This window comes from Leptopilina heterotoma, unplaced genomic scaffold (assembly GCF_015476425.1).
Source record: "Leptopilina heterotoma isolate Lh14 unplaced genomic scaffold, ASM1547642v1 Lhet_212, whole genome shotgun sequence".
In the NCBI taxonomy this organism is placed as follows: domain Eukaryota; kingdom Metazoa; phylum Arthropoda; class Insecta; order Hymenoptera; family Figitidae; genus Leptopilina; species Leptopilina heterotoma.
The window spans coordinates 2,092,771-2,217,675 of NW_025110930.1; the positions used below are offsets into that span (position 1 = coordinate 2,092,771).

The 124,905-nt window shown below is 25.9% G+C and overlaps 7 protein-coding genes across 8 annotated transcripts; 4 read left to right on the plus strand and 3 right to left on the minus strand.

Moving 5' to 3' along the window:
- Positions 1-502: 502 nt before the first annotated feature.
- On the minus strand, positions 503-2,390 carry LOC122501607 (odorant receptor 94a-like). Its single transcript, XM_043611207.1, has 4 exons — positions 1,592-2,390; positions 1,248-1,352; positions 866-1,021; positions 503-630 (listed from the first exon to the last, which is right to left on the minus strand). The coding sequence occupies exons 1-4, from the start codon at positions 2,384-2,386 to the stop codon at positions 574-576; spliced, it is 1,113 nt and encodes a 370-aa protein (XP_043467142.1). The 5' UTR covers positions 2,387-2,390; the 3' UTR covers positions 503-573.
- An 8,679-nt stretch (positions 2,391-11,069) lies between these two features.
- LOC122501693 (odorant receptor 33b-like) lies at positions 11,070-12,797 on the minus strand. The gene is made up of 5 exons (XM_043611352.1): positions 12,749-12,797; positions 12,006-12,661; positions 11,781-11,885; positions 11,282-11,437; positions 11,070-11,168 (listed from the first exon to the last, which is right to left on the minus strand). The coding sequence occupies exons 1-5, from the start codon at positions 12,795-12,797 to the stop codon at positions 11,115-11,117; spliced, it is 1,020 nt and encodes a 339-aa protein (XP_043467287.1). The 3' UTR covers positions 11,070-11,114.
- A 5,567-nt stretch (positions 12,798-18,364) lies between these two features.
- On the minus strand, positions 18,365-24,943 carry LOC122501694. Its single transcript, XM_043611353.1, has 7 exons — positions 24,940-24,943; positions 22,351-22,587; positions 22,032-22,229; positions 21,503-21,712; positions 21,220-21,414; positions 20,894-21,133; positions 18,365-20,670 (listed from the first exon to the last, which is right to left on the minus strand). Exons 1-7 carry the CDS (start codon positions 24,941-24,943, stop codon positions 18,365-18,367), a joined length of 3,390 nt encoding a protein of 1,129 aa, XP_043467288.1.
- A 10,650-nt stretch (positions 24,944-35,593) lies between these two features.
- Positions 35,594-83,544, plus strand: LOC122501618. Of its 2 annotated transcripts, XR_006301579.1 has the most exons (4): positions 35,594-37,111; positions 74,602-74,765; positions 81,505-82,345; positions 83,483-83,544. XR_006301579.1 is itself a non-coding variant. In XM_043611223.1 (3 exons), the coding sequence occupies exons 1-3, from the start codon at positions 35,986-35,988 to the stop codon at positions 81,733-81,735; spliced, it is 1,521 nt and encodes a 506-aa protein (XP_043467158.1). In that variant the 5' UTR covers positions 35,594-35,985; the 3' UTR covers positions 81,736-82,413. The 2 variants fall into 2 exon arrangements, 1 of the variants encoding a protein (XP_043467158.1); XM_043611223.1 differs by lacking the exon at positions 83,483-83,544 and having other exon boundaries at positions 81,505-82,413.
- Positions 83,545-92,716: 9,172 nt separating this feature from the next.
- Positions 92,717-97,879, plus strand: LOC122501619 (ras-related protein Rab-22A-like). Its single transcript, XM_043611224.1, has 3 exons — positions 92,717-93,034; positions 95,675-95,802; positions 96,491-97,879. Exons 1-3 carry the CDS (start codon positions 92,992-92,994, stop codon positions 96,965-96,967), a joined length of 648 nt encoding a protein of 215 aa, XP_043467159.1. The 5' UTR covers positions 92,717-92,991; the 3' UTR covers positions 96,968-97,879.
- Positions 97,880-98,596: 717 nt separating this feature from the next.
- LOC122501587 (ras-related protein Rab-31-like) lies at positions 98,597-103,445 on the plus strand. Its single transcript, XM_043611156.1, has 3 exons — positions 98,597-98,845; positions 101,646-101,773; positions 101,995-103,445. The coding sequence occupies exons 1-3, from the start codon at positions 98,803-98,805 to the stop codon at positions 102,472-102,474; spliced, it is 651 nt and encodes a 216-aa protein (XP_043467091.1). The 5' UTR covers positions 98,597-98,802; the 3' UTR covers positions 102,475-103,445.
- A 5,590-nt stretch (positions 103,446-109,035) lies between these two features.
- LOC122501610 (uncharacterized membrane protein DDB_G0293934-like) lies at positions 109,036-121,610 on the plus strand (the record flags this gene model as incomplete). The annotated part of the gene is given in 4 exon segments (XM_043611212.1): positions 109,036-109,266; positions 111,225-111,357; positions 111,701-112,824; positions 121,475-121,610. Coding segments are annotated over 4 exon segments (1,523 nt in total), but the record flags the coding sequence as incomplete, so codon positions are not given.
- Between the last annotated feature and the right edge of the window lie 3,295 nt (positions 121,611-124,905).

Sequence of the window (124,905 nt, forward strand, 5' to 3'; positions counted from 1 at the left end):
CGTCAAGTTAATGTTTATTTGTAAAATTTACTAATTCAAAAGCAACAATTAAAAACAAAAAATAAACAGCAAAAATATTAATAATAAATTAGAAAAAATTACCATTTATTAATAAAATTTACCAAAAAGTCAAAAGTAAAAAGTCAGTTACTAATTCAAACTAGTAATCATTTTTAAGAATTCAAATTTAGAAAGTTGATACGTTTTGTTTGCTTCTATAATAACATTGCCAAGATCGATTTGTAATCAAAAAGTTTCAATAATAATTGCTTTTCTCCTAATTATGATTTACCCTCTAAATCTAAATAAGTGAAAATTCATTTCTTCAGATTTAGAGAATGAACTTAGAAATTTTAAAATTCTGTTTAAAATAAAAAAAAATTTATTTTACTACTTTTGATGAAAAATTATGTTGTGTGACTTATTGATTATGTAATTCAAATTGTACATAATCTCACAAAGTAATATAAATCTCTATCATCTCGTAACAAATATTTATACTAAAGACGACAAATACTGCGGTAAATGATAGACGACGAAATTCTCACTAGTAGTTAATTAATAAGCACATTTTTATGCATTTGCTCCACTCCTTAATAAATTCAATGCCGTATATGATGCTTTTAAAATCTGAAAAATTAATTAGTTTTTTTACAAAAAAAAATTAATAATAATTAATTAGAGAAGCATCATTTTTAAAGTAGCTTTTGCCCAATTTACACACTGAATTTTTCATAATTATATAGTAACAGTGAAAATTTTAGACTAATCCTAATAAGACCTTAATTTTAATTTTTGTGACGAGAAAGAAGTAAAATTATTGAATTAATTAAATTAAATTGTTAGCAAAAATAATTATAATTACCCAAACAAAAGTATTTAGATTTAAAATGCACTGTCCCTTATAAGACATAACAGTTCCTTTAGAGCAAATTTGCATGATGAATTTCAATTCTCTTCTTTGGGCAGAATCCACATTTAACCAATTGCTTTTATACACAGCATCTGCTACCGACTGACTCTAAGAATAAAGTAGATTTACTGCTTTAATCGGTACAAAATATTTAGTAACTGAATTTAATATTTTACTTATTTACTTTAATAACGATTATTACAAAATTTAAGTTTATTTTAGTTTTTACAATAATAGAAATTAATATAAATTTCTATAATAATAAAAATTTCTATAATAATAAAAACTAATATAAATTTATATAAATATATACAAAATTAAAAGAAAGAAATACCTTTTCTATCAACTTATTTCCATAAAGTGTGTACAGAAAAATTTGCAGCAGCATACACGAGCAATAAGCAATCATTGACAGAAAATCGATGCTAATTATACTAAACTTTATAAAACATTAATTACATTTTCATCTAAACAGAATTAAAAATGTTGTCGACTTCATCTTTCATCATAAAAAAAATTTTTTCTGCAGGTTCTGTATTGTATATACGGTTTTCTGCGGATATAAAATTGAGACAAATAACGAATCAAAAGTGTTGCGAAGCAACATTTTTGATTCGTTATTTGTCTCAATTTGACATCCACAGAAAAACTATCTGGATCATTAATAAAATTTTATACCTGAATAGCGTTAAAAATTGAACCGCTAAGCGTGAGCAAGCTACAGCAAAAAACCAACGCCACAGTCCTCATGAAAAACGAATTAGTCTTGTGCGTCAAATTTTGAATGAAAACATGATGATCAATAAGACTTTTTATTAAAACAATCTCATTCTCTTTACCGATTTCCATCAATCTCGCACAAAGGATATCATATTCAGCACAAATCAAAGAAATAAATCCATACATCATAGTGTCAGAAGTAACTTGAATCAATATTCCATAATAAGATCCCACCACCTGCCATCCATAGGTAAAATAATAAAAAGCCCAATTCGAAATCGGATAAGGCTGATAGGTCACCAAAGGCAATTCATAATCTCTCAACGATTTATTCATAACAGGCGCTATTAGCACCGAAGTACCACACATCATGGTAAAAATCAAAATTCTCCAAAATAACAAATTACTCTCCTGATTGTACGCTTGAAAAATATTACACTCCCCCTCCGACACTGGTTGACCAATTTTCTCATTGAACTTCTCCCTCAAATTTATGACTTCTTTTGCACATACAACATAATTGAGAATTTTCATACAAATCGCAATGTACGGGGCAGAGATGAAAAGACCATTTTTTGCCTCTTCGTCGGTATTGCCACTTGTTACGTAACGAATAAGATGGGACAATGTATACCAGAAGAGGAGAAAAACTATAAATAGTTTATAAATAGAATAGAGGAAGGAGAAGGCTTTCTTTTCACCGGACAATCCACCATAGTCAAGTGCCTTGAAATGCAGCGAGAGAACTTTCATATCTTCCGATAAATATAATAGACGGAAGGGTTGAGCTTGGGGGAGTTTAGATGAGCTTATCGAAGCTGCTATTATCTTGGTATGGAAATAAATTCAAACCTAAACCTAGCTGTATGTTATTATCTTCTCAGATAAGTATAGAGGCATTCTAACTTGAATTTTGTTATTAAATAATAAATTATCAGTTCGTATCGTCACTACTTGAATATTGACTAAATAATGTGTACAAAGTAATAAACTTCAACTATCAAAGAAATATTTTTCTAATGATAATAAAGATATGTATATCTATTAGAAAATCATATAAAGATTCCAAACAACTGTTTCTTTCTTTCTCTCTTAGTTTTTACGAATTGGTAAGTTCTGCACATTGTCAGAAGGGACTTTAATTTTTCAACACCACGACTGAAAAACTTTGCTGATTTACAACATTTATGATCAAAAATTAGCATTTAGAGTATTTTGGCATAAAATTTCTAATTTTTATAGCTTTTTTCTAAAAAAGGTTTTTTTCAATTTTTTGTTTCTTACACCAAAATGTTTGATTTATTTTGAAACAGAGAAAGTAGTAAATAAAAAATTGCTTTTTGGATAAAAATTATATTTTTTATTTTCAATCCTTGAACATAGACGTTGTTTACAACTGATATAATGATGTAACAATCTTTTTTGATACAATAAATAAAATAGTATTAAATATTTATTTCCATAGATGTACAGTGACGATGCACACCTACACTAATTAGTTTTTTTGAACATATTTTCAAATTTGTCAATTATACTTCTTGTCTTTATACAACACACCATAAAAAACGTCATTTTCATTTTAATTAATTCCTCTAAATTTAATGCATATTTTTCTGTATTTTTGTATTTTTTTTTCTTTTGATTTATCAAAAAGTAATATTCTTCACTTGAGAGGTTTTTCCTCTCGCATATTTGATAATTATGATTATAAAATTTACTGATGAAAAAAAGCAATTCAAATCCATAGAATTAAGTGTTTTTAGTTAAATAAATATAATTAATAATTATTTAGTATTTACTTACATTAATTAATAAATTTATTTATTACATTGTAATTCAATGTTTTTGACATCAGAACCTCAAGAAATTGTTTTATTTTATTATTAACCATTAAAGATAGAAATGTTTTACATTCAAGTGAAACACTTATTTGTTTTAAGAGTATATTTTAGAAGAGAATTTTTCCTCTAAATATAATTACTTTTTTCTGAGTGCAATTTACAATTTAAAATTTACCAGTTTATTTAGCCATCGAAGTATAATATATTTTCTAGTTTGGTTGGTTCAACAAAAAGTTCGTTTGCTGCAACCGAACTCTCTTGTTAAAATAGGACTGACCGTACACTCGGTTCTTAGTAACCAAACAAATTCGGTTGCATTTAGATCGGTTGAATTAACCAAACTGACCGTTTCTAAAAACCAAACAGTGCAGTGAAACTAGCAGTCGCGCTGAGCGCAAATGCATAGGCGCCGCAACACAGAAAAGAGCAGGGGCACAACAAATCACAATACACATTTTAACAGACAAAAACATAAAAAGAAAGTCAGAAAGCTTCTGTACTACTAGTAATTACTCTGTAGTCCTTCATAAAAAAAATTATATACAACCAATATTATTATAAACAATGCACACAGGTCGACATTATTTATCGAAAAAAGGACTTTTTCGGAAAAGACTAATTTAAAAACAATCTAAGGGGGTAGAAAACGTCCAAACTTCGGGTATTTACTCTCAAGACATAGACATTGATTAAAAAAATTAAAAACCACTTAAATTGTTATAAATAATGTACAGCAGTCGACATTATTTATCGAAAAAAGAACTTTTTTCGGAAAAGTCTATAATTTAAAAAAAATCTAAGGGGGTAGAAAACGTCCAAACTTCGAGTGATAATAACCACTTAAATTGTTATAAATACAAAATTGTATAAATTTTAATTTTTGTAAAAATTAATAACCACTTAAATTGTTATTGTTACAAAATACAAAATTCACTAATTTACAGATATAGTTATTTACATTTTTGATGCTGATAAAAGTGCACTAAGTGACGACGTGTATTCTAATGTGCTCGTGAATGATAATGGTGGCTGGACCTTTGCCTCTAATTTAACTTTTAAAGAACGTAATTGTCTCGGTTTTCCTAATTTTGGAATATTGTATGAATAGGTACTGTCTTTAAATGGCTTTGCTTCCTGCAATGTTGTTGCCATCCACTTTCGAATCGAATTCATCTCGCTTTCGTTGAAGGGAATATATTGGCCACTGATAATAATGAACTCCCATACGCAAAGTTGAATGCCGCAATTATTATTATTATTTTCTGCAGTCCCTTGTTTCGGTATATCTTTTGGAGCAAAAATTGACCATTCAGTAAAGTCTTTATTTCCTGCATTGCAAACTCTACTTACCATATCAAGAATCATTTTTTTTCATAATTCTGGTATAGAGGAATGTAGGCTATCTAGAAATAGGATGCAATGATGTTCAGAGATTACAACAAATAGTGACCAGTGATTTCCAGAATGAGCTGGAATAATCCAAGCAGAATAATTTTTGGCGCGTACACGATTGCACCATTGCATTACATCATTATCAGAGTACATTTGATCAATAATTGACAATGAATTTTGTACACTGAATATTAGAAAGTTACTGTTTTTGTATTTTTCTAGAAGTAATAAGCCAAATGAGTCTATAATGCTATCTTCTAAACATTTGGTTGGCAGTAACGTTTCTAACGATGTACGATCGACTAAAATACCGGAAATGTAAAAACTTTGATTCAAATTTTTTAAATCTGTTGAGTCCGACCATGGTTTTATTAACGAATTTGTTTTCACAACAGATGTTACATTATTTACGGAAATATCTACATTTTGAGAAACAAAACTTTTTCGTTTTTGTCTTTTGGTGTCTACTCATGTTTCAATACAAAGATCTGGATCTATGTCACTTATAACGGAATCAGTATATGACTTCTCTACTTCGGTTTGAAGCAAATCATATTTACTGAACGACTCATTTTTTCTCTTGCCATTGTTTTTTTCAAATTTATTTGGAATATTTGTAGATTTGTTGTTAAAGTTGTTTTCAACATCTTGGTGCATTTGGTTTACTACTTCTACTACAGATGTATTAGTAAACATTTTGTCAATCGAGTCTGACGTATCGTAATAGCTTTTATCTACTTCATTTATTGCTTCTAACTTTAGTAGACTTACAAGCTGCATTGAAATTATCGGGTATAAAGGAAATAAATCATAAAGTAAATAATTAATAAAGGATACACTGTGAAACTCATTTACATCTTGGTTTTCATTTTCACTGTTGAATGATTGCTTTTCAAAAATGTACATAAAATGTTGGAAAAACGGAGAAGCTACTAACGATTCGGAATGTTGGTCAATGTTGACATCCATATTGCAACTTGTATTTGTATAATAAAGTTTAAAGCAATTTTTTTCCCTTATAATGTTGGTTAGGGATTGTAAAGCAGCATAAAACTTAGAATTCTTGTAGTCAGGAAAAAAGACATTTACTGCAAGAGTGAAAAATTGAGTTGCTGTTTCAATGTTGGAAGACAAAATAATTAATTTTACAATGTCTTCTTGTAATTTCTTACATTCATCAGAAACTTTAAAAGTGTTTATTATCTCTTTTGCTCTGATAATCATTAATGATAGAATTACATGAACCACTGTAAAATGCTTAATAAAGTCTTGCAAATTCTCGACAGAACATATTCCATTATTCCAAATTTTATTTAAATAATACAAGGTGTTCATGTTATTAAAAGCTTTTAATGTAGAATTTATTGTTTCTTTATTAATGTCAATTTCTAGAAGTGCAATGAAGGGTTTCATTTGTTTCGAATGCAACTTCTTATGCAACACTATTTGTTTACACTTTAAGTGTAAACAAATTGTAATAAAAAGAATGTAATAAAACGGGCTGGCGAACTAACTGAAATTGTTTCTAAAATTTGAGTATTAATAGTGTTGTCATGAACCCATAAACCAAAGTAGTATAGAGGTTCTCTCTCGAAAGAAGCATCGGTTATTTGTACTACTTTTTCCAATAAGTAGCAAATAACTTTTTGCATTTTGCTGAATTGAATTAGACATTCAATTTGTTTGAACATGCACATATAGATGTTAAATGGATCCATTCCTAACACAGGTTTACAAATTAAAAACTTTTTTTTGCCAATCGAACAAAACAATTTTTTTTCGAATAGCATCAAAAATGTAAATAACTATATCTGTAAATTAGTGAATAAGTTTAAATCAAATGTAAATAAAAAGATTTGTATATAGAAAGCATATAAATAAAAATAAATAGTAATAATGTGAGAGGCAAGGGGACTCACCCTAAACAAGCACCACGATAATATGTAGATATATAAGTTAATAATAAGTTTTTTTCACCATGTACAGTTATTATTATGAATAGTTTTAGTAGTAAGTTGTTCTGTAAAAATTTTTTTAAAAATGTTTTAAAAAATTACAAAAAGAAGAAAAAAAATTTAAAAAAAAGAAAAAAAAATTACAAAAAAAGGTGAGAGGCAAGGGGACTCACCCTAATGAAGCACCCCGATAGAAACATAAAATTACTACGTCCACGCCGTTGTTCTGTACGACAAACAAAAGAAAGTCTGAAAATGTAAGACATACAAGTTGTGAAAACAATACGGGTTGTTTATAAATATATATATTAATAGTAAACAACATCTCAGAGAGCGTTCAGACCTCCGCATTCAAAACTTATGCATGCAGGTTGCCATAGTAGCAACAACCTACTGTATTTATAACAATTACAATTTATACAATTTATACAAAAATAAAAAATTTATAAAATTTTGTATTTATAACAATTAAAGTGGTTATTAATTTTTACAAAAATTAAAATTTATACAATTCCGTGTAGAAAAAGCCACGTTAGAGCCACGCCCCCCGGCGGGGGCCCACGTGGAAAATCCATGAGGAGGAATCCACGAGGGCCCCGCTCTTTGCCCTTACGATCGCCCTGCTCAAAAATCTTTCTAAGTCCCAAAAAAAAATTTTTTTTTTATTAAAAATGTTTCGTTCAGAGTGCATTAAATTACATTTCAAAGAACCTGAAATAAACATTAGGTGACATTTTTCCGGAAATCCTATCACAAAGTTATGGAAATATTCGAAGGCACCAGCAGGGGCCCCGCTGTTTGCCATTACGGTTGCCCTGCTCAAAAATTTTTCTAAGTCCAAAAGAACAAATTTTTTTTTGTTCAATAGAGTTTAATTTAGATTTCTTTAAATAACATTTCAATGCATTTTAAATAAACATTAAGTGACATTTTTCCAAAAATCCTGTCACGAAGTTATGAAAATATTCGAAGGTACCAGCAGGGGCCCAGTTTTTTGCCCTTACGGTTGCCCTGCTCAAAAATTTATCTAAGTTTCAAAAAAAAATTTTTTTTATTAAAAAAATTTATTTGAGATTGCATTAAATTACATTTCAAAGCACCTGAAATAAACATTAAGTAACATTTTTCAAGAAATTCTATCACAAAGTTATGGAAATTTACGAAGGCACCAGCAGGGCCCCTGCTCTTAGCCATTATGAATGCCCTGCTCAACAATTTTTCTAAGTCCAAACAGAAAATTTTTTTTACAACAAAAAATTATTGTTTACAATCATTTTAAACAATGAGAAACACGTTTTTAACAAATATTTAATGTTACTTTTTAAAAAATATAAAACTTACATGAGGGCAAATCCTTGAGGGCCCACATCATTAACTAGAAAAAATTTCTAAGTCCAAAAAAAAAAATTTTTCATAAAAAATTAATGTTTATAATGATTTTAAACTATGAAAAACGCGTTTTAAACACAAATGTTTCGACATTTTCTTTTGAAATGATAAAAATATTAATTTATGATTATTTATGGTCTATTATTATATTATTAATATTGTTATTATTATTATTAAACTATTTAATTATTTGTCATGGTGTATTAGTGTTAACAAATAATTTATTGAATCATCAAAAGCAAGTCAGATAGTCACCTACAATAAAGCAATAATTTTCAAGTAGGTCCCGTAGCATAGTGGTAAGAGTGTTGTCTGGTAGTCAGTAGGTCGTAGGCTCAATTCCCACGTGCGTCAGATTTTTTTTTCTGGTCACGATTTAATTAAAAAAAGTAAAAATTGTTAAATAAGAATGTTATTTATCAATAATTGGACTGATTTCTTATTAATAAATTATTAATTTATTAATTTAATTGAAAATAAAATTGAGGGCATTTTATGAAATCCACGAGGGCACCGCGTGGAAAATCCATATGGAATCCATGAGGATTTTCCTCGAGGGCACCCATGAGGGAAAGCATGTCACGCCTTCGAGGGCTCCGCGTGGATTGCCATTAAGGATTCCACATGGCAAGAGGGCAATCCACAAGGGCCCCGCCGGGGGCCCTCACCATTTTTCTGCACAGGATTTTGTATTTATAACAATTTAAGTGGTTATTATCACTCGAAGTTTAAACGTTTTCTACACCTTTAGATTTTTTTTAAATTAGTCTTTTCCGAAAAAAGTCCTTTTTTCGATAAATAATGTCAACTGCTGTACATTATTTATAACAATTTAAGTGGTTTTTAATTTTTTCAATTAATGTCTATGTCTTGACAGTAAATGCCCAAAGTTTGGACGTTTTCTACCCCCTTCGATTTATTTTAAATTAGTCTTTTCCGAAAAAAGCCCTGTTTGCGAAAAACTTTTTTTGACTGCTGTACATTATTTATAACAATTTAAGTGGTTTTTAATTTTTTTAATCAATGTCTACAATTATCTTAAGAGTTATATATCGAAGTTTGGACGTTTTCTACTCTATTAGATTTTTTTTAAATTAGTCTTTTCCAAAAAAGTCCTTTTTTCGATAAATAATGTCGACCTGTGTGCATTGTTTATAATAATATTGGTTGTATATAATTTTTTTTATGAAGGACTACAGAGTAATTACTAGTAGTACAGAAGCTTTCTGACTTTCTTTTTATGTTTTTGTCTGTTAAAATGTGTATTGTGATTTGTTGTGCCCCTGCTCTTTTATTTATTCCAAAAGGTCGTATAGCAGTAAAAGCATGTAAAAAGTGACCTCTCCTGGATTAGGTCCATATTTAGGGAATAATTTTGACCTGTTATGAAACTCATTTTCACCAAGTTTCAATTCGAAAAAAATTTTGTTTTTGAGTTAAACGATTTTTTGAAAAATTCAAAAATTTTGATTTCCTTTAAAATGGCTGAACCGATTTTCTTGAAAATTTTTTTTTTGCATAATACAATATGAACAGTTGATAAAAAAAAATTGTCCACCAAATTTTTACAAAGAAAATCAGTAAAAAAACAGTAAAAAAAAAATTTTTTTTTAACATTTTTTTTGCACCACCGCACCGACATTTTTTTCTACAAAATAATTGTCATTTCAAAAGTAACATATAATTTTTGCAAGATGATTGAAAGGGTACTTCATACTTTAAAAAATAAAAAAAACCGATGTTTGGCCCCTAAATAGTACAGTTTCCTATATGAACGAGGGGCCAATATTTTTTAAAATTAAATTAAATTATTAATAATTCAATTAAATTTTTTAAAAAGTTAATAATATATGCCTATTTATTGTAAATATTGATTTTTTAGTCAACTTTTCGAAAAAATTTACAAAAAAGTAAAGCTATCACTAGAAATTAATGATACATAACTGGAAATTTTAATAATTTATACAATGATTGCAGCAATTGACAAATTTGACAAAAAAAATTTTTAAAATAAAATTGTTTTAGAAATTTTTTCAACTTTAGCATATTTTTTAAAAATTGGAGAAAAAGTTTGAAATTTACACAGGTGGATCATTCAAGTTTTATCTTTAATTTAAGACCAAAAGAGTTTAAAAATCTTATTCGGTTCATTATAAACGTCCGAGCATGTTTTTTGACAATATACTGTTCCAAATTCCATTTAATCAGCAGTTGTTTATAATCTCCACTCATATTAATATTCTGCTGACTCCACTGAAAGATTGAAATTTAAAAACATACATGAAGTAATGTTTTTAAAGTAACAAATGAATGAGTGGTTACCATAACCGAAACATTTTGATTTTCGCAACCGAACAAGTTCGGTTAAGACAACCTGCCCTTTGTTTCAATTAACCGAACTTTTTGCAACCAAACCCATATTGGTCAATTTTACTGGACCATTTTTTTGCGTGTAATATCTAAATACCCTTTTAATAAATCATCGTTTTTGCTAAAAATTAGCAATTACTAAAGAATGACCCAAAAGTTTTGAACTTACAAATGAACGAATAAATTTTTTAATCTTAAAAATATTTTCATAACTTTCAGTTTTGAAATAAAAATTAAAAACTTAAATGTTCGCATTTAGAAACTTTATAATTATTTTTTTTCTGATAGTAAAATAAAAAAGTGAATAAATTTCGTTCATACGAAAGTTCAGAACTTTAGGATCATTAAAAAAATACCAATTTTTATTTCTTTGTACGGTTTATCTCATGAGTTGAATAAGAAAACCTTATTTATTAAATTCCAGATGTCCGTATGTCAGGATAAAAGAAAATTTGTACCATTTTTGTTTAAAATTTATTTAAACTGTTTAAATTCATTTAATTTTTTTTATATTGCTTTATGCCTTTTTGTTGTTCAATTTGCACTTCGTTTCAAAACATTAAGCGCCGTATATGATGCTTTAACAATCTGCAATCAACATTATTTGTTTAATGTATTTAAAAATATTATATTAAAAAAATGAATAAAATTACATTAATAATAATTTATTGAAAATTTATAAAATTCTAAAAATTAAGTACCCATACGAAAGTATTGAGATTTAAAATGCATTGCCCATGATACGAGAAAACATTTCCTTTTGAACTAAATTGCATTAAAAATTTCAAACTTCTCTTCTCTACGTTCGACAAGTTCAACCAATTGCAATTATAAATTATATTCGTGACTTCTTGGCTCTGAAAAATGTTTTAAATTTTACTAATTTGACGAATTTGATTAATTAGTTTGATTATTACGAAATACTACAATTCTATTTGCTCTGAAAAATGTTTTTTTATGCTACAATTTTATTTGCAAAAGCATCTCTTAAATTTAAAAAAATTAATTTTTTTGTGACTTTTCACGAAGAAAGAAGAAGAAACAAAAATATGTAATCTCTAAATCAAAATCGAATCATTTGTAACCATTTGGAAAAAAAATCTTTCGATGGATTACTTTAATCCTTCAATGGTTTATTTTAATTCAATTGTAATTAAAAAAAGCAAGTAATAGTATGTAATAATAAAATTAAAATAATACCTTCTCTATTAAAAAATTCCCGAACCAACAGTAAAGAAAAATTTGCGTCAACATACAAATGAGAAAGATAAGCATCGTACAAAACTTGGCGCTGAATAAATTTACCTACACAATTTTAAGAATTAGAAATTAGAAATTAAAAATTAGTAACTAGAAATTAAAATTTAGAAATTAAAAATAAGTTAATTAACATCTAAAGAAATATTTAAGTACTCTTCCACTGACCTGAACGACATTAAAAATAGTTGCTGCAAGCGTTATGAGACTTAAGCAAAAAAGAGGTGTCACTCCCATCATGAAAAAATCTTGCGCATACCAAATAAACTTCTGAATAATCGCGAAATGCTCCACACAATATTTAATCGAATAATATTCATTTTTATTACCAATTTTCGAAAGTTTCAAACAAAATATATCATATTGCCCACACAGTAATACTATCGTTCCATATGCCAAAGTATCCGAAGTGACATTAAACAAAATACCATAGTACGATGCCAAAATTTGCCACACATACGTCAACCAATAAGTTCTCGCATTTCCAATTTCAAAAGGCTGATAAGTTTTAAATGGTAACATGCAATTCTTCAATTGTCCCTCCAACAATGGTAATGACAATAATGCCGATCCACTCAATAAAGTGCCAATTAAAATAATCCAAAATATAGAGTCGACACTTTTTTTACAACCATCCCATACTGTCCACTCTGCATCAGAAGTTGGTTGACAAACTTTCTCCTCAAATAGACTGAATAAATTTTTCAGTGATTTCGAAGATAAGTTAAATATTATCATTTTTAAAACAGCAGCGAAAAAGGGTACTGCGATGAAAAGTCCCCGAATTGAATCAACATCTGATCCGATTGTTCTGAAGCACTCCACTAAAAGTGACAGGGAAAAGCTACAAACTATTGATAATACTATGAGTTTATAGAGAAAAAATAAGAAAGTATGTGTGAAATTTTTACTCCACACGCCACAAATAAGTAGAGCTTTCACGTGCAGGGGAAATTCCATTTCGAAGTAGAACGAGAACCTATTGTGAAAATCGAAAAACGAATTCTGGTAAATTATAAGGAAGTTAAATTATAAGTTAAATGATAAGTAACTTAAATTATAAGTACCTTAAATTATAAGGATGTTAAAAAATAATAATATGATAGTTGCAAATATTACCTTTCATTGAAGGACATAATGACCGAGAGCTTTAGAATGAGGGAGTAATTATCATTATTGATATTGAATGGAATAATAGCGAGCTCTTTAGTGCAATTTGCAAAAAATTCAATAATAGCAGTTTTAATTTTTTCCACAGTCACAGAAATCATAATAATTGTTTACTTTCTTGTTATTAATATTTCAACAATAAAGTACAATAACGGTAAAAATTATTTTACCAAAAAATGCGTCTAAAAAAATTCGTTAATAGGATCATTTTCTCTATTTATCAAATTCAAGATACAGTTCCAACTTTTATTGTTAGTATTTGACCCTAAAAAATTAATTACATACGTGACTCGCTCCGAAGAAGCAAAGAATTTTGAGGTTATATTTCTGTCATTTTTACCTAAATCAAAAATTTCTGGGTTTAATTTAAAACCAAAATCAGTTCTAATTAATTATTTTTTATACGATAAAGACTTAAGCATTTAGTAGTCTTCTATTTTAAAAAATGTATAAATAAGAAGTCAATTCGATAAAAAAATTCGTCAAAATAAATAAAACCCGGCCCTCTAAAGGTTAAAGTAATAATTTTTAATTTACCTGTTTCGTTATTATACTTCCAGCAAACAATGTATTACGAATAACGTACAATGTAGAGAGTATAAAAAGAGGGTGAAATTTTATAAATAAATTTTCATAATGGCATATCAACGACTATACAAAATTATAAAGTCTTAAAACGTGAAAGATAACGTACATGTCGATATTGTTAAGGGTGCCTCGTTTAGTATTTTATTTTCTAAACTATAGCGGATACATTTTCAACCCCTGTATTAAAGTGTGTGTGCAATTAGGTATGGTATCTATGTCCCAGTCGACCGGAAACATGTTATTACATTGATTTCGTGCTACCATAATTAGAATTGCAACAGTCTGTACAACGATATATAACAGGAACTGTATTCTCTTGCTTTGTCTTCTCTTTTAAATTGAGATGAACATATTTTCTGAACCTAAATATTCTTGTAAATATATTTAAACTTCTGTTTCAAATTTTTAGATTTAATTTTAATTTTATTTAATTTTAATTCATGATTCAAAATCTTTCTACTTCAGATATATATATATGTTATAGTTAAAGTCCGAAATCCGTTAATGTGGAGATTAACTAGTTAATCTGCGGATTACCTAAGATTCACAGTTAAAGTAAGAAATTCAGACATTAACTAGGTAATGCTAACATTGACGAGAATCAAACCGTTAAAGTGCGAAAAGTTGATTTCGTGAAATTCGAGACACTGTCTATCAATTTAGCAAGAGACAAAGTAAGTAATTAATGGTTCTATTGAAAACATTCTATTGAAAATTTTCAATTGAACTTTGACCTGATGTTGACAGGGCAAAAACGGATGCACGTTCCATTTTGGCTGTTGTACTTAATAGGACAGATGATGGCTTTTACAAACTGGGCAATTTAGTGTTTGTAAACAAATATTTCTCACAGAAAAAGATGTTCCTAATGTTAAAATTTCTTTGCGTCAAACAGCAATACAACAATCTCTTGGTTCTGGTCAGGGTTTTTAAAAAGTGCGATTGCAAATCCAAATGCAGAACCAGTAGGTGTGCTTGTCGTAAAAATAATATGGTCTGTAACTCCAAATGCCATAATTCTTTATCTTGCAATAATAAGTAATAAGTTTATTTAAAAAAAAATAATAAAATTGAATAACAATTTGAATAATGATATTAATTATTATATTAATTATAATTATATAATAATAATAAATTATAATTAATATTAATTATTTAATATATAAGTAATAAGTTTATTTTTAAAAAAGTTCCAATATTGTACACTTGTTATTCAATAAAAAATTTTACTCTGAAGCAATAATAATTTATGTTTTATTTCAATTAAATTATTTTTTCGCACTTTAACGAAAGTAAACTCGTCAATGTTCGCATTAACTAGTTAATCTGGATATTAACTAGTTAATGTTCGAAAAAAAAATTTTCTTTCGAACTTTAACGGATTTGATCAGGTAATCCGCAGATTAACTAGTTAATGTGCACATTACCTGAATTTCGGACTTTAACTACAAACATATATAAATATTTACATATATGCATATATATAAAAAACGTATTAAAATTGTTGCGTGGCAACAATTTTAATACGTTTTTTTGTTTCAATTTGATATCCTTAGAAAAGCTGTGACGATTTTTTTATAAAATTTAAAATTGATTCAAATACTTCAATCAGGGTTTACACAAAAATAGGTAGGTGAAGTTAGCAACGTTTTTGATCAACAACTAAAAGAAGAAAACATTTTTCACACCGAAAACAATAAATAAGAATTTTAATTAAAAAAAATCTGCCCGCCCGTCCGGATAAATTAAATTAAAATTAATTAAATTAAATTCTCATTCGCGCGCAAATGACTCGCTTCGCTCGCTGTCGTTCGCGGCCGTTGTGCATTATTTGCGTTCTTGTTCCTGTTTTCTATTATGTTTTATAAAACCTTTTTTTTTCTTAAAGTTACTACGACTTTAAGGATTACATTCTCATCACATTTTTGTTTACTGATGATTGAGAGATTAAGTGGACTTATATGCCAATTTTTGGTCTTGCTGATTTAAAATGCTCAAATTTGATATTTAATATTTCTTCACATGCAGACATTTAAATAACTACCTAATCCTCCATGAACATCGTCACTCAATAGTTTTAACCTCGCTCAACGATATCGTGTCAAGTTTCAGGAAATTTTCGGTGCTTTGTAGGGAATAAGACCTTACAGGAGTTATTTGGCCAGAATTTTATTTAGATATTTTTAAAAAATCGTTATTTTCAATATTTTACAATAATTTGAATAACTTCTCTGTTATTTTAATTTAAAAAATATATCACGTCATTTTAAATTTTGAAAAACTGCAAAATGCCCAAGTACCAATGTTTTCATTTTGTCAACTGCAATATTGTATCCGCCATTTCAAATTTTAAACACTGACTTCATATTCGTATTGAGCTGTCCCAAAACCCACGAGTAACAAATTTTATACCGGAGTCGAAATTTAAGCCCTACTTTCACCCTGAATTTTCAGGTACTGTTGAGTGTTAGGAGTAGTAAAGTAGGGTCTAATTCTAATACAATTAGACCCTACTTTGACTCCCAAAACAGGCGGAAATTTGCCAATCTTCCATTTGGAGAAGTAAAGTAGGTTCTAATTCGAAAAAAATATACCTTACTTTATAAACCTCGTAGACCCTACATTTTAAAAGAAAATTTTGAATTATTTTTTAATGCATTATTTGAAACACTGCGAATGCAAAAAGTACTCTAAATTGATAAATACTGATGTGTTTTATAGCGTCTATATACACTTCGTGTATGTAGACGCTATAAAACACATAAAATTCCACTTTTATTCATCCCAAGTGCTTCAATTGAATCTGAGCAAATCTTCAATTTTTTCTTTTTCTAATTGTAGGGTCTAGGAGTATGAAAGTAGGGTCTACGAGGTTTAAAAGTACGGTATAGGTTTCTTAGAATTAGACCCTCCTTTACTTCTCCAAATGGAACTTCGCGAGTCTTTAAATAATTCTAAAAAGAGCAAAAGTCAGGGTTCGGCTCGCGATAGCCGACACAATAATTTGAGCAGAGATTCCATAATCCAATAAAAAGGGCAATCCAACCTGCGAGTAGTTCGCAACCCCGACGTAGTTCGATGAGCAGTTGCAAATCGAGACGAGCCACACAGATGAGTAAAGATTGATCAAACTTACCAAGTTCGCAGATTGTTGGATCGCTGATAAGACGAAAAATAATCCTATTATGGAGAAGGCGCACAACACAAGAAAACAATAAGATTAATAATTGAAAAACATTTAATTAAAGAATAAACTTAAATTATATAAAAAAAAGAGGATGCGACGCAGCGCATCGATTACGCGCGGAAAATCGCGGTTTGAAGTCTCGCTTCTCTCTGATGAGAGAATCGCTTGAGATCGTCATCGTAATCCATAACACGTTTGGTGTGTGGCCCGATGACACCCGAATATATAATTCGGTTAATTACCGAAGGTTGCGGTACCTTATGGGCTATCGCTGGGCGCGATAAGTTGTAAGATGGAGAAACTACGAGAACGGCATATTTACAAAAATAAGGAAAACGATTTGGATCGTTACAACGTACAATGTAGAGAGTATAGAAGGAGGTTGAAATTTTATAAATAAATTTTCATAATGGCATATCAACGACTATACAAAATTATAAAGTCTTAAAACGTGAAAGATAACGTACATATGTCGATATAGTTAAGGGTGCCTCGTTTAGTATTTTATTTTCTAAACTATACACGGAGAGAAAAATCAAGCGTTTTTAGTATGGACAGTTAATCTTATTTCTGCTGTATTTGTATCAATTTCTACGTTATCAGCATAAAAGTTCTACCTTTAAACACATCGGACGTCAGTATACTACGATTGCAAGAGATCCATGCTATTTTAGTATATGTTTCATGCAACTGAGGTATAAGGACACGCCTCTTAAGCAGGGCGTTCATACAAAGTTACCATAGGAAGTCTCCATACTAAAAACGCTTGATTTTTCTCTCCGTGTAGCGGATACATTTTCAACCACTGTATTAAAGTGTCTGTGCAATTAGGTATGGTATCTATGTCCCAGTCGACCGGAAACATGTTATTACATTGATTTCGTGCTACCATAATTAGAATTGCAACAGTCTGTACGACGATATATAACAGGAACTGTATTCTCTTGCTTTGTCTTCTCTTTTAAATTGATATGAACATATTTTCTGAACCTAAATATTCTTGTAAATATATTTAAACTTCTGTTTCAAGTTTTAAGATTTAATATTATTTAATTTTAATCTTAAAATTTAATTTCTACTTCAAGATATTAAAGCTTTTCTAAGGATATCAAATTGAAACAAAAAAACGTATCAAAATTGTTGCGTCAAAATTGTTGCCACTCAACAATTTTGATACGTTTTTTTGTTTCAATTTGATATCCTTAGAAAAGCTGTAAGAATTTTTTTTATAAAATTCAAAATTGATTCAAATGCTTCAATCTGGGTTGGCACAAAATTAAGTCGGTGAAGTTAGCAACGTTTTTGATCGACAACTAAAAGAAGAAAACATTTTTCACACCGAAAACAATAAATTATACCTATATGGAAATAATTTTTGTTTTCAGTGTGAAAAACTATTTCGATCGAGTGATAAGTTTATCAATAAACTATGAAAAAATATTTAAATATTCTTATACAAAAATATATAAAAATTTTATTAGAAAAAATAAAGAATGAGAAAAAGTTTTCAAGTTTGATTTTTAAATTTCAATGTTTATTATTAATACTATATTACCAAAAGCGTAGAAGAAAAAATACAATTCTACCCGCCAGATAATTCCTTCTCCCTCTCGTCAGTTATGAGTTTCAAATATTTGAGTGCCAAGAACAATAATTGACGTTTTCGTCTCAAGTCAGAAATAGATCCAAAGTCCGTCACATTACTAATAATATTTTTCACAAAATCACTTCTTTTCTTATAATTAAGAGCAGAACGATTTTCTTCGCCACTTAACTTCTTCTTGTCAAGTTCTAAAAATTTTTCATTTCCTTCTCCTATTTGTGAGTTTTCAAATTTTTCCGCACTGTCAATTTTTTTAATTTCTGATCTTCTTAAAGATCGAGAATTTTCTATTGATCCTTTGTCAAAATTAGAATTCGCCGGCATTCGGATATGAAGTTCCAAAATTGGAATTAAATCATTAGATTGCTTTAGAATAAAATAAATCGATACCATTTCTGATACCTTGCTGCTTTTTTTAGAATCAGAATTCGTAATCGAAGCTTCTTCAGTCTTTGCTAAGAGGGTACTTTCTGCATTTATGGATTTCTTCACTACTTGGTTTCTACTTTTGGCTCTTTTAAGAACTTTCGAAAAAATTCCATCGTTGGAAATATACTCTTTTTCGTATTTACTTCTTTGTTTCGTTGATTTATTCACGTACGGATAATGATTATGGCTAAACGAATTTTTCTCGTCATTTAAAGGTTTGGTTTTATTTTCTATTCTTTTTCCTTCTTTTTCTTGACTAACTGGTTGCTTTTTATAAGCAAAACTTCCAAGACGAATTTGTACCCTCTCGCCTTGAAAGTTTACTGTCGTACCATTTAGTAATTTGAGTATGTTTTCGAAATTTTTGCGCCAATTATCTGATTTACTACTATAGGAATCGTAAATTTTTGATAACTTTTCCCTAACGAATTTTTGGACGTAAGTTTTCAATCGCGTCTCGTTTATGTCAATTCTTACCCCATTTATTAAATTTTTGAGAATGTTGAACAGTTTCTGAGGATTGCTACCAGCACTTTTTTTATTATTTCCATTTTTGCTGTTACTGTCTGATTTTTTGAGCAAATCAACAAGACGGTAAAATAGAGGAAAAGTAGAAGGAGAATCACTTGTTTCGATGTGTTCCTTTCGACCCTTCGTATCCCTTTGAATATAATTTTTCTCCAAAATACTCTGACTATCCTCTGGCGAATTTGGACGAGAAATCAAATTTAAATTAATTGTTTGTGCATTGGAAGTTTTGTCAGCAAAAATATTTTTGAAGAATCTTCCAAGTTGGAGCATAGAATTTTTATCGTAAGGATTAATCTTTAGATCATCATAGTCCGGAGTCTTTTTGGTGATAATTCCTTCGTTCGTAATAGTTCGTTCTGTGGTTTTTAATGTTGGTACAAAATTATCCATATCTGCACTAAGTTCGACACTCAAGGGAGATTCAATTGCGAAATAAGGAGGAATTATAATCTCCGTTTCATTTTCTGGTTCACTTGTACTTCCCGAGTTCGTTAGAAATTTTCTACTAGTTGTGTATTCATTTTTCTGATTCAGTAACTGCAGCTCCTCTTCTATCACCTTTTGAAGAATAGCCGAAATATTCAGATCCTTAGTGATATTTGCTGCAATCAAAGTTTCGTTTGTTTTTAGAAATTCTTTATCAGTCGTTGCTTCTGTAATCCTTTCCACAATTTCCGAAGTTGTAGAAGCTGAATCGTCATAATCAACATTTGCTCCGTATAAACCATCAGTAGTTACTATCTCTTCTGTTAATATTGCATTTGTCGTTGCCGTTTGTTCAAAAGTCGGTTCAGTATTTTCAAACTCATGTGTTTTGGAAAATTCTTTTTGAGAAACATTCTCTGGATTAGCATCTTCGGCACTGACCACCTTAATAATACCAAACTGCGGCAAAGATGGTAGTGTAAATTGCAGACTGAAAAGTTGAATAATGAAATTTAGTGAATTTGTTTCGTTTACCTCTGTTGATTCGAGTAAATTATATTTGGAATTTTTGTGATTATCTTCAAATTTCTTGGAGATTTCTTTGATGACCGACGACACAGTAGCTTCTTCTTTGAGGAAAAAATTCACTTGTTGTGAAGTTGCATAGGACAGTGAACTCGAATAATAAGATTCAGTGCTATGAAATGTTTTCATGTTACTGACATCCTCGTAAAGGAAAGGCACGTTCTCTTCTTTAGTTTCTGTGGAAGAATTCTGACTTAGCACAATTGTTGGCGTTTTTACCGGTTTCATGTCAGCAAGACCCGAATACAAATTCAGAAAATCAGAATTCATCAGTAAATCGTCTTGCACTCGGTGTGAAACGCAATGCCCTTTCCCTGCGGAGAGTTATAAATAAACCTGAGGTTACGTTGTTTTAAAAAGTTATAACTTTTGTTTTACTGTATTCTTTTTTGTTTTTGTTAATGTATCTAATGTGCCTAATGCATCTAATGTATCTTATGTACCTAATGTATTTAATGCATCTAATGTACCTAATGTATTTAATAAATCTAATGTTTCTTAATCTAATGTATCTTAAAGTATTTAATGTATGCTTACATGGTTGGCAGACGTAAGTTTGATTTCTCTTACAATTCAGACCGTAAACCACAGGCGTCTTGCGATTATCTCGTTCTAAATTTAAACAATTTTCATATTCACTCCCGTAACAATCGGAGCACCAGGGAATAAAATTAGACTCAGATATTGGATTCCCAGTGCTTTTCCAATACCAATGATTATTTCCTTCTTTGGAAATGTTTTGTCTCCTGTATCCATCGGTCCAAATACGTCGCAATTCTTTCAGAACGGAATGAACAAAAATTGTGTTAATTCTAAAGAAGAATTTCAAGAATTGTCCATTAAGAAATTACAATTTAACTAACCGTGATTGTAATCAGCCATGAGATTCATCATATGATTTATAATTTCTGCTGAATCGAAAATTACCAATGATGCATTAATAGCAAGACATGCTCTACTAGCATCAAGCCAATTTAGAGGATAAGTTCCAATCCAATAAGGACAACCATCGACTTCCAATGGTGTTGGCAATTTGCTGATTAATTCTTTCGCAGTGGCTGAATAAAATTGTTGAATTAACCTTCTTGAAGCTAAAATTTCAGCTTAATTTTTTGAAAATTATTCTTGATAACAAACATTACTCACTTTTCTGACATAATATGTTTCGTTTCCGATTACATTTGGCACTAATGTAGACTGGTTCTTCGAAAATATGACTGTCTAATAATAAACATCCAGTGGCCATTAGAGTATTGTTTGACCAAAATTTATTAGTATCTATGATCTCATTGGATGCTACCCATTTCCAAATGTTATTCTTAAAGTGACCACCTATCCATGCGCTCTCGATTTTATCTGTACAACATATTTTCTCTTCAACAAATATTATTTAATGCTTTATCAAATCGTTAATCAAATTTATCAAAACGTTAAACAAAGAATATGTGACGTGCTCTGAAAAATGGAACCTAAAGCAATTTTAAGATTATTTTTACCTTAAGTATAAACCACTGGTTTCGAATAAGTGTTTATTTTCTTTGTGTATTTTGATTCAAAAAATTGCAAACATAATTTTTTTTGCTTTTTGGCTATCATTCTTTTTGATCGCGTCACATATTTTTACAGATTAATTAAAAAGAGTCGGATAAAAGCTACAGAAATTTGATTAAATTACCAGGCCTCGCTTTTAACATTGAAGAAGCTACAAGACGAGCTTCTTCTTTGGATTTTACTTCAGCAATTTGAAAATTTTGTAGTCGACAATAAGCGACAGCTTCAGCCCAAGTTGCTTTTGCTGAATAGAGAACAAATTCTCCGTTCTCTATTTTTACAACACCAATTTTATTAGCCTCGATGCCAATTTTATCAATCACTAACGAGATTTATAAACAATTATGAAAATTAAAATATACACTATATTTCTATTTTATATTTATTGGGAAATAATTTTAGAAATTAATTTTAATAATAGTTATCAATTTTTTAGAATCTACCTCGTTCGCAAATGAAGGTTCTCTTTTTTGAACACTGAAGAGGAATGAAAGTTGGAATATTGTGTCTTTTTCCATATATTGTTAAACAACTATCAACACTAGAGACAAACTCAGAAGGATCCCATAGACGGAAACCGCCCATAAAAGTATGATCAAGTTTCAATTTTTTATTGTTGTCTATCCAATACCATATATCTTTTTTATTCGAGTGTGCACCAATCCAGAATTCTCCTGATTCTATAGAGAAAGAATTAATAGTATTTCAGTGTTTCTATTATTTTTTTTTCTCCTCATTTAATTGAAAACTAAAGAAAAAATGTATTTTACTCAAATAAATAACTGATTACTTGTCTACTATAAAACAAATATTTATTTGAATCAAATAGTTTTTATTTCATCAGTTAATAGAATGTATCGTATTTTATTTATTATATTTAAAAAGTATTTGTCTCAAATACTATAATTATTGGTGTAAATAAAATTTATTTGATCAAAATGAATATTATTTGATTCAAGTAAATATTTATTTGATAATAGACAACTAATCGATTATTTGAATCAAATAAATTTTTCTTTCGGAGTATTTTTACAGTTCGACATATAATTTTACTTATTTTTTATATAAATTCAATAAAAATATAAATAAACGTACAATATTATATTATTAATTAATATTCAATTAGTTGCTTCCTCATAGAGGAAGTATTTTTATTTTAAATTATAATATGTCTATTAATAAATAATTTTTTACTAAATTCACTAATGTTGTCTTTAATTTTAATCACTTGCCCAATATATTTGCCATTGCCCTAATTACAAACTCTGCTTTTTCTTTGGTATTTAAAATAGCAAGTTGCCCTTTATAGTTTACACAAATTGTGAAAGCTTCATCAAACGTAACTTTATATCCGAAAAATAAATATTCCACATTATCGAATGTGAAAATTTCTATTTGACCATGTTCCAAGTTTGTCACTTCTGTAATAAAATTTTAATAAAACATTAAGTACTGTTTTGAACTAATTATTTATGCTAATTACAAATTATTATTAGAAACAGTTTAATGTTTATTACTGCACTTAAAAAACTTAATAATCCTGGTTATAAGTTAATAAATTTTATTATATACTTAAAAGGTAATTACTGTTTCCCTGGGTTGTTTGACACAAATAAAAAGTAAATAAGGTAATTGCCCACATAATTAAACTTTCATATCACTTATACACAATTTTTTTTGCTTTGATCCTTTTGCTGCGCAGAACGATTTATCGCTGAATCTTGCGTTTATTATCAGCACTTTTGAAAAAACGTAATTCTACAGTGATTAAGAGTGTCAACATTTGCATATTGAAAAATTGATTAACAGAGAATTAATAAGCAATTAAACTGGCGCATATTCTGCAGCTCTATACTTTATAACTCTATTTTCTATTATTTATTTTACATTTTATTTTATACCTATTCTACTTTAACTTTATTCTATTTTCTACTTTTAAATTAATTTTTTTTAGATTTATATCCCTAAGGGTTGCGAGATGAAGTTTGTAAATAAATAAATAAAAGTTCTAATTTATTTCTTACATATTATTATAATAATAATATTTATTATTGTGATTTTTGTTTTTTGACCGAATTAATTAATTTGTAAAATAATAAAAATATAATTATAATAAAAATGATAAATACGTTACTATATAAATAAATATAAAAAACTAAATAAATATATATTTAATACGTTTGAATATATGTTTATTTATAAAACTCGTCAATAGTTTAAACTTTAAATCTTTATTTATTTACTTTTTTAAATTATTAGCCTTATTGATTTTAAACGAAACGAAAGTATATCCATCTAGAAGTAGAATCTTGAACTCTCAGAAATAAAAATTTAATCAATACTTTTTCGATAAATGAAACCTAGTAAATTTTATTAACAAAACATTGAAAATTAATTGAATAGAAAAATGCTAATTTAATTTTCCTTCATATTTTCATAACGTTAATTAATTTTTTTTATGAATTTCCTTGTGAAATCCGACATATGATAAGTGACGACTTATCATCATATGGTAATAAAATGTACGTACAACTTTGAATACATACAAAGAATATAATATTAAAATTGAAATATTAATAGTAAAGTAATGTTTAAATTTTTTTTTAAATATTATAAACTTACAGAGATGAGTCTCGGCTTCCTTCTGAATTTGCACATATCCTTTTTCTGGAGCAAAAAACACTCACTCGCGATTTTACAAAATTTCGAACACTCCCGAACAACGTGTTTAAAAAAAGGAAATTGGGAACTTTTTTTAATTACAGACGATCGCGATTTTAAGTATTACGAGCACTCCCGAAATTTAAATATTAATTTAATTTACTGCAAATTAGTTGAAATTAACATTGTGAGGACGAAGGCGAATTTTGGAAAATCGAACTCTCGCGAAATTAACACTTACTTGTAAGAAATTGAAATTTGAAATTAGAGGGGATTTTAAAAACACGTGGTCAAACGCGACAAGAAAAAACGGTTTTAAAATTTTGCACCGATCCTTCTGACCCACAATGGTTATGGAAGTTAGCCTTTACCCATTGATTGATGTCATATCCGTGTGGGGACGCGAATTAAAGAAAAGATGCAACGAGTATGTGTTTCTCAGTCCTCTTTCCAATCTGAAATTTGAAAGTAATTTTTAATTAAAATTAAGTAATTTTATGTAAATATTATTTTATATAAATTATAAATATAACTATTTATTTTTGAGATGTCTTAGGAATATTTCGTGCAACAATTCAATCACTGATTTAAATTTCTACTTGTATAATTTAGTTAAAAATTACTTAAACTTCTAGTAACTAATTTAATTAGATTTTGAGTTCTCTTTAGCTATATAATTTCACAAAAAAATTAGTGCTCTGTTTACTATAAATTAATCCTTTTCAAACCCGTACACTTAGTAGGTTTTTAAAATTTTTTTTTAAATAAATAATTTTGTTTTTTTCAAAAACTCATCCCTATTCTCTAAACTTGAATTAGTAAAAATGTTTACTAGTTTGAATAAGTGGCTGAAATTTTGCTCTTGAATTATTAAATTTTACTAATAAATAGTCATTATTACTAATTTATTAGTAAAATAGCAATCTCTACTAATTTACTATAGTAAAATAGTAATTTTTTATTAATTTATCAGTAAAATAATCATTTTTACTAATTTATTAGTAAAATAGTAATTTTGACTATAATTTATTAGTAAAATACTAATTTTGACTAATTTATTAGTAAAATTTACAAACACAAAAGCAAAAAGTCAGTCACTAATTCAAATTAGTAAACATTTTTACTAATTTATAAATCTAGAGAATATGAAAAAAAATGCATCTTAAACTTATCTCACTAAGAGATAATTAATTTGAATGTATAAAAACTCAAGCTTGCATAGTTTTTTTATTCATTTTTGGTACCGAAGTAGTTTCCAATGTTCATTAAATACAATGCCGGATCCGAAAATTGTCTAGTATGCCAGGATTTTGAAAAAATAGGCATAAAGACCCCAAAAAACACATTTTTGAGGATTTTCATTATATTTTTTCTCATTAATCCCATTTGTCTCAAAATCTTGCCGTGGTAAACAATTTTAAGACCTGAGATCGTATTCAGCGACCAAAAATATATTGAAAACGACTACAATGTCGAAAAAACAAAAAAATCTTCCTTTTTGGGTCTTTACCCCCACTTTTCTCAAAATACTCTAGTTCTTTTTTTGGTCTTGCATATTAGGGTCTTTAAGTGCATGTTGCACCTGACGTGCAGGAGAGAAAGACTTCCACGAGGTCTTAAAATAAAGCTTGAAGCCTGCATTTCAAGACGCATATGCGCAAAACCAAAAAAATGGAGGTTTTTGAGAAAAGTGGGGGTAAAGATCAAAAATAAATTATTTTTGTGTTATTTTTGATATTGTAGTCGTTTCCAATGTATATTTTGTAGCTGAAGACGATTTCGAGGTCCAAAATTGTCTAGCACATGAAGACTTTGAGAAAAATGGCGTTAAAGAGAAAAAATATATTTAAAAATCCTCATAAACACACATTTTTAATGGATATCTTACTTTTTACTTACTTAATCTTACTTTTCTTATTTAATTCATTATTTATAATTTATTACAATTTTATATAAAGCTGCTAAGAATTCTTGTTTTTCTACACACCCTAATTTGAAACAAGAGTATACTCCTCGCTATAAACCGTTGAGATTTCTCACTAATTCAGAAGATTTAGAAAGTACAGTAAGAATTATTGCAAGAAAATGCAGTAAAGAAATTTTGTAAACTTTAATCCTCTCTAAAGATTGCATTCCTTCTACCGAGCGCAATAATATGTCATTCTCCGTACCTTCATCAATCCGTTGCTCTCACCACGAGGTCAAAGTTTAATACAAATACCCTCAAAAGACAATGAAAAATGAAGAAGAAAAAAAAATAGCGGCGTGGACAAATGAGTGAGAGAAGAAATTGTCCGCTTGTAAAAGGAAGACAAGAGAGGAAGTGTTTTGCAGAAATAAAAAGAACGTGACTCGAAGAAAGGGCATGGGGTGAATTGGCTGAGACGGGGGGCAGGAGAGAAGGCTAAGTTGCTAATTAGAGCCAGATTAAACGCTTGTCTGGGGAGCCATTTTCCTTGCCTCTCCTCCACTGGGGTAGGCGGGTTGGGGCAGTTTGAATTAGGCTAGAGGGGGGCAGGAAGAGGGGAAATCCAGGAGAATGGTGGGGTCGTCAGGGGAAGGCTCAAGGCGAGGGTGGGAGTTGGTTGGAGGAGCGAACTGATCCAGGAGACGCGGGGGAGAGCTTAATGAAAAGCGTTTGCCCCGTAAAAGTTAAGATTAATTGGCGCTCGGGGGGTGGTTACCGCGGTAATCAGCTTGGTCCAGTGGTTTTCAAACCTCTCTTCCGATCTCCCACGAATTCAACATCTTTTAATTCTATTCTCTTATACCAATCCAATCATTTACTCTTTTTTCGCTTTCTCTTTACATTTCCTTTTCTCTTAGATAAATATTTACCCTTGTAACTGATCACTTGCCGCAATTCAATCTAAATTGATGATTATTTAAACAATTATTATCTCTAGTGTGTTGATGAGAATGTTTAACAAATACAAAAATCTTTTTGAGTAATAAATTTAAAAAAATTGTAAAAATACAAATTCAATTGTTTCGAAGAAAATTTAAGTTTAATTTAATTAAAATTATACTGAAAATAATTTATTTCTTCTAAAAAGTTTATCACAATTTTTAAAAGTAAGTGAATTCTATCAATAACTTTTTATAAACTTTTGAAAAATAATTAAATTCCATTAACAAATTCTCTTTAAATTATATTGAAAATAATTAAATTTTTCCGAAGAATTGTATAATCGGTAAAACTAATTAAATTCTTACGACGAATTTTATTAACATTTTTATAAATAATCGAATTCTTTTGGAAAATTTTATTGAAACAGTAGATATTGAAAATAATTGAATTGTGACAAAAAATTTTAATAAAATTTTTGATAATAATTAAATTCTTTCAAAAAATTCAATTAAAAATGCAATGAAAATAATTAGAAACTTCTAATAAACAAATTATAACAAAATTTTTTTAAATAATTTATTTCTTTTCAAGAATTTTAATAAAATTTTTAACAATAATTGCATTAATCGAGGAATTCATTTAAAATTTTATTAAAAATAATTGAAATTCTGCAATGAATTTAATTGTTATGAAAATAATTGAATTTTTGGAACTAATTTTATTAAAATTTTTAAAAATAATTGAATTCCTAAGAAGAATTTTATTAATTATGAAAACATAGTATTTTTTCCAAGAACTTTATTAATTTTTTTTTTTGAATAATTGAGTATTTTGTTAAGAATTTTATAAAAATCTTTAAGAAAATAATCGAATATTTTCAAAGCATTTTATAAATTTTTTTTTCAAATAAATGAATTCTTTTGGCAATTTTTTTTAAATAGTAGGAATAACAAAAAAAATTGAATTTCGAAAATTTTTTGAAAATATTTAAATTTTTTAAAAGAATTTTCTAAATTCAACCAACTCAATTTTATTAACACTAATTTTACTAACTTTACTTACTAACTAATTTTATTAGTTTCACTAATAAATTTCAGTAATTTTATTAATTTTACTAAATTGCATTTTAATTTAATGTCTCACAATTTTCAGTAAAAAAATTACCCAAAAGAATTAGTAGCGGATTTTCAAGTAAATCAGATTTAGAAAATCATAATCAAAATTTTTATAATAATTAAATTCTTTTCAAGAATTTTAATAAAATTTTAACAATAATTGCATTTTTTGAGGAATTTATTAAAAATTTTATTAAAAATAATTGAAAATCTGCAATGAGCTTTATTTGTTATGAAAATAATTGAATTTTTGCAGCAAATTTTATTAAAAATTTTTAAAAATAATTAATTTCTGAGAAGAATTTAATTAATTTTTTTTTAATAATTGATTTCTTTGTTAAGAATTTTATAAAAATCTTTTTAAATAATTGATTTTTTCGAAAAGTGTTTTTTAAAATTATATTTTAATTTTTAAATAATTGAATTCCTATGAAAATTTTATTATTTAAGAAAATAATTGAATGTTTCCAAAGAATTTTATAAATATTTCCTTTAAATAAATGAATTCTTTATGACATTTTTTTGAAATATTAAAAATATAAAAAATAATTGAATTTTGAAAAATTTTTGAAATGAAAATAATTAAATCTTTTGAACGAAGTTTATTAAAATTTTTTGAATTTTTTCTAAGAATTTTTTTAAAAGTTTTTAGAATATTTTTTTTATTTCAACTGTTAGTAAATTTAAAGTAGTAAAAATTCTCAAACATGAAAAAAAGTAGCTTTCAGTGTCAAAAAATTTAAAAAAGTATCAAAATACAGTGAAACCTCGATTATCCGAACTAATTTAGGCAGGATAATAATCGAGGTTCCGCTGTAGCAGAAAATCGTAAAAGAAGAATAACACATGTGTAAGTCACTGGAAATGAACCCAGATGGGTAAAAATAGCAAACATAACCTTAAAATGTCTATCTTCTTGGGTACCTTTCTTCAGCATAGGTCACAATTTTTTTTACTATTTCTAACCAAAAAATTCTCGAATAGAAGCAAAGTTGATTAAACATATACACAAGTAGACCAAAAATTGATAATCACTTAGCGGAAATGTAGAAACTAAATGAAATAAATAGGTATCTACGTAAAATACAGTTGCCGCGCAATGATAGTTTTTCTCGAGATAGTTGAGCACTTCTAGAATGAGAGGTTAATTTGGCGACACCTAGTTTCATTAACAAGGCCATTAAAAGTAATGGCTGGCGTGGGGGTGAAGTTGGTGCGGTGGTCCCATAGAGGAATGAGAAATCTAATTACGCAAGAGAACTTCAATGGCGAATAGGGGTTCCCCAGTAGAGGGACTGTACAATGCAATAGGGCGGTTCCGGAATGCAATGATATCCTTTAAGCGGCGAAACTAGCGTAATTGTTTTTAACAATGCATTTCAAAATGCCTCAACTCCAATATGAAAAAACACTTTTCATATTAAATTTTCCCCTTTTTCCGCAAAAAATATAATTCCTTCTTTTCGCGCTGATGTAGCTACATCAGAATTATTCCGAAAATTATTAAAATTTTTCTTCAGTATTAAAACCGTTTTTTTAATTCTGTAATAAGTTTAGTAAGAAGACCTCGATATTTTTAAATTCATTTCTAGCAAATTATGAAAGAAATATGTAATAATATAATTAAATATTTATCGACACCTGTGTGAGACAACAAATTATAATGATAAAAAACATTGTCAAAAATAATATTGGCCAGTATTTCATGAAAAAAAAAAAAAAAAGAAAACATCTGATGAGATTGTAAGATATATCTAATCTGTCAATTAAAAGACTTATTAACGTATCGCGTTGGTCACAAAATGTAGATTAGATCTTGGACCGTGAAATGAAAATGTTTGTCTTTTATCGATTTCTAAAGGTGCTAACACGAATACTTGAGAATTTTTCAAAGACTGCGAAATTGTAGGTTTTAAAAATATACTGTTAGGGATAAGCATTATTGTTAGTTTCAGGGCGATAACGTCTAATGTCTATAAATACCTCTCAAGGTATAGTTTTCTTTCGATTCGATTTTGAATTTTTAACTCTAACTTAAAATAAACTTAAATTTTGACCAAAATTACTTTGAAAATCAATGTCAAAATAAATTGTACTCAAAGTACAAATAAAAATCAAAGTTATAGTCAGAATCAGAGTCAAAATAAAATCGAAGAGCAATGTCGCATCCCAGAGTAAAAAAATTTTAATAAAATTTCTCAACCCTAAAAAAATGTTAAATTTCCAATTTGTTAAATGTTTCAGCCAATAATATATTTATTTTCCCCCACAAAGAATATTAAGAAAAGAAATCGAAAAACTCGGAGTGTGTATACCAGACGTGCTGGGATCCTTAAAAAAACACTCTCCATCCTATTTGCTTATACACACGAGCCCGGTCACCGAGAACATTTTCGGGTGATCCATCATTAAAAGATCGACACGAAATTTTTCAAGTGGCATCTCTTTCCAGAAAATACAGAAAAGAATTGATTTTTTTATTTACCATTATGAAACTACCGTCTTAACACGTAGGGTAATGGATCGCTCTTGAAAAAATTATCATGACTTTTTAAATGATTCTTCAAACCGAAAATAGCTGAAAGTGTAAACATGAAGTTTAACTTTGATATTTTAACAAATTGTTATACACCTCATTTTAATATTGTTTTTTTTAAATAATCATCTTTTTTTAGAGAGATTATAATTTAAACGACACTCACAAAAAGAAAATTGCAAGTGGAATAAGGTCGAACATAAAGCCTCATTCATGAAAGTGGTAATAATGATGTGTCAGAGAGATTAAAGAGATTGGAACATAATCGTTTATATCCAACGAGCGACTAATCGGAAGATAACCAAAGTCCTATTATGTATTAAAAATCTATTGCCGCAAAATCGGTTGATCTCAACTCGGTTTACAATGATAAATTGTAATTTCTGACTAAATAATTTTTCTGGAAATTGTAATTCTAAAACTAATTTTATTTATTAAATATTATATTTAATGATTTCTTTTTGTGTTATGTACGATTTTTGCTCTGAACGAAAATTCTTTAACAGCATTAAGTTTTGTATTTTAAATTTCAAAGATAGGCGTTTTATCGGAAAAAGAGAATTATTCTTATCATAAATTATAAGGAACAAAGAACGGAAATGAAATCCAAGAAATCCTTAAGAAAATATTTTTTGATAGTAATTATTCAGCAATAATGATATATCTTTCTTGGTCATACGATAAAGTTTAAGTGATGGTACGACCAAGTAAATGATGCATTACAGTTGTGCATTCTTTTAAGACGTTAATATACTGTCTTTAAAAAATTATGTTTAATTAATCACGTTTTAATTCATTTAAAATCATTTAAAATCTCAAGTTTGTACACAAAACATTTATGACTTGCTTTATGATCATAAATACCCACAGATTTCATGAAAGTATCAAATTGATACTAAACTTATAAAACAATATAATATTTATAATAATATTTTTATAAGTTGTTAAATTTCAGATTATCTAATAATTTTTAGAGTGAATCAGAATATTCTTTAGGGTCAGGATAAAAAGTCAAAATTTTATCTGGAAATTAGGGAAAACAAAATTACATTTTTGTGGCAATGACCCAGTGATAAAATTATTACTTTACATTATAAGAATATTGTACTTCTTCAAAATTATTTTCATTGTTTCAATTAAATTATTATTTTCAAGAATTTTTAACTAAAATTCTTCTTTCAATCAATTATTTTTAATAATTTTCGAAAAAGTTCTTTGATAATTTTCGAATCCATTTGTTTAAAATTCAATTTTACAAAATTTCGATTATTCGTAAATTCTTCAATTAAATTAATATTAAAAAATAAAAACTTCAAATAATTTATTTTAAAAATCCGGAATTAAATTTTTTCAAAAAAATTAATTTCAAAATTCAATTATTTCTTAAAATTCACACTATATTGCTTTTAATAATTATCTAAAATTTTAACTGAAATTCATATTCAAATCAATTTTAAATTTAAAAATTCTACGGGAATTCAATTATTATTATTTAAATACAAATAAATAATTTATTGAACAATTGAATGTTTCTTAAAATTCAATTCTCATAAAGAATTTTATCAACAAATTTTTTAAATAATTATATTCTTTGGGCGAATTATTGTAATGAAATTTTAAAGAATTTTTCATCATTTTTCGACAAATTCGATTAAAATTGTATTAAAAATAATTGAAATTCTGCGATGAGTTTTATTATTTATGAAAAATAATTGAATTCTTAAAAAGAATTATATTATCTTATGAAAATAATTATATGCCTGCAAAAAATTTTATTATTTATGACAATAATTGAATTTCTCCAAAATTAAATTTTTTTAGTGTTTTTTTAATTGAAATTCTTCTTTAAATTCATTATTTATAATAATTTTTGAAATAGTTCTTTGAAAATTTTCATATTCATTCGCTTTCAAATCAATTATAAAAAATTTTAATTATTCGCATATTTTTCAATTAAATACATATTAAAAAATAAAAACTTCAAAAAAATAATTTCAAGTAAAATAGTAGTAATAATTTATTTGAATAAACTTTTCAGGGTGGCCGCAAGATTGACTTTATCAATTTCCCTGACATTTCCCTGACATTTTACTGACATAACAACGAATTTCCCTGACAAAAATTTTTTTGTTTAGAGCAAAAAATTTATTGCATGACCGTCTTAATTTCTTCAATTGCCCTGACAAAAAAATTTTCCTGACATTTCCCTGACTTTACTGACATGTGGCCACCCTGCTTTTTCAAAAAAATTAATTTTTCTAAAGAATTGTTAGTTAAATTTATGAAAAATTCAAACTTTCAAAGATTTTAATATGAAACATGTTCAAATATTCAATTATTTCTAAAAATTCATTTTTAAATTAACTTTTATTAGAAAAATCTACTAGAATTCAATCAGGTATTTAAATACAAAAATAAATAATTTATTGAATAATTTGAAATCTAATAAAGCATTTTATCAACAAATTTTTAAACGTTTGAATACTTTTGACGAATTTTACTAAAATTTTCAAGAATTTAGCCGAATTTGATTAAATTTGTATAAAAAATAATTGAAAAATTCTGCAATGAGTTTCATTATTTATGAAAATAATTGAATTCCTATAAAAAGAATTTTAGTATATGAAATAATTGAAAATTACGAAAATAATTGAATCTCTGTAAAAATTTTATTATTTATGAAAATAAATGAAATTTAGTAACAAATTTTATTAAAATTTTTAAATAATTGAATTCTTGGGAAATTTCTATTATTTTATGAAAATAATTAAATGTTTGCGTAGAATTTTATCAAATTTTTTTTTTAAATAATAAAATTTTTTTGTGAAATTTTATTAAAATAACAAATATTAAAAATCATTTGAGGAAAATTTTTAAAAATAATTGAAATTTTGCCAAGAATTTTATTAAAATCTTTAAAAATAATTGAATTTTGGAGAAGAATTTTTTATTAATTTTCTAAAGATAATTGAAATTTTGACGAGAATTCTTTTAAATTTTTTAACGAAACTGAATTTTTGCGAAGAATTTTATTACTTTGGAAAATAATTGAATTTCTGCAATTATTTGTATTACAATTATTATTCGTATCCAATTTACCAACTTTTCATCCTTTTTCTATCAAATTACGGACTTTACGGACCATTTTTTAAAAAAAAACCGACATGTTAACGAACTTGAATCAAATTTACGGACCTTTACGGGATTTACGGACCTAGTTCGAGCCCTGTAAAGGAAGAAAACAAAACTTAAAGCAAATGAATTTTTTAAATAAACAAAAGCTTTTTTCTGGACCCAGGACTTAAAATCATATCTATAATTTTTAGGACTAAAATTCAATCAAATATAGTTTTAATATAAACTGTTTTAGCATAATTATAGCAAACTGTAGGGTATTATTTTAACGCCAAAATAAATTGCATATCTGCAACGCTTTAATCCATGTTGGCGTTGAAATAATATCCCACAGTTTTTGTGTGTCAAAAGTGAACTGAAAGTAAAATTCATTTTTTACATTGAAAGCATATTTTTTTTAAATATTGAGAGATTCCGTAGTTTTGTCACACTTTATGCTATTTAATCTTGAATATCTATGTAGATAAGGTCTAATTTAATATCTAAATCATAAGTGTTAACACATTTTTTTAAGTTTTGAATGTTCGGTTTTCTGTTATAATTAGTATAATTAATTAATACTATGATTAATACTAATACTAATAATTTATTTATACTATTTTCCTCCTACTAAGGTATTCTCTTAGTATTAATTTGAAATTCCGAGGAAATTGAAGAAATTTTTAAGAATGTTGCAAACTTAAAAGAACTTTCTTAAAGTAAGATTTTTCTCTTACATTGAATAGAATGAACATTTTTTGATTAACAATCCTCGATTGTAGAAAAAAGAAAGAAAGAAAGAAAGAAGGAAGGAAACAGAGATGAAAATAAAAGACGAAATTATTAAGCGAAGTAATACGAAAATCAGTTGGAAATCTCACTTTGCAAAATTGCGAAACTCTTATCCATAATTTTCCCTTATCTAAATTAATGCCAGTATAATGACAATTGTAATCCTGTCTCATTCGGAAGTCTCTGACTCTGACACGGAATTGTCTTCCCCCCCCCTCTCTCTCTCTCTCTCCCTTTAATCCAGTATTCTCGTTGCTGATAACTGTTTCTAGTCTCTAGCTAGCACAGCTCCAACACCCTCTCACACAGCAACAGAGGACCAAGTGCATTTGATACCTTGCTTATCCACAGTTCACAACAGCTCTCTCTCCATCCCCATTGGTCAGATTCCTGGGGCGGCGCGCGTCGATAGAGAAACAGGGGATATCACCCTTGATTCCCAACTCTTCTTCTCATCTCCCTCTAATCAATATTTCTCCCCGGAATCTCTCTTCCTTTACAGTACGGGATTTCGGTCACTCGAGAGAATTCGCGGGGGCGTGGTTTTCACCGTGTCGGGGGCATCGTGGGGGTGTTTGAGTCGTAGGCGGAGCACAAGCCACGATTTAATCGCAGGCTACGATGTCGAAGGATTTTTGGAACGCACCAACGAACACGCGGTGTCGATGATTTCATTTTGCGACGTGACGTCCAACTAATAGCTCTTGCTTGCACTTGCTTTTCTCGATTACCGATTGATGACGCGAAATTCATCAGTGATTATCTCCAGCAATTATTCGCAATAAGAGAAAGTAAATTTAATTATCCGAAAAAGTGATCGCGTTTCTTTTATTGTATTTACAATTATCTCTTTCTAAATTACTTTTTACTTCTCCTATTTGATCTTTAACTTTTTTTCTCTATCAATTCAAGTTTTTATCAAAGTCGAAAATAAGTGAACAATTTCTAGAAAGAAAATCAGTGCGAGTGATTAATAAAATCGAAAAAATGCGTTAAGGAACATTCCTCAATGGCTGCCATGTACAACGCGCAGATGGTCTCGGAGGAACTTCATCAACACTCGAGACACCTCTACAGCATCCAGCACAGACTCCAAGATCCCAGCTCATCCCCAAGGTCCGAGGAGCCGAAATCACCGAAACTCCGCTCAGAGGATATACATTTCGCAACTCTAGAAGAGAAATCAAGAATTCGATACCCGGAAAATTCGGATTCCCTCACAAAGAGATTCGTCGAGAACCAAACGTTATTCAAAGAAGAACCCCTAACAATGAAGTTCATGGAGGACAGATTTCGTGAACCCGGGTCCTCACCGGGAAGTTCACCCTCGACCCAACAGCACAATGCAGGAAAGACCTCGTTCTGCATCGACGCCCTTCTCGGCAGAGTCACCAGTAAAAATGATCTCGACATGAAATCTCGACCCTACCGAACATCAGAAATAACTCCCGACATTGTCGACGAGAAGGAGAGTAATTCTAGTCTCCAAAATCAGGAGAGTGAAGAGAGAAGAAATTCCCTCGGCAATCCTCTTCTGCCATTCGTGCAGCAGCATATCGTGAGATCAGAGGATGACCTGAGAAACAGAAGACTCCTGAATCCGGATCATCGACAATTACTCATGAGAAATGACTCGTCGTCTCGGGGTCAATTTCGCTCGATTCCGGACTCGGGAAATAGTGGTGGACGATATAGGAACAGAATGGACGATGATGAGGCGTCAGTGGACGTGGATGCGGAGGTCGATCCCTCAAGAACTGGGAGTGCAAGTCCCGGTAGTAATACTAGTCGTAGTCCAACTTCGAGTCCTCCGATTTCCCCGGGATCGGAGGATCCGACTGGAAATGGGATTTTGGGCCACCAGAGTATGGCCAACAATCCGTATGGTGTGGGTGCGGGAGTGGTGAGACAAAATCAGGGACTGTTGATTCATCCTGGAGGGCCTCTCATCCATCCTGGGGGATTGTACTATCATCCGGCTGGCGGGAGCGCGTTTCACTCGATACACAAGGAGGGACAGCCCGTGGGTCATCCTCAGTCCGGCGGCCCTCATCCTCATCATCTTCATCCTCTTCAACTCGAGTGGTTGGCGAGGACCGGTATGCTGTATCCCAGGTTGCCTGCTGATCTTGCTGGTGAGTTTCATTTCTCCACTTTCCTAATGTGTTGTTGTGATTTTTACTCTCGACAATGATTCTACTTCCTTTGACGTCCCCAAAGTTCTGAATTTGTTTTATGAATTTTTTCTGGGGGAAGTTTAATGTTTTTCTTCAAATGTTATTACAATAACAAATTCTATTCTTTTTTTTGTAATTTTGTTACAATAACAAAGTCTATTCTCTCTATTCATGACTATGAAATTTGAGCCACTAATTTGCGATCACAGAAAAAACAAAGTCGGAAACCGTTTACATCTTAAAACCAAAATGATTGAAAAATAGACTATTTTTAAGCTGAAAACTAGATTAAGTCATTTTTATGACTTAAAATAATACTCTCATCAAGGCTAAGACTGAGTTAAAAATGTTTCTAATCTAACCTGCTCTGTAAATTTGAATCAATTAAAAATAACTGATTTAGAAGCAAAAAGTCAGTCACTGATTGTCAGTTAAAACCACGATTTTTAACTGATTCAAATTAAGAGAGTGTTTTAGTCAAAAAGTTATTCTAATGCTTCATAATTTTTCGTAAAAAAAAATTACCGAAAATAATCAGTAGCAGCGGATTTTAAACTAAATCGAATTTAAAAAATGCTAATCAAAATCATAATCATAATTAAATTCTTTCAAGAAATTTAATTAAAAATGCATTGAAAATAATTAGTAACTTCTAAAAAACAAATCATATCAACATTATTTAAAATAATTGAATTCTTTTGAAGAATTTTAATAAATTTTTTAACAATAAATGCATTTTTTCAAGGAATTTATTTAGAATTTTATTAAAAATAATTTAAATTCTGCAATGAGTTTTAATTATCATTTCTAGTGTGTCAATGAGAATGTTTAACAAATACAAAAATATTTCTGAGTAATAAATTAAGGAAAAATTGTAAAAATACAAATTCAATTGTTTCGAAGAAAATTTAAGTTTAATTTAATAAAATTATACTGAAAATAATTTATTTTCTCTAAAAAGTTTATCACATTTTTCAAAAATAAGTGAATTCTATAAATAATTTTTGACAAATTTTTTTAAAAATAAGCAAATTCTATTCAGAAATTTTTTTCAAATTATATTGAAAATATTTGAATTTTTCCGAAGAATTTCAATAAAATTTTTGAAAATAATAAAATTCTTTCAAGAAATTGAACTAAAATTGCATTAAAAATAATTAGTAACTTTAAATAAAGAAATTATGTCAATTTTTTTTAAATAATTGAATTTTTTTTTAAGAAGTTAAATAAAATTTTTAACAATAATTCCATTTTTCGTGGAATTTATTAAAAATTTTATAAAAACTCAATTTCATTAACACTAATTTTACTAATATTACTTACTAATTAATTTTACTAGTTTTACTTAAAAATTTCACTAGTTTAATTAATTTAACTAAATTGCATTTTATTCTAATGCCTCACAATTTTCGTAAAAAAAATTTACCCAAAAGAATTATTATCGGATTTTCAACTAAATCAGATTTAGAAAATCATAATTAAAACCTTTTTCGTTTTCACACTTAAGTTAGTTAAAAATCTGTTACTAATTCTTTTGGATAATTTTTTTTTACTGAAAATTGTGCGGCATTAAAATAAAAAGCAATTTAGTATAAAATTAATAAAATTTGTTAGTTTCTAAGGATATCAAAATGAGACAAAAAACGAGTCAAAAGTGTTGCGAAGCAATATTTTTGCTTCGTTTTTTGTCTCATTTTGATATCCTTAGAAAAATTGTAATTGAAAAAAATTTTTTTTAAATCAACGATTCATTTTATTTTTTCTAATTATAAGGAACAATTCGCTCATCATAATTAAACATTTACGTTAACATAATTACCTCACCATAAAAATGTCATCTAATTAAAAAATTGCATCGAGAGTTTATTCGAAATTATATCCACTTTTATTATAATACGATATTTCTGTGTTTCTGAATAAATATTATATATATAATTTTGACAATTAAATTTGTGGTCGTTACAAATGAGGGAAAGTAATTATCAACCATGTTCTCTCTAATTACTACATATAATGTTGATTTGAATTGAATTAAGCTTCTCGTTAAAACACTATTCTAGCGAGATTCATTTATAAATGATGCGATATATTCTGTCGCAATTTCAACATATAATTAATAAAATTATTTATTCAAAATTCTGCATAATTAATTTTACTCAAATAATCATACAAAATAGAAAAGTTATTTTTTTATATATTTAAGAGAAAATAAATTAAAATTAAATTGAAATAATTTTTATCAAATAAGTGTAAAGAAATGTTAAACTACAAATAAAGGGTTAGATTTATAAATTTATAAAGGGTTAATAATAACGAAATAAAAATAATTTCCTAATATATTAAGAAATAGGGAATTAAAAGTTTCATAATTAAAGATTTATTTTTTTGTTTTGTCAAATGAGTGCTTGAAATAAAAAAGTATTTTTTTACTAATTATATCGTTTATCGATTATATCTCGCAAAATTAATTATCCGATTTGGAAAAATTTTATATTATTGTTTAATTACTTATCGATTGACCCAATAAGTTCCAAAATCTGTTACATAAGCAAGCTATCTGTCTGATTAGAAGATATTTATATAATTAATAATGAGAGAAATTTATTTGAAGAATACAATTTTTTTTTTTTGATATTCGTTCAACTTTTAAGGAATTTTTATTTTTTATTTACTATCATTAATGTATTGTTTTCTCTTTTACTGTTTTCTTCACTGTTTCCTTCTTTACTTCACTTTACTTTTTCTTCTTTTTCTCTTTTTCTTTTCTTTCCTCTTTACTATTTATATGATAATCATTTTTAATAAACAATCTCTGCAGTTTCTGTCACCTTATTTTTGGTTATCTTTTATTTAATTCAAGGCGAGACTACTACTCAAATTTTGACCACTTTTTTAAGTTACCAATTTTATTATTTAATTCTTCACTAAGCTCACAAATATTTATCTTAGACAAACACATTCCTGATAGTATGAAGTCTCTTTTCTTCTTGTTTGTCGTCTCCCTGACCTTTAGACTCGGATTAAAAGATGATCTAATACTATACATTCAAGATAGAAAATGGAAATTCGTTTTTTAAAAATAGAAAAATTGTATTACTTTTTCAAAATTAAATTTAAAATTAAACTTAAAATTTCGTATTTTATAAACAAAGTTATATCATGATTCGTAATTATAAAACTCAAAGTCAAATAATTAAAAACAAAGTAAATATTTTCTAAAAGAAATTTAACTTAAAAATTAAGTTCAAAAAAGAAGAGAAAAGAAGAGAAGAAAAGAAAATAAGAGGCATTTGTTTATTAACAAATCTCCATTTCAGTACTTTTCCTAATTAATTTAACTTACTATCAAATTTGAGATAATCAGAAAGTTAATCAGTATGATTTAAAATCGCCAAATCCACTTGATAAGTTGATACCGCACGACGAGCAATTTGAAAAGAAATTGAGTGCTTGATAAGAAGTGATCAAGCTGATTGTTATCTTATGGGCAATAAATTGTTTTAATGCAAGTGTAATTGCACTTATAACTGACTTTTCAAAAAAAAAAAAAAAAAAGAAGAAGAAGAAGAAGAGAAACAGGACAATTCTTTGATATTTACACAAAAGTCATAAATATCCATTCATAAAAAGTGTCATTGAAAAAATTCATGATTGTGACCGCACTGTAATCGATTCTTTATCCTGAAAAGTATTCTTCATGTTCAAGTTTACACATCACCGGAAGTAGTGACAGGAAGTAGGATTATGCCACGCACTATTTTTCACGATAGTACGTCTATATAAAAAAATCGAAAATATATCACTCTGTGACAAATATCAATCTCTGTATTTTATAGTTATTGCTGAAAACTTTTTTTCTTTTTGGAAAAAATTAATGAAGGACTGCTTTTTATATGCAAAAATCTTATAATTTAATGGCGATTAATGGATAAATTATTGCGAGTTGTAAATCTTGTTTTTATTCTTTTGAATGTTAGAAATTATTTTAAATTTAATTTAGCACTTTTGTAACTGAGCTCCAGTCTTTTTTATAATGAAATTATTTTTTTCAAATTTATTATTATATAGCAAAAATTCGCGCACGGATAACTTTTTACTTGCTTTTTTAAGTAAAAATATTAATTTAAAAAAAAAAGAATTCAAAAATTTTTAATTAAAATTTTTGTTGAAAACACTAAAAAAAATTCAATTTTGGAAAAATTAGAAATAATTGCAGAAATTCAATTATTTTCCAAAAGTAATAAAATTCTTCTCATAAAATTCAATTATGTTTGAAATTTAAAAAAAAATTCTCGTCATGATTTTAATTATCTTTATAAACAGCAAAATTATTACCTAAAGTTCAATTATTTTCAAAAATGTCAATAGAATTCTAGTCCTAATTTCAATTATTTTCAAAAATTTGTCTTTTTTCAATGATTTTCAATATCTACTGGTTTAATAAATTTTTCCGAAAAGAATTCAACTATTTAGAAAAAAAAATTAATAAAATTGTTCGCAAACATTTAATTATTTTCGTAAATAATAAAAATTCCACAGAAATTCAATTATTTACAAATTTCTTATAACTTTCGTTTCTTTGCAATAATTATTTTTTTTTCATAAAGTATAAAATTTTTTTCAAAGGAATTCAATTATATTCATAAAAAAAATTAAAAATCAAATTAGAAATAATCTACCTACTGGTATTTATGTTTCGAAGCAGAAAACTCACATGACTTGATAAGTGCTGATAGATTATGGATTTGACAGCTATTACCGGCTATTAACCCCATAGAATATTGTAGTATCGAAAAACAGATAAACTACAGCTGATGAATAGATAAGAACTGTTGACATGCCTAATGCACCTTTTTGAATTTTATAGATTCGATTCTTATAGGTATATATTGGCTGGTTATTTGGTTTTCGAGCCATAGATAAAAAAGCCCCTTTTTAACAAACTTTGGGCTCCACCGATTATTTCTATTTGACATTGATGAGAGATAAAAAAAAACATATCTTTAACTTCAATTGAACGTTCGATGGTTCATAAATTGTTGTTCGTACAAAAATTTAATTTCGTTTTTCACTGATTTTTCCCTGATTTCCAGACTTTTTCCTGAATAATTTTGACTTTTTCCCTGACCCTAAAGAATATTCTGATTCACTCTGAAAATTATTAGTTACTCAAAAAAATTTTTATATTACATTTATTTACAAATTTCTTTAATTATAAAATTATTTGAAAACATCAATAACTTTATTTTTAAATAAATATTTAATTATTATTTTTCCTTAGGAATTAAAATTCTATAAAACATTTAAATTCAAACCTTTTGAAATTAACAACTTGTCAAAATTTTATTGTAAATTTTTTTTTTTATTTTTTTTTATTTTTTTTTTTTTTTTTTTTTTTTTGTAATTTTTTTTTTTTTTTTTTTTTTTTTTTTTTTTTTTTTTTTTTTTTTGTAAATTTTATTGTTTTAGAATAATTTAAATTACCATATATTTAAAAAAAATGTAATTACTTACAAAAATCCTTCGCAAGAATTCAATTATTTTTAAAAGTATTAAAATTTCTCAAAAGAATTCAATTATTTAAAAAAAATGTAGGGGAACATAGTCTAGGTCGGCCACCTTTTTGACTTTTGTTTATAACTTTTTTTTAAAAATGAATTTGGACAATTGAAGTATATGGTTGGAAAGTCCTGTTTAATAGGAACATTTTTTCTGTACAAAGTAAATTGACAGGTTTAAAAATGAAAAAGTTATAAAGATTTAAAAAAAAAAAATTTGTAGTCCAGGTTGGCCATTACAGTCAAGGTCGGCCATGTTTAAAATTCAAAGGGCATTAATCGTTAAAAAATAAAATAACATGTTTGGAGTTACGGAAAATTGATTCTTTATTGTTTACAGCTTGTAACTTAATGAAATAATAAAATAATAAAAATAAACAATATAAAAAAATAAATATAAATAAAAAAAAATTTTGCACTAAAATATTAATAAAATTAAATAAAAATATTAATAAGATGATGAATTATATTATGAGTTATACAGAATTGCAGTTTTTGCAAATGAAGTAGCTCGTCCTCATCTTTGCGCATTTTAAACACATAGTGGCCGACCTTGACAGTAAGTAACATTACCGAATTGTTGTAACCATAAAGAAATACGTTTCGGGATACGATTTTTTACTTTGTTTTTCTGTCAACCATGAGTTCCACAAATTTTCTGCATACTTGCCTTAACGATTCAATTTGTTTTTTATCTATTATTAATGGTTTTTCACATTATGCACAAAACTTTTTTTCAGCTTTTTTTGTACCGACGTCACAGAAAACACAATTTTCGATTTTCCGAGAATGTAATTGAACAAAAAGTTAGGTTACTCTAAGACAAGCTTCGACAAGCATGCGCGTAGGTGGCGCTAGTGAACTTGTCCAAAAAATCGCGATGGCCTACCTAGACAGTAGACCAACCTTGACTACATTCCCCTAATAAAATTCGTTTTTGATTTATTATTTTTATAAATTATTTTTATAAATTTAATAAATCGATTATTCGGAAATTCATTTTTAAATAGATTTTTAAATTAGAAAACTCTACAGAAATTCAATACTCATAAAGAATTTTATCAACAAATTAGTGAATTCTTCAATTAAATATATATATTACACCATAAAAACTTCAAATAATTTCAAAAAATTTAATTATTTCTAAAAACTTTCAATTATTTGCAACTTCTCCAAAAATTTAATTTTTCTTAGTTTTTAACTGAAAATTCCTCTACAAATTATAATTGGATACTTTTAATAATTTTTAACAATGTTCTTTAAGAGAATTTTAAAATCCATTCGTTTATAATTCAATTTCACAAAAATTTGGTTTATTGGCTTTGAAAAGAATTGGAGTTAAAAGTTTTCAAAAAAAAAATTTGTTCTACATAAGTTTTATTATCTATATAAAAAATAATTGAATTGCTAAAAAGAATTGTATTATTTGTGAAAATAATTGAATCCCTGTAAATAAATTTTATTATTTATGAAAATAATGAGAAGAAATTAATAAAAATATACTTTAAATAATAAATTGATTATTTTCGAAAAAATTTCTGCAAGTTCTATTTTCAATAATTGAATTACTGTGATATTTTTATCATTTATAAAATTATTTTTTTATAATAGGTAATTGAATTCTTTTGGAAAATTTTTGAAAATAATTAAAATATTTCTAAGAATTTTATTAAAATTTTTGAAAATAATTGATTTTTAGAGAAGAATTTTATTATTTATAAAGATACTTGAAATTTTGACGAGAATTGTTTTACAATTTTTGAACATAATTGAATTTCTGCAAAGAATTTGATTACTTTTAAGAATAATTGAATTCTTACGAACGATTGTATTAGAATTTTTTAAAATAATTGAAATTCAATGAAGAAATTTATTACTTTTGAAAATAATTGAATTCTTGTGATGAATATTGCTTTTATAAAAAAAAATAAATTTTGCAAAAAATTTTATTAAAAGGCCTCAAAATAATTGAATTTTCGGGAATAGTTTTGTTATTTATCTTTAATAATTGAATTCTTTCGAAGAATTATTTATGTAAATAATTGAATTCTAGGGAAGAATTTTATTAAAATCTAAAATAATAATTGAATTATTTCAAAAACATTTAATTAAAATTGTATTTAAAATAATTGATATTCTGACATGAATTTTATTTAAATTTTTGAAAATAATTGAATTTCGGAGAAGAACTTTATTATTCACAAAGATAATTTAAACTTTGCCAAGATTTTTATTAAAATTTTCAAAAATAATTGAATTTCGGAGAAGAATTTTCAAAAATAATTGAATTATTCATGAAAATAATTGAAATTTTGACATGAATTTGATTAAAATTTTTGAAAATAATTGGATTTCGGAGAATAATTATATTATTTATAAAAAAAAATGATTAAAATTTTGCCAAGAATTTTATTAAATTTTCCAAAAATAATTAAATTCCTCAGAAAAATTTTATTATTCATAAAAATACTTAAAATTTTGCCAAGAATTTTATTTTCAAAATAATTTAATGCCTGCGAAGAATTTTATTACTTTAAAAAATAATTGAATTTCTGCAATCATTTGTACCTTTTTAAAATTTAATTTTTTTAGTATTTTTCACAAAAATTCTTCTATAAATCTATTATTTCTAATAAGTAATTAAATATATATTTAAAAATGTAACTAATTTGAGAAGAATTTTGTGATAACTCTTCAAGAATTAAGTTGTTTAAAAAGAAATTATTGTGAAAAATAGCAAAAATTGTATTTCTTGTTTTGTATTATAATTCGAAGTAATTTCATAGTTTATGAGGCAAACAAAAAAAACATCAAAATGTAGAGTTTTCTTATGAATATTAAAATTTCAATTTTTTCCAGTACTTTTACTAAAAATCCCCGATTTCCCTGACCTGTGGCAACCCTGAGTACTTTTCAATTTTAACAATACCTTTAAAATTATCCCGAAATTGACTCCCAATTTCATAAAAAAAAGAACTTGATTCGAGGAATATCCAATAAACTTTCATCAGCAGCTACTATAAAACCCTCGAAATGTTTTTTCCACTGAACATAAAATGAAATTACCATCAGCAATAGCAAAGATAGATGAGATAAAATAGATCCACGGCACCAGCATTTTTGGGCGATGGTTTGAGAGGGTGTAAAGGGGGTTTGAAGGGGGTAAAAGGGGGGTGGTGAGAGGGTGGTGTATGTCACGGTGAATTTCACGTAAAAAAAAGCAGTGGCCGTTGTCTGACCAATCAGTCGAGAGCTTTTATCGAACAAATTGATCAGTGAACGAATGGACTGAATGCGACGTGGGATGATGGGGGTGGTTTGGGGGGAAAGAGTGGGTATCGAAAACAACGAATGACCGGAGGTATGCGGGGTATTTTCTGTCAGATGATCCTGATTGGTAGTTGCTAAGCTATCCACTGTTGAAAATAACGGAAAAAGAGGTAAAACAAAAAAAACAAAAAAAAACAAAAAAAAAAACAAAGCAGAAAAATCAAACACACACTGGCTATTCCAATCGAAAAATATATACAGTTGATCACATTGAGCTCTGTGTGCACGATAATCCGCGAAACACGGTCGGGAATTGTTAAAAATGGCCAACGACGCGCCAGTTTGTAAATAACCGGTGTAGCTGGCTTTTTATTTGAGGAAAAATACGCCTGTGGCTCACCCCGCACGCGACTCCACTGTTTTCGCTATTTGAAGGTGCTTTTCAAAAACCCGAGAGCCAGCCAATTTGATAGATTACATTTCACTTTTTACATTTTTTATTGCTGCAATTGTTATATTGGAAATCAAAGTTGACGAGCGTTGAGAGAATCAATTGAACGTGGAAAGAATTGATTTAAGCGAATGAAAATTGACTTTTTTTTTAAATTTACCTATATTTTGTTTTCGCAATTTCTTATGGAGTGGTATTTCGCACTATTTTCAAATGACGAATATCTTTTAATAATTTTCCAATTTACACTTATACTGCTTCAAATTTATGTTGGAAAAAGGAAATTAAGATTTTAACCTTTAGGACGGAATTGTAAGTCGCACACTTTTGGAGTTCGAGAGAAGGGGAAAATAATTTTTTCTTCTAAATATCAACTCCATAATGATTCACAAATTCTGTACGTTAAGTTAAAATGAAAGAAATTTTTGCCAATTTAATTATTTTCAAAAATATTGATCAATCATTAAGAACATTAAGAAAATTAAGAATATTATAACGTAACATTAAATTAGTTATTAAAAATAAGGGATTTATAAAAGAATTTTAATTAAAAACACTAAAAACAATTAAATTTTGGAAAAGTTACGAATTTTTGCAAAAATTCAATTATGTTCAAAAATTCAAAAAACTTCTCGTCAAAGTTATAAATATCTTTATAAATAATAAAATTCTAAGCAAAATTTCTGTTATTTTCAAAAATTTTCTTCAATTCAATGATTTTCAATATCTATTATTTTAATAAAAATTTGAAAATAGAATTCTATTTAAAAATTTTAATCAAATTCTGCGCAAATATTTAATTATTTTCATAAATAATGAAAATTTCACAGGATTTCAATTACTTACAAATTTTTTATAAATTTCTCAGCTATAATTCCATTATTTTCGAAAACAATAACATTTTTTAAAAAGATACAATTATTTTCATAAATAATAAAATTATTTTTATGAATTCAATTATTTTTGAAAATTTTAACAAAAATCTTAGCAAAATTTCAATTATCTTTATGAATAATAAAATTCTTCTCTGAAATCCAATAATAATTTTCAAAAATTTTAATTATCTTTATGAATAAAAAAATTCTTCTTCGAAATTCAATTATTTTTAAAAATTCTAATAAAATCGTTAGCAAAAATTCAATTATTTTCATAAATAATAAAATTCTTTCAGTAATTCAATTCTTTTTGAAAGTTTTATTAAAATTCTTGTAAAAATTTCAATTGTTTTCATTAATAATAAAATTCTTCTCCAAAATTCAATTATTTTCAAAAATTTTAATAAAATTCTTGGGAAAATTTCCATTATTTTCATAAATAATAAAATTTTATTCCAAAATTCAATTATTTTCAAAATTTTTTAAAAATTTCTTGGCAAAATTTCAATTATTTATATGAATAATAAAATATTCTTCTCAGGCATTCAATTATTTTTGAAAATTTTAATAAAATTCTTGGCAAAATTTCAATTATCTTTATGAATAATAAACTTCTCCGAAATTCAATTATTTTCAAAATTTTTTTTTAAATTCTTTTCAAAATTTCAATTATTTTCATGAATAATAAAATTTTTCTTCTAAATCAAATTATTTTCAAAAACTTTAATAAAATTTTTGGCAAAATTTCAATTATTTTCAAATAAGTAATAAAATTCTTCTCCGAAATTCAATTATTTTCAAAAATTTTTATAAAAATCTTGGCAAAATACAATTATCTATATGAATAATAAAATTCTTCTCGGAAATTCAATTGTTTTCAAATATTTTATTAAAATTGTTCGGAAGAAATCAATTATTTTAAATACAATTTTAATTAAATTTTTTTGTTCTGCGAATTTCTATAATTTTTAATACAATTTTAATCGATTTCTTCGAAAAACATAATTATTCTTTAAATTATTTATTAAAATTCGTCGAAATAATTCAATTATTTAAAAATTATTTACTTTTGTATTAGCAATTTTTAGAAATAATTGAATTTTGAAAATGTTTCAAATTAAAATCTTTGAAAATCTTAACATTTTAAATATTTTTAATTAACAATTATGTATAGAAAAAAATTTTTTTTTTGAAAAATTTTAACTTCAATTCTTTTCAAAGCCAATAAACCAAATTTCTGTGAAATTGAATTATAAACGAATGGATTTGAAAATTTTCACAAAAAACATTGTTAAAAATTATTCAAAACACTCAATTATAATTTGTAGAAGAATTTTAGTTAAAAACTAAGAAAAATTGAATTTTTGGAGAAGTTCCAAATAATTGAAATTTCTTAGAACTAATTAAATTTTAAAAAGTATTCAAATTCATATCTTTGAAAGTTTGAAAATTTTACACTTTTAATTAACAATTCTGTAAAACAGATTTTTTTGAAAAATTCTAATTCCAATTCTTTTGAAAGTAGTTGAATTTTGTTAATATATATTCAATTATTAATTATTTAATTATTAACAATAATCGATTGAGAGAAGATTTTTAGTTAAATCTCTAAAAAAATATAATTGAATTTTGGAGAAGTTACAAATAATTGCAATTTTTAGAAATAATTGAATTTTGAAAAGGTTTCAAATTTAAATCTCTGAAAATTTTTAAATTTTTACTTTTTATTAACAATTTTGTCGTAATAATTTTTTTTTAATAATTTTAATTCTAATTTTTTAAAATTATTTGAAGTTTTTATGGTCTAATATATATTTAATTGAAGAATTTCCGAATAATCGATGAAATTTCGTAAAATTGAATTGTAAACAAATGAATTTGTAAATTCTGAAAGAATTTACAAATAACAAACAAATAACAAATTTTTTATTATTAAAAAATAATAATAATTGATTTAAAGAAGAATTTTAGTTAAAAATTCTGGTAAATAATAATTGACTTAGAATTCTTAAAAATAATTTATAAGTTACAGTAACAATATTTTTATAATATAAAATAATAATTTTATCACTCGGAAATGTTTAATTATTATAAAACAGGAAGAAATCGCTTGCTCCGAGTCGTAGACTCGAGTGATCGATTTCTTCATGTTTTATAATATTCAAAATTATTAAATTTCAAAAAAGGTTCGATTTTGTATTTTTTTGAAAATCTTAATTCCTATGGAGTTTTATCTATAAATGCTTCAAGACTGTTTTTAGTGCAAAATCAGCAATTAACTCTCTAAATTTATTTCAGTGAAACGATAAAAAAATGTTTCAAATAACAGGAAATTATAATAATTATTAATTATAATACTAACATAGTAATAAAAAAGGAGTTCATATGTATAAATAAATTTAGTTGTGATTTTACGTTTCAAGCAAGTAAAATACGTCTCAACTGAGAGCAACATTTTCGCGTCTATTGCCGAAAAATGGAAATGTAAATGGAAATCGAGTTACGGATTCACCCTTAATGGAGGTTGCTACTGGCAAGCTATTTTTCCAGACTAAGAGAGTGCCTCTAAGTGGAAATGTAAACGAAATTAACAGTGGAATTATTTTTTCCTTTTGAATTAAGGAGCACCACAAATATCAACACTTTATTTAAATTAACTACAAATGAAAGAATTTCATTTGTATATGGAATTTGTTTCCCAATTATATTCTACAATAAATTTCTTTTTATAAACGAAAAGAAGAGGAACATTAATAGTTTGCACAAGACGTCGTAATGTAATGTCAATTTTTATGAATTGTGATAAAAATACTATAGGTCAATTGGATACTTCTAAGGAAGCTTTGATTTTTAAACGGATTTAAAGTTAAAAAAGAATTTATAGTTAAAAATTTTTGATACTTTTCGTAGCACCTTTTTGAAAGTACAATCTTTTTGTATCAAAAGGAGTAAAGTTTAGAGAGTAGAAACTTTACTCCTTTACTAAAATTCATTAATTGTAACTGTGAAATAACTCCCAAGGGAGTTAATTAGTTTGACTCTCATGGGAGTTTTCTTTTTGTTTTACTTTCACTTGTTTTAGAATCCTTTAGAATCCTTTAGAATTCTTCTCCTTTAACTCAAATTTGGAGTCAATTTTGAACTCAAAAAACTTTACTCCCAATTGTTTCCAGCATCATTTCTCATTTGCTTTGTAATGCGATAAGTCATCCTAATGTCCTCGGCGCAAATTAACGAAAGCTTAAAAGTTAAAACCTAAAGAAAACTGTAAATTGTTTCTTAAAGTTAAAACTCTTATTTTCTCGTGAAATGTTGTGCATGTGGGGGATGGAAATAACGATGGAGAAGGGATGGCCAAAAGTCTGCTAACAAAAAGGGATGATACTCGAGAGACAGAACTCGCGGAGGGTTGGCAGATGATTTAATTAGTTAATTGTGCGTCATTCATCCGTCCATTCACTCCCTTCACCCTCCTCCAGAACGAGTTACCTCCTCCATCGTCATATAGCGTTGCTATAGAAACCCCGCAGGCTTATAGATATATTCTGGTAAAACCAAATTCTCCATGTCGAAGGAGAAAAAAAATAGCCACTCCATGGAGGAATCAGATCGGCAAACAGGCCCTGATGCAACTATATATTTGCATAATGCATATTGCACTCATAATCATTTCCTTTAAACAAAACTGAAAATATTTTCAAATGTCACAATTTTCTATATAAATGTATGTACACAAACTATTATATATACGCAGTAGTAGAAAGTAACATCTGCTCATAATTTAATTCAGGTTACCAATTTAGGATCAACGATTTCGACCCCTTCGGTAATTCTCAATTGAAAGTATCATATGTGAAATATTGTCAAAGATATGGATATCGACATATGGGGCCACGATTGCGAAGGATTATTTCAATATTTGTTGTCAATTCTCTGCATTCACGTTAATTCGACCACGGTACTCGTGTTGAACGTAATCTTGGTTTCCGATGGGTTTCATTTTCGATTGAATTTCCTTCACTCCGAGTACAATTGTTAATTATTATGATAATTGTATGCATTAATTTTTCTTTTAAATATCTGACCTACTTAACAAAACAATAGATCATTAAGTTAAAAGGGTGTTTTTGTATTTTCTAGGATCCTTCCAATTAGTAAACTATCGAGTGTTTTAAATTTAAAGTTTTCTTAATTCTTGAATAAATAATGGTAATATACTTAAGGCATTCTTTACAAATATAGCACAGTAAAAAGAAAATCTTATTTTAAGGCACGAAAGCTGCCTTAAATTAAGATGCAACATTTTTAAGACAGTCAATGTTGAATTTACGCACGTTTTTCGTATCCTTTAACATTATAGCAGACAGTGTTGAATTTAAGGCAGCTCTTAAATTAAGATTTACTTTTTACTGTGAGTGATCAGAATTTTAGAAGTTTATAATTTTTTTTCAAATATATGGAAAAAAAATTTTACTTTTTTCAAACTTTGAAAAAATTTTCGTTTTATTGAAACTTGAAACCTTTCTATCACTGTTTTTTTAAGGATATGAAATTAAGACTAGTTACTAATTCAGACTTCGCACTCGATAATTAATTTTAAAAAAAATAGCTTCCAAACTAAAAAAAGTAGTAAAAAAGTAGCTATCGAAAAATTAAACTTGACGACCAAAGAACCTCGTTTTAGACACTACAAAAACTGCCAAAAATTCCATTCCATATTTTTTATTTTTCTCACTTTTTCCTAATTGTCATCAAAAATATTTACTTCTGTCCTATCTTGCTAATAAATTGAATTATTGCAACGAATTTAATTAATCATGAAAGAATTTAAATATTTATAAAAATAATTTAATTCTTGGGAAGAATTTTATAAAAAATTTTTAAATAATTCAATTCCTGAAAAATTTTTATTATTCATAAAAATAATGAATTCTTACGAAGATTTTTTCAAACAAATTTTTTAAATAATTGAATTCTGTTTGGAAATTTTATGAAAATAGTAGATTTTGGAAATTATTAAATTGCAAAAAGTTTTTTAAAATAATTCAATTTGACAAAAAATTCTATTAAAATTTTTGACAATAATTGAATTTCGGAGAAGAATTTTATTAAATTTTTTTGAAAATAATTGAATTCTTGAGAACGATTTTATTAGAATTATTTAAAATAATTGAATTTCTAAGAAGAATTTTATTACTTTTAAAAATAATTGAATACTTGTAATGAATATTGTTATTTATAAAAATAATTAAATTTTGCAAAGAATTTTATTAAAATGTTTAAAAATAATTAAATTTTCGGGAATAATTTTCTTATTTATCGACATAATTTAATTATAATTGAATTCTTTCAAAGAATTATTTATGTACCTAAATAATTGAATTTTTGGGAAGAATTTTATTAAAATGTAAAAGAATAATTGAAGTATTTCAAAAAAAAAATGATTTACCACGAACAATTTTATTAAATATTTAAAAACAATTGGATTTCGAAGAAGAATTTTATTACTAACTTAAAAATAATTGAAATTTTCACAAAAATTTTATTAAAATTCTTGCCAATAATTTGATTTCGGAGAAGAATTTTATTATTAATGAAAATAATTCAATGTTGGAGAAGAATTCTATTATTAATGGAAATAATTGAAATTTCGACAAAAATTTTATAAAAATTCTTGAAAATAATTAGATTTCAGAGAAGAATTTTATAATTCATGAAAATAATTGAATTTTGGAGAAGAATTTTATTACTTACTTGAAAATAATTGAAATTTTGCCAACAATTTTGTTAAATTTTTTGAAAATAATTGGGTTTTGGAGAGGAATTTTATTGTTCACAAAAATAATTGAAAATTTGCCAAGAATTTTATTAAAATTTTCAATAATAATTGAATTCCTGAGAAGAATTTTATTATTTATGAAAATAATTGAATTTCTATGAAAAATGTTGTTATTTTTGAAAATAATTGATTTAAATTAAACCTAATAAATATTATATGAAAATTTTATTTAAAATAATTGAATTCTTGTGAAAAACATTATTTGTAAAAATAATTGAATTTTCCGATTACTTCATTTAAAATATTATTAAAAATAATTGAAATTTTTCGATGAGTATTATTATTTATGAAAATAATTGAATTCTTGCTAAGAATTTAATCAAACATTTTTTTAAAAAATTGAATTTCTATGAAAAATGTTATTATTAGTGAAAGTAATTGAATTATTGTAAAGAATAGTATAAACAATTTGTTAAATAATTGATTTTTTGAAATTTTTTTGTAAATGTTATTTTAAATTAATTAAAATTCTTGTGGAAATTTTATTAGTTATGAAAATAATTGAATTTTGGATGAATTTTATTTTTTTTTTAATTGGATTCTTTTGTGAAATTTAATGAAAATACTAGACATTGGAAATAATTGATTTTCGAATTTTTTGAAAATAATTGAATAATTTTAAAGAATTTGATTATAATTTTTTAGAATAGTTTTTTGATTTCTAGTATTAGGAAATTTAAAGTAGTAGAGATTCTAAAAAAAACAGAAATAGTAATTCCAAGTGGCTGAAATCTAAAAAAAGTACCCAAATTGAATTTCCGAGAAGAATGTTATTATTCATAAAGATAATTATTATTTTGTCAAGATTCTTATTAAAAAATTTTGAAAATAGTAGCATAAAGTAAAAAAAGTATTAATAGTAGGTTTTAGTAGATGAGTGCAAAGCCTGCTAATTACTATTTCAAATTCAGAAAGGGTATTTTTTTAAAAAATGGAAAAATTGCGTTCTTCTCGCTGAAGCATTATCAGTGAAATATGCAAAGGGAGCGATAATCTGCAAACTGAACGCGAGATGTACAATTCATAATGCACCATAATTGTATGAAATGAAATGAAATTGTGGCAGATCGATTTCGATAAAATGTATCTCTCTCTCTCTGTGCAAATTCGTCGCAATAATGTAAACCGCACATACTTAAACATATATGCATATGTATAAACATAGGTTATTGCATAGAGGGAAAAGCGCAAGTGTTCGGCATTTGGTTCAGTTTGGCTGAGTTTGGCTGAGTTTACCTATAGATTGGTATGTAGGTGGTAATGGCGTTTCAGAATTAGCTGCCAGCTAGTTTGGCCATCCGCAAGCAAACAGATCTTGGTTACCCGATGTGTAACATCCCACGTTGCGTTCGTGCGGGCCACGTTTACTCGAACGCGTATTTAGTATACGTGTACATAGTCCTCTCTATATTACATGTGTACATATATATAGTGAGCTTCTGGTCAGCCACCCTAATGGACTAGTAGACTCAATGACATTGACGATTTACAAAATCGAGTCAATTAACCTTCGCTAGTCACTTCATCAGGTGCACGACACATGCCTACGTTCATCATCAATCACACCAAATTTTACAAAAATTATTCACATGACAAAAATTATTTCCTCAAAATTCTCACCAATTTGGAGGAAACAATTTTTTTCACGTCAATTTTTGAAATATTTTTGATAATATTTTTATGAAAATATTTTTCTTTCTAGTTTTTTTCTTCTCCAGTTTTCCTAATCAATCATTTTTAAAAGAAAAATTTATAAACTTAAAATGTTATTATTTTCAAGTAGTGTTTATTTTTATATAAAAATTTGTTTATTATCAAATTTATTTTTAATCGACATTGTATGCTTCCGAATTAAAAAATAACGTGTATTTTTCACGGGGTAAAAAAGTTATGCGGAAAAAAATTCCATCCACATTTTACCCCTAAAGTTTTGAACGTTTAAATGAAAGGAATTAATTTATTTCTTCAATTTCAAATTTTAGTATAAAAAATATTGATACACGTGTTAAAAAAATTTACTTTCCTAAAATTTCGAACTTTCACTGGAGGAAAATTTTTTTTGATCTCAAATATTTTTATAAATTTACTAGACTAAAATGAAAAATTTAATTAGAGTTTTTTGTTAATAATATTAAATTTTTTTGAAGAATTTCTTTAAGTATATTTGAAAATAATGTAGAATTTTGAATAATGTTAATTTAAAATTTTGTAAATAATAATTGAATTAAATAAAGAATTTTTTCAACTTTTCAAAATACTCGTGTCTGTTAATAATTATAATAAAAAATATTTGTTTATTGCAGTGTATTAAAATTGTATTGAAAATAATTAAAATCCTGAGAGAAATTTTATTAATTATAAAAAATAATTTAATTCTGGCTATGAATTTTACTTACAACTAATAAAAATAATTGCATTGTTTCGAAGGAATTTATTACAATTTTAGAAAATAATGGATTCTTTCGAAAAATGTTATTAAACATTTTTTTAAATAATTGAATTGTTTTGAAAGATTTATTAAAATTTTATAAAATAATTGAATTTTTTCATTAAATTTTATTAAAATTGTATTAAAAATAATTGAAATTTTGCAAAAAAATGTTGCTATTTATAAAAAGAATTGCATTGTTTCTAAGGATTTATTAAAATTTTAGAATATAATTGAATTTTTCCTAAAAATTTTATAACGAATTAAGAGAAAAATTGAATTCTTTTGCAAATTTTATTGAAAATAATTGAATTTTTGCAAAAATTATACTATTTTAAAAAAAGAATTGAATTGTTTCAAAGGATTTATTAAAATTTTAGAAAATGATTGAAATTCTTTCGTGAAATTTAATTAAAATTTTGTTAGAAAACAATTGAATTTTTGCAAAAAAATGTTACTATTTATAAAAATAATTGAATTCTTCCGAAGAATGTTATTATTTATGAAAATTATTGAATTCTTGCGAAGAATTATATTCCAAATGTTTGTTATTTAATTATTTTTTGATATTAGAATAAAACTGAATGAAATACTATTATAGAACTATTTCTTTACTACTTTTTACTATTTGTTATATATTTTTCAATTTATTTTATATTTTTACTAGAAATTCGAAATTGACAACTCTAAAAATTATCCACAAAATATGTAACTCGATATCAAAAGTTGAAAGATACACAAATTCTTGATGTATTAAGTTTTACCATTTTCATGAATTTATCCTCATAAATAATACCAGACTTTTCGTATATATATTTCTGAATATCTCATTCTTTCTTTTCTTACTCTTCTTTCTATTTTATGATTGTATTTTAAAAAAATGAAAAAATTATATAAAAATCAATAATCGTGATAGTTTTTTTTCTTAAAATTGATTAAACTTTTATTTATTTAAATTACTCGAAAAAATTAGTTTATTTAGTAAATTTAATTAGTTACTTTAGCTAACATTTAGGTACCTTCTAATAGTTAACGATTTTTAGATGACGAATGTTGTTAGTTATAATTATTAAGATAATTATAATTATTATTAACTCTAAATTTATATTAGTTGAAAATATAATTTATTTGATAGAAAAAACTCAAAAAGTCAGTCACTGATTTAAATACTAATATTTTACTAATTAAATAGTTAATAATGACTTTCAGGTTATTTTAGTATATTTTTTGGTAAACAGTTTAGTAAATTAATTAACTTTACTTTGAGGAATGCATATTTTAGTATATTTTTTTGAAAATATTTTAGTAAATTAGTTAAAATTACTTTCAGGTTATGTCAAAATAACATGATTAACAAATTTTAACCCTTCAGAGGGCCGGGGTATTATTTATTTTGACGAATCTTTTTATTATTTTATTTTTTATAAGAATTGACTTCTTATTTATAAATTTTTCTTAATAAAAAAATACTAAAATTTCTGCAAATTTACTGGCCCTCTAAATGTTAAACGTTCAAATGAAGGAAATTTCTTTTATCAAAAATATTTTCATATTATGCTAAGTAATTTAAACAAGCACTGCATTTAACTTTACGATGAATTTGTCTTTAATTCAGTACATTAATTAAGTGATGATAATCAATAGAATTCGCAGTTTTTCTAAGGATGACAAATTGAGACAAAAAACGTAGCGAAATTTTCGCGATGCAACAATTTTGATATTGTGAAAAGAAACTTGTTTAAAAAATGAAGAAATTGTAGACTTTCTTAAAACAGGTTTCTTTGAACTCAAAGTAAGATTTTTAAATAAAAATTCAGTTTAATATTTGCGATATGCAATAATAAAATTCCTGTCTAGATATATAAGGTAAAATGTCGAGGTAATTTTCGAAAAGAAAAATGAATGATATAGTATATGGTGAAGAGCAATTTTGCAAAGTTAGACGTGCACATTTTTCTCAACTGATTCAAGTAATATTTTGTTTGCTACACATTTCTATGTAAGATTCCTCCAGGGAATAACAAGTAACATAGCGAATGTTTATGGCGTGATTTGTGGCGGCCTGTGAGCCGAGTTCGGGATTAAATTTGGCCGTTCCGGGTAAGGAAAATAGCCTGATAAAACTTGGCTAACTTCTCGCGTGGCACGGGTTTTGCGCTATAGGGGTTTAAATATACAGTTTGCTAGATTCGTTTATAGCTGGTTGTACGGAGGGATAGATTATTCTGGGGCGGGGCAAGTCAGGGTGGGTGGAGCTTCTGGCACCCCCGCACACACACACACACACACACACCACTGCTTAATCACACATGCATACACATATTACCATTCAACTACACACAAATCGCGCATTTACATAGAAACACTTTCCAATACTACCGAGAGAGGCAAGGGCGTGCATATATTTCGCACACACACTCACACACAAAAGAGAAAGTCTTTTACATTAATGTATATTCTAGGGAGTATTTATTAGTGAATGTGTGTAGAGACCAAGTCGTTTGCGTTTCACGCCCGCACCACATACGGAACCACCGAGAATAATACCTACACGCCGATTTAGGACGGGAATTCCAATTTGCAATTCGCCACTGGGTAATTGGTATCCATTAGAGGGTGGCCATTTTCCATTTCAACAAACACTTTACTATTCTCTTTGCTATTCTCTGGCGAAATTCGCAGTGCGACTCCAAATCAACCGAGACTTAGTGATTTTCTGGAATTCTGCAAAATATGTGCTTCACTGTTTCAAATCAGACTCTTAAGGTTAGCAAAAATACTGTCCGGAGAGGAATGTCTGGCTAAATATTTTTTTTTTTTTTTTTTTTTTTTTTGCTTAGGGAATTTTGGGAAATCTGCCTACAGATACCTTGGACTCCGCACTCCAAGGTTATGTGGGGTTGGTGTGATAAAACAAAAGGAAATAAAAAAAATTGAAAAATAAATATATAAAATAGTAAATTTAATAAACTGGCGACCTACTGCCAGCCCGACATTAATTTTGTTTTTCCCGGATTTCCAAACTTTTTATCCTGACCGATTTTGACTTTTTCCCTGAGCCTTAAGAATATTCTGATTCACTCTAAAAATGATTAGATACCCAAAAAAATGTTCCATATTACTTACGAATTTCTTCAATTATAAAATTATTCAAAAACATGAATAACTTCCTTCTTAAATAAATATTTAATTCACTATTTTTTTTCAATAGGAATTAAGATTTAAAAGAAATTCAAATTTAAACCTTTTGAAATTCAATAACTTTATTATTAAGAAAATTATTATAAAACATGAAGATAGCGATTACTCCGAGTCGTAGACTCTGAGTGCTCGATATCTTCATGTTTTATAATAATTTAAATATCGTCTGAAACCGAAAGGTATGGACTATGAATAAATAAATAATAATTTAAATATCCATAAAATTATTTTAAAAAAAATTAAATTACTTACAAAAATTTTAATAAAATCCTTCACAAGAATTTAATTATTTTTATAAGTATAATACACTTTTTCACATCAATTCAATTCTTTAAAAAAATATAATAACATTTGTTGTAAGAATTCAATTATTATCATAAATATTAAAATTTTTCCTAGGATTTAAATTATTTTTAATACAATTTTAAATTAATTAAAAAAACTTTTTTAATTTTTAATTTTAAATGCATTTCTCTAAAAATGTAATCATTTTCAAACATTTTTGCAAGAATTTAATTACATTTATTTTCATTAATAATAAAATTCTCGACAAGATTTTAATTATTTGAAAAAATGTAATAAAAATTTATTGCAAGAATTCAATTATTTTCGCATAAATAATAATATTCTTCACAAGATTTCAATTATTTAAAAAAAAAATGCAATAAAAATTTGTGGCAAGACTTCAATTATTTTCCTAAATAATAATAAAATTCCTCACAGGATTTCAATTATTTTTAATACAATTCAAAATAAATTCTTCGAAAAACAAAATTAATTTCAAAAATTTTATTAAAATTCTTCGAAGGAAATAAATTAACAATTATCAATTATTATTTTTTAATAATTTTTGCAAAAGATTCTAGAGAATTTTCAAATCTATTTATTTACAATTCAATTTTACGAAATTTTGATTATTCAAAAATGTTTTAATTAAATATTCAGAAAATAAAAGCTTGAAATAATTTCAAAAACAAAAATTAAATTAAACTTTTTCAAAACACAATTAAAAATTCATGCTGTAATACTTACAATATTCAATTATTATCTACAATTTTAACTGAAACTCATTTTTAAAACAATTTTTATTGAAAAATTCTACGAGAATTTAATTATTTAAATACAAAAATGAAAAAATTATTGAATAAATGTACACGGAAAAAATAAGTTCAGCAGATTTTACGAAACTAATTTCGCACTAGCGGATATTTAAGATTCCTAGACGAAGTTTTTCAAAAACCCAGAAACTTTCACTACTTTAAGCAGAACAATTGTCGAGAAACTGCAACCAGTGTTGTAATTTATAAAACAAGCTTGAATGTAGAAATGTTTCGTATTTTCTGGTGAACATTTGATCAGAAAATGGTAAAAATGTTTCGTGCAATCTAAAAACGCGTGGTTTGAGTTTCCACTTCGCTGTCTATCGTGAATTCTCGAACACAAAGTTTCGTAAAATTCTATACGGGGTGTACCAAAAGTCGCGTTATAAATAGATATGTTGAAGCTTGTCTCGTCGCGTCGGTATTAACTTGTCTGCTCTATATAGATATAATATGTGGAAGGAAAAAGAGAACTGCTTTACCTGCCGGTAACATTTGGATAATTGTTTTCTTTTACGTATTTCACATTTCATTGTTCCAAATTCGTAACATTTTTTATGTGCTTTTGTAATCCAAACTTTTAATTATTATTAATTTCTTTTAATTTACAGTCCAATAAATTTTATAGTTTATCATAATATTTACCGATGACAATATATATATTAATTTCTCAAGTTTTAACTGTTATTACTTCAAATTTTAGACAATTTAATATAAACATTTTTTGAGTTTGAATTTAATTTTGAAAATTTTTTGTCAATTTATTTATAATTTAAAATTAAGAATAAAATTATTTTCTAAAAATTGAAAAATTTTATAGAGATTTTATAACTAATTATAATCAAAAAATGTTATTTTAAAAACCATAAAATATTTTGTATAACTTTTAAAAAAATGATTTTTTTAAAAATTAATATTCAGTATATTGACATTTCTCGCAAGCGCAGTTTTAATCTCCTCAGTTAGTATATAAAGAAACTCAATTCTTTAATCTACAAGTGCGAGTTATATTGTATGTGCGTTGCGTCAGAATTCGTTTATATGTATGCGTATTTCCGTTAAGTTAGTGTCAGAATAAAATAAGCCAATCCAAGCGAACCATTGCGTTGTAGAGTGCAGTCACATGTGTCGAACCAATCATCTATCTCCTATAGAAGACGAGAAAAAATGGTCTTGAGAGCTCATTGGTACATTAAGAAATTCTTTTTTCTGCTTTATTCGCTTTTTCTCCGTGAATATTTTTTTCCGTGGCGCATGCGCTTCAGGCTAAACATTTTACAAAACTCTTGAATTAGAACGTCCAACCGATCATTTGTGAATTCCATAGAATTTTTTTTGAGTTTTCGAGAAACGCAGTCATCATATATTACTATTGATTCTGTTTTATCTTATACTAAACTCCTCTCCGTATCCGCTATTCCAAAATTAGTTTCGTAAAATGTACTAAATTAATTTTTTCCGTGTATGTTTCTCAAAATTGAATTCTCACAAAGAATTTTATCAAAAAGTTTTTAAATAATTAAATTCAAATTATTAAAATACAAAAACTCAATTTTTTATAATATTGTAACTGTTCATGTTTTTTTTAAAGTTATAATATTTTCAAAACATTATAATAAAGAAATTCTTGCTACTAATTTTTTAAAAATATTTTAAAATAATTTTTGAAAGATTTTTCAATTATATACAATTGAAAAATTTACAAAATTTTCAATTATAATAATAATTATTAAAATGTAAATTTGTTTATAAATTTTTATTTACTTTATTCGGTGCTAATTAAATTTTAAAAAATTATAAAACAATTCTAAGAATTAGTTTTGAAAAATATCTTAATATAATTTTTTGAAAGTAATTGAAGAATTTTTGTGTAATTTAAAAAAACGAATTAATTTTTTGATGAATTTTAATTAAAAATTTTGAACATGATTTTTTTCTCAAGCATTGTTAAAAATAATTCTAAAATGTTATTATTTTTTGCATGTATTTGATTTTTCGCAAACATTTAATTGAAAACACTGAAAATATTGAATTTAAAAAAATTAGTAGCTAATTTTCTATTGTTTATATGTTACATATTTTATTTGTTGTAAATCAATTGTTGTTCTCATGATTTTCCTGAGCCAAAAGAAAGAAATTATATTTCCAATAACTGCGGACCAAATAACTTTTAAAAAGTGAACGGATACCAAATTTTTATTTTTTTTTTTTAAACTCAGACATAAAACGTATTAAAATTATTGTGATGCAACATTTTGCTAAATGCAAACATTCTATGTTTAAATGATGAAAAATTAGAAAATACAAGAAAGTGATAGTTATGTCTGACCACTACTTGGACGTACTACTTAAACCACTTCACTCCATCAATATTCCCCAATCAACTTTCTCATAATAACAAAAAACAATACAATCTGTTTTATTTTCGCTAATTTCCTTTCATGTGAGCTGTCACTTGATTGAACTGAAATCGCACTCTTTTAAAGTGAATTTATCGCACTCTGATTGGAGAATATATACGGGGGCGCAATTCACGTTCGAATAAAAAAGAGTGAAACCTCATTTCAAGAAATTTAGAGAGTAAATAATTGGTCAACGATTCACTTTCATTGAATGTTTCTTTCGCCAAAGAGTCCATCTGGATTAGGAAAATGTTGTTCGTGGCCACAGAAATACTCTAAAAAGCTCTACATTTAGTGAAAGAAAAATAAAATTAAAAAAAAAAAAAAAAAGAAGTAACTTTTCGTCGGGCAGGGTCGAATAATTGGTTTTAATTAAGCGAACCCTTCGTTCACGAGTTTTAACGAGGGTCCGTTACTCGTTAGCCCAGTCTCAACAACCTTTAAAAATTTTCCTGAATTTGATACCAATGTTAAAAAAACATTCCTTTCAATCAACAGAGTCAGGATTCGATATCAAAACATTCCATAACATTGAACAAGATTTGATTGAATTTTCTTTCAATATGTAATAATATATATCAAATTTTTGTTATTGAATTATATATTTATCGCATTCTTTCTATTATTATAATAAGCAACAATTTGCACTCTAAAGCGAGCGGCTAATTTCTTACTTACTTTTTTTTAAATAAAATTGGAATTTAAAAATTTTTAATTCAAATTTTTGTTAAAAAAAACTAAAAAAAAATTCAATTTTGGAGAAATTATAAATAGTTTCAGAAATTTAATTATTTTCAAAAGTAATAAAATTCAATTGTGTTGGAAATTTAAAAAACAATTATTGTCAAAATCCCAATTATCTTTATAAATAACAAAATTCTTCTCCAAAGTTAAATTATTTTCAAAAAATTTTCTCATTTCAATGATTTTCAATATCTACTATTTTAATAGAATTTCCCAACAGAATTTATTTAAGTAAATTTATTTAAGAATTCAATTATTTAACAAATTCTTTGTAAAAATCTTCGTAAGAATTCAATTCTTTTCATGAATAATAAAAATTTTTCAGGAATTGAATTATTTGATGTTTTCGAAAAATTTTACAATGAAAGAAATTCGTAAATAAATATAACAGAACATTTTTTTGAGTAAAAGTTTTTCCTTTATTTTCTAAAAATACAAAAATTTTCAATTTCATTTTCAATGAAAATTTTTAATTGACAAATAGAATTTATAAACATTTTTTACATTTATTTAAAAAAAACTTTGAATTTTATTAAAACAATTGTAATTAAGAAATAGAAATGATGCAAATTATTTTCTTATTAAAATAGTGAATTTTCTTCAAAAATATTAAGAAAGAGTAAAATTTATGAAATTTAATAATTTCTGAAAATTACAACTATAACCCTTCCTGAATTCCGAAAGCTCTTCGAGAATTAAATTATTTAAATACGAAAATTCAATTTTTTTATAATAATAATTGTAACTGTCCATGTTTTTTTCTTAAATTTATTAAGGTATAATATTTTCAAAATATAAAAATAATCAAATTTTTGAAGAATTTTAATTGTAAATATGAACATGATTTCTCCAAAATTTTAATAAAATCCAAAAAAGTAAATTTCTTTTTTCTTTATTCGAAGATAATTAAATCTTAAAAAAATTATTTTAAAAATATTCCAAGAATTAAGTAGTTTTTAAAAATATTTTAGTGGAATTTATCGAAAACAATTGAATTTCTTAAAAGAGTTTTTGTAGGGTAGAGTGGGGTAAAAAAGCCACATTTTTACTTTTGATGCTGTAAAATCTGTATTTAAAATTTTTTTCTCAAATTTCCAATTGTTATTGAAAGTTTAGTTATTAAGCTTGAAAATTCTTGACGGAAATATTTTTTATCTCATGAAAGGACTAAGTTATAAGAGTTTTACGAAAGCACTGCAAGTGGCTTTTTTGCACCACCTGGTGGGGTGAAAAAGCCACCCTACGATTTTAGCAAAACATGTTATCAATTTAGGTATTTTTATAGTTTCCCTTTATTTATATGACAAATAGTCTTATTTGAAAAATATTTCAATAATTATGAAAGAGTTTTTAGCAAGCAAAATTGAAAATTATATTAAGTTTACCTGTTTTCGATTTGCACTGCCAATTTTTCGTACCTTTTTTAAAATTCTTCCTTAAATTTCACCGCAGATGCCATATTTTGTTCTAACCGTTTTTTTGTTGTTTATTTTTTTGGCGCACTTTAAACTATTTTTTCGTCGTGTTTAATTAATTTTATTAAATAAACACGAGAAATTTTGTAAAATAAGAAGGTTAGTTTAGATAAAAAACAAGTGAATTTCACAAAATATTCAATGGATTTTTTGCCCTGGCTTTTTTACACCCAAGACCAGTTATTAAAAAAGCAAAAATAAATTTTTAATTCAGTTCAATTTCCAAAAATTAACATTGTATACGTTTTCGGTATACTTTTCTCCTTATGTACAAACATTTATTTTTATTATTCGTTCACTTAATCAGACTGTAATATGTTTGAAAAGTTCACCAAAATGTTTTCAAAAAAGCAACAAAAAATTAAAATTACAATAAAAACAATATTAATCTAGTTACAACATTTAAACTTGATTCAAAAGTTGCGTATTACCTAATAGTATTTATATTCTCAACAGCTGATAAATCGGCTTAATAGTTTTTAAATAAAACTCAAATGGCTTTTTTACACCATGGCTTTTTTACCCCACTCTACCCTATTATTTAAAAAAAAACTAATTAATTTTTAGATGAATTTTAATTAAAATTTTTGAACATAATTTTTTCTCTAAAATGTTAAAAATAATTCTAGAATGTTAGTATTTTTTGCATGTATTTGAATTTTCAGAAATATGTAATTGAAAATACTAAAAATACCAAATTTTAAAAAATTAGAAGGGGGCCATCCATAAACCACGTAGCCTCTTGAGGGGGAGGGGGGGGGGGTCAAGCAATTAACTACGACAAGAGGAAAAAATGGCGCTAATACATGTAATAGCGTACTACATGGGGGAGGGGGGGGGGTCAAAATTCTCAAAAAATGGGGCTACGTGGTTTATGGACGGCCCCAAGCTAATTTTCATTAATCTTCATCTTTTAAATTTAAACAATTTTCATTAAAATTTTTGATTATTCAATTATTTTGAAAATTTGCAATAAAAATTTTTCAAAAGTTGATTTTTAAAAATTCTACCAAAATACTTGAAAAAATTAATTATTTTTAATTACAGTTTACAAAATTTCAATTATTCAAAATCTTTTTAATTGTATATTTCAAAAATTTAAATAGAAAAATGATTCAAAAATAATTTTTCAAAAATTTGTTTATATTTGTTTTTCGTACTATATGAAAATCGAAATGAATTACATTTAATACTAAAAAATATATTTTCTTGTAATATTTGGAAGAAAAATCGAAAAAGTCGAAATTTTTAAAAATAAATCGAAAAAAATCTCAATTTTCTAAATTTTCCTGATAAAAAATTTTGTTTTACTGACATTTCCCTGACTTTACTGACATGTGGCCACCCTGAAGGAATAACAAGATTATTAATATTAATTATATATGTTAAGGTTTAATTATTTTCTACTTAACTCCTTAAATTAAGATTTAATTTTCTTCTGCTTTCGTAAGTTGAAAATTTCCAACGGTACTGACAGTGACTTTTCAATAATGCGTAAAGGAAGGATCGTCAATTTGCCAAAAGTCTGTCAACAGTAAACATCGACTATAAAAGTGCCTTCAAATGAAATTATATATTATTATATTTTCCTACATTTCCTTTATTCTTTTTTTGATTGCAATTTTTCAATTATTGATTGTGTACACACAGAAATAACATTGAAAAGAAAGAAAGCCCTTTATCCTCATGCGGTTCACTAATGGACTTACAATAATATTGACATCCCAATTTCAAAGACTTGAAACTGTCAAAGGACAAACGACAAAATATCGCTCGCATCACGTGTGTCGATTGCTGAAAAATTGGGAGGGTGTCATAAAACGTTGAGTACAGATAATGGGTGGTGTTTACCGCCGCGATGATCGAAACGATTTAAGGGTCGCTTGGCTTCAAGCGGCTAATGGTAACCCAAATAAATTAAATTATCATAATAAAAGGAGTGGTGGTGGGGGGAATGCATCTCACCAGTTAAGAGTCGACAACAGACTCCCCGTGGCTAGTGCAAGAATATTTCAAATAAGAGTGTGAATAGTAATTGTACTTTGGATATAAAAGCCGCCTCCCTTGTTTACCGACATCTGTTACTGTTTGCGGCAACGTGCTTTCCTCCTTCTTCCGCTTATTTCCAACCATTTCCAACTATGCAATTCATGTGTCACATTTTACCCCTCCCCGATATTCTACTCTGCTTTTTTATTCCCTAATTGGCTTATAGATCCTTTTAACGAGTAAACAAACACAATCGTAAATTTAAGAGACTAAAATCTTGATTACCCTCCAATTTCAACCTTTTAGTATTAATTATTTTATCACTAGTTTTATTTTATTTCTCCAAGGGTCCCTTTTTGGAAATTTATCCCCCTCCCCTCTTTTTAAACACTATCTTCGACCCCTAAATAAATTTAATTAATTCTCAATGTGCAATTAAAATCAATTGCTTCAGAGTGACTAAAAATACCCAAAACTTGCCCGAATATTAGTATAGTTACAATTTTCCCTATTTTTTCCGAAATGTAAAAATATCATTTCTATACCAACAGGTTACGAAAAATTATTTACTACCAAAGTATTGAAAAAAAATTATTTTTTATCACTGGCTTTCGGAAAATAATCTCTATTTGCTCGCTATTTGCTTACTATTTGTACGAAAGCCTATAATTTAAAAAAATTGTTCAAGTTTTTTTTTAAATAAAATTTGTTGTTGGCAGTAAATTTTTAGCCGATTTTATATTTGTTAGTGAGATACTCTCGCAGTGGAATATAAATAAAAGAGATAAAAATATATCAAAAGGCAAAAGGGGATCTAGATATATATAATAATTGTCCCGGGACGTCCGGCAGGAAAATCAACTATAGCCATATGTGCCCTGCAGGGGGTAACCACCCTGCTTTGCGCAATAAATACCCGCTAAATGCTATACACTAAGCATTAAGTGACAAATATCAAACGATTCGCTATTTGTTCGAGGCTGCAAGGGCACATCATCCATAATTCAAAATCTAGGGTCATAAAAATGAAAATAAAATTTTATTTTATCCTCTCTCGATAATATATAAAAAGTAATAGTTAACTGTATTGTAACTGATTTAAGTACACTTTGATTAGACAGCAAGTTCACTTTTTTTATTTTTTTGCATCATTTTAGTTTATTGTCGCAATTTGTTTAGTAATTTTTTTCAGAATTTTCATTTTTTAATTATTTAATCTCTTTATATCCATCCTTTGTACAATTCATATTTTCAGTATTTTCCATGAATATCAAAAATTAGAATTTTTGCAGCTTTTATAGAAATTTGATATTTTTCCACTTGGATAAAATTCGACAATTTTTCTAATTTTCCTGATCTGTGGAAACTATTAAATTAAAACTCATATTGTATTTGTTTTTATATGTTACAAATGTAACTATTAGAATTAGGAGTACGTAATGTACGAAAGGGCATGTCCCATTTTTTTCAAATAATTTAATTCTTGAAAAAATATCATTTAATTATTTCTTACAAATTATTTAACGAATGATTTTATTTAAATATTTCACAATTAATTCAATTCTAAAAAATTTGCTTTTATAATATACATAAATAGATTATCAACTTCGAAAGGTTTTAATTTGAAATATTAGAAAATTTCAATTTTTAATGAATTTAATTAGAAATTTTAAAAAACTAAGATTTTTGAAAAAATTTTAAGAATCCAATTCTTCTGAAATTAATTGAACTTTTGTTATGTATACCTATACTTAATTATTATTAAAAATGATAAATTTACAGAAGAATTTTAGTTAAAAACACTAAAAAAAAATCGAATTTTGGAGAACTTACAAATGATTGCAGAAAATCAATTTTTTTTCAAATAATAAAATTCTTTCCCAAAATTCAATTATATTCAAAAAATTTTTAAAATTCTCGCAAAAATTTCAATTATTTTCAAAAGTAATAAAATTCTTTCTAAACAATAAAATTCCTCTCCGAAATTCAAATATTTTCAAAAATTTTAATAAAATTCTTAGGAATATTTTAATTATTTTCAAAAACTTTTCAAAAGAATTTAATTAGTTAAAAAAAATTATTTTTATAAATGATAAAAATTTCACAGGAATTATTGAAAATAGAACTTGCAGAAATTAAAAAAAAACAATTATTTCAAGTATTTTTATAAATTTCTTCGCAATAATTTCATTATTTTCATTAATAAATTATTCAATTATTTAAAAATTTGTTGATAAAATTCATCGTGAGAATTAAACTTTAAGAAACATTCAATTATTCAAAAAATTATTTTATTTTATTAAAATTATTTGAATTTTCGTAGAATTTTCTAATAAAAATTAATTAATTTAAATTATTTTTAATAGAATTTTAATTTCAATTCTGTTGAAATTAGTTGAATTTACAATTTTTTTTTTTTATAAATTTCTGCAAAATAATCCAATTATTTTAATAAATTATTAAACTTATCGCAGGATTTTAATTATTTTTGATACAATTTTAATCGAATTCCTTGCGAGAAATACGTAATTATTCTTAAAAATTTTATTAAAATATTTAAAATTCGTCAAAAGATTTCAATTATTTAAAAATTTGTTAATAAAATTCTTTATGAGAATAGAAATTTTGTAGAATTTTCTAATTTAAAAATTAATTTCCGAATAATCGACTTATTATTTATGACAATAATTGAATTCTTGCAACGAATTTTATTACATTTTTTAAAAATAATAATTGAATTCTTTTGAGAAATTTTACTACTTGTAAAAATAATAATTGAATTCTTGCAAAGGATTTTATTAGGATTTTTGTAAATAATTAAATTTTTTTAGAAAAATTTTATGGTAATTTAAATTATTATTTATTCATGTTTTATAACAATATTTTTATAAGTTGTTTTATTTCAAAAAGGTTTAAATTTGGAATTTTTGAAAATCTTAATTCTTGTAGAAAAATTATAATAATGAAATATTTATATAAAAAAGAAGTTGTTGATGTTTTCGAATAATTTTACAATTAAAGAAATTCGTAAATAAATGTAATAACAAAATATTTTTTTGAGTAAAATTTTTTCCTAAATTTCTAAAAATTCAAAGTTAAGTTTTATCTTTAATTAAAATTTATAATTGACAAATAGAATTTATAAACATTTTTTTCCTTTATTTAAAAAAAAACTTTGAATTTTATTAAAACAATCAGAATTAAGAAATAGAAATGTTGCAAATTATTTCCTTATGAAAATTGAGAATTTTTTACAAACGGGAATATGTAATGTTTTTTTCCCCAAAAGGAAATTAAAGTGGAAAAAGTTGAATATTATCAAAATAAATCAAAACATTTCGAAAAAGTCATCGAGACCTGAATATAAATACAACAATAAGTGTCTTTTGACCGGTACCATTTTTCATAAATTTCTTTTTTTTTGTAAAACGACAAAAAATGCAAGTAAAAAATAAATCTCTCTCTCTCGAAAAAAAGCCTAACGATTTCCAGATTACTAAAAATTTACTGGACCGGAAGAATACATATAAGGGTGATATATATATTTTTCTCAATTTGGAAATGATTCCAAAACGTTTGACATGATGAGATTCACGGATGGTTGGCTGATCATATTATATTATATTAAATCCATATTCACTGAATTGAATGTGAAGGGTTCGTGTGCGAGGAACATACCGAGTGTAAAGAGTAGAAAGAGGGCTGCAGGTGTGTCATATATATTTGTTTATCAGGCGTGAAATTGGCGCCCCCCAAAATGAAAATATCGTGTGGGCAGTGTTGCACCCCAATCTGGATTCGATACCTGGATTCAGTCTAAGTGACTCACGCTCTGGTGTTAATCCGCGAATGCATTCGGCTAAACGATGCCATGTGTACAAACACTGACAGCCGGTCCCGCACTTGCTAGTTAACTTAAAGGGTGGCTTAAACCAATGACGCAACACCCCTGAGAGGAGAGGACCATCTTTAATAAACAATACCAAACTTCCCTCACTGTATCTACAACCTACACAACGTAAACAAAACATGACAATAATTTGTCAATTACTAAACAAAACAGTGCCACGTCTATCGAAATATTCACAATATGTATACACATTGCAGTGTTATTAATAATGATAATAGAGTTGTGCAAAGTTTGGTTCAAATTAAATTCCGTTCCATTTTAATGCGACCCGATTCGAAACAAATATCAAAAATTATCTATTAAAATATTTAACAGTACGTCATCATTACGTATTAAATAAGTTAATAGATAGTTTTTGAAATAAGTTGTGGCCCCAAGGGTTATAAAAACGTTCAAAAAAAATTTAATTCTTTCGAATAAATTTAATTCATTCTTCATGGAAACGAAAGAAAGAATTACATTTTTTTTGAACGTTTTTATAACCCTTGGGTCCACAACTTATTTCAAAAACTATACGGAAAAAAATTTAATTGATTCAAATAACCGATTAATTTACTATTATCAATTAAATATTTACTTGAATCAAATAATATTTGTTGGAGTCAATTAAATGGTGTTATGTCTACAGGAATTAAAATATTTCTAATGATTTCAAAAATAAATAATAATAAATAATAAATAATACTTGAATAATAAATAATAAATAATAAATAATAAATAATAAATAATAAATAAATAAAAATAATAAATAATAAATAAAATTATTCAAAACTTTAATTATTTTATTTTATTCAATTCTAAATCAATTTTTATTAGAAAGTTCTACGAGAATTCAATTATTTTAATACAAAAATAAATTTATTGAATAGTGGAATGATTCCTAAATTTGAATTCATGAAAGAACTTTATTAACATTTTTTAAAATAATAATTGAATTTTTACGAAAAATTGCATTAAAATTTTTAATAATAATAATAATTACATTCATTCAAGAAATGTAATGGAAAATAAATTAAAAATAATTATTACAATCTACGAAACAAATTATATCAAATTTTTTGAGGTAATTGAATTTTTTCGAAGAATTTTATTCAAATTTTTAAGAATAATTGCGTTTTTAGCGGAATTAATTTAAAATTACATTAATAATAATTGATATCCTGCAATGAGTTTTATTATTTATGAAAATAATTGAATTTTTGTCACTGAACTTTAATAAAGTTTTTTAAATAATTGTATTCTTGAGAAGAATTTTAACAAAATATTTTTAAAGAAATGATTTTTTTCATAAAATTTTATGAAAATTAAATATTTCTTTGAAAATTGTATATTATTTATAAAAATAATTAAAATCTTTAAAAAAAATTTTATTAAAATTATATTGAGAAAATTTCAATTATTATAAAGAATTCCATTAATTTTTTTTTTAAATAATTGAATTCTTGCGAAGAATTTCATTAAAATTTTTAAGAATAGTTGCATTTTTCGCGCATAATATTTTAATAAAAATAATTGAATTCTTGCAACAATTATTATTAAAATTTTGAAAAATAATTGAATTCCTGAGAAGAATTTTATTATTTATAAAAATAATTGAATTCTTGAGAAGAATTTTATAGAAATCTATTTATAAATAATAATTGATTTTTTTTTTTAAATATTAGAAAAATTCTGTTTTAAATAATTGAATACCTGTGAAACTTTTTTTACTATTATTGATTTGTAAACGTAAAGATTTTAAAATTGTGAAAGAACTTTGACAAAAATTATTAAAAAATAATTGATTTAAAGAAGAATTTGAGTTAAAAATTCTGGAAAATAGTAATTGAATTGAAATAATGAAAATTATTTTGAAGAAGTTACAGTACTTAAATAATTAAATAATTTTATTATTTATTATTCGAGTAGAATTTTCTACTAAAAATTGATGTAAAAATGAATATTAGTTAAAATTTTAGATAATTATTGAATATTAAAAGCATTATAGCGTGAATTTTTAGAAATAGTTAAATTTAAGGGAATTTGAACCATTATGACGTCACAGTTTTAGAACACATGCTTTGCGCAAACTGTGACGTCATAATGGTTCAAATAACCTTAAAAAATGTTAATTGATAATAAAATGTATTTAATTATTATTATAAAATATAAAACATGAAGAAATCGATTGCTCCAAGTCGAAGACTCGGAGTGATTGATTTCTTCATGTTTTATAATAAATATTCTCCTAAGTTGTTTAATTTAAAAAAAAAACATTGAAAATTAAATTTAAATTAAATTTAAAACAAAAAGGTTTGAATTTGAATGTTTTGAAGAATTTTGATTCTTGCAGAAAAATACTAATGATTAAATATTTATTAAGAAAAGAAGTTATTGATGATCTCGAATCATTTTGCATTTAAAGAAATTAGAAAATAAATCTAATTAGAACATTTTCTTGAATATCTAATAATTTCGAGAGGGAGTCAGAATATTTATTAGGAAAAAAGTCAAAATTTTGTCTGGGAATCAGGGAAAAGACAAGGAAAGACAAAATTAATTTTTGGTGACAACCCTGAATCGATTAGAATCGAAATATTTTTGTTCCAGCCACATATGTCGAATTTAGTATAAAAAAAGTTAATTAACAAAATAAACAGGAAGCACAAGGAGAATACAAAAGTGAAAAATAATAATTGAAATTAATTTTGCAGAAGATTTATGGTCCCCAGTGTCCTCCCTTCTCTCTCTCTCTCTCTCAGCAAAAGATTAACATTATTTTACCGTTCACGTACATCGAAAGATCAGAGCACTGAATGTTCATTAGGTCCATTCGGGATGATCCAATAAAAATCATTGAATGCTAATGTAATTATCGCGAGCATAAATCCCTTCGGGTTAAGGAGGATGATTTGGGGTTAGGAGCAGAGGCAAGGGAGTAGGCCGCCCCTGCAATTAGTCCTGCCAATGACTCTTGGTCAGGGGTTCCAGTCGACTTCCGCCTCGGCCTCAATACACTCTCAATGCCATTCGCAGTTATATTACGCAGGGACTAATATTTGTGTCTTGTCTTTCTTCCTATTAAATCAAACTTTCTCATTACGATTAAATTTACTTTACAAGATTCTATTCATTTCTTTATTCAATCGTTTGGCTTAAACCAATTTTTGTTAAATTGAATTCTTCGCTATTTAGTATTCTTTGTACATGAATTTGGTATTATTCTGTTAGTGTGTAATTTTTTCTTCTTTTTTTCAAAAAACGCTTCAATGTATTTGACACTTTTCAGTGTTTCTGTACATTTAGTAAAAGAATTTTTAAAACAAATCGAAAACAATCGATTGTGAATCTGACATTCGTTTTTCAAAATTCAAAATGGCGGATACAATATGGCGGACGAATTTTAATAAGCTCATTGGACTCGGTTGAAACTACTAACACAAAGGCAGGCCTCACACTCACCTACTAAAACTACTATTTACTACTATTTGGATACTTTTTCTTACTTGTTACACTAAAAGCTACTTTTTTCCATGTTTGAGAATTTACACTACTTTAAATTTGTTAACAGAAAATAGAAAAAATAGAAAAATTATTTTTAAAAAATTAAATAAAGTTATTGGAAAAAATTTAATTATTTTTACAAATTTTTCGTAATTCAATGATTTTTAATATCTACTATTTTAATAAAAAATTTTCCAAAAGAATTGAAAAATTTAAAAAAAAAATGTTTATAAAATTCAATTATTTTCCGAGAAATAACGTAAAATTCTGGTTCAGATCTTGTCATACTCTGTATCAACAAAACTACAATTATGTTAGATTTCGTCAGAGTCCGTCAAAATCTGTCACTGATGAACGCGTGCGCAAATAGGTAAAACGCTCAACTTCGCATGATTTCGTAAAAATCTGTCAAGTAATGTTCAAATGAATCTAACGGAATCTTAAGTGAGAAGTATTTTTAACTGAAATTCCTCTGAAAATCCATTATTTTTAACAATTAATTAAATATATATTAAAAATAACATGATCCGTTACATTTCATGTGTAAGATTAAAAATTTTAGTCTTATTGATAAAGTATTTTTATAACCTATGATCTTTGTATTTTTTTTACATTCTTAATTTTTATTTTTACATAATAAATAATAAACATTTGCAACAAATAAAAATTTGAATTAAAATCTACAAAACAAAAAGTAAATTTGCAAAAATTCTCTTGTTTCAGGTTGTGCTGCTCAACACGCGCTCTTAGGAAAAACAAGAAGGCCCCGAACAGCCTTCACCTCTCAACAATTGTTAGAATTAGAAAAACAATTTCGACAAAACAAATATCTCAGCAGACCAAAGAGGTTCGAAGTGGCCACCTCGTTAATGTTAACAGAGACGCAGGTAAAATTTTCCTTTACAAATTCAAATTCACAAAAAGAAAAAAAAGTTTTCAAATACATTTTATGTTCTATACACAAAACTTTCCTTTCTCCTGACGTTTCAATTAATTTGGCACATGAAATATCCTTAATTCCTTGAAGCAACATTGATTACCAGTGTTTGGCTAATACTTAACTTAAACAAAAACCTCCATTAGTCTAATTTTATTATTCAAGCAATTTCTCACTGGATTTGTCATTTTCTAAGCCAAGAAACGCCTCAAATTCCTTTATTCTTTCTCATCGTGCACTTACTCCAAATGAGAAAGTTCGTCAGACGATAAATACTAAAAGTGTGAAAATTGGGGAGAAATGAAGTGGGGTTTAAGGAGTGGAAGAGGAAGTGGAAGATGATTTTCGCGAGTGGAGGGGCAGCAAATGGAACACAGCGAGGCGAGGGAGGAAAAAGACCCTTGAGAGAAATCCCGGAATAATCCGTCCCTCCGAAACTCGCATAGTTCAACAACTTAAACATAACTCTGAAGCTTACGAGCACTGACGGATCGCTCGGCAAACAGACCTGAAAGTCTGAGTTATGGCGGCTCAGTCCCTGATTTGTTTCGATATTTTACCGATTCTGCTTCGAGCTTCCGTGTATGAAGCCATCGATTTCCTCTTTTCTGGCTTCCTTGCCTTCGTTTGCGGAACTCCGTGTGCCTGCAGAACATATATACCTACCTATATCAAAGTCAGACAGAAAAAGAGAGATTTAAATTTTACACGAAAATGGAATGAAAATCAACTTCAGTTTCAGCGCTCTTTCTCTCACTTTCTTTCTCTATAATCTCATTTATTCTCGTCGTATATTTTTCCTATTTCTTATAATAATGTATTTTCAAAACAATGTTGATTTCTTCAATTACTGATCCTAAAGAATATTCTGATTCACTCTAAAAATTATTAGATACTCAAAAAAATGTTCTATTACACAATTTTCTTGAAAGTATCAAATCGATACTTAAGTAGAACAAATTGATGTCAAAAATTTAGATCAATTTTTGATATGATCCAAATTTTTTATATCAATTCATTGCAATTTGATACTTTTAAGTTAACAGTGTACATTTACTTACGAATTTCTTTTATTGTAAAATTATTCGAAAACATCAATATGTAATTTATTTTTTAAATAAATATTGAATGATTATTATTTTTCTGCAAGAATTAAAATTCTTCAAAACATTCAAATTCAAAACATTTTGTTTTTTTAAAATTAAACAACTTAGGCCCAATGATAAAATAATTATTTTATATTCAAAGAAATCAGATTTTCAAAGATTTTAACTTAAACCTTCAGAAAATTCAATTATTTCTAAAAATTTGAATTATTATTATAACTTCTCCAATATTCAATTTTTATCTAAAACTTTAACTGAAATTAATTTTCAAATATATTTTTATTAGAAAATTCTACGAGAATTCAATTATTTAAATGCAAACATAAATAATTTATTGAATAATTAAATGTTTGTGAAGAATGTTATCAAAATTTTTGTTTTAATAATTGATTTCTTTATGAAGATTAAATTACAATTCTTGAAAGTAATTAAAATCTTGTGATGAATACTACTCTATTTATGAAAATAATTATTGAATTTTGCAATGAATTTTATTAACATGCCTGAAAATAATTTAATTTTGTCAAAGGATTTTTTATATTCATTTACAAATAATTATAAAAAAAATTAAAATTATTAAAAAAAATTATACGACAAAATTTTTTAAGATTTTAATTTGAAATCTTTTCAAAATTCAATTTTAAGAATAATGTCCAATGAGTTATTTTATAAAGTTTCAAATAATTGATTTTTTTCGAATTATTTAAGCAAATTCTATTTTTAAGAATTGAATTCCTGTGAAATTTTCATTATTTTAGAAAATAATTGAATATTCGTGTAGAATTTTGTCAAAACTGTTTTTAAATAATCGAATTCTTTTGGGAAATTTTATTAAAATAATTGATAATTAGGAAAATTTTTTGAAAATAATTGAAATTTTGCAATGACTATTATTAAAATTTTTGAAAAGAATTGAATTCTTGTGATGAATATTGTTATTTATGAAAAGAATTGACTTCTTCGGAATGATTTTATTATTTATGAAAATAATAATTGAATTGATATACAAATTATTGAATTAGGAAAAATTTTTAAAAATAAGTGAAATTTTGCAATTAATTTTATTAAAATTTCTGAAAATAATTGAATGTTTGTGTAGAATTTTATTAAAATTTTTCAAAATTCAATTATTTTTAAAAATCTATCCTATAATTCTTTTAATATTCATTTATTATCTGAAATTAAAACTGAAATTGAATTTTACATCAATTTTTAAATTAATTTTAATTAAATTGTATTAAAAATAATTGAAATTCTGCAATATGAGTTTTACTATTTATGAAAATAATTTAATTTTTCCGAAGAATTTTATAAAGTTTCAAAGAATTGACTTTTTTCGAAATATTTATGCAAATTCTATTTTTAAGAATTGAATTCCTGTGAAATTTTCAATATTTCTGAAAATAATTGAATGCTTGTGTAGAATTTTATCAAAATTTTTGTTTAATAATTGAATTCTTTTGGGAAATTTTATTTAAATTTTTGAAAATAATTGAGATCTTGTGATGAAATACTACTATTTATAAAAATAATTGAAATTTGCAATGAATTTTATTAAAGTCCCTAAAAATAATTAAATTCTGTCACAGAATTTTAATAGTAATTTATAAGGATAATTGAAATGTTGACATCAATTTTTTTTAGATTTTTTGAAAATAATTGAATTCTTGTAATGTTATTTATGAAAATAATTGAATTTTACAACGAATTTTATTAAAATTCATGAAAATTAATAATTGAAAAATTAATAAAATTCGCGGTAATTTCATAGTTTATGAGTCAAACAAAAAAATTCATAATTTTCTTATGAATTCTAAAAATTTAATTTTTACCATTACTTTCAATAAAAATTCCTGACTTTTCACTGAATTCCCTAAATTTCCTGACCTGTGGCATCCGTGAATTAGGATCGTTTGCTCTCTTATCGAATAATCGTGTTGTCTTTTTGAAAAAAACACGAAAGTGATTTTTTCAATTAAGTTGAATCACATTTTAAGATCTAATCGATCAATTAAGAGCCTAATTCGGTCAAGTGATTAATTCTGTTTTGCGATAAACTTTTGATGTATTATTGGTTTATTTCGATTAACACACTCGTCACTTTTCGAATTATGTATTTTTTTACAGCAAACCTTCAAGTGCGAACCTACTTTTATCTGTTGGTTGAAACATTATTTTTGTATTTTCTTATAATTTCTAAATTATCAAAAACGAATAAAATAGTTCTTAATGATTTTTAATTAAATTTAATGAAAATTAAAGAAAATTAAAGAAAATTTTGACAGAGAAATTTTAACAAAATTTGAGATTTTTTTGTACGTAAAATTTGGAAAAGTTGTTCTTGTGTTTAATCTCTTGTTCGACTTCGACGCTATTAAGCTAAAGTTCAGTACACGCAGCTTAAGCCATATCACACATATAAAATTGGAATGTGAGACGAGAGAAGACGTAAATCAAAAAGACGAATACGGGAACTCGATTTTCCTCCCTTATCCGAAAGATACGATGTAAATCTTTTGGACAACATATCATGTCTAAGCCAACCCCTATCTCATCCCCGACTCCATTTGTATTACCTTCCACCCTTCAAACATGTACCTTTATTCGCCTTTATTCGCACTCACACGAATACAAATGAGAGTCATTCAGGTGTTTCGTTCTCGTTTTTCCTCCGCACTCCTTCGTATTATTCCGCTATACTGTTTACCTAAAAATTATCCTTCTTTTTTAATTGCAAAAATCGACAACTCCATTTATTTCTATATTTATTACAAGTACCTATGAAAAAAATATAGAGGAACTTTTACTAAAAAAAAGTAAAACTTTAATTTTCATGGCCCTAAAGTTGGCATAGAAGTTTATTTATAAAATCTTTTTTATAAATAATAAAATATTTATAAATAATAAAATTTTTTTTATTACTCAGAAAAATGTTCTATTGCTTCTTTTTTTTAAATAAATATTTTCTCATTATTATTTTTCCATATAAGAATTAAAATTCTTCAAAACATTCAAATACAAACCTTTTTGAAATTCAACAATATTAAAAAAATTGTTATAAAACATCTTTAATTGTTAAAATAATAATTAAAGATGAAACTTTTTTAAAATTCAATTATTTCTAAAAATGCATGCTATAATGCTTTTAATATTCAATAATTATCTAAAATTTAAAAAAAAATTAATTTTTAAATCAATTTTTTGTAGAAAAGTCGACGAGAATTCAATTATTTAAATACTGTAACTTCTTCAGAATAATTTTTATAATTTCAAATTAATTACTATTTTCCAGAATTTTTAACAAAAATTCTTCTTTAAACAAAATTATTTTTAACAATTTTTAACAAAATTCTTTCAGAATTTACAAATCTCTTTGTTTACAATTATTTAAATTTAGGAAATTTCGTCGACTATTCAGTAGAAATACTTCAATTAAATATATATTTGACAATACAAACTACAAATAATTTTAAAAAAATTAAAATTTTTCATAAAAGATTATTACAAAAAAATTGATAATTATAAGTTTAAAATTCAAATTTTCAGAGATTTTAATTTGAAATCTCTTCAAAATTAAATTATTTCTAAAAATTGCAATTATTTATTGTAAATTTTCTAAAATTCAATTATTTTTATTACGATGTTATTTTGTTTGGATTTGTAATTTTAGTGAGATCTTATTTTGTTTTTTTGAAAAAATCCATTCATATAATTATTTTTATTAGAGTTTTTTTTACTACAAATTTTCTTTCAATCAATTATTTCTAATAGGTAAATAAATAATTACCTAATAATTGAATTTTTAAAAAAATTCAACTGCTTTCAAGAGAATTATGGAATTAAAATTTTTCAAAAAGATCTGTTTTACAGAATTGTTAATTAAAAGTATAAAATATTCAGATTTTTAAAGATTTGAATTTGGAAACTTTTTAAAATTTAGTTATTTCCAAAAATTTAAATTATTTGCAACTTCTCAGAAAATTCTTTTCAAAATTTATTTATTTATTTTTAAGAAAAAAATTTTACTTACAGAAATTCAATTATTTTCATAAATAATAGAACTTATTGCAGAATTTCAATTATTTTTAATACAATTTTAATCGAATTCCTCTAGAAGTATAATAATTATTCTTAAAAAATTTATTAAAATTCCCCGAAAAATTCAATTATTTATTTAAACCTCTTCAAAATTAAGTTATTTCTAAAAGTTGCATTTATTTATAATTATATCTTCATGTTTTATGATAATAATTAAAGATGAAACCTTTTCAAAATTCAATTATTTCTAAAAATGCATGCTATAATGCTTTTAATATTCAATAATTATCTAAAATTTTAATGAAAATTAATTTTTAAATCAATTTTTAGTAGAAAATTCTTTACGAGAATTCAATTATTTAAATACTGTTACTTCTTCAAAATAATTTTCATAATTTCAAGTCAATTACTATTTTCCAGAATTTGTAACTAAAATTCTACTTTAAATCCATAATTTTTAATAGTTTTTGAGCAAATCAATTTCCAAAAAAATTAAAGTTCTTCAAAAAAATTCTTTTGTTTATAATTCAATTTTAAACAATTTTTAATAAAAAGTATGAAAAATTCAAACTTTTAAAGGTTATAATTTGAAACCTTTTCAAAATTCAATTATTTCTAAAAATTCACGCTATAATACTTTCTTTCTAAATTTTAATTATTTCATTTTTCGAGAAATTAGATTAAAATTGTATTTAAAACAATTGAATCTCTGCAAAACATTTGATTAAATTGAAAAAAGTTTTTGGAAATAATTAAAATTTAGCAAAAAATTTTATCAAAAATTTATGAAAATAATTGAATTTTGCGTAGAAGAATTTTATTATTTATGAAGGTAATTGAAATTTTGACGAGAATTTTTTTAAACTTTTGACCATAATGGAATTTCTGCGAAGAGTTTTATTACTTTTGAAAATAATTGAATTCTTGAGACAAATTTTAATAATATATTTCTTTCTAAAATAATTGAATTCTTTTGTGAAATTTTATTGAAATAGTAGATATTAAAAATAATTGAATTTTGTATAAATTATTGTAATTAAGTAATTGAATTTCTACGAAGAAATTTATTGAAATTATTTTGAAAAAAAATGAATTTTTAAAAAGAATTTCATTAAAATTTTTGAAAATAATTAAATTCTCTTAAGAAATTTAATGAAAAATGTATTGACAATAATACTTAAATTCTAATAAATAAATTATAGGAAGCCTTTTTAAATTAATTGAATTTCTTTGATGAATTTTAATAAAATTTTTAAGAATAATTACATTTTTCGAGAAATTCCATTAAAATTGTATATTAAAAATAATCAAAATTCTTTAATGAACTTTATTATTTATGAAAATAATTGTAAACCTATGTAGAATTTTATTATTTATGAAAATAATTGAATACATGGTAAAAAATGTTATTCTTAATGATAATAATTGAATTATTGCGAATAAATTTATAAAAAAAATTTGTAAATAAAATTTTTGGGTAATTTTTATTATTTTATTAATTCATTCAAAATTTAATAATAATTTAATTTTTTTTTTCATTCACAGGTTAAAATCTGGTTTCAAAATAGAAGAATGAAATGGAAACGGAGCAAAAAAGCACAACAAGAACCAAGATCGGGCGGAAAGGCAGATGATACGGGAAATTCGCGTGACAATGGAAATGATGTTTCAATAAATGTGTCCGCCGCCACGGAAGACTCGAGAGAAACCTCCCAGGAGAATTCGAGAAACATCTCCGAACTTCAAGAACCTCTTTATCGTCCCTATGTTGTGTAAATTCTACGAAAAAGTTAAAATAACAAAAGAGACTAAAATCAAAGAATTCGGTTGACATAAACCAGTGTAGCAAAATGTATGATAAAGAATGTGTGCTCACTGCTCAATAAAAAAAATTGATGTAAAAAGTGTCATAAATATATATAGAGATAACAATTCTCATTCGTTTTTACTTTTTTTTCATTTCAAAAATAGAAATTTTTTCCGCATTTTTCGTAAATACTCCGAACATTTTTTTACAGAAAATTATAAATTTTTTCTACGAATAATTAAAATTTCCTGTTACAAAAATAGAATAAAATTGAAGCACTTCTGATACATCGATTAAAATTGATTGTTATTAAATTTTTAGGACCCGCTAGTATTGTTTTACGCTTTGTAATAAAGTAAATCTTTTTTTGAACAAAAAAAAATCGTCGTCGTAAATGTTTTGTTAAAAAAAGGTAATAAACATTCCATATTGTCGTCGCAAAATCCAAAGATTGTAAATATAAATAGGACTAGTTTTAAAGTGTATATATAAAAAAATCTCGTTCACTCTCAGATCTACTAGTTATAAATAAATATAGTTTAAAAAATTGTGAAGAGTGTGTTTTTAAAAATGAAAAAGGTATGTGAAGAATGATCTGAGTTTGTTTATTGATGAAATTTTACTGATGAAAAATAAAATATAGATGATCAAGCTGATACACGTTCTTCCATTAATTGCAATTCAATTATCCAATTGCAAACATTTCTGTTATTTTTTCTATAGTTGACAATTATTTGTGTTTTTATATTTTTCTATATTATAAATTCTTCTTTATTTATATTTTAGAAAATAAAATATCTTCAATTACGATTAAAAAGTTGTTCTTCTTTATTTTTAATGGTTGCATATGCAATTATGCATCATAATAATATGAAAATAAAAGGTTCTAAATTAGAGCTGATTTTCGGTATTAAAATAGAACCAAATTACGATTTAGTACCCAAAATTGGTACTAAATTAGTACCTTTCTTTTTACAGTGAAGACATTAAATAAGATTTGACCACTTTCCATGTGATTCCGTTTCGATTTTAAGTAACTGAAACTATAATGGAAAATAAAATATTATAATTGCCAAACATTCAAAATTAGAGGCAAATATTTATATAGTTACGTGTACAGAATATGAATTAAGTGCACAAAATAAAAATATAGCGAATGTGATGCAAAAAACCTATAACACATAATGCTAAAAGTTCCTAAATAAATTTTAAAAAATTATTTCTAAACTGTCTTCATTTTCCCGCTCCAATTATTATTTTCAATTACCTCTAATGTTTTAAGTATTATATACCGTAAAAAATTCTAAATAATTTATTTCGAATTAAATCAAAATCGACGAAGGCAATAACAATCACAAAAACTTAAGAATCAAAAAAATTATAAACTAAATTCATTTAAATTCGAGAAAATAGTTAAATCCTAAATTCCGAATAGGGTTCAACTAAAACTCTTTTTTTAAAAACCGTAAGAGAGACATTTTTTTTCACTATCAATTGTTACGTAAACATGAAACCAACGCTTTTTCAACTTGAGCCATTTTCTAAATTCACAATTCTATTTAATTTACATTTATTTCTCCTCTATTAACTAATTCTTTATATCCGACATGATTTTTTTCAATATATTTTTCTGCAAATTTTTATGTACACAAAATTTATAGTGAGATCTAGATAAGAGAAAAAGTAAACGCTTCTGAAATGTCTTGTGATTTTCAGTATTTATGATATGCTAATCTCCAGTTAAAAATTCTACAAAGCTCTGTGGGCTGCCACATGAAGCTGAAAACCGGAAACTGAAAACCAGTCGTTTGGAAATGCCACTGGAGGATAAGGGAAAAAATCATCGGTAATATTTGGTTATGCCAGAGATCGATATTCTTATATCTGTCCTTTTTTTTACATTCCCTTGAATAATATAAGAATCTACTCCAGTAAACAGTCTCCCGCTCTTTTATAAATTACATAAAATATGCGACCATAACTGTATATAAAACTAGGAACATTCACGAATAAAAAAATTAATTTTTCAATCTAAGACATAATAGAAAAATTATATTATTAATATAATTTTATTTTTTATTTAATTAAATAAACAATTTTTAAAATTATTAATAAACTGCAAAAACAAAACTCTTAAAAAACTCTTTAAAACTCTTAGTTTTAAAATAATCTATTTTTTCCACTTTATTTTCTTTAACTTCTTCAAATAATAGGAATTAATTACAATTATTTATTTATTATTAATAATAATAATTATTATTATTATTTACATTTATAATTATTTTATTATAGAAACGAAACAATGTCATATTATCGCTATGATTTGAAAGGAAATTCTTTGATTGTATAAAATTGTTTAAAAATGTTGCGCCTGTTAATTGGGAATTGCCTGACACTCAAGTAAATAAGGAGAAATTATTGCAATTCGGGGAAACGCGGCTGGATTCGGAGAAGCGGACCTTTTGGGGGGACTTTTGGCGAGATAGTAAAATGATCGTCCGCGTGATTTTGGGCCTCATTTGCACTTGGTTCTCGTAAAGGGGATTTTCCGCGCCATACTTTGAAGTCCGATGCCGTAGACCTCAAGTGTGGCGTTAATTTGTAAATGGGCGGAAAATTGTTGGAGCGTCGTTTGGATTGAATAGGCGGGAAAAGTCACACGGACGATCGTTTGGGAGTAAATTGAAGCTAATATAACTAACTTCTTTCCAGGCTAAAAAATACGGAAAGGATTCATTTAGAGGAAAAAGGAGGAAACATTGAGACCTCAAATCCTCAATAGAATTCCGGACGACGCCGTTTCTCCGCATCCACGCCGCTGCCGATATTCCCCCTGAGATCGAAGTCTGATGAGTATTTTATATTTTCTTCTGTTTAGTATGTTTTTTTTATGAATTTCTTAATTTCTAATCTATTTGTTTTAATCGACTCAATTTTGTTTATTATATTTTTGACCTAAATTGTATTGATAATTTGACTTGTGTGGTGAATGTGTGTATGTATGTGTAATTTTAACGTGGGCATAAAATTGTAAATTTAAATTGATTTTTATTTGACTCGAGTCAAAACGACTGTTTATTTATGAATATATTTTAATTTTGCATTTATTTTGATAATTTTTATTTCTCATGTTCATTCCTTTCAATTAATTATCTTGTCTTATAATTCTATTATTGTTTATTGTTTAATTTTATTGATTTCAATTTTGTTAAGTAAAAATTTATTACAGATTCATGTTCTCTATTCGATTCATATTCCGCTTGTGAGAGAACTTTCATGTCATCTAGGCGGCAATTTAAAAAACTGACTTAGCACGAAATTAAAAAAAAATTTAATTAATAATATATTAATTACTAACATATGATTAATAAATATCTATAATCTATAAAAAAAAGTGTAAATTTCTACCTAATATTTACTAGAATTCATGTAGAATTCTTTATGCATGAATATTCCCGAAACATTATTAGACATAAAACCATTAACATAAATTTCAATGGACGTAAAATTCATAACAAAAAAATTACTTGACATAAGTTTAATTTGACATAAGTCATTTAACATAATTCTCATTTCACATAAAATTCATTTAACGTAAAATTCATTTGACATAAGTCATTTAACATAATTCTCATTTCACATAAAATTCACTTAACGTAAAATTCATTTGACATAAGTCATTTAACATAATTCTCATTTCACATAAAATTCACTTAACGTAAAATTCATTTGACATAAAAATTTTGTCGCGAATGTTGTGTCAAATGAGAATTATTTAAATGATTTTTATGTCAAATGAACTTTAGGTCAAATGACATTTATGCCAAATAAATTTTATGTTAAATAAAATTTATGTTAAATGTTAATAGGTCAAATAAAATTTCAGGTATATTCATGTGTTCCAAAAATTCTATTGAATTCTAGTTAAATTCTATAGGTCGTTTATAAATTATATAAGATTATAAAAGATTTCAAGGGGGGAGGGGGTCTAACTATTTCACATTGTCAGTAGAAAAAATGGCGCTAATGTAGGTAAAATTTTTGTACTAAGAGGGAGGAGGGGTTAAAATTTCCAAAAATATGTCTTACGTAATTTATAGACAGACCCCCAACTACAATTTTTTCTAAATTTTTCTAAAAAAGATACACTTCACAGTACAACAAAATGGAAATAATATTCTTTAAAAACCAACTCAAGATAAAATGTAATCGTCAAAAAAAGTGAGGTGGCACTCTGCCAGATCACTTCATCTGTATACGCGAGGCAGAGACTAGTCAGCAGATAAATCTGTTATTTCCACTGAAAGAAGTTAAAGTAAGAGTAAAAAGAAAATTGAAAGTAATTTGATTTAACAAACTATACAGTTTCTTCTCGTTTACCCGCATTTTTCAACTATATAAAAATAATAAAAGCAATTAAATTATTCTCCCTTTTTTTCAATTTTCTTTTCTGACAACTAAGATCAATGTTTGCGCTCTGAAATTGCATTCCATTTGGACACTCAATTTTGGTAGCAAGAAATTTATGGTGCGGCAACATGGTAATTTGACAAATTGACCTAACGCATTATTCCAAACAGGGTGAAGAATACATTTTCATATCACTTTTCGTAATTGATATTTATCCTCTCTTTCATTTCTACTGCATTTAAGTCTTGTGGTACATAACTTATTCTTATTTCGGATCACCATATGAATTTATGATTTCAATGCGAAATTATAATTTTTTGCTACTCTTAGCAAATTCAAAATTATAGTAGAATTAGGATATTAGTTTGTTCTAATTGTAGTCACAGAGGATTCTACTTTCTTGAAATTGTAAAATTTTCCCTTATATTCAAAAATTTTTCTTGCAAACTCCATTGTGTGTTCAGAGTTTGAAATTCGTTTGCCTAGAACATCATTTTGAAATTGAGCTTCTTACTCGAGTAAAAGTTTGAAACTTGTTGTAAAGTATGTGTATATAGTACCAAAGTGGTAAAAGTAACTTTGAACGCCTTTGACTAAAAGCAAAAAGAGAGAGAGAGAGAAAGAGGGAAAGCAAAAGAAAAAAACATGAGCAAAGATATGCTAGTGGAAAGTCCGTTCACCCGTAAACTTTCATCAAAATCGTTGTCCAATAAACCCCACCCCGCACATAGCCAAATAATTCCGCATCCTTTCCTCCTCGTCATCCATTTTCAACGATTCATCCTTGCCTTGCTAACCTATCCTGAAGACGTTATAGCTCCGTTAAACTCTGAGAGGAACCCAGAGAATGCATGGGACTCCACTCTCTGGTCTTCCCCGAACCCCCAAAGTCGCGATTCCGGAAACACAATGGAATGAGAGAGGACTCGAGAGCCAAAGAGAGTCAGGAGGCAAAGCACTCATGTTTATATGCATTGTATTACTAAAACCCTTTTAACCGAATTACATTTAGCAATTCTACTGCTCTGCTTGTACCCGTGCGAGAAACTGTATTCGTAAACCTCTGCATTTCTATGTGTCTGTGTTCATGTTCGTGTACAATTGCGCCAGTGTGTTTTGCACATATTTTCACACACGAGTGCTTAAACATTTTTTAAGATAAAATGAGAGTTTATCATGCACTCTTAGAGAAATTAGTCTTAAACCCTTTTGCTTGTGCGAAACAGATGTGCACTATACATTTGTAGTTTAAACGCGAGTTTGATAAATTTTCCTATTTATAAAAGTAAATTTATGCGCGAGGAACTTATAGAAACTCTTTGTAAACTTGTTTAATGCCAAGAACCTTAACTAAGCAGAAAAGCTTGCACTGGAAGGGAAAACAAGGTCTCTTTCTCTCATCACCCTGTTCTGCGATTTGTTAAAATTTCATGAATATTTTGAAAACTTTTAAAAAATAAACATATCTAAAATTTTACACTTAACAAAAAATATGTATCGCACCAAAAATTTCCTGAAAATTGAAATTAACTTGACTGCAATCTTCTAAATCTTTTGTCACACAAAGCTCATAAAACTTGAAATAAATCTTTAAATATCCGCAGCTTTTCAATGTTTGGTGCAAAAGTTGACTGAACATTGCATCAAAGTGTAAATCTTCTTCTTAAATAACTTTAAGCTTAACCAACTGTTAGAACAACACAAATAGAAGAATAAGAATTAAAAACTAAAAGTGTCCATGAGTTCTGTTAACGTGAATAAAACAATAGCGTCCAACGCTCAAGTCAGAAGAACAATTCCCATTTTGTCCAAAAATAACTGCAACCAAAAATTAACATCAACTTTCAATAACAAAAGCAAAAATTAATTTTCTCTAAATGATTGACCACGTAATCTCTTGGACACACGCCCCTAAAAGGTAAACATAATATATAGGAGATAATGCAGCAATGCAGGAATTTTCTGAGTTGGAATTGTGTGTATTTGGGAACGTGATGTTCGCGTGACGAGACTGAGAGTAACGTTTCGAGTCGATGAATTGTGATGGTGAGGTTGCTGGTGGCGCGGTGCGACGTGGGTCGGAAAACGAGGAGGTGGATTCCGAGACGAGGAACGTGAGGCAGGGGCATCCCTTGAATCCTGATTCTCTTGGTAAACAAGTGCTCGGGTGATTCACTGCTTGTTCACTCCTATCGGGCGTCGTTTGTTTCTTAGACGCCGACGCCATTGCATTCTACCTCGTTTTCCGGTCTAATGGATTTTCGGAGCCAGCCCCGGGGAACGAAAATGATCCACTCTCCTGAATATATAGTATATATACTACTATTATTCCAACGAATTTGTCGGAAATCTATAAATGCGTATTAACATTTGAACCCAAATTTTCGAATGGCTCTTCGAACAATACCTAACATATTATAATCTATAACACTTTTGTGGGGGTGATAGTATTTGACCATCAATAACTTTCCATGTCTTTTCAATTTGGGAGGAATTCCTTTTTGGAGCTGATAAGTAGAGGAACGAATTTCTGATCATGTTTCTATTTCTGATGATGAAAAAAGTTTTGGTGGTGGGATCGCAATACGAAGTTCGATAAACTGTAGGACACAAATTTCCTTGGTATTTCAACCAATCGCGACCGTCATCATGGAATTTCAATTAATCGCGACCGTCACCATTGAATTTGCAACCAATCACGACCGTCATTTTGCTAAATGCAGCCAAAAAAATTAGTTGTTCTTCTATTAGGAATATTCTACTGTTTTGTTTTTACCACGATGATTGCCGAGCAAGTCTACGAAGTACAGTCGTGGTTAGCGAAAATAGCGCTTTAATAATCACAGATAGTAGCTCCAACATTGCATGGTGTACACCATCCAGTTAGTATATAAATCAGTGGAATTACTTAAAGAAGTTCAAACCTGAACCTTAGCAAAGAAAACATTTAGTTTCAGAACATAGTATAATTTTGAAGATAATCCCCTACTATATTTTACAGAACAAGCTAAAGGTCCAGGACTCTCTGGCCTAAAAATCTATTGTGATCAGCTATCGCAAGTCCCGATCAGCTTTCCTTGCCGAAAGTTCGGCATCTGTGCTAAATCTGTTCGGGACCCCAACGTCACAATGAAGGACAACATGCGTTCCGAAAGTGGGAGAGCAAAATGTTTTATATTTAATTTCAAATTAATGGGTGTTAACCCATTAAACATAAAACATTCTATATTCCACAATGTAGATTGAACGGACATTTCAATTCGCCTTCAAGAAAATGAAAATTGAGTTCTACTGTTACTATTTCTCATCTAATTGGATGTTTGGTAGGAGGTGGAAGGAAACAATTTCACACGTACATACATATACATACAGAGTTTTAAAGGTGGAAGAATGAGAGCGTCTGTGGGGATTAGAAGGAAGTTGGTCCACGCATATCTCGCGGCAGAAGTTGTCATTAGCGCTAACATGGTTACTATACCTCGGGATGGTAGTACCTGCCGGAAGGTAGAAGTCACTCCTCATCACCCAACCCCTTGCCATCTAGATACTCCCGCAGTAGTGCGCTTCAGAACAAGAGGGGATAATAAGATCTGCGACAATCAACCCGACGTCGGGAGTCGAGACGTCGACCCCTTGGGCGAGTGAACAATAGCGACGTCCGCCACGTTAGGTCCATGTTTCTCTTTCTCTCCTTCCTTCGTCTTCCTCCTCATCTCTCTCTTGATTTCTCTTCTCTTGCATACTCTTTATTCCACTCATGTACCTTCTCTCTTTATCAAATTACTCCTTTTGTCTCTCATCCAACTTTTTTACATCTTCACACTACTTGTTAAAAAAAAGGAGGAAATCCTCATAGGCTGACATTTTTTCTCTCGCCTAATTCCGAATCCTGCAGAAATTAATGTTTCCTCAATTGAGAATTGCGAAGCAATAAAACCAAATATTATTCAAAGAGTATTTTTAAGCCAAACGGGAAAAACTAATGAATTGAAGAACGAATAGAAATGAATGAGAATAGCAATTTTTAAAGTAAATGTAGATGTAAGGGGAAAAGAAAAGGGATGATGGTGGATAGCTAAATCCGATAATGGATAAGTTTGATATGGAAGATGTATAAAAAGTAGCGTGAAGATTGGTAGGCGCTACTTCCGCAAGATTGGTGGGTAAATATGATGAAAGGCGATAGATCACAACTATAATGATTACTTTCTATTATCTCCACTCCCCTTGATTTCTCACTACAATCTCCCTGATATTAAACGAGAGGAATGGAAATATTCAAAACGGATTAATTTGTCAAAGTAATTTCATCAACAAAAGGCAAAGCTGAGCAGAACAATAATTACAGAATCGAGTTTGTTTTTCAACTTCCATGTGTCAATGTTCCATACCATCAATGTGGGTCATCGAGCATTAGGAAAAATGTAATGAAGGTAATAAAAAGTTGAGAACTCTGCCAAGTGTAAAATCTCGTAGAGAAGCTGATCGACATCCCAGGGGGTAGGCAACCAACCCCCCCTTGGCCCTGGTTTCGAGAGAAAATACAGGGCAGGGGTAACGGTCCAAACGGGGCTGATTGTGTATAAGGGTTTGGGAGGAGTAAGGAGAAGCCGATTCGCGGAGGGTTGGCAATGCTGTGGTAGTGGCTGAAACGAGCAAAGAGCAAGAGCGACGTGAGGAGGAGGAGGACGAGGGGGTGGAAGTGGGAGACCAAGCTGGAAGGAGCTTAACCACATCGTAATCAACCTAAAATGGCGTCGAGAACAGAGAACAGAGAACGGTGGAGCCTCCTGAGGTCGCACCGCCATTGTTGATCACCCTCATCCTCCCTTAAAATACGTGCTACATAGCACACTTTGCTCTCGAGTGACGACGCAGCGCCCATTCGAATCAAGTGATCTCGATTCCAGCACTATTTATGGAAACTTTTTTTTTTTGCCTCCTTCTCATTCTGAATAAACTTGTTTGGAATCATTCAATTCTAGCTTATACATCCTTCGCGAACCAATTTTGCTGACCTCCTTTTCGTACCATAAGTTTAATCAAGTTGAAAGGAACACATATACTATTGTTGTATTTTTGTGGAGAAAAGGCTTGCGGAGCTGCTCCCAATTTTGGTTCAGTTTCATGGATTCTGGATGCTGTAAACTTTTTACTTTTTCTGTTCTATATCAGTTCTCTATATTTCTAAAAAGAAATTATAATTTTTCAAATAAAATCTCTTCAAATTTTTTAACCGAATGTTTTTCGCGAACAATAACCATGTTATTGTTCACGAAAAACATTCGGTTAAAAAATTTGAAGATTGATTTTCTAAATCTCTGGTGAATCTCTGAAGTCTCCTGGTGAATTTGTAGAATTTACTGATTCACTAGTGAAAATCACTGATTCATAAAGGAAAACTCAGCCTCTAAATTGAAATGTTCATCGATTCAGATTGTATAGATAAAATTAAAAAAAAAAATAATAAAAATATCGTGGTTCATTTGAACATTCAAAACTTTAGAAACATATTTTTACTTTCAGAAGTAAATTATTTTTAACTGATTCAAATTTAAAAAGTAATCTTCTTTTAATTCATTCAAAATAAATTTTTCTTTTAATCAAAAAGAGTCTTTTTTATTTAAACAATTTTTTTCTGATTCAAACAAATTTTCTTTGAATTAAAAAAATTTGTTCTTTAAATCAAAGAAATTTTAAGATTATAGGGTTAAAGAAACAATTCTTTAACTTTTCAGGTTTTCAATATTTAAATATATCTAAATATGGAAAACCTCATAAAATAAAAAAATTTATTAAAAAGTATCTTTCAGAAAAAATTCTTTTACCATTGTTAAAATTTATTCTTAATTGTAATTTAAAATGAATTTATTTAATCGATTGAAAAATACAGTATATAGGTATGAATTCGAAAATTAATATTCGATCAATGTTTCTTCCAAAATTATCTCATTTGATTTGATTGAGTACTTAAATACAATTTCTAAGTGCATTTATTTATGGCGTTTACAAAGCCAGCATCCTAATCGAAATTGCAGCAATTCTTGCTATAATATTTCTTCTAATGTCTTTTTATTTCCTTACTGGATACGTGACCAGGAAACAAAGTCTTGTAATTAATTCAGGACATATAATATATATATCAAACTGAGAAATTATTATATATATAAAAGTTGAAAAAGCAGAACAAAATTTATAGTCAATTAGTTAATTGAAAACGAGCATTCTATTTCTAATAACAAAAATAAGCATCGGTTATAAAATTAAATGCACTAAATATAACTAAATATTAAATAATAAAAATTAAAAATAAAATGTTAAAACAATAATGCAAGTTTATAATTTTATAGAAGAAAATATAAATAGTTTTTTTTGGCAAAAAAAAAAAAATAACAGATAAAAATAATAAAACATAAAACAGTAAGCAACCTTACCAGCACAAGATAATAAGAAAAATACTAAAAAACGTTCTGTAAGTATCAGGAATAATCGCAAGCATGCTGGTGCGCTACCTCCCAGAAAATATTACAAGTTCAAGAAACTTTTTTTGTAGTTTTCGCTTCCCGGCTCATCTTTGTGTTGCTTCTTTCGCATAATTGCTTTTATCATTATTAAGTATTAAAAAAATGTACATATACATAGAAGTGAAAAAACATTCAGTATACATTTTATCATTTTAATACTATCACTCGAAAGTGAGAACTTTCTGAAATGTTATAACAATTGTTTAATTATGTGAACATTTTTTCTTTTTGTTGTTACAAAACGACAACAACGTTTTAATTTAATTTTGCGCATTTAAAAAGTTTGAGAAAATGAAATTTCTAGAAGCAAAACTTGTAACTCTAGGGCGATATGGTAAGTGAATTAGAATTATTTTAATTAATATAAAGTAGCTGTATTTTAATTTTAACATAATGTTTATTTGTTTATTTACCGCATATAAACGGGAATAAATTTATAAATAAATAAACACATTAATTCAAATATAAATATTAAATAAATTTGTATAATTTATTTCAATTTATAATATATAAATGTTATTTTATGAATTTTAATAATTTCTATTTATTTTCATTTATGTGTTACGTTTTTCCATTTGACGAACAATTTTGAATTTTCTTTAAGACCAAAGTACAAAAATCAATGTTTCAAATTGCAAAGATAAGATATTTGATAATTTTACTTTTTAGAAAAAATTGAATTTTTTATTAATAGATTAAACAGCTCTGTGAGCATGGAGGGGGAACGGGTCCTACACACATCCGCTTTCGACTCCTAATTTTGTTTTCTCTCTTTAAAGATGTTCCCTTCTTTCTCCCAGGATCAAATCCTGATCATAGCCTTGACACAAAGAAATTTTTCCCTTGTATAAGAAATTCAATAATTTCAAGCTAAATTTTAGAACACATCTGACCCAAAAAAATGAATGAATAAAAAATTTTCCTTTCAAATTCTTGTCAAAATTTCAATTATTTTCAAAAGTTTTCTAAAATTCAATGATTTTCAATATCTACTGTTTCAATAAAATTTTCCAAAAGAATTCCATTATCAAAAAAAAATTTCAATAAAATTCTACGCAAACATTCAATTATTTTCACAAATAATAAAATTTTTTACAGGAATTCAATTATTTACAAATTTTTTTTTATAAATTTCTTCGAAATAATTCAATTATTTTTATAAATAATAACATTTTTACAGGGATTCAATTATTTTTATAAATAATAAAATTCTTTTAGGAATTCAATTATTTTCATAATTAATAAAACTCATTGCAGAATTTCAATTATTCTTAATGCAATTTTAATAGAATTCCTTGAAAAATGTAATTATTATTATTAAAAATTTTATTAAAATACGCACGCATAGAAAGGGTTTGCTGTGGCAGCGAACATTTTGCTGCCACAGCAAACCTTGTTCGTTGAAATAATAGGGACAGCGAAAAAGTTCGCTGTGAGATCAAACATTTTCGCTATGACAGCAAACTCGCATAAATTTTTACTAATGTTTGCTGTCACAGCTAACATGTTCGCTGCCACTGCAAACTTCTTAGCTGTGGTAGCTAATTTTCAGAGATTTTACAGCAAACATATGTTTACTGCTGCAGCTAATTTCTTTTTTTCCGTGCGTTCAAAGAATTTAATGATTTAAAAAATTTGTTGATAACATTTTTTATGAGATTTTAATTTCAAGAAACATGAAATTAATAAATTATTTATTTTTCTATTTAAATAATTGAATTCTCGTAGAATTTACTAATAAAAATGGTTTTAAAAATTAATTTCAGTTAACATTTTAGATTATAATTAAACATTAAAAGCATTATAACGTGGATTTTTAGAAATAATTAAATTTTGAAAAAGTTTCAAACTAAAATCATTTAAATTCTTAATTTTTCATATTTTTGACAAAAAATTCTGTAGAATTAATTCTTTTTAAAAGTTTAATAAGATTTTTATTGAAATTATTTCAAGTTTTTATTTTTCAATATATATTTAATTGCAGAATTTCCGAATAATTGAAATTTTGTAAAATTAAATTATGTAAACGAATGAATTTGAAAATTCTCATAAAACTCATCGCAGCGTTTCAATTATTTTTCATACAATTATAATTGAATTCCTCGAAAAAAGTAATTATATGTTCATGCAAGTTTTAATAAAATTCAACAAACAGAATTCAATTATTTAAAAATTTGTTACTAAAATTCTTTATGAGAATTAAATTTTCAGAAACATTCAAATATTCAATAAATTATTTACTTTTGCATTTAAATAATTAAATTCTTGTAGAACTTTCTAATAAAAATTGATTTTCATTTTATAAAAATGAATTTCAGTTAAAATTTCAAATTATAATTGTATATTAAAAGCAATATAGCGTGAATTTTTAGAAATAATTGAATTTTGATATTAATTTTTTTGAAAAAGTTAAATTGAATTTTCTTTTATATTATTTGAGGTTTTTATTTTCTAATATGCATTTAATTAAAGAATTTAGGAATAATTGAAATTTCGTGAAATTGAATATTGTAAAGAAATGGATTTGAAAATTGCCAAAAAACTTTTTCGAAAATTATTAAAAGTAATTGATATGAAGTAAACTTGTAGTCAAAAATTGTTGAAAATAATAATTGAATTGAAACAATGAAAATAATTTTGAAGTAATATAATATTCTTATAATATAAAATAATGATTTTATTACTTGGTCATCTTTAATTATTATTATAAAATATGAAGAAATCGATGACTCCGAGTCGGAGACTCGGAATTATCGATATCTTCATGTTTTATGGTTATAAAAAAAATTAATGAACTAAAATTTCATTCATTGTAAAAAATAACACTAAGATTGATTATTTTAATCTTTTTTGGTGTTAATTTAATCTGCAACACTTTTTAATACCTCACGATTTACTGTGAAAAATATTAAATAACTTGAAAGTTAATTTCCTTTTTTTTAAATACCTACTAAAGTTACATAATTTTTTTTAGGAGTAGGAAAATCTGCTATAGTTAAAAGATATGTCGATAAATCATTTGAGCCTGCCTACCGACAAACAATAGGAGCATGTTTCTTATGGTGCAAATTAAATGTTGAAGATATAAATCTGACATTACACGTGAGATGAAATTTTATACTTTTGATAAAACTTAGAAGTGCGACTACAATAGTATCTTAAATGAAGATATCTCTTTTTACACTGCTTTTATTAAGGGGACACCTAAGTGGAAAAATGACAAAAAAATCGCATTTTTTTATTTGATTTTCTAAAAGTAGACTCAATTAGGAATAGAACAAGACTTTTTAAAACCTTTTCTGAAGATAAGAAAAAATCTGATTACATGATTCTGAATACCATGAGTTTTTAGTATTTTTCTTTTTTCGTGTCTCCTGTAAAAATTGTTTTTTTCCAATTTTTTAAACTTTCGGTACATTTTTCTCCGAGTCTACTAAACCGATATGTAATTTTTTTTTTACTTTGTTCAGTAAGGTTCCAAGAATACGAATAAGAAGTTTAACATCATTTTGAGTTGTACAAACGGAGATATGAGTCAATGAATCAGAGAAAATGGGATTTTTATTTTGCTTTTGGTATAAATATTCATAAAAAAGTTTCTATTGAAGATAACGTCGTATTACTTCTTATTCATATAATTGATTATATTTGTAATCGAATGAAAAAAGGGCGAACGCAATATTGGAATAATAGTTTTCGATAAAAGTGTACCGAAAGTTGACTCTTTTTGCATTGTTTTTAGGTGACTTGGGTGTCCCCTTAAAAAAAAGTATTACAATAATTGTTTTAGATTTGGGATACTGCAGGAGAAGAAAGATTCCAATCGATAATGCCAATGTACTACAGAGCGGCGAATGCAGCTTTATTAGTATTTGATCTATCATCTTATGAATCATTCGTAACTCTAAAACAAATGCTCATTAAATTTGAAAGAAATTCAGATGAACATGTCGTTAGACTTTTGATTGGCAACAAATTAGATTTGAAAGACAAAAGAGATGTTTCTGAGAAGGAAGCAAGAGAGTTTGCTTCTAAAATTGATGCTTCCTACCATGAAGTATCAGCTTTAGCAGATATAGGAATCGATGAGATTTTTCACAAAGCATCATCTGAATTAGTTAATCTTATTAATCAAAAGAAGGAAACAACCATGAAATTTTACGAATGTAACAAATTAATAGATAACAGTCGCAAACAAGTTTTAAAATTGCTAAATGATTCAAATGGTAGCAGAAAAACTAAAAAGAAAAAGTGTTCCTGTAAGTAGCTGTACTATTTTTGAAATTTTTTATACGAAAGATTGGATATTTTTACTATTACCAGATATAACTTCCGTTATTTTTAGGGTTTTGTACATCGAAGACTTATCCAGAACCTTTATAAAAAAAGACGTAAAAAATAATAAAACTTCTCCATTTGATATCCTTAGAAAAACTTAAGTTAATTTGCTTGATGTACAGAACCCTAGTAGTATTTTTACTCTAAGACTATTTGTAAGATATTTTTATATTTATATTTTATATTCACTATTTTCTACGACTATTTTTATCATTTATTGTTATGTTTACTCTTGAGTCTCTGGATTCTAAAACTTGTTTTAAGCTTTAAAAATTGTTAGATATATAATTGTGTATGTTTATATATCGTTTTTTGAAAATATTTAGAAAAGTATTATGGTTGTACCACCGGAAAAGTAAAACCACACAATTTTAACTAACATATGTATTGTGGTAAAATGGTCCTCAGAATTTTATATGCGGTTTTACTGTTCAGCATGTCCGGTTATGTTAAAAATGCATGTTTCAGTATTTCCATATAAAAAAAATTATTGTTAGAAAGAAAATATTCTTTTCTTATTATTATAGAATAGAAAATTATATAAATCCTAAAAGATTTTGTAATTCACGTTTACGATCGACAATTTAAAAGAAAAAATGTTTCTCTACAAAAATTACTGTTTTGTTCGAAAACATTCTCAAAAGAAACATTTTTAGACAAAGTTTACTATTTTCTTTGTGAAAAACATAATTTCTAATCATTAAAAATAAACGTTGTAAACGTCACCGACACGCGACTTTAAAAGAGTCAATCAATTATACATGAAATGTGATAATTTTTCAACTTTGTCAATTGTTCATAAATTATTAGAAAGTAATTATAAAAAAAAATTCACAATAAATTGTGACAAATTCTATTTTTTTATATAATAAAATTCTGGAAGAGGCTCAGCTAAACAAATCATAAGTATACTCTATTGTTCTCTTGTGAATCTGTGATCATTATAGGTGTATGAGAAATTGCAACAAGTAGTAATTTATATTGATTTTGTAAACTTTAATTTTTTTTAATTTGTATTAATAAAAAAACTGACAAAAATGTGGTTTAACTTTTTCATTTTGGTAAGACAATCAAAGTAAACTTTAATTTGAATTTAATAAATTTATGATTCATATTTGTTCTTTGTAAAAAATTTTGCAAACAAAGAAATTTACTCGAGTAAATAAAAAAAATGTTAACGTTTAATTAACAATTTAACAATATTTTTTTCAGAGAAAAATCATATTTGTAAGATTTTTGTTAATTTTACGAAAACAATAAAAAAATTGCTATTAAAAAAAATGATAAAAACAATTTATTTTATTTTACCAAAATAATAAAAAATGTACGGAATTGTTTATTGTTGAGTTAAAAATCATATGCAATTCTAGTAATTATTTTTTTTAAATAAGTATCTTCAAATTAAATAAAAAACATTTTTTTTAAATTATATTATTTTTCTAATTATTCTTAATTTTATTAAATCAATTTTTTATTCAAACAGCAGATCTCTAACCTACCGGTCGAAATCAACAGTCCTACATGTCTGAGATAAGATCCGTTGGAAGCGCTGATTTTCATCACAATACTCTTTAGTCGTAGACATTCAATTGTTACAAAGCTTTTTTCTGCAAAGATCACTTTAAAATATAAATTTTTTTAAATCTAATGTATAACTAAAAACCCACTAAAAATTGATAGGAAATATTTAAAGAAAACTTCAAACTTTATTATTGCGAAGAATAATAAAATTTTTTTGACATGAGTCGTATTTCCAAGTAAAAAATGAAGGTCATTGAAGGAAAAGTTGTTTTGTTGGGTGCACAAGGTACGTAAAAGCAAATTTTAACAAAATCCTTTGTTTCTTCTATCGCTTCTTTTTTTTTAAAGAGAATGTTTCTATTATAAATCACAGAGGTGGAGCTCTAATTTGATTTTCACTATCAAGTGTAAATTGCTATAAATTGTTTATAGTGTTGATTGATTGTTGATGTTTAGAAAACTATATTATTTATAATTATTTCCTTGTTTGATAAAATGCAGTTGTACCAACTATGTTTTTAATCTTGTATTCAAAAAGAAAAAAAGAAAAATGAGATTGTCACATTGTTTACAATTTTACGGAAATCACATGGAAATCCCTGACTTGCAGCGCTCTCTGGTGCCGTGCAGTGGAAATATTGATTTTTAAATAGTGAAAAATGTTTTAAAACCATAGAAAGAGAATAGGAAATAGTATTTTTTAATTTAAAAAAAAGTCATTTGTTGCTCAGCATCAAAATTAATATTAAGAAACAAATTCTTTCGCGTAAAAATTATATTTTATGTGCTATTTTCTCAATTTTTCTATTTCTACCTATACATAAAGTTAAATTAATTTCTTGTAACGGAAACGTGTTCAGACTTGTTCTAACCTTTCTTACTATACTATTTGGGTACTTTATAAGCTACTATGTATTTCTATTTTTTTTTTTTTTAAACTTTCCACTACTTTAAATTTGCTAACTAACTAACTAACTAACTATTTGCTAACTATTCTCGAAAATTATAATCAAATTCTTTAAAACGATTCAATTATTTTCGAAAAATATTGGAAATTCAATTATTTTCAATATCTAGTATTTTTATAAAATTTTGCAAAAGAATTCAATTATTTGAAAAAAAATTGATAAAATTCATCAAAAATTAAATTATTTTCGTAAGCAATAAAATTTCCACAGGAATTCAATTATTTAAAATAAAATTTTCATAATATTTATTATATTTCGAAAAAATTATTGATCTAAAACAATGTTTATAAAATTCTTATAAACAATTCAATTATTTTTATAAATAATAAAATTCATCGCAGGATTTCAATTATTTTTAATACAAGTTTAAAGGAATTACTTGAAAAAGTAATTATTCTTAAAAATTTAATTTCAATTCCTCGAAAAAATCAATTATTTAAAAAAATACTCAACAATCAAATACTCAAATTACTCAACAAATTATTTAAAAAAATATTTTTTTTAAATTCATTAGAATTATTTAATTATTTACAAAAATATTAGAATTTTTCACAGGAATTCAATTATTTTCAAATATTTTAATAAAATTGGTCGAAAGAAATCAATTATTTTAAATACAATTTTAATTAAATCTTTTTGAAAGAATTCAATTATTCCTTTAGATTTTAATAAAATTTTTCCCAAGAATTTAATTATTCACATAAATAATTCTTCGAAACAATTAAATTATGTCGATAAATAACAAAATTATTCCCGAAAATTCAATTATTTTGAGGCATTCTTATAAAATTCTTTGCAAAATTCAATTATTTTCATAAATAACAATATTCATCATAAGAATTCAATTCTTTTCATAAATAATAAAACTCTTCTCCAAAATTCAATTATTTAAAAAATTTTAATAACATTCTTGGCAAAATTTCAATTATTTTCATGAATAATAAAATTCTTCTCCGAAATCAAATTATTTTCAAAAATTTTAATAAAATTTTTGGCAAAATTTCAATTATTTTCAAATAAGTAATAAAATTCTTCTCCGAAATTCAATTATTTTCAAGTAAGTAAGAAAATTCTTCTTCAAAAATCAATTGTTTTTAAAAATTTTAATAAAAATCTTGACAAGATAACAATTATCTTTATGAATAATAAAATTCTTCTCCGAAATTTAATTGTTTTCAAATATTTTAATAAAATTGTTCGAAAGAAATTAATTATTTTAAAATTTAAATACAATTTTAATTAGATTTTTTTGAAATAATTCAATTAAAAAAAAAATTCAAGTATTTTGAGGCATTTTAATAAAATTCTTTGCAAAATTTAATTATCTTCATAAATAACAATATTCATCAAAAGAAGTCAATTATTTTTTAAGATAATAAATTTCTTCCTGGAAATTCAATTATTTGAAAAAATTCCAATATAAAATCGTTCGCAAGAATTTAATTATTTTAAAAAAAATTTAATAAAATTCTTCTCTGAAATTCAATTATTGTCAAAAAAAAATTAATAAAACACCACACAGACATTCAATTATTGTCAAAAACTTTAATAGAATTATTTGTAAAATTTAATTGTTTTTAAAAACTTTTTGCAATTCAATGAATTTCCATATCATAATCAACGAAAAGTTTATTGAAAGTCAAATTGATACTGAAGTAGATTAAATTGATGCCAAAAATTTAGATTAATTTTTGATTTGGTCCACATTTTTGGTATCAATTCGTTGCAATTTGATACTTTTAAGTTAACGGTGCATAAATTGAACCATTTAATTGATTTAAATAAAAATTATATTTATTTCAAGTACCTAAATATTTATTTGATTATTTTTGAAGTATTCGGTTATTTGAATAAAAAAAAAATGCTTTTTTAATCTTGCAGCAATCAAATAGTTTGCGTCAATAAATTGAGCTACAGAAACTTCGACTTCAATCAAAGTAATCATAATCGTATAATCATAATCACTTATCAATCATAAATATTTTCATTTTTATAAATGATTATGTAATTACACTTTTGAAAAAAAATATCAACTAAATCGTCAAACTACTCGAAAATTGTAGTCCACCAAAAAAGATAAGATTAAATTTTTCTCTAAAAATATTTTTCTATCTTCAGCTGTGGGAAAAACAAGTCTATTGATGCGATACGTGAACAAAACATTCGATAGTCACAGTCCCCCAACGATAGGCGCATCATTTTGTACCTGCAATGTACAAATTGGCGATATCGGAATTGTCCTCCAGGTATTGAAAAAATTATTTCTTTTTTAAACTATGAGGTTTCATAAAAGCATTTTGAAAAAATTATTACTTTTTGAAAAAGTAATAATTCTCTCACCTTTTTTCTGCAGATATAAAATTCGAGACAAAAAAAAACGAATCAAAATTGTTGCATCGCAATTTTGCGATGCAACAATTTTGATTCGTTTTTTTGTCTCAATTTGACATCTATTTATTTTTTCAAGGTTTGGGACACGGCAGGAATGGAAAGGTTCCGATCAATGGCACCCATGTACTATCGAAAGACAAATGCAGCTCTTCTTGTCTTTGACTTGACGAACCAGGAAAGTTTTGCAATGGTGAAAAGTTGGGTGTCTGAGCTAAAGAGAAACATTGAGGAGGCCATTATTCTCATTGTTGTCGGCAACAAAAGCGACTGTGTAAAGGAGAGAAAAATTGATTCTGAAGAGGGTAGAAAATACGCCGTCTCAATTGGTGCTTTTTATCATGAAACATCAGCTCTTTATGGTGATGGAATTGAAACTGTCTTTCAAAATATTGCCACTGAGATGTTAAAGCTAACCGAACACAAACATTTAATTACAAGTATTCGAGTTTACGATTCGGACGTCGATGATAATATTTTAGTAACTCCCGCCAGTGAGGACTTTCACGACAATAGTATTGCGCACGGTGTTCATGAAAAGCCATTTTTCTGTTGTTAGTTTAAAAAAAAACTGTATAAAAAAAATTCATTTCTGATGTTTCCGATTTAAAATTCATAATCAAAAATTGATATTAATATATAAATAATAATATTATTTATTAATATTATTAATATTATAAAATTATTATATTATAATTATAGTATAAAATAATGAATTTACAGTTTTATTTACATCAACTTTAATTTTTGTTTCACGTGAGCTTAAGCACATCTAATGAAATGAAGACTGAAAGATGCTCAAATTTTTAACCATTACGTTTTAAAATTAAGATTACATTGTGATGCTGCGTCATACTTTGAAAGAAATTTATTAGTCATTTTTTGCATAATAGTTATCAAATTCAGAAAACAAAAAGATAAAATAGTATCAAGTTTCTAATAATTTTTCTTTTCATTGTTATCTCAGTTAGAAATTTTTCAAAGGCAAAATTTTTTATTAAAAACTCACGAATCATTGTAGATATCTGAATATTGTAAATTGTAACTAAGAAAATACTTCCGAATTTTTGAAAAATTACCTTCTTCGTGTACATTAAATGTTTTAACAAATTTCTTTCACTGTACGAACCTATTAGATTATTTAATATAGTGATTGTATTGTATGCATGAATAAGCCCAAACTAATTTTCCAAAAATTAAGAATCCATTAGTAATTAGTATTGTACTTTTTCTATTCATTTAACAATTATTGCCAAAAATTTTTTAAGAAAGTTCCACTTAGGTGCTAAAATCTAGTACAATAATGCGAAAAATATTCTCTACAGTGATAAAAAATATCGATAATATAAAGTTAAGGAAAAATAAAATTAAAACTTTATATTTTCATATGAAAAAATGTACCAAGCGAATAAAAAACTTATTTTTATAAAAAAGAAAAGAATAATGTACATTTTATGAAAGTCGACATAAATGAAAATTGTTTTATGTATAGCTGATAAGAAAATAAAAATATATTTCTTCTTTTAAAAACTTTTACTTTTAAAAAAAAATTTACCTTTTGCCTACATTTGGTAGAAGCGTAAGGAATTTAATTTTCTACATTTTGAACATTTTTAAGGTATATTTGAATAAAAGTTATAATTTTTTTACATAATAAATGATTTAAGTAACATAACCGATAATTTGACAAATGTTTCGTATTGACAGAAAATTGTAATTTTAATTCGAATACAACTTTTAATCGCTTTAAATATTCAAAATTAAATTCTTCGTCTTCCCACCAAGAAGAATTTAAAATTTAATTTGTGTTTTTCTTTTAAATTACGAAATTATGTCATTGGACTAACTTTTGATTTGACTGTCCATCAGATTCTTCTTTAAATTCTTTTGACTTTTGACCTTAAATTCTTTAAACTTTTTGAAAATAATGTTTTTTTTAATAATTTTAATTAAAAATTTGGAAAATAATTGAATTAAACAAAAAATTTTTTCAATTTTTTAAAATCATCTTGTCTTAAATTTTATTAAAATGCATTCATACTAATTGAATTTCTGCAAAGAATTTTAATATTTATAAAAGTAATTGAATCCTTCCAAAGAATGTTATTATCTATTAAAATAATTAAATATTTGCGTAGAATTTTATTAAAATTTTTGAAAATAATTGAATTATGAAGAACAATTTAATTATTTATAAAAATAATTGAAATTTTAAGGAGAATTTAAAAAAAATTTTAAACATAATTGAATTTCTGCGAAGAATTTTATTACTTTTGAAAATAATTGAATTATTTTTTAGAATTTTATGGAAATTTATGAAAATAATTGAATTCCTGTGAAGAATTTCTTTTAAAAACAATATTCAAAAGAATTTACTAAATCTGATGAATTTTGCTATTTATGAAAATAATTGAATTCTTGAGAAGAATTTGTTTTTAAAGTTTCTAGAAATAATTGAAATTCTGCAATGATTTTTACTATTTATGAAAATAATTGAATATATTGCGAAGAAATTTTTAAAAATAAAATTACAATTACGCTTTTGAAACATTTAAATAAGATCTTTAAAAGAAGTTAATTATTTTTAATAGAATGTAAAGAAATTTCAATTATTTCAAAAATTTTCAATTATTTGTCTATAAAAATTCAATTATCTTCAAACAATAGAATTGAAAAATTTCAAAAATCTTATTTTTCAGAATTTTCAAAAAAATCTTTGCGAAAATTCAATTTTTTAAAAAAATTTTAAGTGTGTATCTTTTTTTAAATTAACTAAAAAGAATTTTAATTATTAATCTTCGCACTAAGAGACATGAATACAGAATGTGACTCTTTATAAAATTCAATTATTTATCAATTATTAAATTAAAATTCTTTGAAAATTCGGTTTGCTAAACATTTTTTAATGAAATTCTTTAACAAATTAAATTATTTTCAGTTAAATTTCACAAAATTTCTATTAATTCGATAATTTTCTTTAAATTTAAAAAAAAATTTTAATTTATTTACATACTATATTGGAATCAATGACTTATTTTTTACTATCAAATTAATTATTTTTAACTAATGCGAATTTACCAAGCAGTATCTAAATATCTATAAAAATTGAAATAAAAGCAAAGCGATTTTTTAAAAACACATTAAAATAATAAAACTTTTTTCAATTTGATGAAAAAATTCTTTGCTATTTCCCGGTTTTCCCGAACTCTATTTTTCAACTCGCAACCCTAAAAAATTTCTTTATTTCTGAATAGAAAAAAGAATCCTCCTGACCTATCTTCGTATTTTTTTCTCCGTCATATAATAACTGCATAAAAATTATATATTTTATTATTCCTTTACAATGGCAGTGAGGATTATTATCTAACGTGTGAGACAGAATCGAAAGAAACGTTTTTGTATCTGAAGTAATATATGTTTATAAAGCGATGATGCATTATGGGAAAGTACGGTCACCGAACTGTGAAAGAATCTATTTATTATGTGAGAAAAGAGAAAAATCCACAGCGAAGAGACACAACAAAGAAATGATTTTTCAATGAGATGCTCAATGATGTCATTATTAAAAATCATTTTTACAAACAAAGTCTGAGGATCTTCGATCCTCTGTACAATTCTTCGAAAGTAGTTTAAGGATTTACTATTTATGTAATGGCCACATGTCAGGAAAACAAAATTAGAACAAAAATTAAGAAAATTGAGATACTTTTTTCGACTACTTTTAAAAAATTCCGACCTTTTCGACTTTTCTTCCAAATATTACATGCAACTTATTTCGATTTATACAACTATAAACAAATCTTTTAATGATTTTATGAATAAACTTTGCTTAAAGGTATAAAGAAGACAATTTGTACAATTAATCAAGTCAGGAACATGTCTCTACTAGGAGGAATTATAATCGTGCTTGTGTGAGTCACTTCCATCGGTTGAATGCCTCGAAGCGTAACGTCCCGTGGCTTATCCCATTTTGATTATGTAAGTATGCATCTAGGCCCATTAGAGCTCTTCTTTAAACACCGCGAAAAAGTCGGAATAGAACTCAGGGTCGAATTCGGACATGTACCTATGAGAGTCAAGGAACTCTTCTCACATTTATTTCTCAAAAAACTATACTATACACGATAGCATCATTAACTAAATATAAAAAATAGGTATACTCCACTTTTAAGTACATCCTCCAATTATATTAAATTTTCTACAAATTCTACAAATCCTACAAATTTGCCATAGTGAGAATTTAATTAATTAATTATACCACTTATGTTGCATTTACCATCTCTTTACATAACATTGTTATTGTTAATTGTTAATTGTTAATTACAATTCAAAAATTGATAGAAAATTAAAAAAGCACTTTCACTTTGTAATTTATCTTTAAATGTGATTATGTAACGTGGTTATATTTTGAAGAAAGCAAATAAATGCAGTTATAAAATGAAGCGTTAAAAACAATCAGTTTACGGCTACTAATAACGGGCATTTACATATCGGATTGCAGTTTTGTCATTTTTAGAAACAATGGGTTGTAAAGATTTACAATTCCACTGAACGTTGTCATCCTATTATTTCAAATTTGCTTCCACTATAGCTTCAACGCTTCCGAAAGGAAAAGGCGAAGCAATATCTCTATGCCTTTCTAAACACACCCTCAGAAACTTTGCAAATCATTTTCTTTTTTCTTTCTAAGGCATTTTCAAAACACTTTCATGTTACATTTTTCTTCTTTGAATTAATAACAAAACTTATTTATTTTTGTGCCTTTCATTATGCATTTAGGCTTTTTTTAATGTTTTGCCCTTTTATTACAAAATAATTAAAAAACGGTTTTAATAAATAGTAAATAAAGCAACTGGGGACTTAAAATTAATGACATCTACTATCTACAAACCGTTTATTACAAAATAATTAGCAAAAATATTTATTAATAAAAAATATTTGTTATGAAAAGTATATTTTATAAAAAGTATGTTTTTTGAAAAGTATTTTATACAAAAAGTATTTTTTATAGAAAACATTGTTTACCATCGACAATAATAATAAAAAATCTAATTATCATACACTATTATTAAATATCGACATATGTACACTTAAGACGCAGAATGAAAGGGTCCCATACAAAGGCTGAGAAAAATGATATTCATCAACAAATTAACTTTGAAACAATCCTAGTCTGGGAGATGTTTCATCAAAATAATAAAATTAACATTGATAATATAATATAATAGCCAGCCAAAAAAATTGTTCTCATTTACATTTCTCGACCATGAATAATTTCATTTTCGGATGAGTAATTACCTCCGGAACTATGTGATTTGCTTCTAAGATAGTCATTAACTTTATTCCGAATTTCGAGCAAAGGACCAAGACATAAATTACTATAGTATTCAAGAAGGTAATGAATTTTTTACGATTCTAAAATCATATTAATATCCGCCTTAATAGAAATTCTGCGTAGAAAAGATTGATAATTTCAAAGGAAAATAAAAAACAAACCCAAAGATTGTGAAACTGCGTTTTTTGTGTATTAAAACTTTGAGAAATCCTTTGTTTAATGCTAATGAAAAAGTATGTGGAGTAATGCGGAGAAAATATTTTTCAAACTACGTTTTCATTAATGCAGAAGAAAATAAAAAAAGATAGTTTACTTTCGGATTTAATAAAAGATGTTTTATTTTAATTTTTCTGATTGTTTACGAAGCGTTAGATCAGCAGAACGCTTCTTCAAGAACATCAATAACTTCATTTTTAAATAAATATCTAATTATTATTTTTCCGTAAGAATTAAAATTTTTCAAAACATTCAAATTGAAACGTTTTTAAAATTCAACAACTTCCAAGAATATTATTGTAAAACATGAAGAAATTGATCACTTCGAGTCGAAGACTCGGAGTGATCTATTTCTTCATGTTTTACAATAATTAATGATGAAACCTTTTCAAAATTCAATTATTTTTAAAAATGGTTACAAATGGTTCCAAATGATTACAAATGGTACAAGGTAAAATGAAAATGGAAAATGGTTACAAATGGTAACAAAATAAAATAAAAATGGTAACAAATTGTTCAAACCTAACAAACAAGAAAAATACTCCAACAAGAATAAGAATTGCCTTACTGATGATATCAAATAAGGAATATAAAACGAATGTAGATTAGATAGTACATATATTGTTTTAGTGAAGAAAGGCGAAAAAATCTATAAAGTATTTTTCATAATTAAAGGAAGAATTAGTAAATCTTTTATTCTTACTAGATATAACTAGAAATAATTAATTAATGAATGAAAAAGAGAAAGAGTTACGACGACGCTAATAGAAGAATGAACGTCTGTATGGTGCAAGAAAATGAAAATACTTACGCAGTACTTGCAGGTACTTAACACTAAGTAACTAAGAAGAAGAAGCAGAAGAAGGTTTTACCGGGATTGTACTTCCCATATAATACTGTTACAGTTAGACAAAGCTTCAGTTGCCGACTTGTCGCAAAGAACGTAACTTCGCAACATTAAATTAATTTCCAATTAATCAAAAACTTATCAATTTTCATATAATTATCCGTATTCATTTCACATTCAGAAAATCGAAAAATTGTAAATGTCGAAAAAATTACTAATTCATACATGAAGAAATTAATTAGTTTTCATTTTCTACTTCTTCATTTGTATTTAATTTTAAATTAAAATTGCAAATTTTTTCCCCAATATTTATAAATTAAAAATTTCTTTTTGGAGTAATTTAAATGCATTGCAGTATTATTACAAAATTGTGACTTATATTAGACATACTACAATTTCAGTTTTAGTAATATTTACCAGGACATTTATTAAGATTAGTATTATTTTAAAACAATGGTTTTAAAATTATTTTCAAATGAATTAAAATAATTTGAAATAATTTAAAATAATTTGTAATAATTTAAAATAATTTGAAAAAATTAAAAATAATTTTAAATAATTTAGAATAATTTGAAATAATTTAAAATAATTAATATTATTTTTAAATAACAACAAATAATTAAATAGAATCTTCGAAAAAATAGAAAGCAGTGAAGTGAAAAATAATTCGGTTCCTATAATGGAATTTCGATGTGTTTTGAAATGAAATCGTTTCTTTTGACAAGTAAAGAAAAAATTGGTGTGTAAGATTAAAATTGAAGTTTAAAATCCAAATGTGCTCGTCGAAGAGGATTACCTCCTTCTATTACGATCTTCGAGAACGATGAGGTCGATGAAAAGCGGGAAATTTCGCAGCAGGATAAGCGCAATAATTTTTGTATTTCTGATTTCTATCGGGACATTACATGGTCAGGGTTTTACGTTTAACAATCAACTGGCAGTTATTGCAAACGGTAAATTATAATTATGACGAAAAATATAATGCATTAATTTTTCCAAGCATATAGTCAAATTTCATTGAAAATCGAAATAAATATAATTATTTTCATTTTAACTGATCTTATGCACTTTCCATTTAAATTTTGTAATTACAATTTTCACAAGTCTATGTAGTTTTTAAATTTAAATTTTTCTCTGAATCAATTATTATTTTTCATAATTTTACAAAAGTTTTTCAAAAATTCAATTGTTTGAAACTGTAAGTTATAATAAACAATTGAAACTGTGTTTTTATGGTTTTTGTTTTTTAAAAAAAGTTATTAAGGAGAATTATTGAAAATATGTAACAGAAAATATTGAAATAATTGATATTTAAAAGAGGATAATAAAAAAAGTTTTAAAATTAGTTTTTGCATAATATATTTAAACAATTTTTGAAAAATAATAGATTTTTTAATTATACATTTTATTTAATCTATTTATTTAGTAATTATATATTATATGAAAAATTTCCAAGTAGTTAAAGTTTAGTAACATTTTGTTGAAAATAATTAAAGTTTTTGAACTAATTTTTGGAAAACATTTTTAAAAATCAAGTCTTTGAAGAATTTTTATTAAAATAAAATTATGAAAATTTATATGATTTCTCCAAAATTTTAATAATAAAACTGAAAATAATTTTTACAATTAAAGAAACTAATAAATTTTTTGAAGATTTTGAATTAAAAAATTTTTAAATGATTATTTTCCCTAAAATTTTAATGTACCTAATTTTTTTGTAGATATGTGAATTTTTGAAAATATGTAGGTAATAATTGAAAGTATTGAAAATATTTGAATTTTTTAAACTAATTTTTAGAAAATATTGTTAAAAATTAAGTCTTTGAAGAATTTTAATTAAAATTATGAAAATTTATATGATTTCTCCAAAATTTTAATAATAAAACTGAAAATAATTTTTACAATTAAAGAAACTAATCAATTTTTTGCAGATTTTTAATTAGAAATTTTGAAAATGATTATTTTCCCCAAAATTTTAATGTACCTAATTTTTTTGTAGATATGTGAATTTTTGAAAATATGTAATTGAAAATATTGAAAACAATAGAATTTTAAAAATTTTTAATGAAAAAATTTGGAGAATAATTTTTTTTAAAAACTGTTTTAATAAAATTTTGTGTAGCTAATTTTAATTTATTTTCATTTGAAGATCTTTTATTCGAATTTTTGGAAATTCAATTATTTTCAGACTGTGCATTTAAAATTCCTCACAAATTTTAATCAAATACTTAAAAAAAATGAATTGTTTTCAATAAAATGTTCCAATTCAGCTGAAAAAGTTCTATAGAATTTCTACATGAATTCTATTAAATTTTAGTGATTTTTAATTAGAAAGAATATAAATTTCGTAAAATAATTTTTGTAAACACTATATTATTGTATGATTATATTAAATTCGATGAATTATATAAATTTAAATGATTTAAACAATTTTTGCCTAAAATTTGTCATTGAAATCAAATGTGAAAAATTTTACAATAACTTAAATTGAAAAAAATTATTTTACAATAGGTAACTTAAATTAAAAAAAATTATTTTACTAAATTTATATTTTTTCCAATTAAAAATCACTAAAATTTTGTAAAAAAAATAGAAATTTTATAGAACTTTTTAGCTGGGAAAATTTTAATTATTTGAAAACTTTTTAATTATGTTCCTAAAGCTCTAAACGTTTAGATGAACAAAATTTATTTATTTCTTCTTCAAATTCAATTTCTATTACAGTAATTTTGTACCACTACTAAAAAAACTGATTATAAATGTTTTGCAATATTTAGAAGAAAAAAGGCCTACATAGAAAAAGATGCTACTGAAAAGAATATTATATTTTTAATTTGACTGAAACTTTCGCTTTCAATTATGTTTATATTGTAATAAAGTTTGTTAAACTTGCACTTAAATTTCACTTTAGATTGTTATACAAGAGTGGCAATTGGTTCTCGATTACCGGAAACTAATACTACTACCGTTCCGGTAACAACTGTTGCTGATTGTGAAGATGCTTGTTCAAATAATAGGACTATATGCAAAGCCATTAGTTTTGGGTATGTTTTCTTTATCCTACGAAACTGAAGTTGCCAATTGTCGACGTAAAAAGAGATTTTTTTGTCCAAGAAGCAAATAATTTTTCATTAAAAAAAATTAATCACTATTCCTATGATCTGAAAGTTTAAATGAGTATTTAAAAAAAACTATCAAAATCCGTTAAAAAACGTAAGTTGTAAACTTTTTTGAATAGTAAATTGTAGATTCTGACCACTGTGTGAACGGGACAAACAATAATTTAATTTCGTCGACGTAAACGTTGGTAACTTTAGTTTCATTCTCTTTAAGAAAAATTAATCAGCAATTTTCAATTTCTTATTTAATTTTCCATAATTGTGTTAGAATCGGAGTGAGAGGCAACGCAACATGTGTCTTAGGTAACGATGTTCCAAATTCAAGTATTCTATTATCAGACGAAGACTACGATGTTTACGTCAGAACCCAGAAGACACCTTTCTGCGAAGCTGATCGCCTCTTCAGTCTCAGCAGTGGTGGAAGTATGCAAATGCCCAACATCACGACTACAGTCATGCCGGACATCAATTTTATGAACAATCCACTTCCGCTGCAACCAATCGGCATTTTTCAATCAACAAGACCCACTGGTTCCCGACGCACCGGAAGTACAATCAATCAAAAATGGTTCCCCACCAACGATGACGACTTTCGATCTTACGACATCGAACGCAACAAGAATCAAAAAGACTCCCACGAAAAGACTCCCCAACACCATCATCATCATCACCACCACAACAACAACAACAACAACTATCATCAATACGACAAAATCAACGATTCAGACGAAAAAGAACCTGGCTTCTTCGACAAATTCGACTACGGCTCTCTATTCGGTCACAAAACCGAAACAATCCTCGAATCATCAAAAGGAACTTCCGAAGAATCCGGATTCGGAAATTTCTACATCAACAAGAATCTCTACCCCACCGATTTATCCGATTCTCAAAAACCAGTTGTTCATCAAACCTACTTGACAATTTCTGGAAGTAGCAAAACAGGAGGAACCTCAGGAGGAACTAAGGGTTATGATTTCGATAAATCATTCTACGCCTCTGACGAGAATCCACTGACGAAATCTTATGGATTTGTAATTGATCATAATTTACACAATACAGGATATTCTGGAACGAATACGGAGGGTTCGAGTCGTCGAACAGGTGTGGATCTTAAACCAGTTTCAATTTTCGAATTGTATGGCGTGGATAAGGGGAAAACGTGGAAGGATAGATCCAACGATAACGGATCAAGGTTTAAATTAGATTCAAATAATGGTCACAGAAGTCGGGAACCTTCAACACATACTCATAGAGTAACAGAAAATGATAGCTTCCGACAGAATGCACGGTCACCATCAGGCACTTCCGCTTCCAAAAATCCACCGGAACGAAGTTATTCTCATTATAACTCGGGTGGCAATGACAGAACACGTGGAAATAGTGTCCCTAAAAGTAAGTTAATGAGCTTTTTTGTTAACGCTATTTATGCATTCATTCGTTTTTGTAATATTAGTGTCACACGTATATTTCAAAATAAAACTCCTTGCTCTCAATTTCATGCTCGACATTAGTTTCGACTATTGTTGAATTCAATTAGTAGTACAAAAACCATATAAATAATTAGATTAAACGTATCATGTTTATAAATTTAAATTAGAATTTTAATTTTTTATTTTTTAATATAAAGAACTATTTTAAGATCGAACATCAATTTGATTGAAATTTTCATTTTGTATAGCTGATTATTTAAAACATTGACTTGTCCATCCACAAATTTACTAATTCAGGGAAAATTCATAATTAACAATTAATAATAGATATTATTAATTTTAGAAATTTTAATAAAATTTTTCAGAAGAATTTAATTATTTTCATAAATAATAAAATTCTTCCGAGACATTCTATTATTTTCATAAATAATAATATTTTTCCCAAGAATTTAATTATTTTCATGAAAGCAATAAAAATGTCCAGAGGAATTCAATTATTTTTAGTAGAATTTTATTAAAATGTTTCGTAAAAACTGAATTATTTTTAAAAATGTTAACAAAATTCTTCGTAGAAATTCAATTAAATCAAAAAATGTTTCTACAATATTTTTCATAGAATTTCAATCATTATTAAAAATTTTGATAAAACTCTTTATAATAATTCAATTATTTTCAATTTAATTTTAACGAAATTCCTCAAAAGAATTCAATTATTATTTAAAAAAATTTAAGAAAAATTCTTCGACAGAATTCAATTACTTTCATAAATAATAAAATACTTCGCAAGAAATGAATTATTCTCATAAATAATAAGATTCTCCGGAAGAATACAATTATTTTTATAAATAATAAAATTCTTCGGAGGAATTCAATTATTTTGAATACAATCTTAATAAAATGTCTCGCATGAATTTAATTATTTTTAAGAATTTTAACAAAATTCCAAAAATCTCTATATAAAATTTCAATTATTTTCAAAAAGTTTAAAAAAATTCTTCATAAAAATTCAGTTATTTCCAATACAATTTTAAATAAAATTGCTTGAAAGAATTTATTTATTTTCAAAAATGTTAACAAAACTCTTCACGGAAATTCAATATTACGTAAAAAAAATTTAATACAATTTTTCATAGAATTTAAAATTATTATTAAAAATTTTGATAAAATTCTTCATGACAATTCAATTATTTTCAATTCAATTTAATACAATTGATCAAAAGAATTTAATTACTTTCAAAAATTTAAGAAAAATTCTTCTCGAGAATTCAATTATTTTCATAAATAATAAAATTCTTCAAGAGAATGCAATTATTTTTACAAATAATAAAATTCTTCAAAGTCATTTAATTTTTTTCATAAAAAATAAAATTCTCCGGAAGAATGCAATTATTTTTATCTTAATAAAATATCTCGTAAGAAGATATTTTTAATAAAATTCTTCATAAAAATTAAATTATTCTTAATACAATTATTTTCATAAACAATAAAATTTTTCGGAGGAGTTCAATTACTTTTAACACAATTTTAATAAAATTTTTTGTGAGAATTCAATCAATTATTTAAAAAAAATTGTAACAAAATTCCTCAAAGAAATTTTAATTATTTCACAAAATTTTAATAACATTCTGCATAGAATTTGAATTATTTTCAAAAATTTTAAGAAAATTCTTTATTACAATACAGTTACTTTCAATACTATTTTAATAAAATTGCTCGAAAGAATTTTCGAAAATTTAAATAAAATTTTTCGGAGGAATTCAATTATTTTTAATACTATTTTAATAAAATTTCTCGTGAGATTTCAATTATTTAAAAAAAAATTTCAACAAAATCCCTCGCAGAAATTGAATTATTTCATAAAATTTCAATAAAATTGAATTTTATTTTTTTTATGTTTTGAATTTATATTTTAAAAGTTTTGAAAGTACAAATGAACGAAACTTTTTGTTAAAATACTTTTAAATTATAATTAAAGTTAACCATTTTCTTATAGTGAAGCGTTAAATTTTTAATTAAAAAAAAAAAGTTAAAAGAAGTACTAAATATCATCATTTGACAATCAACAAATTTTGAAATGAAAGAAATATATTTTATTAGAAATATTTTCAAAAAACTACTGATTACAATAAAAATGAAAAACTTAAATTTACATTTAGAATCTTTACATAATTAATTTTGTTGATAGTGACACAAAATTATTGTAATAAAATTTTAATTTGAAGAAGAAGCAAATAAATTTTGCTCATTTGAAAGTTCAGAACTTTACGATTATTTCACTTAAATGTTCAAAACTTAAAGAACATCGGACTTTTACATATTTTGCCAAATATAATGCAAAATAAAAAATATAAATATTCTAATATAAATATATTATATAAATATTATATAAATATTTATGAAAATATAAAAATTCTGGCTTTTAAAAATTCGACTCATTTAAAATTCGGTTAAAACTTAAAAATGAGATTTCTGCTAAATTAAAAATAGATTAAATTACATTTTTTTTTATGAAAAGATGATGACACTTAGAAAAGGAAAATCTTTTATTAAAGCAAAAAGAAAGTCTTAATTTCAGATGCAATATTTTTGAGATGGATTTTTGCTGATTTAAAACTGTTAAGGAGTAATTTTATGACTAAATGTTCCTTAACAAATATTTCAATAAATAAAAAAAAATTTCGGGTTAAATTAAGTCCGAAAGCTAAAAATTTGCCTCAATGAAAATTTTCTTCAATGAAATTCAGTGCAATGATTATTCTAAAGAATGAAAACTACGGTGTAATCATAAGCCTCACTTTTATTATTTACAAAGTAAAAATTGCTCCAACTTTCACTATAAAATCAACTCTCAAAATTGTAATAATTTCCAAAAATGCGCAAAAATTCGAGAATAGTTTAAATTCTCCCATAAAACTATAGCAATAAAAATGACTTGATTCGTATAAGTTCTGAACGAACAGTTTATTTGCCACAAAAGAAAAATTATTTGGTGCATGTAAATAAATTACATTGACATCTAAATTCATTGTATACACACGTATATGGGAATCAATTGGAATGAAAATATTTAGTTGCTCGCGTTTATCGGAGTACATCAATCTGTGATTAACAAATGCAACGGCATTGACACGGATTTTAAGCACTGTGCGAATTAACTCACTGCAATCATCAGTTTCCGGTGTGTGTACTCGCACACACGCCACACAATACCTTCATCTACACCTGCCGTAAACCCTTAACACAAAAGTCCATGTCTTTTTTTTTATAACAATAACCACGGAGAAAATTAGTTCCGCAAAATCCACCCTCGATTAAAATTCAAAAAACATATTATTTTAAATAAAAAAATTTTTAGCTTTTGTTTAGAAGCTTTTTCTCTACTTGGCAAATTCATTTTCTGATTAAAATCACTTTGTTGCCGACTTTTTATGCTTTTGAAAATGGCAAGGAATGCAAAAATTCATATATTCATATTTCTCATAAAGTTCTCGGTTTTGTCTTATGTAAAAGCATATCTATCTTTGAGGATAATCTTTAGGTGGTAGCTTTAGGAAAAATATATAATTTAAACAAATTATATAAATTTGCAACCTTCATTTTATATATGAATCGTAAAAAGAAGTTATTTTATGAATTCATAACAGACTTTTAACACCTGAGACGTGTAATTAAAAGCATACAGAGGAAACGCGGCGTTTTCGGGCGTAAAGAAGTTGACGTTTAGACGGAAACTGGGCTTCCTGAAATAATTAACCAAACAATTGTGACCCTGATGAATCTTCAAGGACATAGATGCGCTCCCTTCTAAAATGATGTCACCCAAGAAACCTTGTGTGATCATTATTAGTTTTGCCTTATTTTTGCATACTTTTTTTTTATCATAAAAATATAATTTTATTATGAAACGCGCCTTTTTTTTCTCTTGCGGAAAAACCTCATCTTGGTTTCCTCCGGTTAAATCTCATATCTACAATCATACACTCATAGTTTTTCTAAGGATGTCAAATTCAGACAGAAATATTCCTCACAAATTATGCTCGAACCAGAGAAAGTATTTAAATATACTGGACTTTACGGACCAAAAATTAAAAATTATGGACCAATTAGTGACAAAAATATAACAAATCCGAGTCAAAAAAGAGAACATTTTACTTAAAACTATAAATTAAATTTTTCATAACTATAAAACATGAAGAAATCGATAACTCCGAGTTCGGAGTGTTTCGACTCGGAGTTATCGATTTCTTCATGTTTTATAGTAATTAACGATGACCGTAGTCATAAATAATTAGTTTATAATATAATTTAAAAATATTGTTACTGTAACTTCCTTTGAATTCAATTCAAATTCAAGTAGTAAAATTTCTCAAAAAAATTCAATTATTTAAAAAAAATTGTATAATAAAATTCGTTGCAAGAATTCAATTATTTTCATAAATAATAAATCGATTATTCGGAAATTCATTTGTAAATCAATTTTTAAATTCGAAAATTTCACAAATATTCAATTATTTAAATTCAAAAATAAAGAATTTATTAAATCATTGAATATTTCATAAAATTGAATTCTCATAATGAATTTTATCAACGAATTTTTAAATCATTGATAATTCTTTTGGCAAATTTTAATTAGCGTCACTCTTTTAAAAAATAATAACATTTTTCGAGAAATTCGATTAAAATTGTATTAAAAATAAATAAAATTCTGCAATGAGTTTTATTATTCATGAAAATAATTTAATTTTTGTAAAAAATTTTTATTATTTATGAAAATAATGAAATTATTGCGAAGAAATTTATAATAAATTTGAAAATAATTGAATTCCTGCTTAAAATTTTTTATCATTTATGAAAATAAGTAAATTTTTGCGTAGAATTTTATCAACAATTTTTTTTAAATAATTCAATTCTTTAGGAAAAGTTTATTAAAAATAAAAATTTTATAAATAATTGAGTTGAAGAAGAATTTTGAAAATAATAGAAATTTTGCCGAGAATTTTATCAAAAATTTTTGAAAATAATTGAATTTCAAAGAAGAATTTTATTATAATTTTTAAAAATAATTAAGTTTTTTAAACAAATTTTATTAAAATTAAGTCCCTGTAAAACATTTTTATTATTTATGAAAATAATTGAATTATTATAAAGAAATTTATTAAAAGTTTGTAAATAATTGAAATCTTGGGTAAAATTTGTATCATTTATTTTATTAAAAATAGAAATTTTATAAATAAACTGAATTAAAGTTTTTGAAAATAATTGAAATTTTACCAAAAATTTTATCAACATTTTTTTAAATAATTGAATTTTGGAGAAGAATTTTATTCCAATTTTTAAAAATAATGGAATTTTTGAAACAAATTTTATTAAAATTTTCAAAAATAATTAAATTCTTACCAATTTTTTTCCAACAAAACAAAAATAATTGAATCCCTGTAAAACTTTTATATTATTTATGAAAATAATTGAATTTTTGTAAAAAAATGTTATTATTTATGAAAGTAATAAAATTTTTACGAAGAAAATGAAAAATTTGTAATTGAATTCCTGAGTAAAATTTTTATCATTTATGAAAATAAGTAAATGTTTGCGTAGAATTTTATCAAAATTTTTTTTAAATAATGAAATTCTTTAGGAAAATTTTATAAATAATTGAATTCAAGAAGATTTTTGAGAATAATTGAAATTTTGCCGAGAATTTTATCAAAATTTTTGAAAATAATTAAATTTCGAAGAATTATTATTAAAATTATTAGAATAATTATTAAAATTTTCAAAAATAATAAATTGAATTCTTACGAATTTTTTTCAAAACATTTTATGAAATTTGTGTTTGAAAATAATTAAATTCCTGAAAAATTTTATATTATTTATGAAAAGATCTGAATTATTGTAAAGAAATTTATAAATTTATAATTTATAAATAATTGAATTCTTGTAAAATTTTTATTAAAATAGTAGATAATTTTGGAAAATAATTGAATTTTGGAGAAGAATTTTATTGTTTATAAGGATAATTGAAATTTTGATGAGAATTAAAAAAAATTTTGAAAACCTTTCTGAATTTTTGTAAAGAATTTTATTACTTTTGGAAATAATTGAATTTTTGCAATTACTTTCAATTTCTCAAAAATTCTCCAAATTATATCGTACAATTTACGAACTTTTCTTGCTTTTTCAATCAAATTACGAACATTACGGAACTTTTTAAAAAAAAAAAAAACGCCTTTTACAAACTTCAATTTACCAAAGTTTTTGGTTTAATTTGTAAAATCATTACATGACCAATCAACCATTTTATTAAATGCCTATAAAGATCAAATACTGCTTTTTTACAACTTATTGTCTGGTGTGCTTCTTTCTCATAAGATGTATCGATAAGAATAAATTCATTTTTCTTTCAGTTTCATGAAAAAGAAAATTAAACGATCCCTTCGCGCTCGTTGCACTTTGTGTGTAATAATTATTACATTGATGTACTTGCGTGCAGCAGCACAAATAGAAAAAAAAGAATAAATAATAGAGGTGTCATAGTAATGATCGCGTTACGTTAAACCCCTCCTTATTATTACGCGCTGGTCCTCCCACTAATCCTACGGAAACATTCACTTTTCTATAAAACGCCCCGCGCTTCCAACAATTTCATTATTTTTGTCTCATTTTTTTCCCTGCACGCATCATTCCCAAAAAAAAATACACACACAAAATTATGGAAAATGCCGGTTTTTACGCGCAAAAAATGGAATTTAAAATAAACGTGCCCTGAAATTTTTACCATGAAAAATAAGTGTTTAAATATGTGTATTTTTTCATCGTGTAGAGGGAAAAGAAATTATTTTTTTTAAATTGAAGAAAACTGTAGCTTTTTGAAATAATTTAGAGATAAATTTTTCAATGACATGAATTTAGTTGAAGTGAAATTATTGGTAATGCGGTGATAGTGAATTTTTTTTTCGAAAAGATCGTTTTAAAGTGATTTGTACAAAAATGTGGAAAAGTGAGAAAAAATTGTTAGTGCCACTATGGCTCTTTCTCATTTTGGGGCAAATTATTCTTCGCTATTCAGAGGCCACATCACTCGCTACAATACAGGAGCCACATATCTTTTGTTTAAGTAAGAAACAGAAAAGAATATCACACAAAAAATATTATTTACTTTTAAAGAAACACTTATTGTTTGGGAAAATTATTCAAAAATAATTAAAACTATTTTCAAAATGAATTTACTATAAAAACAATAAATGAAGGTTTATAGAAATATTTTATTTTTAAATTAATTTTTAAATTAAACATCAGGAAACTTTTTAAACAGATTATTATTATTATTTTATTATTTATTACTATTGTTGTTTTAAGATGTTTCTTTAAAAAATAGAGAATCAAAAAAAATTTCTGAATATTTTTTCATACAAAAGATTATAAAGATTTACCAAGAAAAATATTTTATCTTTTAAAATGTTGATCGTAAACATTGTAAACTTTTCCGGAATATTTATACAGATTAAAGTATAATAATTAATCAGATATTGTGTTATTAAATAATTTTAGAAACAATTTAAACTACTTTAAGAAATTTTTTTTGAACATAAATAGTTTCAAAAAATTACTAACTGGAATAAAAATTAAAAACATAAATATTGAACAATTTGAAACTTTACAAATTATATTTTTAATATTGTATTTAAATTTTTTTTATTTTAATATTTTTAATATTTTTACAATAAGACGTAAAGTTGAAAAAAATAAATAAACAAAATTTTCAAAACATTATGTCTCAAGTTTCGAACCTTGAAATGAAAGACAATATTTTTATTATACTTTAGTTCTTTATAATTAATTAAATTTTTCATAATTATAAAAAATACCTATAAAAAATATTTTGTATCCTATTAATAAATATAGAAAATGAAAAAATTAATTTTTACTAAATAAATGTCTTATAATATTATTTATTTCTGTCTATGAATTTTTTTTTGTACATTTGAATATTTAAATATTTAGGTAAATTTGTACTTAAATATACTTCAAATTTTTTAAAAAATTTCTTTTATACAAACTTTAAAAATAGTAAAAATTTTAGACCCTTTTAACAAAAGACAGAACTGTAACTGAGATATTTAGGATTAAATTTTTAAATAATTTTTAATTCAAATTTATTAATAGTCGAATTAAAACAAAAAAATATTACGAAACTGTTAAGCGGTCCAATTTTTAAGATTTCTCGTCTAACAATATAAATCAATTTTTTAAAACAATTTATACTATTGTTGTATTGAAATAAAATTATTAGTTTACCTAAACAGATTTAAGAAAATCATTTTTTTATAATTTTTATCGTTTATGGTATTGTTTATTGTTATTGTTTATCGTAAAATAAAACCAGAATGTAACTGGGACCTCTAAAGTACTTAAAATTCAAAAAATTTTTTACATCGAGAAAAAATAATTCGTAACAGAAAAATATTCCCTAAATAAAAATAGTAAAAATAGTAAATAAAAATTCAAAGTTAAGAATGCATAATAATTCATTCATACATGAATTTTAAATTAGATGAAGAAATTGAGCCAGCATCATAAATTAATTAAATTATGTTTATTATGTGCACCCACAGCTTGTTATCGAAAAATACCAGGGAAAAAGGTCGCTGAAGTTCACATAAGAAATACACTAGAATGCGAGAGATTGGAAGACTGTCGACAGGAGTGTGAAATGCAAAAAACTGTTCTCTGCGAGGGTTTCAGTTATAGGTAAGCAAACATTAAACATTATTTTCCATTGTGTTCTTCATAAAACATAATTTTCAATATACATGAAAAAGAAAGCATTGAAAGTTATTTTATTTTCATAAAAACAATTTTCTAATTGTTTCCTATACACTACTTCCACCAGCTATTTCCCTTTTGTCGTTCTATCTTGTTCTATCAAAAGGGACGCATATCTATTATGAAAATGTGTTACAATATTTAGAACCTTATTTCCTCACTTTGCCCTTCGTCTCGCACTAATGATTAAAATTCCCCTCTGTTTTTCATTTTCACCTTTACTATTCAGTATTTTAGAAAAAAAAGTAGGCAATTAGACCAATTACACAATCTTTTTTAACTCTGACACAAAAGGTGTAAATTCGATTTATGGTAACGGGTACTTCCTTCCTTACTTCCTTACCTAAAATATAAACCACTTAGGGGAAAATATATGAAGTAAGTTTTACTACTTATAAAGTAAAAAATAATTAATTTTATGCTCCAAATATTACTAATGTAAAATTATTTTTTACCACAAGTGAATTTTTAAACAGAGTTGCCACAAAAATTTATTTTTGTTTTACCCTTACTTTTCCCTGTCTCCCAGACAAAATTTTCATTTTTTTCCTGACCCTTAAGAATATTCTGATGCACTTCAAAAATTATTAGATACTCAAAAAAAATTTCTATTACATTTATTTACAAATTTCTGTAGTTGTAAAATTATTCTAAAATATCAATAACTTCTTTTTTAAATATAAATATTTAGGTAATCATTATTATTTTTCTATAGGAATTAAAATTTTCAAATTCAAACCTTCTGAAATTCAATAACTTATGAAAATTTTTTATAAAACATAATTCAAATTTTCAAAAATTTTAAATTAAATTTTTTTAATACCTACATTTTTTTAATCATAATAAATTCTTTCGAGAATTCAATTATTTAAATACAAAAACACGGAGAAAAATAGATTATACAATTAGGAATTTAGAAAATAAGATCATACTGAATATAATCTTATTAATACCCTTTATAAGCTATTTACAACCTTTTAATCTTTTAGAATTATTTCTGGTATTTACAATGGATTATACATTTTATAATCCAAAATCGAATCAAATTATAATTGTAAATTATAACTATACGGGTAAAGGTGCTACTACTTAAAAAATGAAATAAAATTTTCTATTCTTCAAGATTGTCCCTGCTCAGTCCCTACTAGAACTCTGGTAATTTTCAGATGACTAGAATTGTTAAATTTGGTAGAAATAAATTTTTATTTTCGTTTTTACTAAATTTTGATTGTCTGATAGCGTTCGGGTGAGGGTGCTACTACTAAAAAATTAAAATAAAATTCTCTATTCTTTAGGATTGTGTAGGGCTTAGTCCCTACTAGAATTCTGGTAATTTTCAGATGAATAGAATTGTTAAATTTGGAAGAAATAAATTTTTATTTTCGTTTTTACCAAATTTTGATTGTCTGATGGCGTTCGGGTGAGGGTGCTACTACTAAAAAATTAAAATAAAATTCTCTATTCTTTAGGATTGTGTAGGGCTTAGTCCCTACTAGAATTCTGGTAATTTTCAGATGAATAGAATTGTTAAATTTGGTAGAAATAAATTTTTATTTTCGTTTTTACTAAATTTTGATTGTCTGATGGCGTTCGGGTGAGGGTGCTACTACTAAAAAATTGAAATTAAATTTTCTATTTCTCAGGATTGTGTAGGGCTCAGTCCCTACTAGAACTCTGGTAATTTTCAGATGAATAGAATTGTTAAATTTGGAAGAAATAAATTTTTATTTTCGTTTTTACCAAATTTTGATTGTCTGATGGCGTTCGGGTGAGGGTGCTACTACTAAAAAATTAAAATAAAATTCTCTATTCTTTAGGATTGTGTAGGGCTTAGTCCCTACTAGAATTCTGGTAATTTTCAGATGAATAGAATTGTTAAATTTGGAAGAAATAAATTTTTATTTTCGTTTTTACCAAATTTTGATTGTCTGATGGCGTTCGGGTGAGGGTGCTACTACTAAAAAATTAAAATAAAATTCTCTATTCTTTAGGATTGTGTAGGGCTTAGTCCCTACTAGAATTCTGGTAATTTTCAGATGAATAGAATTGTTAAATTTGGAAGAAATAAATTTTTATTTTCGTTTTTACCAAATTTTGATTGTCTGATGGCGTTCGGGTGAGGGTGCTACTACTTAAAAATTTTAATAAAATTCTCTATTCTTTAGGATTGTGTAGGGCTCAGTCCCTACTAGAACTCTGGTAATTTTCAGATGAATAGAATTGTTAAATTTGGAAAAAATAAATTTTTATTTTCGTTTTTACCAAATTTTGTTTGTCTGATGGCGTTCGGGTGAGGGTGCTACTACTAAAAAATTAAAATAAAATTCTCTATTCTTTAGGATTGTGTAGGGCTTAGTCCCTACTAGAATTCTGGTAATTTTCAGATGAATAGAATTGTTAAATTTGGAAGAAATAAATTTTTATTTTCGTTTTTACCAAATTTTGATTGTCTGATGGCGTTCGGGTGAGGGTGCTACTACTTAAAAATTTTAATAAAATTCTCTATTCTTTAGGATTGTGTAGGGCTCAGTCCCTACTAGAACTCTGGTAATTTTCAGATGAATAGAATTGTTAAATTTGGAAAAAATAAATTTTTATTTTCGTTTTTACCAAATTTTGTTTGTCTGATGGCGTTCGGGTGAGGGTGCTACTACTAAAAAATTAAAATAAAATTCTCTATTCTTTAGGATTGTGTAGGGCTTAGTCCCTACTAGAATTCTGGTAATTTTCAGATGAATAGAATTGTTAAATTTGGAAGAAATAAATTTTTATTTTCGTTTTTACCAAATTTTGATTGTCTGATGGCGTTCGGGTGAGGGTGCTACTACTAAAAAATTAAAATAAAATTCTCTATTCTTTAGGATTGTGTAGGGCTTAGTCCCTACTAGAATTCTGGTAATTTTCAGATGAATAGAATTGTTAAATTTGGAAGAAATAAATTTTTATTTTCGTTTTTACCAAATTTTGATTGTCTGATGGCGTTCGGGTGAGGGTGCTACTACTAAAAAATTAAAATAAAATTCTCTATTCTTTAGGATTGTGTAGGGCTTAGTCCCTACTAGAATTCTGGTAATTTTCAGATGAATAGAATTGTTAAATTTGGAAGAAATAAATTTTTATTTTCGTTTTTACCAAATTTTGATTGTCTGATGGCGTTCGGGTGAGGGTGCTAACTACTTAAAAAATTTAATAAATTCTCTATTCTTTAGGATGTGTAGGG

What these genes read in the sequence shown, in the direction of transcription:
- LOC122501607 (XM_043611207.1), bottom strand. Translation starts at nt 2,386, where the DNA reads ATGAAAGTTCTCTCGCTGCATTTCAAGGCACTTGACTATGGTGGATTG. An exon ending in CAATTTTTAACGCTATTCAG is followed by an intron (nt 1,353 to 1,591) that starts GTATAAAATTTT and finishes TGTTTTATAAAG; the next exon opens with TTTAGTATAATTAGCATCGA. An exon ending in GAAATAAGTTGATAGAAAAG is followed by an intron (nt 1,022 to 1,247) that starts GTATTTCTTTCT and finishes CTTTATTCTTAG; the next exon opens with AGTCAGTCGGTAGCAGATGC.
- LOC122501693 (XM_043611352.1), bottom strand. Translation starts at nt 12,797, where the DNA reads ATGGAATTTCCCCTGCACGTGAAAGCTCTACTTATTTGTGGCGTGTGG. An exon ending in ACTTATTTGTGGCGTGTGGA is followed by an intron (nt 12,662 to 12,748) that starts GTAAAAATTTCA and finishes TGTCACTTTTAG; the next exon opens with TGGAGTGCTTCAGAACAATC. An exon ending in CTATTTTTAATGTCGTTCAG is followed by an intron (nt 11,886 to 12,005) that starts GTCAGTGGAAGA and finishes AAAATTGTGTAG; the next exon opens with GTAAATTTATTCAGCGCCAA.
- LOC122501694 (XM_043611353.1), bottom strand. An exon ending in AATGTTAAAAGCGAGGCCTG is followed by an intron (nt 21,713 to 22,031) that starts GTAATTTAATCA and finishes TATGTTGTACAG; the next exon opens with ATAAAATCGAGAGCGCATGG. An exon ending in AACTTACGTCTGCCAACCAT is followed by an intron (nt 20,671 to 20,893) that starts GTAAGCATACAT and finishes AACTCTCCGCAG; the next exon opens with GGAAAGGGCATTGCGTTTCA.
- LOC122501618 (XM_043611223.1), top strand. Translation starts at nt 35,986, where the DNA reads ATGGCTGCCATGTACAACGCGCAGATGGTCTCGGAGGAACTTCATCAA. An exon ending in GTTGCCTGCTGATCTTGCTG is followed by an intron (nt 37,112 to 74,601) that starts GTGAGTTTCATT and finishes CTCTTGTTTCAG; the next exon opens with GTTGTGCTGCTCAACACGCG. An exon ending in TAATGTTAACAGAGACGCAG is followed by an intron (nt 74,766 to 81,504) that starts GTAAAATTTTCC and finishes TTTCATTCACAG; the next exon opens with GTTAAAATCTGGTTTCAAAA.
- LOC122501619 (XM_043611224.1), top strand. Translation starts at nt 92,992, where the DNA reads ATGAAATTTCTAGAAGCAAAACTTGTAACTCTAGGGCGATATG. An exon ending in TGTAACTCTAGGGCGATATG is followed by an intron (nt 93,035 to 95,674) that starts GTAAGTGAATTA and finishes AATTTTTTTTAG; the next exon opens with GAGTAGGAAAATCTGCTATA. An exon ending in ATATAAATCTGACATTACAC is followed by an intron (nt 95,803 to 96,490) that starts GTGAGATGAAAT and finishes TAATTGTTTTAG; the next exon opens with ATTTGGGATACTGCAGGAGA.
- LOC122501587 (XM_043611156.1), top strand. Translation starts at nt 98,803, where the DNA reads ATGAAGGTCATTGAAGGAAAAGTTGTTTTGTTGGGTGCACAAG. An exon ending in TGTTTTGTTGGGTGCACAAG is followed by an intron (nt 98,846 to 101,645) that starts GTACGTAAAAGC and finishes TTCTATCTTCAG; the next exon opens with CTGTGGGAAAAACAAGTCTA. An exon ending in ATATCGGAATTGTCCTCCAG is followed by an intron (nt 101,774 to 101,994) that starts GTATTGAAAAAA and finishes TATTTTTTCAAG; the next exon opens with GTTTGGGACACGGCAGGAAT.